The sequence below is a fragment of the Myodes glareolus genome, chromosome 4 (assembly GCF_982192425.1).
Source record: "Myodes glareolus chromosome 4, mMyoGla1.1, whole genome shotgun sequence".
In the NCBI taxonomy this organism is placed as follows: Eukaryota; Metazoa; Chordata; class Mammalia; order Rodentia; family Cricetidae; genus Myodes; species Myodes glareolus.
Genome location: NC_142029.1, coordinates 65120630 through 65263138, shown reverse-complemented (window position 1 = coordinate 65263138; position 142509 = coordinate 65120630). Strand labels below are relative to the sequence as shown.

General features: G+C 50.4%; 2 protein-coding genes across 2 annotated transcripts; both read right to left on the bottom strand.

Moving 5' to 3' along the window:
• Positions 1-35488: 35488 nt before the first annotated feature.
• Dusp7 (dual specificity phosphatase 7) lies at positions 35489-42561 on the bottom strand. Its single transcript, XM_048416992.3, has 3 exons — positions 41792-42561; positions 39977-40411; positions 35489-37570 (listed from the first exon to the last, which is right to left on the bottom strand). The coding sequence occupies exons 1-3, from the start codon at positions 42306-42308 to the stop codon at positions 37263-37265; spliced, it is 1260 nt and encodes a 419-aa protein (XP_048272949.2). The 5' UTR covers positions 42309-42561; the 3' UTR covers positions 35489-37262.
• A 21221-nt stretch (positions 42562-63782) lies between these two features.
• Poc1a (POC1 centriolar protein A) lies at positions 63783-133741 on the bottom strand. The gene is made up of 11 exons (XM_048417109.3): positions 133326-133741; positions 131697-131781; positions 129851-130022; positions 129345-129524; positions 127801-127908; positions 125991-126106; positions 119153-119286; positions 108632-108700; positions 105452-105541; positions 85539-85682; positions 63783-64503 (listed from the first exon to the last, which is right to left on the bottom strand). Exons 1-11 carry the CDS (start codon positions 133341-133343, stop codon positions 64405-64407), a joined length of 1215 nt encoding a protein of 404 aa, XP_048273066.1. The 5' UTR covers positions 133344-133741; the 3' UTR covers positions 63783-64404.
• Between the last annotated feature and the right edge of the window lie 8768 nt (positions 133742-142509).

Sequence of the window (142509 nt, the reverse complement as noted above, 5' to 3'; positions counted from 1 at the left end):
TAGCCCAGGCTGGCCTCAGGTTTTGCATGTAGCTGAGGATGACCTAGAACTTCTGATCCTTCTGCCTTCTATACCATGTATGCTGGGGTTACAATGCGTGCCAGGGCTCCTGGGTTTATGTGGATCCCAAGATGTTCAGGCTTCATGCGGTTCCACTACCAACCAGTGCATCCCTAGCCTGACTAACTCAGCTTCCTGACCTCTCCAGGCTAAGCGTGCATTTTTGAGTAGCTTGCAATTTTGAGAACCCCCTCTGAATCCTCCAGGGAAACAATGGGTGAGATTTTTCAGGCCCACAATAGAACCAGCAAAAAGTCTCAGTGTGGGGAGCAGTGGCCCAGGTATTTCCTGTAAGCTGGTTCTTCAAGATCACGCAGCCTCCTTCAGACCCTGACGAACAGCAGCTCCTGGTATGTTCAGGATGAGGCACAGCCCATGTCTCTGCCCTGCCCACTGAGCCACCCAGCTTCCCACTCAGCACCACAGGGCAGAGCCCATCTGGCTCTCTCCAGTCCATTGCCTAGTGCACAGCAGCTGTTTAAGAATCCACCTCCAGGTCCCCAAATGTGCTGTTAAGCTGTCCTTACCTGACTCAGCCTGATCACCCCATTTCTGGTAGGTTTCCAAACATTCCCACCATGGCCCTCTCCTCATACCTCCCCAACCACAGGCTTGTTCGCGTTAAGTCCATCCATCTTATTTCTGTATGAAAGGGATCCTCAAGGACAGGTCCAGCCCCACCTACACATCTTCTGGGGGTGCATTCAGGCTCTCATGAGAGTGCTCAGCTTCATCTCCTCAGACATTCATTCCTGCTCCTAAGCACGGTCGGGTACCTATTCCCTGAGGAAACCATCCACAGGGATCTTCAGCCATGGGTCCTATTCCAGCAGTCCACACGCTTCATCCCCTCATGGTGGGCACCTCGACATCTACCGCTTTTCTTTCAGAGCTGCCTTTGGCAGGAGTGTTAGGACAAGAGGGTCCAGGACTGGGTAAGGAATGGAAGTCAGGGGATCTTCAGGGAGGGATAGATTCCTGAAAAAAATCCCAAGTCTCTGTAGACTGCAGTGAAGGCAGGGAAATAGCAGAGGCTGGCCCCTGGTCCAAATCCAGGTCACTCCCGGTCTGTTCAGCAGCCGTTCGGTAATTAGAGGCCAGCAGGACACGGGTGCGCGGGTGGCACAAATCCTAATTGTCTGATTTCTCAGGTAATTAACAGGCTGCTGTCTGGCCTGTCCCCACAGGGCCCCAGCATCCGCCACCCCATCCCCTGGGCAGCCCTAGCTGCCTAATGAGGCCAATTACTGAGCGGTGTCTAGGCCCTCATTAACCACCTAGAAAGGTCATGCGGGACTGGCACCAAGGGGCAGGGCTCAGGCAGCCCTGGTGGAGGCTACCACTCCTGACTCTGCTCTAGAGATCAGGCCACAGGTGTCTGTTGCAACCCCTTAAATCACAACATGCTTGACAGCTGCTACACACCTCTTCTTTTCTCAGGATTCCCTTGTCACTTTCAGCAAAGTGGTCTTGGGGATGTGATTCCCTTACCTGGTCCATGGGGTATGTATGTGAAACCCTGGTGTACCGTGGGTGTCCCCACATATTGTCAGTGCTAACATTCTTCCTACAGGTCACTTGTGAGGGAGGCCAGAGAGCACAGGGCTTGTGCTCATGGGTGTGTCAGAATTCTACTGCAGAGGATACTATCATGAAGGCCAAGGGCAGCAGGGACAGTCCCAAGGATTCATCCAGATGAGGGTGGCATCCTAGGAGTCCGAAAAGGGTAGGCAGGCCAGGGAGGTGGTCTCTAGAAGCTGGACCATCAGGGTACCTGAACTGGCAGAGAAGAATCCTCAGGAAGTAAGGGGATTCAAGTCCGTTGTAGTGAGCTGGAGAGACGGTCAGCAGTTAAGAGTACACACTGCTCTGGCAGAGGACCTGACTTCAGTTGCCAGACCCCACACTGGTCAGTTTATAACTGAACTCTGGTTCCAGGGGTTCTGATGCCCTCTTCTGGCCTCTGTAGGCACCTGAACCCATGTGTACATACCCCTACACAGATGCATAAATATACACATAATTAAAAATAAAATAAATCTTAAAAAAATAAGACTATGTCCGGTGGTGGTGGTGGTGGTGCATGCCTTAAATCCCAGCACTCGGGAGACAGAGAAAGGTGAGTTGGAGGCCAGCCTGGTCTACAGAGTGGGTTCCAGACAGACTCCAAAGCTACAGAAAAACCCTGTCTTGAAAAACCAAAACCAAACAAACAAACAAACAAGACCATGGTGAAGCCAGGGAGCCCTCCTCTCCCTGAGCCCTCCCCCCACCTTACGTTCCAGTCACTCGGAGAATCTGAGAGTGCCCAGGCTGCTGTTGCCAGGCAGGAGCCCATCTTTTCTTGATCAATTTGTGCCATTCTTGCTTGGTCAGGAAATCTGATGAGCATTGTCTCCCAGGATGCTGAGTTTTGGGGACTTGTGTAGGTTCTTGGTTTTAAAAGTTCTGTGACCTAATTCCATGCCGACAAATTTCATTTTTCTCAACTGCTGTAATTGTCAGTTTCTGCTTCTGCTGCAGGCCAAGAAACTCATTCAAGGCTTCCAAAGAGTGTCTCTCAGGACCCCGTGGCCCAGAGGGCAAGACAAGCATCAGAGGCAGGGCAGTGGGTGGCTCATAATTGCATAATTGAAGTTGAGTTAACTCTCCCTTCTTTCTTTGATTTTTTTAAGATAAGATCTCGTGTAGCCCAGGCTGGCCACAAACTCACTATGTAGCTGAGGATAGACATGAACTGACCCTCCTGCTCTCAACTCTCACCAGCTCTTCTGTGCTGGGCATGTGCAGAGACTAGCTGCTTCCACAATTGCATTTAGAAGTTGTAAGATCCTGAAACTAAGGTAACTCAGGGTCCCATTTTACAGATGGGAATACAGAGGCTACTATAGGCTGAAGGTGTGCAGTTTGACTCAGTTCATGCTCTTAGGAAGAAGAACCAGGACTCATACCCAATTTCCACTCTGAGCCACCAGGAATACATACTCCTTCACTAGAAAGCAAAACAGGTACAGGAGTTAAGGGTGTGTGTATTATTACAATTTGTTTCCTCCTGGTCCCAGGAGAGTTTTGTCCCAGCCCCGTGTTATCTAAGAGCCGCTATAGCCCATCATGCAATATTCTATGTCTGAGGGTCTGTCTGCCTCCTTCCTTCCCTGTCCTACTGGGTTCTTCTCTGTCCTCAGTCTAAACCACAAAGATTCATCCCAGAAATAGCTTTTGGTTCCGGCCTCTGCTCTCCCAAGTCACAAATCACCTGGTGTGACGTGTTCTTGGTGTCATCTTCAAGACTCAGGGTGAGGTGGCTGCGAGGAACACACAGCCTCCTCCAGAGCTGGGGAGCTGGGTGAGCCAAGGATAGAAGGAAGGGAGGGGAGACCAGTCTCCCTAGGCCTGCCACTGGTTTGAGGCTCAGTAAGGTCAGGGGTCAGAGATCCTGCGTACATCTAGCTGCAGGGATGAGCCTTAAATTGGAGCTGAGGTCAGAGGTCAGAGGTTTCAAGTTTTTAATCTTGCTTGACAGCCAGAGGTTGATCTGGAGCCAGGGGTCAGAGGGCAGGACTGCTAATCAGATCTGGCAAGGGTGGCGGTGCAAGCTCAGTCAGGGGTCAAGGTCAGGACTTAGGCTGAGGTTGGGTTAGAGGTCAGGGGTCAGAGGATTATGCTAGCTGACTGCTGCTGACTAAGGAGGCCCTCAGAGATGCTGAAATGTTCCTGTTCCTCGAAATAAATCAGCCAGGCTGGGAACAGAGAAGTTTCTCTATTAAGCAAGATGGGGCTTCCAGTGGTTGAACTTTTGCAAGGGCTGGAACCAAGGCCCCACTTCGGAGGCTCCAACTCTGTTTTCCTGCCCTCAGGATACCCCTTACCTCAGGCCTCCATTGCTGGTGGCTGAGCTGTGGGTCACCTGTGGCCCTAATCAAGCTCCTTCAGTGTTGCCAGTTTCTGCAACCCCTTCCACCAAGACTGAAGGCCTCAAGGTGGGGAGAATGGGAGTAAAGACGAGAGCTCCCGACAGGTGTGGGTTTGTGCCCACCCCCGCCACACAGCCTCGGAGGCAACACTGACCAACGGGCTGTCCCCTGTCACAGCCCAGAGTACCTTTCTTTTTGCCAAACTGCCCTGAGAGGTGGCCCACCTGAACAGTGTGCAGGCACCTTTTCCAGATGCTCATTCTTCTGCCTCAGTTTCCCCCACTTCTTCCTACGCTCAGCAGAGCAGGACAGACATTTGAGGACAAGGCAGCCTAGCCCCGCAGAACCATAGGTGGAGGAGGGGCATGCAGGACGGAGCAGCCAGCCAGGGGACAAGGAAGGGTGCAGTCAAAAGCCTTGTCACAGGCCCCTCTGTTCTCATCTCCCACGGGCAGGTCACAGAGCAGCCTCAAGCACCAACCCACTAGGGCTCTGGCCTAAGAGGATCGCAGAAGGTTCAAACCAAGAGGCAGTTAGAGGCATGTGTGAGGGGGTGGGAGTTGGTGGGGCTGAGAGAGCCCCTGGGGGAAGCTCAGAGCCAATAGGGGAGGTGGGGCATGAGGATTGTCTGGCCTGCCTAGGATGTGAAGCTTCCAGAGTTTGGTTATGAGAGTCCCCGTCACCTCCTCCAGCCAGGCTATTAATACCCACTGCGACCCACGCACCCTTGCTGGGAGGACGCCGAGTTCCCAGGGGGCTAAAAACGGTCTGGGATGGGGGTGGCCATCTCTCCTCCCTCTCGTTTGTTGAGGGAGCTGGGGCCAAAGGTCAGGAGAGCTTGGAAGGCAGGAAAGCAGAGTGAAGATACAGAAGATGGGAGAACTCTGGGCACAGCCTGTGGCTTCCACATTGGAGAAGCAGGATCTCAGCCAACAGTTCCCCATTTTGCAGAGGCTGGGAGGGAGAGGGCTTGGCCATGTTTTCTCCCCTGGGGTATTCCCCTCTGAGTCTGGATTCTAAGTGCCCATGCAGGCTTCTCTTTCCCACAGAGCAAAGTGTGGTCCTCCCTGGGCTACAGGATAGTAGCTAAGGGGTTGTCTATCAATTTAAGGCATTAGGTGCTTGGCAGGAGAAAGACAGCGTTAGGGAACAGTTTGGAGCCATGAGGTGGAGTCTGGGTTGCCCAAAGTGTATTGCCCATTTATGTCTTGGTTGCAGGTGTGACCCTTGTCCTGAGAACACTGTGGAAAAGGGTTGATTGTCATCCATTTTACAGATAAAGAAACTGAGGTGTGTGGTATAGTCTACCCAGTGCGATCTGGATTGACTCCCACTATGTTACCTTTAGTTATGATTACAAAAGGAACTTTTCTGGATTGTTTTGTGGGTCCATGAAAAACCATCAGTTTCCATGAAAAATCCCTGGCCATCATGTATTGTGAACCCAGTGGGCTGCCTGGACCACCAGGAAGTCCTGCTCAGGCGTTGACTAAAGCCCCGACCCAGAATTCACAGCCATTGCTTCCCCGTTCCTGGGACTCAAGGGCACCGTCCTTGAGCCTTTGGGGCTGAAGGCCACCAAAGGCCACCTGCTCTCTGTTGTGTCGCTCTCCTTTATAATGACAGATGCTCCAAAGTTCAGACACAGACCCCAGAAGAGCACAGACTTGGCCAGGAGATTCCAGACAAGAAAGTGGCTGAGAGACTCCTCGTGCCGGAAATCCTGACAGCTGCCTGGCTAAAAGGTCCTGGGCACTGGGCCCTAACCCAGGCCAGGAGGAGGCCATGTCAGGTGTCCAGAGAAGTTGGGGGAGGTGATAGCTGAAGTCAGAGGCAGCCTGCCTGTGGTTAGCAAGCTGTCAACACCTCTTCAGCTGCCAGAGGCCTGCAAGCCTGGCGCTGGGGGAGGGGTCTTTCCCAGATCTGGGTGGTCTGAGGGAGGACCTGAGGAGCTGACGGGCTCTGTCCTGACGGGTCTGAGGCGACAAGCCCTCTCTTGGGGAGTCCAAGAAGCAGCAGCAGGTCCTTTACTGAGGCATTTGAGAAGGTAACTACCCTGTCCCAAAGTCAGAGGAGGGCATCAAGGTTTGTCTGGGGATCTGGCAGGCTTTGTCCTGAGGGGTCTAAGCAGGAGATAGATGTTGCCTTGATGGGCCCAGGGGAAGAAGCATAGTCATACCCTATAGTAGGGAGACAGTCTGGCCTGAGGAACTGAGGAAGGGATAGGCTTCTGGTCTTAGAAGCTGGTAGAGAGGATAATACTTACATACATACATATGTGTACACGGACCGCACACACGAACACACACACACCCCTCTCTCTCTTTCTTTTTTGTTTTTTAAGACAAGATTTTGCTATGTAGCCTTGATTGGGTTAGAATTCACTATGAAGGCCAGGCTGGCCCCAAACTCAACAGTAATCTTCCTATATCTGCCTACTGAAAACTGGGGTTACAGGTATGCCCCTCCACACTAGGTGTTTAAGACAGAACCTTAGAGCCGGTCGGTGGTGACGCATGCCTTTAATCCCAGCATTGGGGAGGCAGAGGCAGGCGGATCTCTGTGATTTCAAGGCCAACCTGGTCTACAAGAGCTAGTTAGTTCCAGGACAGGCTCCAAAGCTACAGAGAAACCCTGTCTTGAAAAAACAAAAACAAAAACAAAAATAAAACAAACAAACAAAAAGACAGAATCCTAAGACTTCGCTCTGTGGTTAAAAGCACTGGCTGCACTTCTAAAGGACCTGGGTTTGATTCCTAGCACCCACATGGTGGCTCACAACTCCCAGTAACTCCAGTGCCAGGGAATCTGATGCCCTTTTCAGGGTACCAGGCACACACTTGGCACACAGGCATTCATGCATGCAAAACATTCATGTAGATAAAAGAAAAATGTTTTTTAATTAAAATAAAAGAAAATGACAGATTCTTATTCTGTACCCTAGGCTACCCTACAACTTACTGTGTAGCCAAGGCTGTCCTTGAATTTACTATCCTTCTGATTTAGCCTGACAAGGGCTGAGATCACAGCCTGTGCCACCATCCATGTCTGAGAGGAGATAGTTCTACTTTGTTTTTGTTTGTTTGTTATGAGTCAAGGTCTCACAAAGTAGTCCTGGCTGGCCTGAAACCTGCTATGTAGACCAGGCTGAACTCACAGAGATTCATCTGCCTCCCAAATGCTGGGATTTAAGGCATGTGACACCATGCCTGGCTGATGTGATGATAGATGATACTGATGATATATTTCTCTCTCTCTCTCTCTCTCTCTCTCTCTCTTTGACAGGGTTTCTCTGTATCTTTGGAGCCTGTCCTGAAACTAGCTTTTGTAGACCAGGCTGGCCTCGAACTCACAGAGATTCAGCTGCCTCCGCCTCCCTAGTGCCAGGACTAAAGGCATGTGCCACCACCACCGACTTGATGATGTATCTCTTGATGATAGTTGGGAAATGGGGTAGAAAGGAGGTCTGGGTCTGACTGCATTTCCTCATGCAGGAAATAAGGTGTTTCAGCCTTGCCTGGATTTTCCAAGCCCCTAGGCCTGTCTTCACCTCTGTGTTAGGGTGGAGAGAAGCTGGCCAGTCACACAGCAGTTTGGAGGACTCTGTCCTGGATTAGGATTGCTGCTACCTCATGGGACTCCCTTGCTCCATCAGCAGGAGCTCTCCTAAACCCAAGGACAGAGTGTACCCTGCCCCAGGGATACTCCAGCAGTCTTCCTGAACGGATTCAAGCATAAGGTACTGTGTTCATAACTGAAGCTGGATCTCTCTTTGGAACCTCACCAGCAGCCCTAAGTTTATAAAAGGCATTGAACTTGATTCCTTCTTCTCCACCCTCCTCTCAATGGTCTTCAGTCTGGCCTCTCTCCTAGTCCTTAGCCCCTGATCTTTTGGCAGAATCCACAATATCACTATGCATGATCTGGGCTTTCCGCCCATCTCAGTTGTCCCTGTGACTCTGTCCAGGACTCAGCTACTCTCTTTGCTGGGTCCCTGCTCCTATCTTGTCTCTCTAATTTTTATCCTTATCTTTCAGTCTTGGACCCAGACCTGTTTCTGGTTCAGGCTCCTTCTCTGTCCCTCTCTGGTTCTAGCTGGTACCCTATGGCTCTCAGCCTCCTCTCTAGCTCTGCCTAGTATCCCATGGCTCTATGCTTCCTCTCTGGTTCTGCCTGATGCTCTCTGATCCAGACTCAGACTGTCCACTTCATGATTGTTCTTGGACCCTCCTTCTATGCCAGGCGACCTACGCAGACACCAGCTGAAGCTTTGGAGAAGCTTGGAGGATGTTAGTGGCACTCGGTTCCAGGACAGTTGCTGTGATTCCCAAAGGCAAGAGAGGAAAGACTTACTCTGGAGGGCTTAATATCCCTGGGGTCTCTCTCTGTTTAGGTCACTGATGACTGTGGGACCCTCTTCTAAGGAGTTGGATCTATATTCAGGCATGCTTTAGCAAGTTCCAGGGTACAACTGTCTATACATATGGCAGGCGTTTTGCTCTCAAGTTTAGGACATAGAGTCCCCGTGACTGTTACCGTGACTCTATTCTCCAGGGTCCCTAAAGACACGGTGGGATGGGCGTGGGTGAGGTGAGGGGTGGGTTGAGCTTCTGCAACTTATCCTCATGAGTGCCCCATATCCCACACCAGTCCCTCCTCTGTGGCTCAGTATATACCCCCATACCTGAGACCTGCCTGTCCTCAAAGTCAATCTGAAATGTGTACAGCAAGGCTCACAGAATTAATTACCTCTGGCTTGGGGCTATATTTTTTAAGAAGACATTCTTCCAGGAGGAAAAACATGCAGGAGCTATAATTAGTCAGGAAGAGGAAAGAGGAGCGGAGTTGTGTGAATCACCAGCGCCAGCGCCAGACGGTTTGAGCCCAGTTAGCAGGAGTTTCAGAGCTGCTAGGGTGTGGGTGAACTGGGGGTAGAGGGGGGCAGCGTGGGGAGGGTGTGCTACCCCAGGATACCTGGGTCCTTGTGGGGGGAGGGCCCTCCAAAGAGTCTTTTGTTCCTCTGTGCCTGAGCCTGTCACCTGACACCCCACCAGGGTCACAGCTTTCGGCTTTTACCTGGCCTGCCTTTCCAGGCTTCCACACGGCTTTGTCACACAAAGGCTGATGTGTTGTGTGTCCCTCCCGCTCCCCCCCCCAACACACACACACTGGTTGACTTGTGCTTGGTCTGGGAGGTTTGAACAGTAAGGGAGGAGGGCTTGGACTGCGAGAGGCTTAGGAACCTGCCCAGGCCAAGCCAGCTCCTCACCCAAGAGTGCTCACTAATGAGGGTTCAGTGTCTAGCCTACGGACAAGCAAACTGAGACCCAAGGAAGTGCCAGTTCTGGCCCAGGGCCACACAGTCACGAGTGGAGTGGCCTCTCTGCCCATCAGATATCATAGCTCTGCCAAGCCAGACCCTGTGCATGGCTCTGGGCCAAAGCAGAGGCAACCACGCTCCCCCAGTTTATGTCCTGATGAGAAGGCAGCCAAGCAAACATCTACAAGGCAGGCGACCTGAATCAGCCTGCCAATCACAGAGGATTATACAGGGGAGGAGGTGAAAACATGTTTAAATGCCAAAAGCAAGGTGACAGCAATGTATGTTTTTAATCCCAGGAGTCTGAGTCACAGAAGACTCAAGTTCAAGATCAGCCTTGGTTACATAGAAGGACCTGTCTGTTGTGGGGTATCTACATGGGTTTAAGCCCACAGGAAGTTTTCATTAGCCAGTCAGTGACTACTCTGGGTGTTTGGGATCCCAGTGTAGCACTGAGCCTTTCTCAGGGGGAGCTTTTAGGCACAAAAACCATGTCCTGATTTTTGACATGTTTCAGTTAACAAGACAGTTAGCCAGAAGAGGAACTACAGAAGCCAAAAAGCAAGGTTAGTACATTTTTAGAGACTTTCCCAGAATTATGGACTTTGATGAACTAGGCCTTTGTTTTAGTTTTTGCAGGTGGTGCTGTCTGTGTGCTGTGTGCTGAGTTTAACAGCCTGAATGGCACTTTCGTCATGGAGTCGGTTGTGCTAAGGTCTGGGGCCCTGTTACACCTTCTCAAACAGCAAAGATGTTGGAAAAAATATGAGAGTGGCCTGTGGCCTTCAACTTTGTGGAAGGGACATTAGAGGTTTCCAATGTTGCCAGCCGAAAGTGGCAGGAAGAGTCAGGGACTCCTGGGGAGGACAGTATTTTGCGGCAGGTTACTCTAGTGTCCATTTCCTCAGTTTTCCCAAGCAGTGAAAAGGACACCATCTTCTGGGTGGCTGACCTGGGAATGACCCCCTTGGCTTTGATCTCTGGAGACCCTCTGCAGGATATTTTAAGATTCATTTTTATGTGCATGCGTGTTTTATGTGTATGTGTGTCTGGGAACCACATATATACCTGGTACCTGAGGAAAGCAGAAGAGGGTGTCGGATCTCTTGGATGGAGTTATAGACAGTTGTGAGCTGCCATGTGGGTGCTGGGAACAGAACCGAGGTTCTCTAGAGGAGCAAACAGTGCTCTTAAATACGGAGTCATCTCTCCAGCCCCTGCTCTGCAGGTTATTGATATCTGGGTCCCATTGTCCCCAGGAAGCCAGTCCCTCTCACTCCCCAACCTGTCCCATTCAGAAGGTCAGTGATTAAGGAAGCTGGGTCCCTAATGTGTTCTTGCCCAGGTGAAGGCAATGCCTGCAGAGCATCAAGTCCCCGGAACAGGGTTTCTGCTTCTCTCTCTTCCCATACCTGAGCTCTTGCTGCCCACATCTGTCGGAGTCCCATCTCAGACCTTAGAGGTGCCGTGCAACAGCATGGCCTCTGGCTGAAGGGGAAGGCCTCAGGTCCGCAGTGGGTGGGAGGAAGTGCTCTCCAACAACTTGGCATCATCATTCGGTACTCGGTGCTTTCTCCTAACCTCACACCGAATTAGCCTTCCAAATTATAGGGTGCACCTCTTCCAAATTAGTGATTGGGTGGGAGAACAGAAGCCAAGTTCCCGTTCTGTTTCCGGCTCTCAGAGGCCCTTAGTCGGCCAGTTGACAAGTGAGGACCACACTACGAAAGAGTTCTAAACACAAACCCTCTCTTTCTCAGGTCAGGGACCCCCAGGTCCCAGGTCCCTGTCAGTATCCAGGTCAAGCCCTTACTCTGCAAGCGTTTGACTGTGAGCTTGAAGCCAAAGAGGTCCAGTCAAGAAGGGTCCCGAGTTCAAAGCCGTTTCAGAGATCATTCGTTCATTTATACCCTTCTGAGACTGTGCTGGACTCTGAAACACTGAGTGGCAATGAAGGTGACAGTCATGTGACCAGACAGTTGCAGGACAGAGTGAGTAACTGGTAGGGGACTAGCGGGAGGTGGGGACCTCCTGATGAGGTTAGGGAGGACTTCCTGAAAGAAGAAGCAGATGAACTGAGACTCAAAGAATGAACGTGTCCTTGACCAGGGGAGGAGAGAGGAAGACAAGTCCAGGGGAGAGAGCACAGGTGAGAGGAGCAGAGTTGGGGTGCAGACACGAGGACTGGGTGGAGGCACTTACTGGTGCATTCAGATCTGGGGACCTTGTCAGTCATGGGGTGGGGTGGGAGGAGGAATCAGATTTCCTCAAGAAGAGCCCACAATGGGAGGTGTGTGTGTGTTGTGTGCGTGCATTGTGTGCATGTGTGATGTGTGTGTGTGGTGTATGCGTGTAGTGTGTGTATGTATGGTGTGTACGTGTGGTATGTGTGGTGTGTGCATGCATTGTGTGTATGTGTGGGGTGTGTGTGTGCGTGCGTGCGTGTGGTATATATGGTGTGTGTGGTATATATATGGTGTGTGTGTGTGGTATGTGTAGTGTGTGTGTCTATGTGGTATGTGTGTGTCTGTGTGCATTGTGTGTATGTGTGGTGTGTGCATGTGTATATGTGTATGTGGAATGTGTGTGTGTGCGTACACGTGTGTGTATGTGTGTATGGTGTAAAGAGGTACAGAGGTAAAAGTGGCCTCTCTGGGATATCCCATATTAGCCTCCTCTACAGACACCACAATCACAGGTACTGGCTGCAGGGAGGGAGGGTGTGACTTCTCAAGCCCCAGTGGGACAAAGGATGCATGATGGGATGGAGAGTAGCCAGAGGCTCCAGCATATGCTCTGACTCACACAGATCACCTGTCAGACGGCTCATTGCTCACCAGCTGCTTTGGAGCTTCCTTCCGTTTGGGGCCATCCTTCCGGCTGAGGGGCTATTTTCCCTAAGCTCTCAACTGTGGCTCCCCGCAGGCTGATCTGCAGTCACCCCCAGCTTCTGTCTTTGTCACTTTACCTCATCTGCCTGAGAAGGCCTGGGGACAAGTGAACTCCGGACAGGGCCCTGAGTTCTACAGCCAGCGTGGCTCTGGCTGCCAGACTGATTTGTCCTGAGGGATGGTGCTGGCAGTTCTGACCATATCGTTGTGGGGTGCCAGGTGAGAGCCTCCCCACTTGACAGCCAGCATGCAGGCATTGGAAGTACCCAGTTTGCTTTCTGAATGCCTGGCTTGTTACTGTATACATCCTGCCTATGCTGGCCCAATGGTGCCTGACCAAGTTGTGGATACCAGCCGACAGGTAGAGGCAGGGCCAGATAGACTCCTTCAGGGGCAACAGAGTGAGTTCCTCTGTCAGCTCCTGCTGTGCCTCAGGCTCTGTAATGCTTCTGGACTTCTAGAAATTCTTTAGATGCCAGCCTAGCACAGTTATAATCACCTGTAATCCCAGTATTTAGGAGTCTAGGGTAGGAATATTGTGAGTTCAGGGCCAACCTAGGCTATGTGATGAATTTAAGGCTAACCTGAGCTATAATAATGAATCCTATGTCAAAGAGAGAGGGGAAGGGCAAGGGAGAAGAACTAAAAGAATTAGATGCAGACCCAACCCCAATTCCTGCCTCAGGAGCTCTCAGGCTGGACAGGCACGAGGAAGGCAACAGGTGGCAATAAATCCCTTGATTTAGTAACAAAACCTGCCCCAGACTTTTGGGAGCAAAGCCCTTCTGAATCCTCTTTCTACCTGGCAACCAGAGGGGATCCTGTCAAAACCACCTCTGACCTCCTGCTCCTTCAGGTTGGCCTGCTATGGCTCCCCAAGTGGCTCCACCCTTTCTCTGCCTCCTCTATAATGGTCCCTCTGGCTATTTGGCTTTGCCTGGCTTTTCTTTCTGCTTGGAACCTTTACTTTTTGTTATTTTATTTATTTATTTGTTGTTGTTGTTTCTTTGCTTGTTTTGAGACAGGATCTCTGTGTATCCTTGGCTGTCCTGGAACTCACTATGTAGACCAGGCTAGCCTTGAACTCACATAGCTCTACCTGCCTCTGCGTCCTGAGTACTGAGATTAAACCCACGTGTCACTACAAGGCCCATCTTCCCTTTTACTTTCGTTTTTACTTGCCACTTTCTGCTCAAGAGCCAGCTTCTTAGTCCCTACCTCTCTCAAACTTGGACATCACAAGGAGGCAGACAGTCAGGTGTCTTTCTCAAATGTGTGGTTTATTGTTCACACACGTGGTGGGGGGCACAACTCACAGCATATTAATATAGCAATCTCGTTCTAGGTGATGCCAGTAGTATCCGGAGGCAGGACTCATGGACAGTAGGCAGAGGTGTGACCCAAGAGGGCTGTAAGCCTGAGAGCCCAGTGTGCAGCGAGCCACCGTGTCCTTGCCCACTGGTGGGAGGAGGACAGAGGGTGGGGACTGGCTTGAAAGTGACAGATTAACCGGTCATGGCCTCAGTCAGGTTCAGTCAGGTCAGTCAGGGTGCTGGACACTCAGTGGTCACAAAGTGAGAGCCAGACCAGAGTCAGGATATTGTGGTGGAGATGGAGCCACTGAAAGGGTCCCTCATTGCCAAAGGACGTGACTACTGTGTGTTAAGGGACATTGGAGACCAGAGTCTGCTGAGCTGCCTGGAGTCTTGGTTTTTAGGTCTTCTGAGGCTTATCTTGTAATTGCAGACTTTTTGACTTGTTCCCGATTGGTGAGGGCTGACTGCTCCCAGGGTCTGGCTGGTTATGATCAGATGTTTGCTTCTGCTGTCAGTATGTTCTGATGCTGTCAAGATGTTGAGTAGGAGTATCTCCATTTTGTGAATCTTTTCATTTTGTTTTCCTTCCTTTGTTCCCTTTCTTTCTTTTTCTTCCCTTTTCTTTTTTATTTTTATTTTTATTTTTTATTTTTTTTTGGAGACAGGGTCTCTCTATGTCCTGGAACTCACTAATTAGACCAGGCTGGCCTCAAAATCACAGAGATCTACCTGTCTCTGCCTCTTGAATGCTGGGATTAAAGATGTATGTTGTTTGAGTTTTTGTCCTGCCTGGTTTCTGCCCTCCTACCAGGTCCCACAGCCGTTTTGCCCCAAAGAAATCACACAGAGGTCTATATTAATGTTAAACCGATTGACCCATTAGCTCAGGCTTCTTATTAACTCTTATAACTTATATTAACCCATTATTCTTATCTACGTTAGCCACATGGCTCGGTACATTTTTCAGCAGAGCAATCACATCTTCCTTCTTCAGTGATTGGGACAGGACTGGGGAGGAATGGGCTTCCTCCTTCCCAGAATTCTCCTATTCTCATTGACCCGCCTCTACTTCCTGTTTGGTTGTCCTGCCTCTACTTCCTGCCTGGCTACTGGTCAATCAGCATTTATTTAAAACATAATTGACAGAATATAGACAATTGTCCCACACCAGATGTGTGCCTGCACACCTGGCCCATTTTGTTGTTTACTGCTCTCCCAGGGAAGTTTCCCAGGCTTCAAAGACTTTGATAGGTCTCTGCCTGCAGTCCCCTTAACTGTTTCACAGTAGAGTCAATGTGTAATTAGATCCTTCAGAGAGAGAGAGAGGGAGGGAGAGAGACTGACTGACAACAGACTCCACTATAGAGAATAGACAATGATTTTCTTGGTTATTGCTGTGTCTCATCACTTTACCCACAGACTGAGCCCAGAATGTGTTCTTAAGAAATATATGTATTGGGGCTGGAGAGATGGCTCAGAGGTTAAGAGCATTGCCTGCTCTTCCAAAGGTCCTGAGTTCAATTTCCAGCAACCACATGGTAGCTCACAACCATCTGTAACGGGATCTGGTGCCCTCTTCTGGCCTGCAGGCATACACACAGACAGAATATTGTATACATAATAAACAAATAAATATTTTTTTTAAAATAAATATATGTGTTTGTACAGTGGTGGTGCACACCTTTAATCCTAGCACTTGGGAGGCAGAGGCAGGTGAATCTCTGTGAGTTCAAGGCCAGCCTGGTCTACAAGAGCTAGTTCCAGGACAGGCTCCAAAGTTTCAGAGAAACCCTGTCTCAAAAACCAAAGAGAGAGAGAGAGAGAGAGAGAGAGAGAGAGAGAGAGAGGGAGAGAGGAATATATGTGACTATTGAGTAAATGATTGTAGAAACCACAGTGTTTCTAGAACAAAAATACAAGTTTCCATGCACCCAGTTGGACAGAGTGGCAATGTTAGTCCAAATCCTCATGTTAAGAAGTTTGCCAAGATGGTTTATAGTATTGAATGAAAATGGCTCCCGTAGACTCATATATGTGAATACTTGGTCCCCAGTTGATAGAACTGTTTGGGAAGGATTAGGAGCTGTGGCCCTTTGGAGGAGGTATGTCACTGGAGTCAGAGGTACTTTGAGATTTCAAAAGCCCACACTATTCCCAGTTAGCTCTCTCTCTGCTGCACGCTTCTGGTTAAGGATGTAAGCTCTCAGCTACTGCACCAGCGCCATGTCTGCCTGCCTGCTGTCATACTTCCTGCCATGATGGGCATGGATTTGCCCTCTGAAAACCGTAAGCCCAGTAAACTCTTTCCTCTGCAAGTTGCCTTGGTTGTGGTGCCTCTTCACAGTGATGACAAATTAAGACACAGTTAAGATTTGTATATAAAAGGAAGTCATCTTACAGTCCTCCCAATATCCTTGAAAACCTGGCTGTAGGCTCCTGCCTTCACTTCATACTGGGCTGTTTGAGACTGGAAGGTATGGAAATGGGTTTTGCTATATGGCACTGGCTGAGTAACCTAGCATTAACCCATGGGGAGACACATGCTTCTGGTCCTCTGACAGCGTCACCTGTGCCTGGTTTGGGGGCAGTCATAAAGCAATTAGCAACAACAGTGACACCAGTTAAATTGGTGGCCACTTCATTACAAAATGAGAGAGAATTTTTTAAGATAAAATAGCATATTTATAGCCGGGCATGGTGGTACATACCTGTAACTTTAGTATTTAGGGAATGGAGCCAGGAGAATTAGGGGTTCAAGGCCTGTCTGGGCTCCATAATAAGTTTTTAAGACCCTGTCTCACACTGGGCGGTGGTGGCGCACACCTTTGATCTCAGCACTCAGGAGGCAGAGGAAGGCGGATCTCTGTGAATTTGAGGCCAGCCTGGTCTACAGAGTGAGTTCCAAAAATATTCAGATATCCAAGTATATGGAGCCAGTATCCACCAATCAATAGATTTCCTTCATCTGCAGGACATGCCACAGGTTGGATGAACACTGTGCATGTAGACAGACAGACAAAACCTGCCATTGCCTATGTGGGCATCAGGCTAAAGCCAGGAGGAGAAGCAGATTTAGTGGTGCTTGGGCTTCTGACCAAAGGGAAGGGACAGCATTTCTCTTGCTGTTTGCTCTCTGCAGAGAGATAGGCTGGTTGGGGTCTGCAGGCTCCTGGAAGCTTCCTGTTTCTGACGGGGGCTGGTCCGGGCTCTCTAGTGATGTGTTTAAACAGCTGTGAGGACCAAGAGACTCCACAGAAAGGCACCAGCCTCCCGGCCTCCCTCTTTTCCAGATTCCTGTCTATGGTCTCACTGGTGGGATCCAGTTCCCAACCGTGGTCACAATTCAAAGAAATGTCCATTTCCTCTCTTCTACCAGGCCACTGCTGAGTGTTTCTGAGGACCAGGACTATGTGATGTATGTATTCAGGTGTGCAGGGACTAGGCACTCTGTGAGGGAATGAGAAATCTTTGGGAAGAACCAGACCTTGTGCATTAGTATTTTGTCTATTTTGTCTGCATACATGTCTGCGTGAGGGCATTAAATCCCCTGGAACTGTAGTTATAGTTATGAGCTGCCATGTGGGTGCTGGGAATTGAACCCGGGGTTCTCTGGAAGAACAGTCAGTAAGTGCTCTTAACTGTTAAGCCATCTCTCCAGCCCCAGACCTTGCTTCTTTCAGAGTCCAGAAGGTCAAACCTTGTTTCTCCTTTCAGACCATGGTCCTCAGGATAATTTTGGAACAGCCAACCTCCCTGGAGGTTGACCTGGCAAACTCTTGGGCTAGAGGCCACGTGCCTAGGCTCAGGTCTTCACTCAGCTATGCCCAGGCCAAGCAGAGAGGACTCTAAAGGACGTGGGCAGCTCTTCCTCTGCAAGGACACTGGGCCATTTATCAGGAAGATAAGCAGTGGCTAGAGAGTGGAACTGGAAGGAGCTGTCTGCAGAAGATAACCCAGGGTCACTCAGAGGTCACAACGTTTCCAATCTCCACCCTGGGCCCACTTCAACTCCCACCTCCATGCTGTGAACGCCTGCTCCCACAACTGCAGGCCCAGGCACCTGATCCTGGGGAAATAGGCTGCTTTAGTTCCATGCGAATTGTTTCTTTTCGGCTAAACTCTGCAGTAGCAGGACTCCTGTGATTCTGTCTCAGGGACATAAATGGGAAACTGAGGTATAGGGTCTGGCTTTGGCCTCCTCTCAGCAGAGGAAGCAAACATAGGGCCTCGGCCTGTCCTTTGCCCTGCTGGCCAGGGTTGGAGGGAGAAAACTCATGATGCACCTTACTGGGCACTTACTGTATATGCCCCATGTGACCTCTGTGCATTTCCATGGGGTGGGACAGACGCAGACAGTGTCCAGATAGGTGAATGCTAGGCCCAGGCCACATCTCTTGGAAGTAGCCAATTTGAATTTGAACGCTGAGCACTTGGAGAAGTGTTCCAAGCCAGAGTGGACCACTGTCAGTCTGTCATGGTCTTAGGCACTGACTGGCGAGGCTAGGACAAACCCAGGAGTTAGAGGAAGTTCTAGGATCCTTCTGCCCAGCTAGAAGCTATCAGCCCTAACTTTTGTGAATGTCCTGCATTGTTCTGCCTCTCCTCCCTCCTTTGGCCTTTGCTTTTGAACAGCCAAACGTGGTGATACATGCCTGCAATCTTAGCACTCAGGAAGCTGAGGCAGGGGAACCGAGAGTTGGAGGCCAGCCTGGACTATATAAGGGAGACTCTGTCAGAAAAGAAAGAGAAAAAAGAAAAACAACCAAGCAGTTGTTTAGTTGTAAGGAGTAAATTTATTTATAACTAAGCAACTAACAATGACTTTTTTTTTTTTTTTTTAGGTTTTTCAAGACTGGGTTTCTCTGTGTAGTTCCAGCTGTCCTGGAACTTGCTCTGTAGACCAGGCTGGCCTTGTGCACAGATTTGCCTGCCTCTGTCTCCCAAGTGCTGGGATTAAAGGTGTGCACCATCACTGCCCAGTTGAGGACAACCTTTGCTCCCCCCCCTTTTTTTTTTTGGTTTTTCGAGACAGGTTTCTCTGTTACAGCTCTGGTTGTCTTGGAACTCACTTTGTAGACCAGGCTGGCCTTGAACTCACAGAGATCCACCTCTCTCTGCCTCCCAAATGCTGGGATTAAAGGCATGTGCCATCATCACCTCACTTTAAGAAGGTTTTTATTACATTTCTCTATTTATAGTGTGTATTTTTATAGTGTATTTTTTTTCTCTATTTCCGCATGCCATGGCACATGTCTGGAAGCCAGAGGGCAAGTTGCAGGGAACACTTCTGTCCTTCTAACATGCATGCCCTGGGTACTGAACTCAGATCTTCAGTGTTGGCAGTAAGTACCTTTATCCATCCTCTGATCTATCTTTCCAGCATATGGCAAGTTTCTCATTATATATATATCATCTGCTAGGTCCCCATGGATGTCCCATTAAACAATAACAGTGCCCTCTTTTGAAGTCAAGGAGTTGAGTCTGGGTCGTGGATTACAGAGATGGGGAGGAGGGGATGATGGAGGAGTGAGGGGACTCTTCTCGGTGTGGAAGCAGACTCACTATCCCACTATGGTGAACATGTCTGCAGCCCTCTGTAGTGGCATCCGAAGGGCTAGTGTACTCAGGTGTTAGACCTCGGCACCCAGCGCAAGTCTCGGTGAGGAAAGCTGGATTCCCTCCATGCTCTAGTAGATTCAACACAGATATTTTCCTCTGAGTTCATCTGACAGACAATAGAAGTCCCAGGCGACCAGAGATACCTGGGGCTCACAACTGTCTTCTAGGAGATTCTGGGTTCTCTTTAGCCTGGGCCTTGCTGGGAAGGCATGAAGGTCTAGATTGGGATTGGAAGGGTCCCTTGGACTTCAGAAGGGAGCCTGTAGCCACTACCGGCATGCAGAAAGAATTTCACAGATCTGCTGGATGGGTGCCATCCTATCTACCCTAGGCTCCTAAAGGTTTCTATATTGCGTGGCCTTTCCTTCAATCTGGCCAGGGGCCTCACTCCAAGATGGGCTCATTTGAACTGGGAGGTATGGGAAGGATTTTTGCGACATGACACTGGTTGAATGACCTGACATTAAACCATGAGGAGACACAAGCCTCCAGTCTTAAGACACAAGTACTTTGGCTGGCCCTGAACCAGAAGCCAGGGTAAACCCTTCTCAGAAAAGTCTTTACCTTGGAAAGTGGTTCTGGTATTTGTATGGGGAGACAAAGGTGGTGCTGGTTCAGGGCTCCAGACGGAACAGGTAGATCTCCTCAGGGGACAGAGCAGCCATGTGATCACATGACAACCAAAGAAACCTAGGGACCAGCACACTCTGCTCTGGCTCTGCCCCAGACGCTGGCTGAGCTCAGTTTTCCGGTACTCTCTTGTTTAATTAATTCTCATGACCCTGGGAGATTTGCACAATTATTAATCCCTGTTTACAGATGAGGAGCTAAGGCCCAGAAGGGCTAAACCCTGCCCGGAATCACAGAACATCAATAATCCTCATACCCAGCACACACGCTCAGAGGGACTGACACTCCCCAGGGAGGACCTCACTGCTTAAGAGCCCAGTCCTGGCAAGGGGGTCTGTGCCAACAAGACCCCCAGGCCCTTCTACTGGATCCCATTGAGATGGGTGCAGGAGCTGGTGGTGGAACTGGTACAAGGCAGAGGAGAATTCAAGCCCATTGCCAGAGGAAAAATGGATTCAGCTGACGTAGATCAACCCTCCGCAGCACACCTGTTATCCCAGCTGAGGGCAGATGTGGCACCGACTGCATACCATACCTACCAAGACCTACCAAGAGATATCCTCAGGGCTCTCTATGTGCCCACATACACACAGATTCCCCCACCAGAGCCCCCTCAAAGTCTCTCCTTGACTACCAGGGCTCTGCATACTTGCTGTGAACCAAAGGAGATGAACAGAGCCCAGGCCCCAGGAACACATCCTGACTAGAGCTTCAGGGCTGGCCCAGACATGAATGAGGCTTAAGAACCTTGACTTTGCCACCCTCTAGCTCCTTCCTCCTTTGCTTCCATCACCTTTTCCCCCACTGTTACCCCAGATGCTTTTCAGCCACAAGTCAAATATGGTCCCCTCTTCTACCTCTGGTAGCTGTCTGGGGTGAGGTTGACCTGTGCTGACCTGAGCCTCACTTCATGCTGGGCAGAGCTTGAATAGGAAGAAACGAAGGAACCACAGGCCTCGGTGTCTCCCCCCTATAGCAGTCCTGGGCCCAGTTGCACAGTGGGAAGATGGAAGATGCTCAGGACAGGTATGGCATTAGAAACTAAAGAGGAGGGGTTGAAGCTTCAGGGGTGAAGGGAGGTGAGAGAGGGCTATACTCACAGTCAGGGCTCTCTGGGGTCAAGGCTTAGGGACTTCCCCATCTCTACCACCAGCCCAACACCTTCCTATTTCCTGTGGTCTGGCAGACCAAGGTGAGGCAAGGCAAGCCGCTTCTGACACACACACTTCCTGTGGCCTTGGACCCATGGAGTATTATACTCAGTGTAGCTTCTCCATCTGTCACACGGGACAAGGGATGGGAGAGCGTGAAAAGGGGTAGGCCTCCACCCAAATCAAGAGACAACCAGCTGGCCAGCATGGTGTTGCATGTCTTTAACACCAGCACTCTAGAGGCAGAGGCAGGAGGATCTCTGTGAGTTCAAGGCCAGCCTGTTCTACATCGACATATGTATCCTGGCTCTAGGACAGTCAGAACTACATAGAGAGTCCTTGGTTAAATAAGAGATGGAAAGAAAAAAAGACAACTGGCGGCTACAGGCCTGTCAAAGCCAAGACCCTTTCGTCGCAGCCTCCTGGGTCCCCTTTCGTTTAAATACTGCAACTTATTTCACCCAGCCTGACCTGAGGTTGCTCAGCTGGAGAACACTGGTGCCAAGATCTGAGAGGGCTGCTTCTCAGTAATCTGTGGCCTGAGTTCAGTGAGGACGGCCAAGGGCCTGCACAAGATGGGGCCGCTGTGAACCCCAAGCCTGCCACTCTCAGTTCTGCACACCTCAGCTTGCTGAGACTCAGAGCAGCTCTGGGCTGCCACAGGGTGCTTGAAAACCAGCCCCAAGGGCCACTGGGCCCTAATCACTGCAGGCCCTAAAGCCAGGGCCCAAGCCAGGCAGGTCCGCCCCTCATCCCTGCCTCGACTGGGCTGTTCTTTCGCTTTCTTTGCCTAATGGCAGCTGAAGACTTCCATCCAGACGGTACCCCTACAGTTTTCCTTGACCTCCCCCACCCATGACAGCAATAAGACCCACTCCTCAGTGGGCTCAGACTCCATCCCCATGCCCCCAAATTCCACCACTGGTGGCCTTTCAGGTGCTCCTTGTCAGATCTGGTGGATCCTCAGGTTGAGGCTGGCTAAGGAACCAAGAAGTAGGTCACATGATGAAGGGAGCAAAAGGGCTGGGGCAGAGGACCGTGGAGAGCTTTCTCTAACTCTCTGATCCTTATCTGGCAGGGTGTAGGGAGAGCAGGCAAGGTTGAGCCTTGGCCTGGAGTCGCCAGCCTGGAACTGGCACTTTCTCCATAGGAAGGAGGAAGCTGGCAGGGTGGGTCAGGCCTCCTGTTGCCTCATTGCTGACAATTCCTCATCTGCTGGGGGCTGGGGTGGCAGGGCAAGGAATTCATTCATGCTGGTGACTTCTCCGGGAGCCCTGCCAGCTCCATGTGCAGGCTGGAGAGCCATGATTGATCGTTCTGTTGGGCCAGGACTTGGGGGGAGGGGGACAAGGCAAGAGCTGCACCTGTGTCTCAGGGACAGTCAGGGTCTGGAGAGGATTCTGGTTACTTGGGATCAAGGACCTAAGCCTGCCACCTTCTGAGCATGTCTATCTCTGCCTGATTAAGCTAAGCAGGCACTGGCAAGACCAGGACCGGCAGCCATGACAGCAAGGCTGAGGGCTCAGGCAGCTACTAAGAACAGGATCCCAGGAACAATCTCCCTTTGCAGCAGTTTGGAAAGTTGACCAAGACCAACACTGGGCTCTGAATGAGCTGGCCTAGAACTTGCCTATGCTTGGCCTGCCATCTTCAAGTGCTTCCCGTCCAATTCTCATTCCTGCCCACCCCCCCACTGCTGTCTTCCAAGTCAACATTCCCTCACCCCATCACGGTCCTCGCCACAGGGTAACTCAGCCCGCTCCACCTGTCTGTGAGCCATGGAGCATGGCACATGCTTGAGAAGAATAGGTGTGTCTCACGGGACTTTTGTGACGATTCAGTGTTCACACAAAAGGCTTTGTGTAGCACCTAGACAGACTGAGGCCACACTCAGGCGGCAGCAGCAGGAACTTCCGTGGTCACCTCAGGTCTTGCCCTGCCTGCCTCTTCCACACTCCTTAGGTTCTGTTCTTACTTTCCGCATTTACCAAACAGGAATCTGGGTTAAGTGCCCCAAATTACGTTGCTGCAGGGGGCACAGTTGGGGCTCTTACCTGGCTGCCCTGACCCTCATAGTCCACATGAAGGGCATCTGTGGCTCTCAGGAGAATGCAGTCTGCTTTACATGGCTTTTTGTTAAGCTATAGGTTCTCAGGGGAGGAGCGTTGGCTTTTGCCCGGCTCTGCCTTCAGCCCTCTGGACAGGGTATGTGGGTGGCTGGGCAGCCATTACCTTGAAGAGATCGGTCCAGGGCTCTGCAGGAATCCTACCTCTCTCTCTCCCATTCTCTCTCCCAGGTCTGGATGTGGGACAGGAGTTGACTCATTCTCCATTTCTCCAAGATGGGGGCGGGTGGTCCCCTGAGGTTGGGCTGATGCTGCAGTAGTGTGTGCAGTACTAAGAGAAGGATCGACCTTGCGGCTTTGGCCAGACATCTCTGCAGTTCCCTGTTGGAATTCCAGGCACATCCAGAGGCTGCAGCAGAGGCTGTGGGGTGGCACCATGGCTTGGGTGTACATGGCCGAGAGAGGGACAAGAGAGAAAGACTAGAGCAGACGTCACCCTCTGCCTCTAGCACCTGCTATAGTGTGCCGGGTAACGCTGCAGAGACTCGGGATAGGCTGTGAGGGACCTGCAGGGGCTTACATACCCCCCCCCCCCCCCCCCGCCCACAAGCCTCTTAGAATTCCCTTTGCCGCCTGCTGGCTTACAGCTGAGTTCCCTGGCTCTGTGCCTCAGCCTCCCTGGATGCCTTGGTTTTGTTGCATGACAAACAGAGAGAATAAAACCTTGTCGTGAGGACAGGATAAAGTGCTGTATGCCTAGAAGGGACCTGGCACCCAGGAGGACTGAAGCTCACAGCCAGCTAGTTCTTCCCTGCCTCTGTGGACATCTGTATTCCTGAGAAACAGATACCCTGCCTGGGCAGACAGGGAAGGGCCTGTGGGAGGGAACAACCCCTGTGAAGGAGTCTGGACACAGCTGACGTGAGCCAGGGATCACAGAGCAAGTTAGAGGCTGACCCTTCTCTGCGTTCAGGTGGCAGTTGCCTTGGGGCAGATACACTGGGGTAGACGGGATTTCTTGGCTGAGGGCGGTGCATATTTTTAGATCTTTTGACTCAAGTGGCCAAATGCCTTCCAGAAAGCAGCTCAATCTGCCATGTGACTGAGAAGCTATATGACCACCAGGGAGGGCTGAGCCAGGTCTGACAGAGCTACCCACCCCCCTGCTGACAGTTCAGTCACACCAGGGGCCAGGGGAGAGGAAACCTAGGCTCCAAGGCCTCAAAGTCTCTTCTCTTGGCTCCTCCCACTTTACTTTGTTCTTTGGAGACTTGGGAGTGAATGAGTTAGCCCTGCCTTGGGGTAGGGGTGGGGGGGGGCAGCAAGGATTGTACAGTTAATCCACAGCCTTTATCTGTCCTGGAAGAAAGGATACCTGCTGAAGCAGGAGGCAGCCTCCAGCCTAGAGAGACAGTCTGAGCAGGGATCCGTAGACCAGCCTGGTTCCTAAGCCTCTCTGTAGAGCCAAGGCCCCAGACAAAGCCGCTCAAGTCTATCCTTCCTGTCCAGGAAGGGACCAGGGCTTTGCACCCCATTTTACTGAACACTGGCTTGAGTGTTGACACTCACACTAAGTATGAACCTAATGGAGTAAGCCGGAGAGCTTGAGCCAAGTCTTTAGCTTTGAGCACCCGTTGCGGCTGGTCCCAGATGTTAGGGAGGAGAGTCCTTCTGGGCGGTGGGGGGAGTCTGGCAGAGTCCGACGCTTCCAGTTCAGGACCCTGATTCCCCCAGGTCACAGGCTCAGACTATCATGATTAGGAGAGAGATGCCACCTTCCTTCACAGGTGTGCCCCTAGCACAGTGGTCTGACGCTGTTCCTTCTGCATGGTGTGCCTGTCTCTGTCTCTCACCCGACGCACGGGGACCCACTGCCCCTTGTGGCCTGCTGCCCGCTGCTGCCCCTCGGGGAACGACATCGTTTTATTTTTATCATTACAATAGTCCGATGCCATCTGCCCTTAGGGTGATGACCTGAGACAGGTAGAAAGTCCATCACAGTTGGCCTCAGCAGCCTATACTCCAAAAACTTTTGAGCACCCTCTATGCGTGCACTACTGCTGTCCTGGGAAGCACTGTCTCACCTCCCCAGGGAACCCCACGTCTGATGAGGTGTCTTCTTTGTCCTCACTCAGGTGAGACTCAAAGAAGTGAAGTGACCTGCCCGAGAGTCACACAGAGGGGCCCTTCTGAAGGTGCGTTACAGACCGGTCTTTGCCCACCTGAGATCTCTGACTCTGTCCATCATCTTTAAGGAGGGCAGGAACCCACTGGGTGGGACTCGCAGTTATAGCCCAGAGAGGATCATATAGCCTGGAGGAGCACCCAGGAGGCCGTGGGTGCATTTGTAAGGAGGTGCTAAGGAGCTTCAGGGGTACAGGCTGGTGGCCCAGCTGCTATGGGGTTTTTTATTTGTCCCATGCCCACCCTAAGTTGCACTATTTTCTGGTGTGAGTGCTGAAAATGCTTTCAGGTCACTCCACATAAATCTCAGTGTGAGTGTTGCCACTGGGCTTAGGCAAACTGTCCCGTACCTAGTCTCCAGCTAAGAATACCTTGTCGCCTGGCCCAGCTACAGTGCTGGCCGGCCTTGCCATTACTGAATCTTTGTGTCCTTCCACTCCATGGGGGCGGGGGGGGGCAGCGTGGAATCCCCTCATAGGAACTCCCTTGAAACATGCCGACTGGGCCTTCTGGCTACATGACACTGGAGTGTTTGGCCTAGCAGGTATTCTGCAAGAACTCAGAGTCTGAACTGAGGTCATTGTCAATAGCAGTCTGGCCAACAATGCAGCCTCAAGGGATACTGGGACAGAGACCAGGAAGGACCTGGCTGCAAGCCAGTGTCCCATCGGGGAAAAGCTACAGTGACACTCCAGAGCCGCAACATCCTGGCCCTTCTGAGGACCTCTGTGGCTTGTTGCACCTCCTCTTTGGGTTTCAGTGGCCTCTGCTTAGGACAGGCCCTATCTGGGCAGGTGCCCTTGATCTAGAAACTCATTACCTCACCCTGATGACGGCTACAGGGGATTACCTAGGCATCCTAGAGGGGGTTGGTGCCCATTGTCCATAGGCCAGGCTCCCATTCCTCCAGGCATTTGGGCAGTTTCACCCTCTCAGCCTCTTGGACAGACACCATTCCTGAATGACACTACCTAGGAACTGAAGGGAGTTGTAAGTGCTCAGAAGTCCAGGCCTTGCCTGTATGCCAGGGGCTGGGCCCTTAACTTCCTCCCAAAGCCCTGGGTTCTTTGACACAAAGAACTCTAAAAGCTAGGGGGTCAGCAAGACTGGCATCTGGGGCAAGGGGATCCTCGGCCAGCCTGGTGTGAGAGGGTACCCACTTTCACCTCAGACTTCCTAATGATGGCCCAGGATGAGCTGGGCAACTTCAGCAAAGGCGGTCCCTCTAACCCTATGTTCCTAGGAGACCTGGGCAAGAACCCAGATGAGGATGCCAGGGCACGTGGCTCTAGGCTGAGCTGGGCATTTCCTGCTGATGGATGCCAGGGCTCCACTCCCCTGGAGGGCTGAGTCTTTAAGGTTAGTCAGAGGAAGTGAGGCAGGGTAAATGGGCAAAGCGTACGCAGGGCCACCAGGCCTGCAGGGACTGTGGTGGCAGGAACTGCGAAGGCAGCCCTACCCGGCAGGTCTTTCACACCCACACATGCTGTGTTTACCCTCCACATCTATCATATTGCCCAGTGTCCAGGAACCACCCTGAGCCCAGCCCCGTGTTCCAGCTCTGCCTCTTACCTGCCAGAGATGTTCGAGTTGCAGTGCGCCTGTTTACTTTAAAGATTTTATTTTTTAAAAATTAGTTAGGCGGTGGTGGCGCACGCCTTTAATCCCAGCACTTGGGAGGCAGAGGCAGGCGGATCTCTTTGAGTTCAAGGCCAGCCTGGTCTACAGAGTGAGTTCCAAGGCAGGCTCCAAAGCTACACAGAGAAACCCTATCTCAAAAGACAAAAAAAGCAAACAAAACAAACAAAAAATTCTGTTACATGGTGGGGAGTACGCACACATGTGTGGGGTGCCTGAGGAGGCCAGCAGGGGATCCCCCCTGGAGCTGGAGTTACAGGCGGCTGTGAGCTGCTGATATGGATGCTGGGAACCAAACTCAAGCACGGTGTGTGCTCTTTAACAGCTGAGGCACTGGAACCTGTCAGAGTGGATCAGATGGCTGCGAGCTCAGAGCCTCGGGTTCTTACCTGCAAAGCGGGGACGATGGTGAAACACACGTGGCCCTAGTCCGTCCATCGCCGACACAGGGCGGCCGCTCTCCAGGTGTGTTCCACTCCCAGGGCCCGTCGTGGGAGAGCCTGGCCCACGCTGTGCAGAAGGGCCAAAAAGTGCTCCTGTTGGAGCCGGCTGCTCAAATGGCTATGATTGCCGGGCCCTTTGCCTTGGCCCTCTGTTCGCCTCTGGGTCTTTGGACCCATGTAAACTACCAATACCTTTGTGGCCTTCGGGTCCGAAGGTGCCTGGAACTACAACCTGTCCCACATCCACAGTCCTTGCTTCTTTGGCAGGAAGTTGGGCCCCAAATGGCTGGATTCTGGTCCTGATCACAGGGGTCAGTGTGGCAGTTGATCTATTTTGCAATTTGGTTTCCAGACAAGGGTCTCTTCCCAAAAAGCAAGGTGAGGGCTCTTATTCATCTTCCACTTGGTCAACCCCGGCTCAAGCCAACCTCTTGAACCTCTGTGTAGTCAGGTGTCCACAGCAGACTGAGGCTAACCCCAAAATGAGTAAATCTGGCCTTGGACTAGCTCACATTATGGAAAGCCTTGAGCAGCAGAAGGCTAGGCAGGACAAGGACTCAGACAAGAGTTGCCTTTCTCTACCCCCTCTCAAAGGCTGTGTTGCCCTGTTCCACCTCAGTGCTCCTTCCTTGGGGTCAGACAAACTGGGGACAGAAGGCACAGGTGGAAGACGGCACATCTCAGTATGGCCAACTCGGATGGAGCCAGATCAGCCCATTGCCCTTCCCTTTTCCCACACGGGGAGATCAAGGCTGAGAAGCAGGGCTAGCATCCTCATAGGGAGCCAGAAGGAGGAAGACAGAGCTCAGGAGGGTCCCTGGGACCCATGTGGTTGAACCAGACAGTGTTCTGGGCCTGGCTGGGGGTGGGGGGCAGTAGAGCTCTGTCCGGGAGGCTGTTGATCCAATCCAACAATGATGAAACGGCCCCTTTGTCTTGCGGCGCCAAAGTTGCTGTGACTGGAGGAGGCGTGACGTGAAAGGGTCATTGTTCCCACTTGGGCAGCCACTCAGGGAGCTGGAGGACCAGCCCATGGCAGGCTGTGTGCCAAGGCTGTAGCCCCTGCCTGCTGCCTGTGGCTGCTCGGGATGTCCTGGGCTTTCTGCCTCTGACCCATGGCCAATCTCTCTTCCTCTTGAGCCGCCAGGCTAGACACAGGTGTCCCTCTGAGACCCCAGAACCAGAATCCTGCAGATCCTGAATGGGGTGCTGACTACTTCACACACAGGTGAACCTCAGTGACTCTGAGTACCACCCAGAGCTTGGAGGTAAAGGTGCTTTGTCCTGAGGCAAGGAAACATGCCAATGACATTCATATCCCAAGGCTGTAGCCTCAGGGGCATCTCCTCCCCACCCACCACCCCCTGGCACCTTGCCGATGAGGAAAGAGAACCAGAGGAAGAACGTGGGTGCTCCTAGCCAGCACAGTGGGAGTTTATCTGTTGATAGTCCCAGACCTGATGGGTGTCCTTGCCCCACGGGTACCTGAAGTCCTGCTACCCCAGTTCCCACGCTTCTCTTAGTTTCTCCAAGCCCCTCTCCTGAACTCTTTCAAAAGTCCAAACCTGATCAGGTGCTGACCCTGCTTCAAACCTGCCACAACCTGCCCCCCAAAACCCAAATCTCATGTTCTGACACTGCCGTTCAGAGCCTCCCGCAAGGCACAGAAGCAGCAGAAGGGGAGAAGTTTGCCTGGATCCTCCCAGTTCTGTGCAGGAACACTAACCCCAGCTTTTCCTGCCAGGTACAACTTCTACCCTCTGCTCCTGCAGGTCTGTTCCAGTTTTCTTGAACTTCTCTCTTTCCCCCTGGGGCTAACTGTCCCTTAGTCTCTACAGCTCATGGGGTGTGTGCTCAGGAATATCATCAGGGCTCCAGGGCAAAGCTAAAGCCCCTTCTCCCTGCCCTAGGTGGACCAGCTGGTTCCAGAGTCCAGACCTCCTCAACGTACCTCTCCAGGCCCCCTCTCCACAGTCTCCCCAGCCGTCAAGCATCAAGCTTCAGGCTGGGCCTGTCCCCAGCTAATGAGCCCCTCCCCCAGTCCCAGCGAGGCTTTGGCTCTGCTCTAGACTTCTTTCCCTGGAGGGATGCAGCTAATTAACCGAAAGGGTTTAATTAATCAATTAGTGTGGCCTCCAGACCCCTCCACTTAGCTGGGGCAATGGCAGGTCTTTGTGAACAGGAGTGGCCAGAACCTTCTCTGGCTGGAACCTAGCCAAGGGCAGGGTAGCAATCCGGGTGGGCAGAGGCGGTGGAATAGCATGGTGTGGGGGGGTGCCCAGTGCCACCTCCTCAGCATCACGATAAGCCTGGACAGGCAGGATTGGGCAACCGGACCATGTGAAGGGATGAAAGGGGCAGGCCCTCTGGGGACCTTGGCAATACCTCTATGTGTACAGTTCACAAAGACAGATGGATATTCAGAGCTGACCATGTTCCCCAGGTGGCCCAGGGGATGGCCAGCTGGACCTGGTCCAGGGTTGATACTGCACAGGGGCTCACGGAAATCAAAAGAGATATCAGACTCTCACTTGGAAAATGAAGTTAGGGAAGGGCTTCCTAGAGGTGGGGACACTGGAGATGGGCTCACGGAGAAGACAGATAAGAGGGAGCCATTTGAAAGGGATGGTGGGTAATTCTACATTCTAGAAAGAGAAAGTCTCACACACACGAGGACTGGAGGCAGGATGCTCAGAAAGTTAGGGTTCACTGGAAGGTGCCGCTCCCTCTGAAGAGTCTCCAGGCTGTGTTTCCTAGTAGAGCTGGTGTCTCTGCCTCTCTCTTCCAGCTTATATGTTCTGGTAGGACAGCACTGACTCCATTTCGAGTTTCCCTCACTGTTAACTGTCCCCTTCCCAGGACCCACAGATACACTGGAATCCCTTCAGTGGGGCCTCCATGTTCTACTTCCGGAGACACTGTACCTGGTGATGTTACGGCTTAGGAAGGGAATCAAGACCAAAAGTCTCCTTGAAGAGCTGGTGAGATGGGTCAGTGTGCTTTCTGCCAAGCCTAACAACTGGAGTTCTATCCCCTGGGTCCCCTGGATGGAGAGTAATGGTTCCTGCAGGTTGTCCTCTGACTCCACATGGTGCCCAAGTACAAGTATGACCACACAAACAAATCATTGAAAAAATCTCGAACACGGAAGGTCCTTTAGTCTACCAGCCCAAGCCCAGTGTGGCATCGTCCTAACCATGGCTGTACTGCTCTGCCTCGGCTTCCTCATCGCCCATCAGGGTTGGCCCAGCCCCTCCCTGTGTAGGCTGCAGGGAGGATTAAAGGAGTTTATCATCTTAAGCCTGTAGGACACCCGGAGGGAGAGAACAAGGGGGGCCACACTGGGTATGTTATTATCATCATCACTCTTGCTGCAGTTAGAACTGCGAGGGATCCCACGAGTCAGCACAACTTCCAGGCAGAGCCAACCAGGAGGGGGAGTGCAGACCAGGCAGGGACTCAGAACACGGAGGGATGCTTAGCTAGGTCTCCAGCCTCTGCCAAGGACAGGGAATTTTCGGTTTTCGCAAGTCAGCGACAATAGGCCAGCAGGAAAGCCAAATAGTCCTGTTCTTTCCCTTCGGAAGCCAAGTCAAAAAAACAGAACACAGGTGTTTGCCCCAGAAATGCCATTTCTGGGCACGATGCCCGAGGGAGAGAAGCACAGATGTACAGAGATCCCACTCAGCCTCTGTCCAGAAGTACAGGAGGGATAAGGCAGAAGTTAGACTACCGAAATGTCTAGTGACCAAGGGGGGCCGTAATCATTCAGCCTCTCTTCCCCAACGGAGACAGCAAAGAGGAAAGCAGAGTTCCAACTCTAGGGGTCTGGGACAGGTGGGAGCAAGGCTTTGCCTCTGTCGGGCCCATGCCTGACACACACCATTCCCAGCTCCCAGCTTTTCAGGGAGGAAGAGAGGCAGGGCTGGGTAGATGCAGGGCTTGGATGGGTTAAAGGGCCTGGTGGGGGCTTCCAGAGAAGCTGGGCTACAGTGAGCAGGCTGGGAAGCTGTGAGAAAGGACATGAGAATCGGGCATGAGCAGATCCAAAGACAAGACTCGAAGGGAGTGATGAGGGCCTTTTCTAATGGTCACAAGAGGATGGCAAGAATCCCAGCTGGACTCCAGACCACAGCGTGGAGGAACTGTTTGTAGAGCTGGGATCAGAGGCTAAGCACCCTCTGCTAAGAGTAGTCTGATTTCCCTAGCCCTCAGAACCAAGTGAAGGAGGGTTCCCCTAGAAAGTGAGGAAGGACAGGGAAACGGAAGAGGCTACTGGGAAGGGGTCTGCTGCCTGCCCACCTAGTCTTGACAGCCCGTAGACCCTGCCAAGGGACTTCATCACTGGCCCTCTTAGGCTGGGCACTGGCCCCTGGGCCGCTTGGGTACTGAGGCCAAGCTGTCCAGTCGTTGGGACAAGACTGAGGGTTTGAATTTGAGGGCCAGGTCTCTCCAGGTCATTATCCTCATCAGGCAAGCAAGGACTACAGAAGGTGGCCTGCCCAAGGTCTCTCAGTGAATTGGTAGTGGCTGTCCCCTGAAAGGTGCCCTTCAGCAAGGGTGGGGAGGGCCTATGTAAATGGTGATCACTGTGGCTTACACTTCCAAGTCTCTGAGAAGGCTGAGAAGGGCCTTGAGGTTGTGCTTTTCTGGGAAGGGGAAGGATGGGGAGGGAAGAACCCGAGGATGCTCTGAGAGGCATCTCCTGGATGCTCAGTGTGGAGGACAGTGAAGGGTAGCACCAGCCGCACTCAGGAGGTATGAGGAGAGACTGAGACCCATGCAAGTCCTGCCTAAGGGCCATCGTGTGTATGTGTGGATGTATATTCACAGGTGTTCATGTGTACGTGCACATATGCGGGCAGGCCAGAGGTCAATGTACGGTGTCAACTGCTCTTCCACCTTAGTTTTGGAGACAGTCTTTTACTGAAGTACACACGAATTCGACTAGACTGGCGAGGAGCAGGCCCAAAGGATCCTCCTGACTGCTTTTCTAGCTTGGATAGCAGACACACGCTGCAGTGACTGGTATCGGAATTCAAGTCCTCATGACTAGCCACAAATACCATCTCCTAAGAACTGGACCCATGAGGCTGGCAGTCAGGATTCCAGGACACAGACCCTCTGCTCACATGTGACATCCACTTCCCATAGGGACAAGTCTTGTTGCTCTGTCAACTCCTGGGCCCTATGACCCAGCCGTCCTGACCCACCATGAATGACTGCCCAGTCTCCTCACCATCCCTTGGCCTGTACACCTGCTTTTTGGGCTACTTTCTACTCAGCAGCTAGGACATCGGACAATTTCAATTAGACCCTGACAGCCTTGAACTGGAAGACACCAAGGGGGCTTTTTGCCCCCAGAAGAGGTCTCCCGTGGAAAGGGACTACTCCCAATGCTTTACCGACAGGTGCTCAGGTAAGAGGATGTGTGGCCATGGAAGTGCCCATAGAGCGCAGCTCTGTGGCAGTTAGTGTCTGGGAAGGTGTGTCGTCACAGAGCTCCAGAAAGGGGGCTGGCCACCTAGGCAAGGTGGATTCCTTTCTGGCCTAGAGTCCTTGACAGGGCCTCATGTGGCCCAGTCAAGAGACAATGAGGATGAGGCCCCTGGGAGTTTTTAAATGCTGGGATTTAATGTCTAGGTCTGGGAAGGGCTGATGTCACTCACAGCACTCACGATGGGAGGAGGTTGCAGCCAGAGGCAGGCTCTCTCCTTCATCTCTGTGGAACTTGCTTGGACCTGTTCAGCCTGAGAAATGAGGCCTCACACACGCACATGAGCGTTTGTGTGTCTGGCCTCTCATAGGGCCTGAGGGAGAAAGGTTTCCAGACTGATGGAGAAGGCGGGGCCTTGAGAAAAGATTGACAGCCGGGTGAGGCGTGACTTACTCCTTGGTACTCCTCCACCCTGCTTTGGGGATACTCGAAGATTCTGAAGCTTCCTTGGGTCTGCTAGATCTGTTGCATCAGACGGGATCAGTGCAGAGAGGCTTCTGGGATAGGAGAGTGCTATGCCTTGGTGCACAGAACAAGCAGGGAGAAAGGTGCTCTCTCTGTCTCAGGGTGTCCAGAGGTTCATGTTGGCACGCTCCTTAGAGAAACACAGACCCTGTGGCCTCTGTTTGGTGTAGGTGCTGTTGTACCCGGGTACACCCATACTGAGACACAAACTCCCAGTACCTGAGTTTGCTGGGCAGTAACAGTGGCAGGGAGAGATCAGGTTCCATCAAGGCCTGCTGCCACCCCACCCCCCACCCGCCCCATATGGAGGCAGAAGGGTTTTCCACCTTGAGGGTGGCAGATAGGTAGAGTGGCCCCTATCCAAAAGGCTGTCTTTCTCATCCCAGGCTCAGAGCAGGGCCACCCTAGGGAACCGTGCATCTTTTTGGTCTCCTTGTTCACACACCCCCTCAAGGTGACGAGTCCACATTGCTTCAAGTGCTTCTTGGTGTTCAGCCTTAGTCACTCTTGCTGTTGCAATCGGATTCATTTATCAGAAGACAAGTTGAGGGCCCATTATCCTGCCACCCAGGCTGACATCACAGAGCTTTCCCTGGGGCATGTTCCCATTCCCGAGACTGCCCAGCCAGCACAGGAAATGGCTGGTGCATGAATGTGCCAATGAGTAAGTGGCTTGGTCTTTCTCCCATGAGAAAGCTACAAAGCGGCAAAGCAGTGGCATTCTTTGGGCTCCTGGGGAAGAGTCTGAGAGGGCAGAACAGGGACCTTGTAGGGCTACGTGGGTCAGAAGGAGGGCGTCACGGTAAAGGAGCTGGGGATGCCACCTAAGAGACAGTGTTCAGCCGAAGTTCAGGGGTGGCTGGTGGCGGGGGGCCCAGCCAAGGATGGGTTTGGGATGAGCAGAACCTTTAGAATGTTCAGCTGTGACAGGGCAGAGTAAGAGTCCATAGGGGTGGAGTCTGGGGTCCAGAGCTGCCTGACCGAGCCTAAGGTTTCAGAGTAGGGAACCAGGGCACAGCTACTCAGGCATGACCTGGACAACTGCCCCATAGTCTTAGCCAGGCAGCGTGAAGGTGGAATGTTTATACAATGAGGATACTGAGGGTCAGAGAGATCACAGGCTTAAGGTTCCATGGTTCCCTTCATGCACTCTTAAGCCCTCAGTCCTCAGCTTGAGGAGTCTGTTCAGGAAGTGACTGCTGTTCCCACCCCCATGTCCTTGGGCACACTGGCACTGCCAGGCACTTACTCGGCCTGTTAAGAGCCCAGCCCCCAGCCAGGCGCCCGCGGGCTTCCCCAGCCCCAGGCAAGGGCACCGAGAGGGAACAAAGGCGCAGTCTCTGCCTTCTCAGACACCCACCCCTGCCTGCCCCTGGCACAGAAAGACCATGGCCCTGAGGAACTCTGACAGCAAAAGTAGCACCCGCCCCTTTGCCAACATTGTGAGAACCCCCGCTTCTCTGGCTTTTGACTTGCAGGGATATGGGGTCCTTTACTCTGAAGTCCCAAGCACTGAATGGAGGCTGCCAGTCACAGTAGCCAGTTAAGCCGCCTACGGTGGCAGAACCTGGCCTCTCTCTGTCTTAGGCCACGCTGAGAAGGTACTGACCATTCTGACACTGTGACTTGTGAGCAGCAATGAGCCGAGGTCGGAGAAAAACCTGGATATGGAGGGGAGCATCCCGGGAGAAGTGAGGCTGCCCTCACCTTTGACCCTGCCTACCGGGCAGGTAGAGCCTAAGAGGATGGAAGCACCTCTCCAATAAGGGAGCAGCTCACTGTGGCCCTCACTCACCAGAGCCACGTTCTTGCTCCCAACAGTAGCCCATCAGTAGGAGCCCCAGTGGAGGCCTGAGCCTGCTACTTCCAGCTGCCCCCAGCATGCCCACACCCTTACCAGAAAAACACATGCTCACCATGCCAAAATGAGAAGAGCTTAGTGTCTCTGTGAACTTGGCTCTACTTAAGTTTTTTTCAAAACAGGGTTTCCCTGTGTAGCCCTGGCTGTCCTGGAACTCACTCTGTAGACCAAGGTGGCCTCAAACTCAGAGATCTAACTGCCTCTGCCTCCTAAATGCTGGAATTAAAGGTGAGCACCACCACCGCCCAGCTTGACTCTGCTTTAAAGACAGCAACCGACAAAGGGTTAGGGTTAGACAGAAGCCCTGGCTGCTCCCTCCTACACTGGAGCACTTCCGGCAGACTCTAGGCAAGATGAGGTCCACTCTCACAGACACAGGCAACACTAACTCCTGCCTTACGTTCCCATGCCCTTATTGAACACCATGACTCCATTTAAAGAAAAAATAATATTTATTTGCAATATAAACAAAGTCCCGTTGCTGGCTCGGGATATATATATATATATGTGTGTGTGTGTGTGTGTGTGTGTATGCATGTGTGTGTGTGTGTATATATATATATATATATATATATGTAGGGTCACAAATTTTCCTTCATAAGATCATAAAGCAAAACTGGCCACCCTCTGATCCATCTTTCTGGGTTTTTCTTTTTAAAAATGAGAGCGAGAGAGAGAGAGAGAGAGAAATAGAGAGCGAGCATGTATACCATGTACAGCATGGAAGTTTTTGTCAATTTCTCAACTGTGGCAAGATTTTAAGCTGCTGCCCTAAGGAATCCCTGAAAACCACCGGTGAGGTAAGCTGTGGTGGGGTGGCTTTTCTGTGGCCTCCTCCACTGTCCACTGTGGGTGCTGGTTCCAACAGGACCCCTGCACCTCCCTTCCCATTTCTCACGGTTTCTGACGAGACGAGGCCTGGAAAGGGATACAACTAGAGGAGCATGACGGAACCCGTGGCTTTGGACACGGAGTGGCGGACAGAGCCTCACACTCCCTCCACTGGCCTGCCCTTGCCCCACCTGCCCCAGCCCTTGGGCTGCAACGGATGTTAAGTTGCCTGCAGGTAAAAGGCATGGGCAACATAGGCTAGGGCAGGTGTGCACCTGGACAAGGGGGCTGAGAGTGGTAGCTGGATCAAAGCCACCGTGAGGATGAGGGACAAGACTGGGAAGGTGGGGTGTGCCCCATCTTCAATGTTTTTCCCAGGTAGAGACAGAGAGGATGACACAGGCGGTGGGTAACTTATGAAAGGGCCAGGGCCCAGCCTTCTTAGGGGCTGAGCCCGTGCGGCTAATACTACTGCTTGGCATTCCCCTGCGGCACCACTCCAGCAAGACATGACAGAACCACCATCTTCTGCCTCAGAGAGATCTGCAGGACTCTCAGAAGGTGGGTAGGAGGGCAAACAATTCAAAGACCACCATGCACAGCCCGCAGCAGCTGGTCAGTGCAGTGTGGCACTGAACTGGGCTGGGCCACAGGCAGGAGATGGTGTAACCGGGGGAACTGATGCTCAGAGAGCAGAACCCACCCTTTCAAGAATGGCCTGCTGGGAAAACAGAGGCTTCACACATGTGCAAAATGCATTTGGTCAGGAACATGTGGTTTGTCTTTTCCATCGAAAACAAAAAGAACACACACTAATGGTTGTTTTTTGAAATAGGAAGAAACTGAGAACACATCTCTCTCTCTCGCAGATTAAGAAAAGGGTGAAATAATGGTTTCTATGATCCACTGTTGCATGGAGCCTGAAAAATAACACTTTTTGTTTAAAAAAAAAATAAAAAAGAAAGAAAGAAAGAAAAAAGAAAAATTGAGAAGAGCTTGAACACTCTGCTCCAGGGAGCTTGGATTTACCTGCCAGAAGTAGTAAACTCAGGTCTGTGGATATGTCTTTAAAAACAGTCAGAATGGCCGGGCCATCAGCAGAATGGATGTCCTGGGGTAGAGACAAGGCCGCACTGGCCTCCAAGCCACAAGTCTGGAAAGCTGAAGCCACTCTGGCGAGTGCTACCACAGCGGCCTTGCTGTGAGCCCTGCCCAGGACAACATGGGAGCTCAGCCACTGCTCAGCCTGGTTCTCTGGACACAGGTGACATCTGCGGGTTCTTCAGGCCAGGGGAGCAGCAGGCGAAGGCCCCCCCCCATCAGGCCCTGTGGAAGGCTGGGAGACCCTGGTGCTGCGCCCATTAGTGCATCAGGCCTCACGTGGACTCGAGTGTGTTGATTGGGAACAGGTTGTGGTTGGTGGGCGTGGAGAAGTAGAGCTGCTCACTGGGTGCGTGGTTGTCACATGGGCTGCTGAGCCCCAGCGTCCGCTCAAAGTCCAGCAGCTGCCCCATGAAGTTGAAGTTGGGCGAGATGTTAGACTTTTTCCTCTTAACGAAGTCATAGGCATCGTTGAGGGACAGGTTCATCTTCTGCATCAGGTAGGCTACAGTAACCGTCACCGAGCGGCTGATGCCTGCTAGGCAGTGCACCAAGACGCCACACTTCTTGGAGCGGGCTTCATCTGAAACACAGGGACATGGGTCAGAGTAGAACCATCTCCAAGCAACCTCCCAAACAGGTGGACGGATGGGTCACAGAAGGGCTGAGGGACAGAGGACAGCCTAGTGGCCGGCCAACACAGCCTGATAAAGCCCAGCACACACAGGGTAGCTGAGAGCAATACCAGGCTACAAGTGAGCCCCAGACCACCTCTGTGCCTCCAGGTCCTCCTCTCTGCACTCTGACTTTATTTATTCTCACTGCTTTTGTAGGGACCTGAGCCAAGGAAGGCTTCACCAAGCACGAGTTACTGTCTGTCACCACTGGGATCACTACTAGCCCCACCATGGCCACAAGTGGTACAAAGGGTGTCACCCACATCCTCTTGATGGCACCACAGCCAGTAAGCCCATTGTGTCAATGTGAAAACAGATGCAAAAACAAAGTGGCAAGCCACACACACAGAGGGTCCTTCTACTTAGTACCCACTCCCATGGGGACATCCTGGAATGTGGGCTTGAGGCAGGCACCCGGGCCCAGAATGGCCATGTACTCTACCCAATCAGTCCCCAAGGCTTTAACTCCAGCTCCTGAAGACCCAGGGCTGAGCATGACATCTTCCACAGCAGGTCTCCTTTCCTCCTCCCTCAACCCCTCCAGCTTTCCCCCCAGGGTCATCAAGGGCACCTCTGCCTGGCACACAGTATCAACTCGTCAAACACTGACTGAGCTACTGAATAGTGGCACTGGGATCTTCTAGATCCCTACAGTGGTAGCTTCTTCACCCCTGCTGCCAAGGACATGAACAAACAAGAGACAGTCCCAGGGTCCTTAAGGTTCCACCTCTAAGCCTTCTGGAAGCCAGACACACAGTAGGGAATTGCTAGTCTCCTATAAGATACACTTGTTCACCAATAATTCTTTATTGCCTCTGGTCTGGTCAAGTTTTCCTTCACCATCTCCGCTTACTTGAGGAGATCTACTCCTAAGCAGACAGGAGGACTGATGGGCTGGCCAATGGCTCTGGTACTGAGAGCAAGACTGGCAGGAGAGGTGACAGGGATGGCTCTGAAAAGAGTCAAGTGGTCTGGCTCTGTAAAGAGTCAAGTGGTCTAACTCTGAAATTTGGGGATGGGGTGAAGATAAAAGCCCCCCCGAGAGAGACAGCAAGGTCACTGCCAGATGACCCATACTGAAACTTTCCCTTGGACAGCAATGCAATTCTGTCTCACTGAGTCCTAATGGGAGGTCGGGACCCCGATTCCTTCACTTGTCATCTGAGGGGAACCTTTCCTTCCACCTCTGTATCCTGTTCCTTATTCCTCACCAGAAATGGAGGAGAGCTTTTAAGACTAAAAACCACCCACAAGCCAGGCTTTAGTCCTGAGCAACCTGGAGTCCCTTTCTCTGCACCTTCCTTTATGGGAGCCCAAACAATGAGGTTAGCACCCCCAGAGTGCTAGGCTCTGTCCCCTGGGGCAGGGCTGGAAGCTCTGAGCAGTCCCTCCCCCAGGCCTCAGCTTCCTTCCTTCCTCCCAACCCCGGGCACCTAGTTTTGGTTCCCAGTAAGCGGATGAGGCGGGGAAGCCTCCTACTTCCTGTTGTTAAAGTTAGCCAGGCCTAGCTGACACCAAACGCCCTCAGCTGGACACAGTGGCCATCAATCTGGAAAACACTGCCCAGGTCCTCCTCACCCGGCCACTGGAGGCTGGGCAGAAACAGAAGCACCAGGCTCAGAGAGCACAGGGTTTATGTTTATTCCGAGCCTGTGTCCTTTCCTGACTGCATGGTTAAGACTCCAGGCCAGAAGAGATGACCTCCAAGCCAGCTGGCCAAGGAGGAAGCAGGAGGGGGAGCCGGAGTCAGCTGAGGTCGGGGATGGAGGCCTTCCTCAAGCTGCCTCCACCTTCTTCTATATAGGCAGCTGAGACCATCTGGGTCCCACAGAGGCACTTGGGGGTATTGCATACCCGAAATTGCCCGTTTGGGGTCAGTCTGGCTCCAGGGCAACCTTCTAGCCCTTTCAGATCCACAATAAAGCCCAAAGAGGCATCGTGACAGCCCCATCCTGGAGAGGCACATGTGCTGGGGCGTGATGCAGAGCCAGCGAGACCCGTGGGAGTTTGCGAGCTGTGATGTTTCAGCTTGGTGCATTGAAACTACAGCAAAGCCAGAGAAACACAGGCTGGACCACAGAGAGCCCAGGATTCAGGGGACTGCTCAGGTCCTAACAGGTAAAGGGGCCCGAGGGACTCAGTGAGTCACAGCAAGCATGGGTACACCCACGGGCACACGCTGGCACATGCAGAGCACACACAGGTCTTGACAGGCCCAGAGGTACCCAGTTGGGCAGGGGCGACACCCAGCGTCCCTCACACACCTTGCCTCGCCCACCCACCCACCCTGTCCAGTGCACAAGGATACTTACCGATGAAGCTGATGGCCTCCGGGAAGAACTGAGAGAGGTTCTGGCTCCAGTGGTCAGAGATGGGGATCTGCTTGTAGGTGAACTCACCGCCATGCTCAAAGGCATTAGGCAGATTGGGTGTGACATTGAGGATATATTTGATGCCGTACTTGCCAAGTACATCCAGGTTGGTAGAGTCCTTGGCACAGCCGAGGTAGAGGTAGGGCAGGATCTGGACTGGGAAGGCTGGCTGACTGGATGGCAGAGGGCTGCCATCCGACTCAGTGGCACTGCTGGGCAGCTCTCGGTCTGACTCGCCATCCGAGCAGTCAGAACTGATGCGCAGGCCCCCCAGGCCCAGCACGGAGGTGGGTGGCGAGCTACTCGGAGAGGACGAGCTGTCCACGTTAGTCTCACAATGCTCTGAGTATTCTGTCTGGAACTTGTTGAAACCACCTGTGGCCAGGGCAAGATGGGGGTCTGGTGAGTCCAAAAGGGCCACAAAAGACTATTAATGGCCAGGATTCCCCATGTCAAAGGCCACAACACGTCCACATCAAAGGACAATGTGAGCACGCCAAACACATTACACATGCACCCACTCATGTGTTCTTGCCGTTAAAACTAATGCCACTTCACAGGTAAGGAAACCGAGGCCTAAACTCTGAGCCCTTTCCCATAACCCTTAAGGGATACTGACCGTATCATTATAACAGAGCACCTGAGGACAGGCCCCAGCTCACATCCCTTCTGTAGCACCAATATATACCTAACACACCTGAGGGCTCAGTAGTAGTAGCCACTGGGTAGAGAAAAGCCAACAATCCCATCCCATGCCAGCACCTGTAGGTCAGCAAAGCCCTATTCCAAAATGAGTGGCGGACCAGTCGGAGGCAGAGAGCCTAGGCAACCACACTTGTAGAGAGTGATGTGAAGGTACTGTTGGCCCTTTCCCCCAGCAAGGGGGGAAATGGGTACTAGCAATTCACTTTTCTCTGGAGCCCTTCCTCAACACAAGCACGCCCCCCACCATACGTGACTCACAGAGAAAGACCATGGGGGGCTATACAAGGACAGGAGAGACAAGGAGCACCATGCAGCTAGGCATGGCCCTGCGGCACCCTCGGGTGCCGCAGGACTCCCCTCCCCTCCCTGCCTGTGTGCTGCCAGCAAGAGGCCATTTTGGAATGTTAATTGGAAACACCGGCTGCAGCCACTAGCCCCCCTGCCGGCCGCCTGCCAGCCTCCCCCTTCTATAAACTCAGGCGTAATGGGAAGACAACCCCCCCTACACACATACACACACCTGGGACACTGCCCACATCCTGCCCAAGTGCCTCCAAGAAGCCGCAATTCTGGTAGGTAGGGGCCATACTTGGATCCCAGAGAAACCAACATAAAACGGCCCCCAAGCACAGGAGGTTGGGTGGTTCTGTGAAAGATGCCTTCCCGATCCCAGCCCTCTAATGACACGAATTCCAAGCTAGCCTGTGGGCCCTGTTCCTTTCTGGGTTCCAGGGGCGATCTCTCTGAGGAGCTCAGAGGAAGCCTGTGTACTGTTGTCTCCCCATCAACAGGGGAAAAAAATAAATCGGAAAGAAAAAAGTTTGTTTCAATCACCAAATGGTGCTGAGAAAGAGGACACAGACTGGGTCCCCTGTGCCTGGCTAAACCCACACCTTGGGGGATGGCTCCCAGAAGAAGGGCGGATTCGGGCCAGGGGCGACGTGGCGCCCGGCCTGGCCAAGCGTATGGAAAGGAAACAGCCTGCAGCGAGGGCGCCAGGGAGCAGCGGCGCAGCCCCAATGCCGTCTGGGGTCTAGGTTCTGCCCTCACCTTGGAGGTAGTAGGCCTGGCAGCCGTCGTCTCGCAGCTTCTGCAGGAGCAGGCCGAGAACCGAGGCGGGAGCGCCGGGCTCGGGCTGCCACTCAGCCGTGGCCTCGTCGTAAAGCAGCACAGTGGCTGCCTTGCAGCGCGTGGCGAAGCGCTCCTTGTCGGCATGGTTGGGAATGATGGAGCGGATGGGCAGGTTGCCCTTGCGCAGGCGGCGCAGCATGAGACCCGGGATGGCCAGGTTGATGGCCGTCTCGATGTGCGACGACTCGAAGAGCTCGTGCGGCCGGCAATCCAGAAGCAGAAGGGACGCGCCACCGCGCGCCTCCAGCTCCTCCTGCAGCCACTCGGCGCTCTTGCAGGGCATAGCCCCCGCTCCAGTCGTCGCTCCCGCCCCGATGCCTGCGCCGGACCCAGATCCCGCACCGGGCTCCGACCCCGCCCGGGTGCCCCCAGCCGCCGCCGCCCCCGAAGCCGACATGTGCGCCCGCACTGGGGGCCCGCGGAGCTGATTTTTCATGGGGAGCCCGGGGCCGGGGCCGGGGCCGGGCAACCCAGCCCTGGGACGGCGCCCCGGCCGCGCTGGCCCCAGCCGCGTCTCCGGGCGCCCGCCTCCCGCCGAGCCGCGCGCCCGCCGCCCGGGCCTCCCAGCCTCCGGCCTCAGTCCCGCCCGGCCGGCCCTCCGCGCGTGCCGCGGCCTGACAGCCCCAATTAAACCGCGGCTCCGGCGGCCGCGCGCCCGGGCGTCCTCCGGGAGGCGGGGCCGTGAGGCCGGCGCCCGGGCTTAAAGGCACCGCGCCTCCTCAGCCCCTCCCCCGCCGGCTGCGCGGGAGAGCCCTCGGCCGGCTCCTGCGGTCCCGCCTAGCGAGGACCTGGCTAAGATCTGCCCAGGGGGCCCAGCTAAGGAGCCCTCGTGGATCCCCTCTGGCTGAGCGCCTAGATCTATGCCCTGCTGGAAGACTACACGGGGACCCCACCCAACATTTACAGAAGCAGAGTTTCTCCAGGATTGGGGCGTGGGGAGCGGTCACCCAGAGCCAACCTTCCCTCCTCTGGTCTGTTACCCTCATTCATTCTCGGATCTCGTTCATTCAACAAATGGAAACTGAATTCCTACTACGTGTTGTGCTCTGTGTTGGGCGGTTGAAGATTTTGATAATCGCATCACCCTCTGATGACCATAGGCTCCAGAGGGTCTTACCCCAGCAAGTCTGCTGAGGGAGTCATCACCTAGGTGACTCGGGGGTAGGATAGTTCAAGGACCACTGTCACCTACCGCAGGCACAGCTGAAAACATTCTGAAGGGATCATCCCTGGCTAAGGGAACGCGAGCTCTTTAAGAAAGCTTTTACAAGTGCGGCTGTGGCTACCGCCACGTGACTTTCCCACTGGGGCGGGTGGGAGGGAGAAAGCGCTCCATAATCTGCTTTCCTTCACCTACCTCCCTCTCCATGCACCAATCAACTTTTGCGGTAGGCGGGCACGGGCGCGACAGATAGTCAATCACGGCCGAAAGAGGCTGCGGGGGAAGGAGGCGGGGCCCTCAGCGGGTTCCACCCAGCTGAAAGTGGGCGGGATCTCGCGGAGCTTGCTACATAAGCTCTCAGGTGGGCGGGGCTGAGGAGGTAAATGGACCTGCAGGTAGGACTGGAACAAAGCGGCTGGACTCCGGCAACACGCGTGCGCAGGACACACCGCGCGTTCTTTACCAAACTAAGATGGTCTTTCCTGGGAGGGAACTGTTCCCTCCAAACCCCAGGTGCATTTTCTTGACAGGCAGCGTGGTCCAATTTGAAGCTTAATCCCTCACTCTGCCCTGGGCCGGTCGTATCTGAGCCACCTTGCCTTCAACCCCATTAGGTCGGGCTGTAGTTTCAGTGCCCAGTTCCCACTTAAAGGGCTTCCTCCCAGACAGCCTTAGGAGCCCTCTTCTACATTCGGAAAGGTCACAGCAGGGCAGCCAGGGAAGGTCTCGTTGGTGGGTGGGAGGATTGTAGATAGATGTAAAGGAGAATCGACCCTTTGGGGAGTACTCTTCTGGGGTTGCAGGACACTTCTGCTAGACAGAGCTAGAGTCCGAGTGGCAAGACCCAGTCAGTCTACCCATGCAGAATCCTCCCAGGTTGTGCTCCTGGGGGCCAGTCGGGGTGCTGGTTGTAGGAGATGGGTACAGCCTCAGTCCCCCAGGAGAGAATGAATGTGGATTGTGAATCATTCATAGACCTGAGGGCTGGGACCCTGGAGCTGAAGTAACAGCCCCTCCTCCGTGCACCAGTCCCAGCAACCTGGGTGCTTGTCCCTCTGTGCTACCAGGGTTAAATGTTCATCTCTGTTCCCCTCAGACCCTCAACGGCCTAAAGAGGCCCTTTGCTTTTAATTTTTTGTTTGTTTTCCAAGACAGGATTTCTCTGTAGCCCTGGTTGTCCTGGAATTAGCTCTGTAGACCAGGCTGGCCCCAAATTCTTCAGCGATCCACCTGCCTCTGTCTCCTGAGTGCTAGGATTAAAGGCCACCACCACCTGGCTTTAATTTTTAAAAAAGTGTTTAAGGGGGCTGGAGAGATGGCTCAGAGGTTAAGAGCATTGCCTGCTCTTCCAAAGGTCCTGAGTTCAATTCCCAGCAACCACATGGTGGCTCACAACCATCTGTAATGGGGTCTGGTGCCCTCTTCTGGCCTGCAGGCATACACACAGACAGAATATTGTATACATAATAAATAAATAAATATTTTAAAAAAAAAGTGTTTAAGTGTTCAATCTACTTGTATGTTCATGTATCACTAGGGGGTGGGGTGCCTGATGCCCACAGAGGTCAGAAGTGGGCACAGGATCCCCTGGGACTAGAATTACAGATGGTTACAAGCCACTATGTGGATGTTGGGAATCAAACCCAGAGACCTTTTTCTTTAGGAGAAAGATCAGGTGAGTCCATGATTTACTAATATGCTATCAAGGAGACATTGCCATAGGGGCGAGCTAGAGTCACATTAACAAGTCTCCTGCTGCTCTCAGCTAAGACGAGGTCCCACTGTATGCAGGCATGCTTGCTCCTGAGGGCCTGCCAATGGGAGATGGGGAATTAGCTGGGTTCTGCCCAGTAATTGCTCAACTGAAAGAGGCACCTTTTGGGTATACCCCTAGTTCCGCCACTTGCCCTAGAGGAAGCTAGGAGGTCTACCATCCCTTGTGCTGGTTTGTGATGTCTCACTGACTGCTCTCTCCCCACTCTGGAGTCCCTCAAAGAGGCATAGACCTTCAGGATTATGGGAATTGGAAATGTTCCTGGCTGGGGGTGAGGGTGGAAAAAGAAGCTGTTTGGGTGAGGGAGAGCGTGTGGGGAGGGTTGACTGTGGGGACAAAGGGGTGACAGGAGAAGAAGCCTGTGAGATGCTGGCAGGTTGAGGACCTCCATCACCCAGGCTGAAGGGAAGCTCCAAAGCCTTGGCTCTGAGTGGGCTCCGGGGACGTGTGAGTCTCACTCATAGATACTGGGAGGTCTTGAAAGAGATGCTTTGTCTTTTTCTGGGAACCTGGTGCCCCCTCCCTTCAGACATTCTTTCTTTTCAATCTCTCTGCCTCTCACAGATGTGCCTCGCTTACCAGGGTGTCCCTGAGGGAAAGGAAGAGCACATGAAGGCTTCCCTCACAGGTCTGCTCCCCTGAGGTCAGCAGACCCCAGAAGGGGTATGCAGGTGGGTTTATCTTAGTTCTCTATAGGCAGAGTGAGCCTCCTTCACACTTCTAGGCCATTGCACCATTGTGTGTGACAAAACTTCTTGAGGAGATGATAGTACTTAGATCCCCTCACCCTAAAAAGGGAGCCCATGACAGACCAAAGTACAGATACCACCAAAGTCCAACTTGGTGAACTGTGAGTTTTACTGGGGTTGCTTACAGGAGCACAAATGACTCAAAGACAGCTGCACCACCAAAGCCCACCCTAGCACAGGTGACTGCTCACAAAAGCTGGGAACTTAGAGCACCCTGCACAGCCTGCAGGCAGATCAGGGGGTTGGAGAGTGTCCTTTCCATGCGACTGTGATCTAAACCCCTTCCAGGCAGCTCAGGTGCTTCTGCTTCTTCCCGGCAGCTGGTCTGGTCTCAAAGCCTTCTCTGCAACTTGTCTCTGCTCTTCTGTGAGGACGTTTCAGCCTTTCTTACTCTGACAGGGAGGCCTAGTGAATCTGGTTGGTGTCAGGGACTTCCTGATGCTATTTTGAGTGGTTTACCTTCCTGCTTAAGGAGCTTGCCTGCGGATGGAATATTTGAATTGCAGAGAAAACTGTGCACAACCAGCAAAGCCCTGGACAGTTTTTGTCTCTAGCCGTTGCCTACTTTCTGGTCTCAGTTTAGATGCCACTTTCTAGGAGTCTTCTCTGATCCTCCAGTCTGATTAGCTGCTGTGAGTTTCCAGGACCCTTGTCCCCATCCTGTGTGCATTCCATCACGGCTATGGGGCAGTATGCCTGTAGACTTCCTCAGTTTGGATGCCCAGTGGCATGCATGGTTATCCACTTCCTATGTCCCTGGCTCATTCCTAATTACCTGGAACCCACAAGGCACGTTTGAAGCTGCTCTCCCTGTCTGTGCACATCCAACCCAGAATGACGAAGGAGGACAAGCCTAGCCATGATGGGGGGCATTTCCTGCCTTTTGCTGTTTTCTGGGAGGAGCTGCAGAGCTCCAAGAACAGGCATGAACTGGTATGCCCTCCCCCCATGTGGCCTGGTGACCCCACTGCTGTGTCATTAAACATGGATTTCTTCAAGATGGACAATCATGTTGAGTAGCATGTCCTGCAGGTAAGGGTCACTTTCCTGTCCTCCTGAGTCCAAAGAAGCTAGCACACATTTAGGGAGAGCGCCTATTTACTTTACATATTCTTTTTCCTTTCTGTGATCCTCCATCTTTTTTTGTTTTTGTTTGTTTGTTTTTGTTTGTTTGTTTTGTTTTGAGACAATACCTCTCTTTTGTAGCCTGGCTTATAGCCCTTATAGCCCAGGCTGGCTTCAAATTACAGCCCTCATTTCTGCCTCCTGAATGCCGGAACTACAGGTGTATCCTATGATTCCAGCTCAGAGGGTGGCTTCTTAGCAGATTTACCTTTCATCCCCTATTAGGAATGAGCAGGGGCTGGGGCTGCAGTCAATGGCTCCTGCTGCTGTTGGTTCAACCACCCTGTGCCCAGTGGCACTCCCCTGTGCCACCATTGGAAACTCAGACTCACTCTGCTTACCCTTGCTCTCTGAACAGCTTGCTCGGCCCTTGGTGGGTCACTCACCTGGGCAGATGTCTGGACAAGTAGGTCAGCAGTGATCTGTGAAAGAGCTAATGGAAGACTACTCTTGAACAGAACTCTTGCTATATATGCTCATATGTTCGCATCTACATTCAAACATACAACATAGGCCTCAAGACACCCCTGTCTGGCACTTGTGGCTCCTGTTAGGTGGGGCAGACAGGGCTAGTCAGAGGGGCTGCCCCACCAAACAATGGGAACCACACCCTTCCCCCAACTCACCAGACTCACTGTCTCCTATTGGTTGATTCTAGGGTCTTAGTGGTTTGAAGTTCTTGAAGGATCAGAATTCCACCCTAGGCTTGCCCCCTACCCTCCTCCTGGCCCCAAATGACAGTCCTAGGGCACAGAGTAGCTGGAAGCCACATCTGTCCAGATGTGTGGGCTGAGCAGGTGAGAATGCAGAGCCTTGGGGAACAAATAACCAAAGCAAAAGATAGGGCCATGTCCAGGTCAACCAGAGCACAAAAACGCGGCCGGACAGAGCCAGGGCCTGGGAAATGTCTGCGGGAATCTGATTCCCCCCCCCCCCCCCAGGCTGCCTAGAGAAGCAAAGGAGAGGGAGAGAAAAGAGCCAGGTCCTAGGCCAGCCTCCCACCTGCTCCTTCTCAAACACTTGTGTTTTGTTTTGTTTTGTTTTCGGAGACAGGGTTTCTTTGTGTAGCCTTGGCTGTCCTGGAACTAGCTCTGTTCACAAAGATCCACCTGCCTCTGCCTCTGCCTCTGCCTCTGCCTCTGCCTCTGCTGGGATTAAAGACGTGCGCCACCACTGCCTGGCTTCTCAAACACTTTTTGAGAGCCTGCTCTGTGTCAGGAAGATACAAGACAGGATGGGCATTCATGTAAGATCAGGATAGTGTAAGTCCTTCTCACCCAGCAGAATCGAGCAGAACCTCTCTACGTGGAGTCCCTGTGGCTACTCACTCTGAGCGCCTGCCTTTTTCAGCCATAGGCCCATTTACAGAAACCAGTCTGCGAATGGGAACTAGGAGGCAGGAATCACATGGGAAAGTCATCCTCCATGTTGTATTCCAGGCAGACATTACTAGTCAATTGCAGCACTTCTTCTTGCTAAGTCACACAAGAGCTTCCAAAATCTTTACAGTGAACATTACCAGGTCAAATAATGGTACAGGAAAAGGACATAAAGCCTGTTTGCAGCCAGGCCAGGTGACACAAGTCTGTAGTCCCCAGCTATCCAGGAGGCTGAGGCTGGAGGTTCACAAGCTCAAGGCCTGACTAGATTATAGAGTGAACTGATGACCAGCGTGGGCAACTTAGTGAGACCTTGGCTCAAAAATAAAAAGTAGGGGCTGGTGTAAGGCCTCGTCACGTATAGGTACTTGCCACTGAGCCTACGGATCTGAGTTCCATCCTAGGGACCCACATGATGGAGGGAGGCACCAAGTTGCTCCCTGACTCCATACTCATGCCGTTGTACTGCAAAACCAAACAAAACCCCCTCTTCATGGTGGACTTTTCATTCTCAGCTCTGCCAACTCTGGTCTTTCCCCCACCCCCTCACTCCAGTCATCTTGCCCTCCCACTCCCTGGTCTGGGGATTGAATTTAGGGACTCTCTCATGCCATAGACAAGCACGCTGCCATTGAGCTACACCTCTAGGCTGTTTTGTTTTTGAGAAAGGGTCTCACTTTGTACCTAAGACGGGCTTTGAACTCGCAAGCTCAGGCCCATCCCCTCTGCTGGAATTACACGTCGATGCCACAGTGCCCATCCGCATCTCGAGTTCCCAAGGGACTCCCGGCTCAGGAAGTTTTTCTACCCGGCCACAGTAGGGTCTGTTTAACCTCTGAATTCTCCCGTATTGGGTCCAGCAGGTCCCGTTCTTTATCACTTAAAGGCCTGGTCCCTTTCTTCACTTGGTGCTACCGCCCAGTGTCGAGCCCAAGCCTCGGAGTAGTCAGGCCTCCCTCTGGCCAGTCCAAGGTCTTGGTATCTCTGAGAAGCCAGGGGCTGCTGCACCGGTTAGCTCTAGGCAGGTGAGACCTGCGCTGCCCTTTCTTCACAGCCACCTCTTGCTTCCACCTCCTCAGCCTTGCCGTTGTCCTAGATTCCTCAGTGAGGCGAGCGGAGCAGGGCTCTGACCGTTCTACAGATGGGAAAGCTGAGGCCCAGGAGGGGAAGTGTCTTGTCCATTGGTTTGGCACAGGTCCCAGCCAGTTACTCATATACCCACAGGCCGGGGGTGAGTCATGGTGGCCCAGGTGATGGGAAGGAAACACACAAACATGAGCAAGTGGGAAGGGCAGTCTAGGGAGAGGGTGGAGGACCGCCTGGGGCTCCCAGTATAAGTTCCCACACACCAGCCCCCTTGGGCTTACTGGCCAGGTGCACCTCTGACTGTGCCCAACATGTTCCCTGGGCTTTGCGTCAACTCTGGGAGCGCTGCCAACTTCTTTGACAGATGAAGAAACTGAGGCCCATGGTCACAAGCCAAGCTATGGTCAAGGCCGTGGTCCAGACTAAAATTCAGAACTCCTCTTTCTTTGCTAGGGGCTCTCAACTGGTTCCAGGTCCCCCTTCCCACATCCCACATCCCCAGGTCAGAAGACTGGCGCAGTGTAGGAAAACTGAGGGCAGGAGGCAACAGGCAGTTACTTACCCCCATAGATGAGCTGTAGGGTGGTTGGTTTTCTGCCTCTATGGCAAACATCTGGAGTCTCAGCTGTCTACCACTCTCTCTTACTCTTTGGCTAGCCTCTGACAGGGTCCATCTGGCTTCCTCTCGGACACCTTTGCTGGCTCTTGCTTGGGTGCTGGTGGCGCTTCTCAAGTCCCTCTACTAGAAATTATCCTTCCCACTTTGCCTTGGACTACCTTCTTGTTCCTCCCCAGACCCACCTGTCCCCTTCTGAGCCAGACTTGATACCTGTAAAGTAGTTGTGTTAGGATTAGAACCCCCCAGCATGCTTCTAGAAGCTTCTATGTTGTCAGTCATAAGCATGTGCGCTTATGATTTAAAATGTTTTGGTACCTTCCCAGTCACATGGTATGATTCTGGAAGCCTCTCACTTCCGCTCCCCATGTGGCCTTCAGTGTGTTCCATCTGACTTACTTGGAGCTGCTCAGTAGGAGAACTTGGAGACCAAAGGCTCACTGCCCTGAGCCCCTGTTCTTCCCCATGGCAGGGCATCAAATTCCTGTCAGAGCTCCTCCTTCCCCTGCCAGGATCAGTATGGCACAGCCTTCTTCCACAGGCTGAACCAGAATTCTGGCCTCTTTGTGGAACTCAAATCCTTAGTGTCCTGAGCCTGGGCTCCAGGCTCATACCAGCACCCCTTAAACCAGAAGAAGGGGTGAGGGGATTGACTCAGCCAGATGCTTCATCTGCTGACCCTACAGTCATCTCTGGAGAGCTAGGAGAAGACTCTCCACAGCCTGGGGGAGCCAGGCAGACTGCTGAAAATCTTCTTGGGCCTCAGAGGCAGGCTGGGCAGAGAGGGAAAGGGGCCCCTGACCTGATGTACCCCCTTTCCATCCCTCCCTCCTCTATGAAAGCCCCTGGCTAGAGGCAGCACTTCCATGCGCCCACCCTGGAGCGTCAGGAAGCATAGCTTTGGAAGGCAGGGTATTTAGCTGCTGCTACTGCTCACCCTGTCATCCTTGTCCTCTGGCACTAAGCTTCTGGTCCTTTTATGGCTACCTCAGCCAGGAAGGGCCTAGGGTACCTATGGGTTGGGCCCCGCTAACTCCCCTAACTCAACTGTAAAAAGTCATGATGGAGTTGGGGTCCCCTGGTTCTGTCTCTCCAAACGTGCTGATGGTTTTTGAACTAGGAAAGGTGGAGTAAAAAGATTCTTGACAATCAAGCCAGTCCCACCTTTGAGACTGGGAGGGTGGAGCAGGCCAGGAATTCCCAGGGCACCTGGCCTGGGCTGGCGGATGTGCCAGGGGCCTGGGCTGGGCTTGCCTTGGGTGGGCAGGTCTCTCAGTAACTTCTAGGCCTAATTGCCTCATTAGCATCTGCCTGTCGCCTGGGCCTGTCTGTTCCCCTCCCTACCAGCCTACGCAGCCCTGTTTTTCAGGAATCCCTCCTATGAGGCATTGATGGTGACAATGACAGTGACAACGAAGATGTCAGGGAAATGGCCTGGGAAACACCTGGCCTGGCCAGACACGGTGCTGGCTTGAGGTCCCTGTCCCAGGTTTTACACCTAGTACATCTCATATAGGCTGGGCTATCCTGGAGCTAGACTGCCTGTCCCCAGGTTGGTGGCACCAGGAAACAGATTGGGGATGCCCATGTCTGACCTGGCTGTACCCAGTTCTACTCCTGCCACACCAGCAAGTGTCCCAAGGAAGGTCCCTTCCACCCCATGAAGCACACAAAATGTTGTGGAAGGGTGCAGAGATTCAGTGAACTTGGACTCTGTTCTCTAATGTGAGGACGTGATGGGCAAGAGGCTAACTTTGCTGGGAGCCACCCTGTCTTCCTCCTGGCACCCAGCTATAGCTCATGAAGAGACAAAGAGGCAGGCACAAACCCCAGCACTTGGGAGCCAGAGGCAGGCGAATCTCTGATCTCTGAGTTCAAGGATAGCCTGGTCTACACAGTGAGACCCTGTCTCCCCCAAAAAAGTAAAAATAAAAAAGAAGAGAAAGAAAAAAGAAAGAAAGAAAGAAAGAAAGCTAGAGAGGGGGGAGGGAGGGAGGAAGGAAGGAAGGAAGAAAGGAAAGGAGGGAAGGAGGGAGGAAGGAAGGAAGGGAGGAAGGAAGGAGACAGCAAAACCAAAACTATTGTTCTGACTCTTCTCTCCAGGCAGGATGCCATTGTGTCTGGACCCTAGGGCAGGGGAAGGGGCCCTAGGAAGGTGTTCGGCTATAGCTGGAGCACTCAGCAGAGGTTCTGGGGCAGGAGTCAGTCCTGAACCACTGTCCCAGTGCAGTAACTCAGATTGAGAAGCGGTTGGACTCCCCCGGAGACCTGGAGAGCTGAGAAGACAGCTGTGCTGCAGCTTTGGGTGGCTCCAGCCCTTGACTCTGCACCTCTCCATTTGCCTAGCTAACTCCCAGAGGGAAGCCTAGCAGGTTCTTAGCCGGAAATACTGGGGAAGTACCTCTGTGGCCCAGGGGGCTGGCTGAGCATAGACACTGCTTTGTCCTCACGCCCTGTAGGTAGCAGCCATAGTCTCGGCCCGATCCAGCTGTGTCAGACAAGGTCAAGTACAGATACCTGCCAGGCCCTATCCTGTGACTTCAGGACAGGATACGGATGACATGGGATGGGGTGAAACTGGAAACCCCAAGACAGCTGGTTCCAGCCCCAGGCTGTCATTGCCTCTCCCCCAACTTGTTCTTTCTCTGGAAGTGGGTTGAGGGATGCCATTCAAGCCCTCTGTGAGGTAGGAAAGGGGAATGTATGTGTGTGTGTGTGATAGGCCTAGCCTTCCCCTGCTCATCCCTCATTGTGTTCTGACAGGAAAGAGGGCACAGGCTAGTGGAGGACCCTGGTGGGGAGGCCTCTAGAGCTGAGTGCCAGGAGGGTGTGGCACACCTGTGCCAGCACGTAGGTAGGGTGGGCTCTGGCCAGAGGGTGGCCCCAACCCGGTGGGAAGCAGAGACAAAGGAGCTCTTTTGAACCTTGAGCCAGTGGCTGCCCCATCCCCAGGCTGATATTGCCGTGGGGTGGCAGTGTGGACACTCCCAACACCCTGGGCCTGCCCGTGCAGGTCTCATGGCATGGGAAAGGCCCTGCCTGACGGCCTGGGCCTCAGTACCTATGCTGTCCCACCCACTTGCCTGCTCTCCCATGAGGAAGGAAGATCAGGTGGGGAGTCACCAGGGCCCTGGCCTGACTCAAGCATCCTTCAGCTTCTAGTCCTGGCCATAGTAGCTCCTCCTCCCTCCACCTATCCCCTCTCCTCTCCCCTCCCACCCCACAGTGGGCTTCTGCTCCCTTCTTAGCTGTCACCACTTCCTAAGAGCCAGAGGAAAATTACTGTTCAGATCCATGGGGGGGGTGTCTTTCTAATTAGGGCCCCCCTGACTGTGTTACCTATCGTATTTTCCGGAATGGGTTCCTTAGAACTCCAGGTCCCCTAGGTACACCTCTACACAAAGGGTCATGTGGTCACACCTCTGGAATGCATTGAAGGCTCTGACACATCCTGCAGGAGGCTGCCAGCTATACCTATCATCCTGGCACTTCCCAAACTTTGCTGATCAGAGTAATCCACACCAGATTTTTCTGCATAGCCTCCATGGAGTGGGACTCGCAGGAGAATGAGGCCATGTGTTGCTTGGTGGCTATTCGACATAGCACTGGGAAGCTGAAGGTCATCAAGTTAGTGGCTCGGAACCTCCAAAGTCTGCCCCAGGGACCCTGGGTTTTGCCTTTCACACTGGTCCAGTTACCCATTGGGATCAGAGCTTCCAGCCCAGCAACTTGGGAAGCTGGGGTGTTTCAAGGGAGAGAAGAGGAAGGGCCAAGATGGCCTGGCTATACTTCCTTCCAGTCGCACAGCTGACTCTTGGTCATGGCCAGTTCTTTGTGGTCTCAGCTTAGAGCTACTCAGGGCCAGACAGAGATGAGGTGGGGTGAGCGTGGGGAAGCTGCATCTCTGCACAGGGGCAGCGGACTGAGTACCCTCCCCAAGCCAGGGCCAGAGTTGGGTTACGAGCCCTGAGGGTCTCTTAATTAGTTCCACATGGAGTGGATGGCTGAGCGAGGAAACGGGAAGGGGCTGGGGAGGGGGAGAGGGGCCTGGGAAGGGATTGGAAACATGTGGCTGTGGAGGAAGCCAAAGCAGGCTCCGTCCCCAGAAGCTCTGCTGCATCCCAGATTGGCAGGCAGGTTCCCAGGCCCCTGCAGGAGGCCCCAGGCCAGTGGTCGAATGGGGGGTGGTGCAAGAGGCCCCTAGGAGGCTGTTCTTTTCTCTCAGCCGGAAAAAGTCCCACTCCTAGCTCTGCTTGTTTAGGGTCCTGGACCACAGCAAGTGGGGGTATAGGACCTGGTGAGCAGGTGAGGATGGGGACAAAAGGCTCCTCACTTCGGGTGACTAGTGACAGTGTTCTCTCAAATCTACCCTTTCACCAAGCCTGCTGGTCCGAGGCTTGACCACCACCTTGAACCCCACCTTGGCTTTCTCAGCTCCTGCATGGGAAGGTCTGGCACATGGTTGTGTGGCAGCTCCTGGCTTGGCCTGGTGATTGGAAGTCCCACTGGGAAAAGGCCATGCTGGTATGTAGTAGGTGGTAGAGTCCAGTAAAAGATGTGTGGCAGCTGGGCAAAGCAGTGTGAAGGCATCATGGGGCACAATGGAACCTTCCCAGGAATGCTGTCTGAGCCTCAGTTAGTATAGATAGTCAACAGAGGCTGAGCTGGCTGTCTGGCATGGGGACCCCATGAATACAGGCCCAACTCCTGGGTTGCTATCTACTCCCCGGGCCGTGCATCTTATTCCACTGGAGAAAACCCAGCTCTTGGAACTGTGTGTGAATTGTCCCAGCAAGTCTTTCAGCAGCCCACAAGCTGCTCCTGGTGTCACCCTATGCTAGCGGTATGAAGGCCGAGACTCAGAGGCACAGTCCTGCAGTCCTGGCTGCAGGAGCAGTGTGTGCAAAGGCCCTGGGTCTGGCGGGGATAGGAATGAGGGACCCACTTGGCCTGTCTTTGGAGGAGGCTGAGCAGGAGTGCCAAGAGCTGTCTTACAATCTTCTGTTATTTACTGTCTTTTAGCTTCACCCTTTGGCAGCTTGGGCGCTGGGCTGAGAACCAATGGGGTAGTCTGGGCAGGTGCGGGAGACCGGGTTGGAAAGGCCTGACTCTGTAGCATGAGGGCCGGCTTGTTGGGGTTTCCGTCCCGCCCGGTACCCCAACAGCCGGCAAATCCCAAAGAGAAATTACACACAGGACTCCATAAAGTTATAAACTGATTGGCCCATTAGGTCAGGCTTCTTGTTAACTCTTATAACTTATGTTACCCCATTATCCTTATCTACTTTAGCACATGGCTCCGTACCTTTCTCAGCTGGGCAAGTTACATGCTGCCTCTTCAGTGATCTGCGCAGGAGTGCCGGAGGAGTTTCCTCCTCCCTAGCCTTATCTTATTCTCATTGCCCCGCCTCTACTTCCTGTCTGGTTGACCTGCCTATACTGCCTGCCTGGCCAATCAGCGTTTTATTAAAATATGATTGACAGAATACAGATAATTCTCCCGCACCATTTCCCTCTCTTTTTTTTTTTTTTTAAACAAAGGAAAATACCCATAATCCATTTGTTGGGAATGTGGGCGTAGTATTTCAGGCTACTTCCTGCTGGTTGGGGGCGCTGATAGTCTTAAGGGGACCTAAAGAAAATTTAGAGTTATAATCAAGTCATGACTGGAGTATCCTGTGAGTCTCGATCATCTCAGGCAGTAGTCTTGGATCAGTTCTGGATGTAGACCTCTGTCATCTGGGCCATCTGTTCCTATCGGAGATTTTTTAGGTGGCCTCCCTTGGTCAAAGGTGATTATTCTTAACTCTGAATAAATCCAGAGTCTCTCGTTTTCTGTGGAAACAAAAGCAAAATCTCTTCTCCAAAGTAACATACCTTTTGACTTCAGTTTTGAAGCCAAGGTATTTTCAAAATTTCTATCTTGGGTTAGTTCAGTAGCATTTATAAACAAAAGTCTTTTAGCAGTTGTTGCTCCTTCCTCAGCAATCAAACAATTTAAAGAGAGCATAATAGCATACAGTATGAAGATTCTCTGTGCATTTTCCATCTTTATGTGGCTTTATTTTAACCTCTATTTCTTTTATTATTACTTTTACTTTTTGAGACAGGTTTTCTGTATATCTTTGTCCTGGAATAACACTGTGACCAGGCTGTCCTTGAACTCACAGAGATCCTTCTGTCTCTGCCTCCCCAGTACTGGGCTCAAAGGTGTTTGCTACCACACCTTGAACTCACAGAGATCCACGTGTCTCTGCCTCCCAGGCATTGGGATTAAAGGTGTGTGCTACAGAGGTCAACTACCTCTGTCCCTTAAAGTCTCAGAGGTCAATATGCCTCTGCCTCCCAGGCATTGGGATTAAAGGTGTGTACCATCACACCCAACTACTCTCTTTCTTTCCTTTTAACTTTAAGAACTTTAACTTTAAACCTGCAAATATTTTTAAAACACTGTAAACCATTTAGAGGTTTTCTTCAACTTTGAATCTTTCTTTTACTATATGTCTCTCTTTTTCTGACCATATGAGCCTAAAACCGTGGCTTTGATGGCTGGATCTAGCCCACTCCCCAGCTCTCCAGTCTCATGGCTGAGATACCAGCCAGAACTGTGTTCACTGCCACAACTCTATGGCATTTCAAGGTCCTTGCTAGCAAGCAAGCTGAAGCATTCTGCTCACAGACCACACTCAGTCGGACTGCCTGCCTGAAAGAGTCAGAGATTGCCCTGGCAGGACAGCCCAGAAAACCGGCATTTTAAAACAGCACAGCTTTTTTCCTGTTACGGCTAAAACCCTAAGAAGCATGCATTCAGCTTTTCACCAACACCGTTTAAGTGTTTCGTGGCAGGACCTCCTAAAAGAGCTGCAAGGTTTTGCAGCTAAAGCCGAGTCAGGAAGCCTCTCTTAGATGAGAGCCTTGCTTGCCTCTAGCAAGCAGAGCCGATGCGAGAAATTGCTGCTACCAAGAAACCACGTGCAATGCTGTCATTTTGTTCTAGAATTACTTCCCAAACTGTCTCAGGCTTTATGTGGATACAGCTGTCCACACGTTGGCGCCATTTGTAGCATGAGGGCCGGCTTGTTGGGGTTTCCGTCCCGCCCGGTACCCCAACAGCCGGCAAATCCCAAAGAGAAATTACACACAGGACTCCATAAAGTTATAAACTGATTGGCCCATTAGGTCAGGCTTCTTGTTAACTCTTATAACTTATGTTACCCCATTATCCTTATCTACTTTAGCACATGGCTCCGTACCTTTCTCAGCTGGGCAAGTTACATGCTGCCTCTTCAGTGATCTGCGCAGGAGTGCCGGAGGAGTTTCCTCCTCCCTAGCCTTATCTTATTCTCATTGCCCCGCCTCTACTTCCTGTCTGGTTGACCTGCCTATACTGCCTGCCTGGCCAATCAGCGTTTTATTAAAATATGATTGACAGAATACAGACAATTCTCCCGCACCATTTCCCTCTGGCGCCCATGTCCGAGCTCCAGTTATTGGAGCATCACGTACAATTCTAGGAAGAATCCAAGAAGTTCTCTTTATGAGGTTAAGTCTATCACTTTTGGGATAGTTGCTGCTAATTTCTCCCAAAAAATTAGCACAAGCTCTTTGCCATGGTTCATTATCTTCCCATAACTTTCTTATTTCCTCAGTAGTAAAAGGCACTATAATTTCTGCTGGGTCTATACCTGCTAGTTGACGAAGTCTCAGTTTACCTTTTATAATTAATTCTGAAACCTTTTCTACATAAGTTTTTAATTTTTTACTTGGTTTATGAGGTATAAATATCCACTCTAAAATAATATCTTCCCTCTGCATTAAAATCCCTGTAGGAGAAATTCTGGAAGGCAGTATGACTAGGATGGAACTAAGATTCGGGTTGACCCTATCCACATGTGCCTCCTGTAATTTTTCCTCAATCATTGTCAGTTCCTTTTCTGCTTCAACTGTCAATTTTCTGGGACTAAGCTAGCCATGCGGGAGCCGGGTGAGGAGAAAAGCAGGCCTGCCCTGCAGCCCCTCACTACATGACTCCTTTTACTAGGCTTGCCGTTGATCTGCAGGAGGGCTGAACAGGCTCATGCTCTTGGGGAGGTTGGTGGTCCTCACTTGGCATTCCCGCCTGAGGCTTCCCCTCCTACCAGAGGGGTCTATTGAACTGTGTCTCCTTCAAATCCCAGGCATTGGTTCTCAACAGGAGACTAGACACCTCTCAAAGGACTGGGAGCATCCTTGTGGGCTCTCATGACTGACCTTATTCTAGGTGCATCCCAACTCCTTGGGGGAGATGGTCACAACCTACATTCCAGGGGCAGCCTCAGAATAGAGGGCTGTCTCCCAGCTCCTGCCCGAGTCCACAGCAGCCAGGTTTCTGGGACAGCAAGTACCTTGTTTCCAGTGAACAGGCATAGGTGTGGACGCTTGTGAGCTGCTGCCTGGAGAGGCAGGGGTGCTAACTACACTGCTTTTCAGCTCCAGGTTTCAGAGATTAGCCTGCAGCCGCAGTCATGGGAAAAAGATGCTGAGCCCTGAGCAGGGCTGGGAGAGATGAACTGAGCAGGCCCTGAGTGCAGGATCCTAGTCCATCCTCGGCTGGGGTTACTGTCAGTGTGGAGGTGGACTGGGTTACAGCAGCAGTTTCTTGAAGAGAATGGTTGTTCTAGAGATCTGCCAAATCCCAGCAACGCCCTAGGCCAAGGCCTTGTGGAGGGCAGGGGTTATGAGAGGCAGGGGAGTAAAGCGTTTAGAAGCAAGGCCACCATCCTGCTAGGGCTAGCCCTGAGATCAAGGGAAGACACAGGCCTGGGGAAACATGAGCCCGGGAGCTTAGGGGCATCTAAGTCACCAAGTGCACATGCCCATTTGGAAGGTGGACACGGATGGGGTGTTGGTGTGTGTGGCTTCGTGACACTGACCTGTGGGCCCAGACTTGGCCCACAGGGGACCCACCACACAAACTAAAGGACCCCTTTCCAGTAACACAGCTGTGTCTGAAAGAGAAGCAGAGGCTGAGAACAGGAAGTGGCAGGAAAGCCCGCTTCCTCCCTTCCTCCCAGTGAACATACTTCTCCTGGCAGCAGGAGAGGGAGGGACTGGCTTGGGGGAGGGGTGGGATTCTTCCACAACTGACTGCAGGCCATGGACTGGTGGCCTCACCTTAATGAAAACACCTATCCTAGCTCTGTAAATAGGTTCTCTGGAGAGTGCTTCCACAGGCAGCAGGGGCTGGCTCCCCAGGCTTCCTAGCAGCTAGGCAGCAGCAGGCACTCTGGGCTTGCCTCAAGGCCCATCCACAGCATAGCCATGAGTGCCCCACAATCTGGGACAAAAGGGAGAGTGAAGCTTCTCGAGGGGCCCTTCCTTGGTGTGGTGGAAGGAAGCCCACAGTGCTCACGGTGCCCTGGCTGGGGTGGGTTAGTCACAGGGAGTGGAATAACGCCCTGGGTCAATGACACTGCCACCAGCCTGACACAGCTCCCTCAGCAAACTTAGTTCTCTTCAGAAGTCCAGGGTGGGGTGAGGTGAGGGAGTGGGGCTGTTTGGTGAGAAGCTGCCCCTGTAGCACTGGTCCCCCTTGGATGGCTGGGGCCATCAAGGGCCTATCTTGAGCAAATCATTAGGAAGAGGAGGTTAATGACAGGGAGTTGGGGTGGCAGGGTGAGGGTGACAACACACACTGGCCTGCTCGGCGGGCTGGGTTTCCGGGATTCTGGGTAATCACAATATCCACCCCCAACCTGTGCTAGCCCTAGTGGTGGCAGAAGAGGTGGCTTTTTACCTCCTCACGTTCCCAACTTCCTTCTTGCCTCTGGAGATGCCTTTGGCAGGAGCTACTGGCCTAAGAAATGAAGGTCATCTGGAATCAGAGCCAGAGAGACCCTAGGACCACAAGTCCCCTGTTGATATGTAGAACAAAGTACCAGGGAAGAGACCTGGCTGTAGGCCAATAGACAGTCATTTGTTGTCCACATTTGTGCTGAGTATTGTACAGAGACCAGAAAATATGAGGGCTTCTCGCCCTCCCTCCCTACCTCCTTCCCTCCCTCCCTCCCTTCAGTTCCTTTCTCTCTCTCTCTCTCTCTCTCTCTCTCTCTCTCTCTCTCTGTCTCTGTCTCTCTCCCTCTCTCTCTTTCTTGAATCAGGGTTTCTCTGTGCAGTCCTAGCTATCCTGGAATTTACAGAGATCCACCTGCCTCTGTCTTCCAAACGCTGGGATTAAAAGTGTGTGTCACCACTGCCTGGCTGAGGGGTCTTTTCAAGGATGTTCGGGTGAAAGCATCACCCCAGCCCCTGGCACCCATCCTTGGAGCAGGAATGGAGCAGGAAGCTCCATTTCAAGCGCTCCCCTGGCAGTTGCCTTGGTCCAGACTCCACCTCCGGGAAAGCCTGCTGAGCAGTGACCTCTCCCCAGGGAGGGTCAAAAAGCCCACCAAGTGGTGAACCACCCCCACAGGCTATTTAGGCTGCTACCCATGGTCTCTGGGTTTTGCATGGTCTCCCCCTCTTCCCTCCCTGCCCCACCCCCTCACCATGCTTTCCAGCCCATCTGGGAGTGCTGCATTAATTAAACATGGGTGTCTTTTATTTGGTCTAATTTGGTCTGATTGGAATAATTTGCATTGTCAGAAAGGCTTGTCTTAAGAAACATACCTAACATATGGAGGTTTCCACCGAGAGGGTCTGTTTTTCCTGCAGGCCCAGCACCGTGTGCTGGGAAGACGCCCTTCTCTCTGCTAGGCTGAGATCGCTTCATCTCAGTGAGTTCCCCTGTTGGAGAACTTGGCTGGTAGGATGGGGGGGGGCATTCACGCTTATTTTGTCGATTTTCAGGTTTTCCAATAAAGTCGTGGTCATGCCGGTAGTCCGACCCACAAGGCAAGCCAGGCCTCACTGAGATGAGATTTGGGTGTTTAGAGACGTCTGCCACTCATTTCTCGGAAACCCCCATTTTTGACTCAAGAGCCCTGTTCGGTGGACGCATTGCGACAGGCTTGAGTCCCAGTAGGCACAGACTTCTAAATGGGTTCTTGCGAATCAAAGTCGAATCCTCAAACGCCCTTGGGCTGCCTTTTACAAAAATCCTTTAAAGTTGGGGTTATCTAACATCTAACAAGTAAACAAGGCTCCAAAAGCCCATGGTTTCTAAATGCATGCTCTGCCCCCCCCCCGCACCCCTCCCCCACCCTGCTCTCTAGCTATTTGCTGTTTGTCTCACTCTGGGATTTTTTTGTTGTGGTGGTGGGTTTTTTTGTGTGTGTTTGTGTTTTTTGAGACAGGGTTTCTCTGTGTAGTTTAGGAGTCTGTCCTGGAACTAGCTCTTGTAGATCAGGTTGGCCTTGAACTCACAGAGATTCACCTGTCTCTGACTCCCTAGTGCTGGGATTAAAGGTGTACGCCACCACTGCCTGGCAACTCTGGGATTTTCTTAAACAAATCTGTTTCCCCCGTTCTTCCAGTCTCCTGGCTTCTGCCACCTAACTACACTGGAATTTTAAGTTGGTCAGCTGAGACAGGTTTCTATAAGTGTTTTGTTTGTTAGAATAATGTGGCCACGGTATGTCTGTGTGACTATATGGATGTGCTTTCATAGTATGCTTGGTTTATGTTTCTGTGTGCTCGTTTTAAGACCAGTAAAATTTATAACTCCAGACTAAAACAGCTCTGGAGAAATACAAACACATGGGTAACCTCCATTTTGACCTCTCTGCCATCTTGGGTAAGAGTTCTCACATGTGTTAGTATTCCTTTTTTTTTTTTTTTTTTTTTTTGATTTTCGAGACAGGGTTTCTCTGTAGCTTTTGGTGCCTGTCCTGGAACTAGCCCTGTAGACCAGGCTGGCCTCAAACTCACAGAGAACCGCCTGCTTCTGCCTTCTGAGTGCTGGGATTAAAGGCGTGCACCACCACTGCCTGGCTGTGCTAGTACTCTTACTAAAATATTCCTTTCAATCTTCTTACATTTACTGTAACTAATTGGATAAAATACACATCTAAATTTAGCTTATATGCCCAGTTTAAATATAAAAGGTAATGGTACCCAATTCTCAAGTGTCTTTCCAAGAGCTTCTAACATAGAGACATGCCAGCTCTTGCAGTATCCTTTAGCTCCTCAAAAAGATGCATGGCTACAGAAGACCTTCCACCTCCAGGTTTGCCTTTGGGTTTGGCAAAGCCACCCACATAGCAAAAAGCATCCAAAGTCTGGAGCCACCTGCTGAACTTTTGGAGGGCTGCTTTTGTGTCTGACAGCAAGAGGGAGCGGGTAGGAGTAGAGCAGCTATCGGGTAGGGTTGATAGTATCCTTTGGGGAAATAAATACTGCAAGAAAGGCCCAATTACATGACCTCCAACCTTGCAAGTCATCCAAGTCCATCAAGGACCCCTGTGTTGGACCTCCTAAACTCCAGAGAGCTGTCCAGCTCAGGGAGCCTGACACAGGGGGAGGAGTGGCAAGGGGTCTACAGACCCCCTCCCCAACCAGGTGCAACTTGGGTCCTCAGGTTCTTGGAGCAGGGAAGTTTTGAACTGGGACTTGTGGGAGAAGAAAGGACCATTTTGGGAAGAACTTTAGTCCTTCATAAGTCTGTCCTGGGCATGGAAGGAAAGACCACCATGATGAAGACCATTCCAAGAGCCACGTACGTAGACTGGGGAAGTCCAGGCGTCCAGAATGCACGCCTCCTGAGAATTGCACTTCCCTAATCCCTGCGGCTCCACTAAGGAAGGTGTGTGTGGGCTGTAGAAACATCCCAGGAAGGCCGCTCTCCATCACTGTCTCCATCACTTTAACAAACTACGTGGCAAAAGCAACTTCAGGAAAGAAAGGTTTCTTTGGCTCATGGTCTGTCATGGTAGTGAAGTCATGGCGCTTGAACCTGAAGCAGTTTGTTACCTTGGACCCACAGCTGGGTAGCAGAAGGGGATAAATGTCGATTCTTGGCTTCCATCTCTACCTAGCTTTGGAGATAAGGTCTCACTGTAAGACCAGGCTCAAACTCAAACTGCCTGCCTTTGCCTCCCAAGCACTGGGATTAGAGGCATAGCCACACTCAGTCTGCCTCCAAGGGAGCCCATGCTGGGTGACAGAACTAGCACGGGAGGGGATGACAAGGCTGGCCCCACAGGAGCACCCTTTCAGTTGGCAGCCAGCTAAGGCTCATGGGATGGGGTACTCATTACCTCCCGAGGCAGCGGAGGGGCTTTCCTGCCAGTGCAGGCTACCAGGCTCCTGCACTGCAGCTTCCCAGGGAACCCTGACAGCAGGCTCTGCCATCTAGTGGGACTGGACAGTGACAGGTTCCCTTGAACCACTACTCTGCACTGGGTAGGGTGCAGCACCCAGAGGAATGAAAATTCCTTAACAATCAGAGCCTCAGATAGGTGAGACTGCAGTACTGAGGATACAACTGGGGGTGGGCAGAACTCTAAGGTCTGACCCTGGAACTCAGCTCTCCGCACCTAGTGCAAGCTGGGGGAGGCAACCTCCCACCCTCGTGGTTTATCAGACATCAACATAGGCTGGCCCTCTTGCAGCCTGCACTCTTAGACATTCAGGCTCTACCTCTCCTGGGAGCAGTGACCATACTAACTAGCTGGTCCTGACAGCTTTAGGGTTCTAGCACTGCATCTACCCCCAGGGCAGGGCAGTGTGTTAGGAGACAAGGACCTCCCTTGTTGGCTAAACCCCAGGATGCTGAAGGCACCAACAATGCAGACATGGAAAGTACACTGGCTTTCCCAGTCCAGATGTGGAGGAAGAGGCCCCGGAAACCCTCATGAATGAATGGAGACAGTGTGCTTGGGGTCTCCAAATCCCTGCAAACGCCAGAGGTGGGTATTAACAGGGTTTTGGCTACCCTTGCACTCCAGGACCCCTGAACAGCTGCAAAAGAGGGTGTCCTTAGTCTCAAAAACAATGCTTCAAGCACCCACCCCTCATTGCTACTGAGACTCTCCGTTTGTGGGCCTGGGACAGGAGGACTGTAACCAGTGTTACCTAGAACAAGCCATTCCTGCAACAAGATCAGTCAAATTAGTTTTAATTTTCAGATTCTTTTGTTCTCATGCATGTAGACAGGAAGAAGCCACAGGCCCTGGTGAAAACATGCAGTGACAGAAATGACAGCCTTTGCAAGGGCCCTACCCATTCCACCAAGCTTGTTCCTGAGCAAACTTGACTCAGATGGGCCCATTGGGGGCTTTCTTTTTTTTTGGGGGGGGGTGATTGGAGAGAAAATTCTTTGCTCGTCCAAGCAATGAGTTGCCAGCTTAGGAGTCAGTCAAAGGACCACGGTGAGCTGAATGAGAACTTAGCACGGCTCTCTAGACAGTGTGCCACCATCTCAGGACTCTGAACAAGTACACAGTTCAGTGGCCCCTTTTTTATTAAACTGAATGTGGTCCTCTCAGCTGGGTCTCAAGTCTCCCTTCTGTGTGGCTCTGCCCACTGGGAGCTTCCCATGGCCAGGTGGGGAGGCTCCAGGTACTAACAGCACTTGGGGATGGGGGAGCAGGAGCACCCAATCCAGACTGGGTACAGATGTGGCTCCCTCAGGGCTGAATTCCTTCATTTATTTACTCAAGTCCCCGTACAAATCTCTGGCCTGCTGTCCTAATCAACTGAGCTCCTGATTCTTGGTCCCTGATCACGATGGTGTTCTCCGCATGATTAGCTCCTGATTCTCCAGACACTGCTTCAACTTGTCTTCTGCCAGTGTCAGCCGCTGTTCCAGGATGGACACCGTCTGCAAAATAAAAGGTGTCAGGCTCAGGATGGAGGGCTCACCTTGCTGCCCTAACGGATAAGTCATCAGCCTACTATCCAAATGCCAGGTGCCTCCCTTCCCACCAAGCCCTGCCTGGCCTTTCATGCCTTCTGTGCGCATCTCTGGAGTTTGTGGGAAGGAAGAGATGCCCTGAGGGGAAGCAGATTGTAGCTCTCACAGTCCTCAGTCATTCCCCCAAGACAACCAGGGCAGGAGGAATTTTGACCCCTAGTCTGGGCCACGCTCTGTACAACACCGGAAACTATCAACCACCTCTGGGAAAGAAGCTGCCCCACGAACACTTCTTGATCCTGTCCCAGGACACGGCCCTCCCCTCTGTGCTGAGGGCACTCTTCCCAAGGTGGGAGGGTCCTATGAGGGCAGAGTGAGACAGCGCCACCTGGGGGTGAGGGTGATCCCTGGCAAGTGATTGATCGATCCACTTACTTCCCGCACACCCAGCACAAAGGCTGCCTATGGATCCAGTCTTCTGAGGCTGCCTTTACTTAATGGACCAAATCCAGTCTTGCAGACAGGGCTCCCACAAAGGTGGTGAAAACCTGTCTATTCCCTCTGGCTTTAGTTGTATGCAGTAGTGGGCAGCCGCATACTTCTCAAAGGGGTTGCTAACCATCCCAGCTTGCCCCACCAGTCACGCCTACCCTAACACTTCCTAGGCTGATCCATGCTCAGCTGGTCATTTCATTTCCACCATTGAGGGCCGCCGAGGGCCTACTGCATACATGAAGGCCACACCAGCCACTGGGGATAAGGTCACTGCAGGGAAGGCCACTGTGAGCACAGCAGGCTTGATTCCTACAGGCACTAGGAAGGTCATGTAATTTCACCAGGGATGTCTCTCGAGAGACATTGTCCCCTTCTCCAAGGTTCCATGAAGGTTTGAGCTTTCATGCACTCGAGAAAACGGAGACATTTTGGGAGTTTCCCTTTCTGTGCAGATGTAAATTCTCACAGCATCCTGCGTGGATGTCAGCTGTCACAGAGGGTGCGCCGTCTGATGGCTGGCCAGGGATGGGAGGACAGAACCTAGAAAAATCACCACCCGTGGGACAGGAACTGGACCTCCAGAGGCAGAGCTAAGCTGAGGGAACTCATCACATCCCCAAGTCGGCCAGCCAGGAACGGGTCTGCTCTCGTAAAAGTGGCAGTGGAAACAGCCCCCGGCTGGCCCGAACAACATTCCTGGAAGTTTCCATTGGCTGCTGTGAAACTCACTCTGCCAAAATCATTCTTCTTCCAGACCCTTTCCGACAGACAGTCGGGACTCAAGGCCACAGTGGGGGAGCCTGGCTGGTGGCATTTCCTTTTCTGCTTGCTCCCCGCCACCCCCTTTAAAAATTTTAACACAACCCAGTTTCCAAAGGCAGAGATCATAGACTCAGAAAACAAGAGCTGCTGGACCAATGGCAACATGGGGGCTCCACTTGGTTCCCTGGGAGGGAGGCCCATACTTCAGCCCAGCAGGAATGTGGTCACTAAATGTGTCCATATTAGATTAAACTGAATAGAAAAGCATCCTCTGTTTCACAGTCAGCCCCTCACTAGTGGAGGGTGCTGGGCCCACTGGGGGTCACTTTGTTTCCAGTTCTAAAGGGAGACTCCTCCCTTGTTTTGTAGCCCTCATATAGATAATCCAAGCTAATCTCAAACTCGTGGTAATCCTCCTGCCTCAATCTTTCCATTGCTGGGATGATAAACAAGCACACCATGCCTGACAAGAGATACCTCAGAGTGTGCCTGTCATACCTGCATCTCCCCCACTATTTCTCTAGCTTCACTCCCTGCCAGGCAAGCTTGAAGAGGCATGCCATCTTGTGTTTGGACTACACTGTCCAAACTGTCTGATCTGCCCCAAGCCTGTTATGCCAAGGGGTCAGGTGGCAGTCACCACCAAAGATAACTACCAGGCAGTTCCAAGGATCCATCTGATCTTAGTGTGTTTTGAGCCTTAAAGATGGGCTTGGACAGAAGGGGCTTTCTAGATATCTGTCCATTAGAAGCCACCTGGCATCCCTGGCTTCATATTTGCTCCCCTCGATGACTCTACTCTAATAAAGCACACAAGTTCATTTTCACAGAAAACAACAATCCCCACAACAGAGCTGGGTCCTGGGAACCACGTTCTTGACTTCCGCTGCAGTATCTTAGTGTGAGACTGTAACTCACATTAATTCAGATTCTATACCATCCCAGAAAAATTCTAATTTTTTTCTTCCTTTTTCCTTTGTTTTCAGACAAGGGCTCCCGTGATCCAGGCTGGCTTTGAACACACTATAAAGCTGAGGATGGCCTTGAACTTTTTTTCCTGCCTCCCCCTCTTAGTGCTAGGATCATAGACATACATGAATCACTAAGCCCAATTAATGCCCAGTTTGGTACTAAGTATCAAACCATGAGCTTTGTGCATGCTAGATACATGCCCTCTACCAACTCAGCACATCTCCAGCGCACAATGTGCCGTTATTCCACAAAGAAGAGAGCTTTTCCAGCAATGGAATGCCCCGCCAGGGCATCTGAGTAGCAGGGTTAGACATGCTCAGCCTGATGATGCGGCTAAGCAAGGCCCTGGCAGGGTTTGCGTCTACCCCAGCACTACAGTGCTGGGTGCAAAGGCTGCGACGAGAGGTGCCAGGACCTTGTATCTGGGGTGGCATGTAAGACATCTGGGATGTCCATGGTTAAGGACTAACCTTGGGCCACTTCATGTAGCTTTTTCACAGGGTGACTTTTACCTGTGACAAGCACATGTCTACACCAGTGTCAATCACTCAGAGGCTCAGTGAATATGTACTGATATGTACTGCCTCAGTGTACAGAGGACAAGAGCAGCTGCTGTTCCCTTTTTCTCCCAGTGCCCACACAGGGGAGCTCAGGCACACGGGTGGCTAGCTGCTCACCTCATTTCAATCCCTTGGGTCCTACCTTGGGGATTCTCCTGTCACAGAGAGTTTGGTCTGGCTGGGCAACAAAGCCATACCTTATCCTTAAAGTGTGAGTGGGGCATTTTAAAGGCAATACCTGTGATATTAGGAGCCCATGACACAGCCCCCCCAGCTTTGATTTTCCTCTCGACAAATGCAGACGAGAACTAGTCTTCCAGCCTTCCCAGTGTCTCTCTACTTGCTCTGGTCAGAAGCAGAGCCCTAGCCCAGTCCCTCAGAGGAAGCTGTGTCAGGTCAGGTGACAAGGGCGCCAGAGTGGGAGAGTCCCTGTCATAACAACTTCCAGCCCCAATATCTGAACACCATCAGTCCAAAGACCTTGCTCAGGACTACTCAGTAGCCCTGTCACACACCTCAGAACACTGAGGCGCACTTTCCAGATCACAAGCGTCCCTTCTCCCAATCCCAGGCAGGCAAACGATCTTTTATTTGCTTAAACACTTAAGTTTGAAATTATGGCGAAGTCATAAAAGCAAGGAAAGATAAAAAAAGCACTTGCCACAAAAGGCTGCCATTCTGAACCTGATCCTCAGCATCAAATGCCCAGTTGTCCTCTGACCTTTACACATACGCTGTGGTGTGCTTGTGTGTGTGTGTGTGGCATCATACATGGAGCTGAGTGGTGATGGTGTAAACCTTTAATCTTTGCACTCGGGAGACAGAGGCAGGTGGATCTCTGTGAGTTGAAGCCGGCCTGGTCTACAGAACAAGTTTTCCAGGACAGCCAGGGCCACACAAAGAAACCTTGTCTAAAAAAAAAAAAAAAAAAAAAAGAGGCAATGTTACAGGGACAACCTTATCCAGGAGTCAGTGGGCAAACAGGTGCCCACTGGGTTAAGGAGGCAAATGGGAAGCTTTACACTGGTCAGGGGTTGTGCTGAGGAAATGAGGCAGGGCAGGCAGGAGTTGAGGGGACTCATTGGCAAGAGAGACAACCACAGGAGGCTACAGAGCACTGCTCACCAAGGAGACAGGGCTTCAGGTCCCACAGCCAGAGCTTCATCTTCACCTCAGAGCAGGAGGAAAGGGCTGTGAGACACTGGCTGCTGCCTGGGAACAGTCTGGAAGGGTGCGGCATAGCTGTGGGGAGACAAGGTGGAGTCAAAAACAGGGTGTGGGGGGCTCAGAGTGCAGAAAGGGAAGCCCTAGAGGAAAGGAGACAAAATCAGACAGCGCTCTGAAGGGTGAGGCAAGACTCAGGTTAGCGGAGAAGAGAGCCTGCGAGAGAGCGTGAGGTCTGCAGTGGTCTGAGAAGTGGCACAGAGGGCTGCAGCGTAAGTGTTTCTGAGTCAATCCTCGCTGCTGGGACAGCTGGAGGAGACAGAAAAGGGCGGGAGGGCAGTGAATCCACAAGCCCCTAGTGTTGGAAAGGAGAATCCAGCCTAGCAGGGCCAAAGATCCTGTCAAGGCGGCCAGGGAGGGACTGCCTGACCCAGGAGAACTGACGGGAGGAAAGTATTAAGGTGTTGGAGACCAAAACCAAGAGCACAGTGAGAAGCGACTGGGCCAGCCCCTGGCTCTGGGCAGCAGATGAGGATCTAGAGCTGGGGCTACCGGGTGGGACTTTCAGTATGACTCATCCTGGGCTCTGGAGGAAAATCCTCCCAGGATTGGCTCAACATTGTATTCTATTTCCTTTCTGATTTTCCTGCAAGGGGAGGGGAGACAGTGATGTCTCTGGCTAGGGCCACAGGGCAAGTGCGTCTTCTCTCACAGTTCAAGGAGAGTAAACATTTATGTGACACCCTGAAGGGCTTTCTAAACAGTATAAAAGGAACCAACTTTAAAATGACAGCCTTCATATTTAGTCCCCCAAGAACTATGGCAATAAAACAGCTGAACCAAACATGAAGCCTGAGATGTCTGGCACCTGGGCTCCCCACACCAAGTGTCAGAGGGACATAGCACCAGAATCATTCTCACAGATGCCCTTATGTACCAGCAGTAGTTATGGGGCATTTGCTGAAGACCTGCTAGGATCCCAAGAAAGCCCTGGGACACCAAACAGCTGAATCCAGCTCCTGCATTGTCCTCAACAGGACTACCACCCCCCCATACTGGCCATATCAGATGCCCTGCACTGGACTGAATCTGAGCTCAGGTATCTGTTGGCCTAAGGTGGCTGAGGAGACAGTCTTGGCTTCTCTGACTGGTGTGACAGGGATTCAGGTATGTGAGAGAACCACAGGAAGCCAGGGCAAGTTTACAGGGCCTCGCGGGGGCCACAGAGCACTCACAGGCTCTGCACATTCCAGAGAAGAGTTCTCTGAGTATTGTAAGGAGGGTGAAGAAGTCCAGGACCCTCAGAAAAGGTGGAAAGTGGAAAAAGGTCAGGTACAACTTGCCTGGTTGATACACCTCGGAGCGGCACAGAGGCCTTGACAGTCACACACTCTCTCCCTGGGTCACGTGTGCGTTCACTGTCCGTTCTTTCTCCTGCCGGCCATCTCCTGCCCAGTCTACCTCCTTACCCCTGACCTCCCTCCTGTAGTCTCACTGGCCTCTTTCCCTCTCTGGCCTGCTTTTCTCTTGAGGTGGGATTGCGCCACATCTTTCTACAACTTTCTTCTTAATTCTTGTTTATTTCTTCTTTTATCCTACTTTTCACTTTGTGTTTGGGAATAAGGCAAGAAAGCAGAGCATGGTGTATGTCTGACCCACTGGGACGGTGTCCCTGACATAGCTCATCTGCTCTGGGCTCAGGCCACAGCTGCCAGTGCTGGGAGGGAGGGTGCCATCTCTGATAGAAAACTGGTGAAATGTTACAAGTCAGGTAGATTGTAGTGCTTCTCAACTATAGGATGAGTGGAAGGCCAAGTGACACCTGGGAAGCTGTCAGGAGGCCAGCGTGGTTGGGGAGAAAGCGATATACAATACAAATAATGAAGTTATGCCAGCGGTAGTGGCGCACACCTTCAATCCCACACTTGGGAGGCAGAGGCAGGTGGACTTCTGTGAGTTCGAGGCCAACCTAGTCTACAGTGCAAGTTCCAGGACAGCCAAGGCTACACAGAAAAACCCTGTCTTGAACCATGCCTCCTCCCCCAAGAAAGACGTTAGAATAGGGGTCCCAGCGGCTGCAGCCTGAAAGGAAAGGGAAGGAGGAAGCCTCTGCTTCCTGCTGCTATGTCACTGAAACACAGGTCTTAACAGGAACCATCTGAAAGACGATGTGGTGCTGTGACCACTGTGCAGACTGATGGTTGCTGAGTGAACTCTGGGCAAAGACCTAGCCACTCGGTCCCACAAGCAGAGGAGTGGATGGCACTTCAGAGAACAGGGCCGTGTTCAGAGGCACAAACCTCAGCAGCTACTCTCTCCCACAGCCACTGTCACCAGCAGCTATGTGAAGGATCACAGGACACTCATGGGGTCCTCCTGACCCACTCAGGACATTCAACAGCTCCCATTACCACACACTTGCCTGGCGCCTACCACATGCAGCACAAGGGACTCTGGCTCCTGAGGACTTCTAGACACTGCTGTGGCCAGTACAAATCTGGAAGGGCTAAGTTTTGGCAAAACTGCTCCACCATCACTGATGGCAAATGACATCTTAGCAGGAAGGAAGTGAGTTATTAGGCACGTGGCAGGCCAGCTACTCCAGCTATGCTTCTTAGACACATGGCTGGACTCTTAGAAGGGCTTCCCTTGGTTACTCTACTCTCATTCGGCCCTGAGGTCCTTCCTCCCAGCAGCTGCTGCTCACCCTGGCCAGCGCACTCCCCTTTGCCCAGGTCTTATTCCATTATTCTACTTATTCCAAGTAGAGCCCTGGGCCTCTGGGGAGACAGCGAATTTCAGGGAGGAGGGACCCTCCTGGGCTTGTTCCATGAGCTGGAAAGGAGGAAACACGCAATAGACAAGGTGGTAGGCCAGGTAACTAGATGGAAGTGGAATGCTGACACCCAGTCACACACCTGCCAAGCCTTCTGCCTGGACAAGAGGAGGGGTAACTAGTCTATCAGGGAAGCCTGGGGCTTGGGGCATCTTTCCTAGTCTGATGGGGCAAGACAGGGATCCACTCTGGCTAGGAAAAGGCAGGATTGTTGGGCAGAGGTAGTACTTGCCTGTTTTCATTATAGCAACCAAGGTAGCCAGAACAAGGCCTTTACATGAGGGCTCTGTAGACTAGGGACTACTGACAGATTCAGGGGGCCACCTATGCGCCATTGGGGTCCTTCTGCACCGTCCTTGTCCTACTGTGGGGTTTACCCCTGTCTGTCCCCTGACACCCACATCTCGGCTTCCTAATGACTTCCTTTCTTAGGTCACCCTTGACTCCCATCCTTCCTGCTGCTTCTGACATATTCCTTTTCTACCCAAGACTTCAGATTCCTTGGCATGACACTCACATGGCACTTGTGGCCCTGTGTGGTAGGTCAATACTGCTTCCCAAAGACCCAGTCCAACCTCTTTCCCAGCATTCCCTCCTGGGCTTCAGTCCATACTTGGGGTCTGCCCTCCTCCCCTTTCAGCATGCTGTGGCTGTAGAAGAGGTGTGAGCCCCTGGGAAATGTCACAGCAATTCCCACCGAGGAGCTTCGGCTTTCGCTGTGACAAAGAAACAGGCTCCAGACTGTGATGAATCGTGATCAGATCTGAACTTGATCAGTTTGTTAAGTTCTCTGACTCAGTTTCCCTGTATGTAAAAATGCAGAATTCAGAGCTGCTGCAATGCTCACCCACTAAGAGTTCATATTTATTCACTTACTGTTGGCTGTAAATAGGGTGGGTGCACTTTGGGCAACACGCTGCCCCTAGCTCTTGCCCTGGCTGAGGTCTGGGATAGTGGGGAAAGCCTGGACACAGAAGGGACTCACTGAAGTTCCAAAGACAGTATCCTGTGGTCAGTCCTGGGAAGGTCTGAGCCACTGGTGCACAGGGCTCTGCGGCTTCTTACAGCTCCCTCACGATGGAAAACTGTTTTTAATGATTTCCAGGACTGTGGCTGATTTAGGCTCCCCAAGGAGATCTCTCTGGAGAGTCTAGGGTTCCCCAGTAACCTCCTCTTTCCCCCACCAAACAGAGGATTCAATTATTAGAGGCTAAGGGGTGCTAGCTGCTCTTGGGTGCAGTTCCCCTGGCACAGCACTTTGGGTAAAAGTGGCAGATCTGGGAATGTTCCAGGGCTGGCCACCGGACTGTGCTACACATATCTAGCTCTTTTAGTTTCATTTTAAAGATAGAGGATGTGGAATTAATCTCACTGTAGCATGGTTTGACGCCACTCAGATTCTCAGCATCTAAAACAGAAGCTGTAAGTGGGGAATCTCTCCACTGTGAGGTCTTGTGAGCTATCAAATCAAAGTAGGGACACTGAGGATGCAGCCTGTCCCAGCTCTGCTCTGTCCCTAGCAAGCCCTAGCCTCATGTCTTGGTACATGTCCCTATGTGTGTGCCCACATGTGAACACAGGAAGCCCTGCTTTGCTAATGGTGCTCTGGTCAGTCATGTATCAAGGTGACCAAGGGCTGGAGGGGCTGCTGGTTTGAGTTCAATCTTTCCCACAACTCAGTCTGCTTCCCAGACTGGTCACGGCCCGCATCTAATGACTTGCTGCAGAGGGGTTTTCAACTCTTGCGGTGTCAATGCTGGTCTTCAAGCAGCCTGCCAGTCGTCCAGTGGATCATAAGGGCAAGGTTTTGTACAAGTCCTGTTCATAGACACAGCTGAGTGCTGAGTGCGGGGAGTGTCAAGAACACAGTTCCCTGAGACCCAAGACAGCCCAAGTTTGGTGATGAGTACCTGGCTGATGAACAGCACTTACTTCACCTTAACCCCTGTACATGGCAAGCTTGAAGGGATGACAGGGGAGGGATATGGGTGACGGGGACCAAACACCCTACCCTAATGTGACTCTCTGGCTAGCCTGGGGAGAAACTCCCCCAACTTCAGTAGAGCAGGAAATGGGGGACACAAAATCAGAGCCGGAGTCAAAGAATCTGTGGGTTCCTCCTTGTCCAACCTCAGCTCTGGTCTGATGGCTTAAAGCTTCAAGGCCTGAACTCTGGAGGGAGGGAATGGAGGACCCCTCTTATGATGATGTCTGACATGCTGAAGTACCCAGGCTTACACACAGCTGGACCATAAAACATAAAAATCTACAGAAAACCCCCAGAATCGCTAGCCATTCCCCACTCAGCCCACAGTCTGCTGCAAAGCAACACAAGCTTTTGGCACCTGGAGCTCTGTTTCATATTATCTTAGGGATATAGGATTTCTCTGATGTTTTCACATGCCCCAGGCCTCATCCCTACTGAGGATTAGCTCTCTTTGGGACATACAGGAAGCACTATTTTCTCTCAGTGGATTAGCTACTGGATTAAGGCATTTTGACTAATTTACCTTCTCATGGCTTTATGGCAATGCCTCTCAAACAATGTCTCCTTCAGAGGAGACACTCTACAGGGCCCACCCTGCATCTGTAAAGCCAGATGCTCCTGGGTCCTAAGGAGTACTGTTTACACTACAGAGGATACCAAGTCACAGTCTTGCCAACTTGGGTTTAGGCACCTCTCTTTGTCAGCCATGTGTGGCCCACCTGGGAAGTCAGGAGTCTGACAGAACCCAAGATACAGTACAGGACACCAGGCAAGTTTGTCCAGTGGTTCTGCTACACTGATTCTATATGAAGTCCAACAGAGCTAAGTAGGGGCATGAACCTTGAACACCTCTTGCAGCCCCAAACCTCAGAGACTGCTCTGTAGCTGGGAGGATTGAAAAATCCCAGTGTAGCCTGGCAAGCTGGCTGCAGCCCCTGCCCAACAGGACAACTGCGGGGACAGAGGAGTGCATGTGTCATCAGAGTGGTTTTCATAAGTTTTCCCTGCCCTGTCAGGTATCCACTGATCCACCAGGAAAATCTGCTTCGTTGCCCTGAGTTTTCTAGAGGCACCAGCTAGAGTGACTCTAGATCAGTCCAGCCCAGAACGAGGCAAAGAACTGCTCTTTCCAAGTGTCAAGATAGGTAAAGCTTGATACGTCTTTCTCCTCTTGCTCCATCCCCCAAGGTATAAAGAGGGTTTGTGCTTACAGTAAAGGCTCAGATCAAAGTGAGTGGATGGAAAGAGCAGGCCCTACACAGCTTTCCCTGGCTTTGTTGTAGTGGAACTTTAGCAGAGAGAGCACCCGGCAGCCCCAGGATCAGCTGAGGCTTGATTAATCTCAGAGCACCACAAGCCTGTCTGCAGCTGCCTGCCATAAAGCTCACACAGCCCCTTCCCCTTCTTGTGTTTTGTGCTTGAACCTTCCTTTAGAAGGCTCCAGATGAACAAGAATAAATTACCGGAGTCCCCTAGCCCACCTCTAAGCACATCCTACACCAGCCTGAATGAGGGGTTCATACATGTGTGTCATATGTCCCAGCCCCCCACTCCTGCTCCTCATGTTCCAACCCTCCCCACTCCTCTAGGCCTGCACGGAGCCTCAGAAGAAATCTCGTATGACCGACCGTGAACATTCCCAGGCTCCAGAGGTAACCACAGCCATGCCCAGCCCATTTCAATCTGCAGCTTCTGTGTGTGTGTGTGTGTGTGTGTGTGTGTGTGTGTATGTTTACTTTTTGCCACAACCGCAGACAGGATAGAAGATGGAAAGCAAGAGAAGTCTGCCAGATCCCCAAGGAAGCTGCCATTTAGCCCCTCATGCAGTAACAAACATGAGCTAGTTTTGGAGTAGTTTGTAAGCTGCGTGCCATGAGGGGAGGCTGCATGTTGTCCTGACTCGGTACTTTAGGAGGGAACAGCCTCCCCCATCCTTCCCTATTGTAAAGCCACAGGAACCTGTGGACTGAATGCCAAAGTCAGCAACAGGGCTGGAGAGGAGGAGCTGGGGAACCAGACAGATGCTCTTATTCTTCCCCGGTGCCTCTGCAACTAGCTAAAGGCAGGCATCAGGCCTGTCCCTACCACAGATTACACAATGTCTTCAGTCCCTCGTCTCCCAGGAAGTAGCCTCTTAACAGAGAGACAAACAAGCCTCTTGTCTGCAAACCCCCAAGTGGCAGGGGCTCAGGCTGTTCTGAACTTGACTGTGGCTGAAAGGGTAGCCCATGAATGGCTATACAGAGAGAAGGAAGACAAATTTGCTCTGGACCAAGTCTGTGTGGTAGTTATGTGCTTGTTAGCAAACGCTGATGTGCAGAGGATGGTTTTGGTGGAAACAAACAAGTACCCACTTGTAAGCAGGGATTGCAGAAGGCACACAAGGGGACTTGCTTTGTACCTTCCTGACAAACTGAGTTTGGGATCCCATGGGAGGACCGACCCTAGAGAAAATGGTATAACTACTAAAAATCCAGACTCTTTTCCTTCAGACAGTGGCTTCCCTGCCTGGCAAAGGACACTGAAAGCCCCACAGAGTAGCCAGGCAGCTTGGCCCACAGCACAGAGACATGGCCTAGTAATCCCACCTTTCCCGCTAATGTGGACTAGACACTTTATCCCAGTAGTCCTTTAAGCAGGGAACTGCAAGGACTTAGCAGGGCAGGATTAGTTAAAGGTATCCAAAGGAATCAAATAAAAACCCTTGGCCTTGCTGGGTGATACTAGTAGAGCTCAGGGACCTGAACATTTGGCACATTCAATTGCCAAGGAGCCCAATGCAGCAGCGCTTGTAGGCCTTGGTTCTTCTTTCTTAAATTTCAAGTCTTAGATTAGAGCCTAGTAGTTTCTGAGCCATAGGAACCTGATTGTGACATCACAGCATGGCTGGCTAGCCTGAAGCACTGCACACTAGGGGAAAAAAAAGCTGGAACAAGAATTTGCAAGAATTTCATGGCTTGGTATTTTTAAAAAGCAGGAAGATGTGAAACTGAAATCAAAAATAACTCTGCTGTTGGCTTCTGAAACAAAACTTGGCCACTGGCTAAGTCTGTGCTAGGCTGCTCACAGCCGCCTCCCAGGCTCCTGGTCACTATCCACATCTCCATGCTCTATCCAATCTCCTGCATGAGACCCAGGGCCTCAAATGCTTGAGAGGACAGTTAGGATTCTGAGTCCACAGAAGAACACAGGGAGCCACTGGAGCAGTAAGCTTGCTAGTTAAGCTTTCCCGCATCTCCACAGGGAAGAAGAGGAAAGAGCATGCAGGTCAGAGCCTGTGCTGGTGTTCCTCAGGATCTCACATCAAGCAAGCAGGTCTGGCAGCCCAGTGGTCTGGCCTGAGTCCTTCAGATCTTGATACAAGGGCTACAAAACTAGCATGGTGGCAGAGCAGATTTTGAAAGGCCTCATGGGAAGACACGGCTCTACCAGAGATGCTGATGTCTGCTGACCGTCTCGCAAGACTGAATGGCAGATGTTATGTAGCAGCAAGGTGGTTATGTTCATGTTTGTGAATGGCAACATGGGAAAGTGGGGTGGCCAGTGGTGCGGAAACAGCAGGAATGGACACCCCACAGGCCTCTGATTGCTGAACCAGAAGCTTCACCCTAGAGAAAGTCTTAAGCAAAGCCCAACAATAGCAGCCAGGCCCTTTTGCCCTTCTCCTGGCTTTTCTGAAGACCCTACAGACTTCTGGTGGAGCCAGCTTTGTCAGCAAAAAGACTCAGGCAGGCTCAGCAAGAGAGTGATGTGAGCAGCCATAGAACAGGCATGTATGTATTGGGTGTGGAGGTAATAAGGTTGAAGATGAACTCATAGCAAAATCTCCAAAGGAGAGACAGAGGGGGCAGAGGCAGGCAGATCTCTATGAGCTGAATTCCAGGTCAGCCAAGGCATTTCAGGGCTAGAGAGATGGCTCAGTCATTAAGTGTTGAGCTGCTCTCCCAGAGGACCTCAGTTTGGTTCCCAGCACCCACAAGGCAGCTCGCAACTATCTATAACACTAGTTCCAGAGATCTGATACCTTCGTAGGGTCTACATGGGCACCAGACATACATGTGACACACAGACATACATTCAGACAAAACACCCATACACATAAAATAAAAATAAATAAATCTTACGAAAAAAGAAATACCTACATTTTCTCCAAGCCAGCTGCTGTTGGTGTCTATGACGAAGCCAGTAAGTTGCTGGATGGGCCCACATGGCACTTTTCACAGCAGCCTCCCAGGCTACATGGTAACTCAATTCAAAGAATGGCTATCACAAGAAGCAGACATCTTTGAAGAGCTTCAGCCTGGTGCGGGAGAATTATCTGTATTCTGTCAATCATATTTTAATAAAACGCTGATTGGCCAGGCAGGCAGTATAGGCGGGAAAGCCAGACAGGAAGTAGGGGTGGAGCAAAGAGACTGGGAGTATTCTGGAAGCAGAAGCTCTCTCTCAGCCACTCCTGCACAGACCACCGAAGAGGCAACATGTAAGCTGTCACACTGAGAAAGGTACTGAGCCCATGTGGCTAAAATAGATAAGGATAATGGGGTAATATATGTTATAAGAGCTAATAAGTAGCCTGACCAAATGGGCCAATCAGTTTATAACCTTATGGAGTCCTGTGTGTAATTTCTCTTTGGGATTTGCCGGCTGTTGGGGTACCGGGCGGGACGGAAACCCCAACAAGCCGGCCCTCATATTACATTCAGCCTTGGCCCTGAAGGCCATAGTCCAGGTTCTAAGACCTATCCCTAAATTTCAACAGCCTCACCCCAACTTCTTGTGCTTCCTCCACAACCTAGACATGATGTGGGAGGTGATGTATGCTGTGAATGCTTTATTGCTTTGGTTAATGAAGAAGCTGCTTTTGGCCAATGGCTCAACAGAGTAAAGCTTGGCTGGAAGAGATATACAGAGAGAGTAGGCGGAGTCTAGTGAACACTATGTAGTCACTGGAGCAGACGCGCTGGAGCAGACACACTGGAACCTTGCCAGTAAGCCACAGTCACATGGCAATTCACAGATTAATAGAAATGGGTTAACCAAAGATACAAGAGCTAGCTAGCAATACACTTAAGTCATTGGCCAAGCAGTGTTGTAATTAATACAGTTTCTGTGTGAATATTTCGGGTCAGGGCAGCTGGGATCGAACAAACAGCCTCCGACTACATAGACAGACACTGGCATTTCCCTGGCAGCTCACAGGATTCCTGGACTTGAGTGTCCACTTCTGCTGCTCCCATGCTATAGGCTATCTCAGGGCTTCCTCACAGTGCCTCAGACAACATTGGAATAACTGCTGATCTTTACCAAACAACTTCCCCAGTCCAGCTTACCAGTTAACCAAGGGCCACAGCAGGTTTGGCTATCCCCATTTATAAGAAAGGAAACTGAGGCCATGGGAATGATAACAAATGTCCAAGATACCCAGAATGCCTCCAAATCCAGGAGAGGGAAGGTACCGAGGCATCTGATAGGCAAGTGGTTCATTCAGTGAGAATATCCCTGAATCCCAAGAGGGAGCTATTCTTCTCCATACTTGATGGACAAGGCAGTTGAAGAATCCTGGCTACTCTGAGTATAGATGGCATCCAGTTGGGATCAGATCCTCCATGAGCTAAGCAGAGGAACAAGTGAAGCCCCAAGTAACAGCCTCAGAGGGGTGGAGCACATGTCAGAGTAAGAGAAAGTGGCGGCTGTTTTCTGCAGGTGGCCTCAGGGGCTAGCCTTTGGACTCTAAGAACTGCAGCTTTTTCCTTCAGGAAGGTCAAGTTTGTTCAAAAGGGAAAGTTTGTGGTGGGTAGTAGTAGGAATGGAAATCGGGGTATTGTGATTCTGGACAAATGTGACCACCGAGCTGGGTGCCCAGTGTTTTTGATTTACGCTCTCCTAACTGCTGAGCTATCTCTCCAGTCCTGAACTACAACTTTTTCTTCCTCCTCCTCCACTATTTACCACTGAGGAAAGGGGCACAAAGTCCACAGCGCGTGTGTGGAGGTCGGAGGACTCCAAGGAGCCAGTTTTCTCCTCTCACCTTTATGTGGTTCCAGGTGTGCACAGCAAGTGCAGGAAACTTCTTGATGAAGACATCCCAAAATTCCACCCAAACTGTTTAGCGAGAGATGCAGAGGATGCTCTGCCTACGCTATGATCAGGACCACCTGCTTCTTGCCAAAGTCACAGGCTGGCTGGACCCCAGGGTGGATCCAGGTACAACAAGTCATGATGAAGGCCTTATCAACACCTGACAAGATGCTAACTGCTGGGAAACCCCAAGGCGAGATCAAGTGAGGGCTGCAAAGGACAGCCCCAGAAGAGCTGAGGCCTCAGCTAAGCATCAGAAGGATGCTCTCAGGGACTTGCCATCTAAAAAGATTGGAGGAGACCTGAAAGGTTAGGCCAACCTGAAGTCGGCCTATTGGGAGTACAGACAGCAGGAGTCAGACCAAAGGGTCCATACTTGCAAGGTCATTTCAAAGTTATGTTCCTCTCATAAATGCCACCCCCTTTTGAGACAGGGTTTCTCTGTGTAGCTCTGGTTGTCCTGGAACTTGCTCTGTAGAACAGGCTGGCCTTGAACTCAGAGATCCACCTGGTTCTGCTTCCTGAGTGCTGGGATTAAAGGTATGTGCCACCACCATACCTAGGTCATAAATGCACTTTTGAAAAGTAATGAGTGCACTTTATAAAAATGGGATTCTCTAAAAGGTAAAACCAGCACAACCCCAATGCATGTGTGTGTATGTGTGTGTGTGTGCACGCGCGCATGTGCATGTGTTAAAGAACTGATTTCTGAGCTGAGTGGTGGTGGTGCATGCCTTTAATCCCAGCGCTTAGGAGGCAGAGGCAGGTGAATCTCTGTAAATTCGAGGCCAGGCTGGTCTACAAGAGCTAGTTTCAGGACAGGCTCTAAAGCTACAGAGAAACCCTGTCTCAAACCTCTCCCCCCACCACCACAAAAGAACTGATTTCTGATGCTGCACAAACCCCAAGGCCAGTTGGAATTCTGACAGACCTGCAAGATCTCTTGGCTTGGGGTTGGGGGAATTTGCTTGCTAGGGAGGCTAGATGCCTCACTGTTTTGCTGATCTCACCACCAGCTTCCTTGACCTGCCCTGAAATCTAGCTCCAAGATTTTATGAAGTTGCTTCCCAGGAGCAAGCCTGTGACAGCTCTGCCTCTTGCTTAGTCCTGACCTCTCTTGTGTCCTTCCTATCTCACCCTGCATCCCTCCGGCTTCTGCTGCATCAGGCTCCAGCTTGGCTTTGTTCAGTATCTAATCACGCCTGGGCTTCTTAGGCATCCGTTGCTCCTAGCTTTCTCAATGGCTCCAGCTGCCCGCTCCCTCTTAAAGCCTCGCTCTGGCATCAAATTCAGTCAAGGAGACTTCTCAGGAATGGGACTGGGTTTCACACAGGAGCAAACAGAGAATGGGCTCAGTGAATGTGTGTGCATGGAGAGAACCACCACTTCTACTGTAAGGGCTAAGAAATGGCTCTCTTAGGCAGGGGGAAGGTCTAACTTCTGGAGGCAGTAGAAGATTGGGAAGATGGCCTTGTGGTACTGTCATATAGAAGGCTCTGTCCCTAGCAAGCCAAGCAGTGGCAGCACCAGGAGTAGCTGCTTAACACGACAGGAATACACAGCATTGCTGGCCACTGCTTGATGAGCTCCACAGGTGGACACATTTTATATTCCTAGAGGCCTGGAGAGTGGGTGCTGGTAACAGCATTGCATTCCAGGCTTGCAGATTAAGGCACAGGAGGCTTAGGTTCTCCTGAATCACCAGGTAAGGCTGCAGTGAAGCCAGACACACACTGAGCCCCAAGGGGGACTGCTTAGTTCCAAGACTTTTCTTTCTAAAAGAAATAATGGGGGAGGGTGTCTCCCTAGAGAGGGCTCAGATTTTTTTCATCTGTCCCTCAGACTGGTGGCAAACAGACTACAAGCATCCTCAGAAGTGGTCTTGCCCCATTGAGCTGTATACCCACACGCCCAGACTGTTGAACAAGAAGGCAGGCTTTTATTTATTCATAATTCTCTGTTATTTTGAGAAACCTGTTGGCTTATGCTGTAGACCAGGCTGGCCTTACACTATCAGTCCTTTTGGCTTAGCATTCCAAGTGCAAGCATTGCCAGTGTGAATTAAGAATTTAGCTTTAAGAACTAGGGTCCTACCTGGGCAGGTGGTGGGGCACATGCCTTTAATCCCAGCACTTGAGAAGCAGGGGCAGGTGGATCTCTGTGAGTATGAGGCCAGCATGGCCTACAGCATAAGTTCTAGGATAGCTAAGGCCATACAGAGAAACCCTGTCTCGAAAAACCAAAACCAAAACCAACCAACCAAACAAACAAAAAAACTAGTCTTTTTTTTAAGATGTCACTGGAGAACCTGTGTGACTCACTCAGGAATCATCCCTGTCCACCACAATATCATGGCTCTCTCAGAAAGGATGTTCTGTAGGACAGAAATGTAAGGGACCCATCTCCTTCTAGGAGACCACGCAGAAGTAGACTTCCTTGAAGAGAAGAAAAAGGCCAGTAAAGTTCAGATCGCACAACACACGATTCATACAGACATCACTGAAGCAGGAGTCTGTGCTGAGGTGGCCAGAGCACAGACGGCTTTAGGACTAAGCACATAGTGAGGAATAGCTGCTGAGGGGGTAGATCCCAAGCCAGACCTCACAGACTAAACAGGCAACCTGGTTGAATGAGCCACCTGAAAGGAAGGTGTCAGTGGCTATCTGGTTTTAGGGCTCAGGAGAGGGCTGGTTTAGTTTGGACTAGATCTAAAAAATAGTTGATGACCAAGCCTCCAAAGAGCACTTGGAGTACCTAATGTACCTTGTACAAAAGTGGGCTGGGCCTATGGCCTTGTGTGGCTCCAAGGAACCCAACCTTCCTCAGGACACAGTGGGTCTAAAGGGGACACTTTTCACTTCGTGGCACCAAAGAACTGAGGATAAGACCACTGTGGATTTGCAAAGAGACCAAACACTGTCAGGTATGACAAGGTTGTCACGGGGTTGTCCAGATACCAAGCTGCAGGCTACCTCTGCCCTCTACGAGTGCCTTACAAAGCTACTATCATACTCCTCACTGCTAGCAAAACAAAGCCTTCCACGTGCGCTCTGAAACCAACAGCAGGAAGAGTTTTCAGTGCTGTGTTCCTGCATTTTAGCCACATTCTCAGACTTGATTTCCAATTTTAGTCTGTAAAGTCCTAAGGACTCTACCTCCCCCGACCTCTCACTCCATGTGGCTGTGAAGAGCATAGGCAGTTTCTGTCAGGCGTGAAGTGGGGTTTTCACCTTAAAGACTTTGCACGCTGCTCACATCTCTTCAGAGCAGCCTTTCTTCTCAGGGGCTAACAGGCTTTCCAGAATGTCTCCACAGTGTGCTCTGGAGTCCTACTCCCTGACACCTGCCTCTCCTTTGGGTACTTCCATCTACGGGCCCAAGGTTGACATTCCACTAATGACAGACACAATATGGAGTGGCTTCTCTCACTTAGCCCGAGGTCCAGAGTCAGGGAACGGCACCAGGCTGCTTCGGCTCCATTTCTTTTGGCCATCCTTTGCATTCCCCCATAGGACTGGGCTGGGGCTGCTCGCTCCTCTCCAGTCCTAGCAGACCACGTGTCCCTCACAGCCTCGTTAACCACAAACCAGCATGGGATATAGGGCCCCGTAGAGTTCCTGCCTGGCAGCTAGTGCCCAGGTTCCAGGCAGACAAAGGATCTTTCAGACTGCCTTGCTCACCGCACCACATGTCAGCTACCCCGGGATTTGCATGGTCCCTCTAGATCATAGGCAGGTTGCTCTTCTGTCAGGGCCTCCCTCATGTTACTCTCCTCTGGGCATTCCCCAGTGCAGTTGCTACCTCAAGTCAGGATATTTTGTTCATCCCAAAGCTGCTATGCTATAAATTGCAAGTTGCTAATGAAAGTTAAGCTCTGGAGAGTAGGACCCACATTGACCTCAATGATGAAGGTCATGGGCAGGAGGACCACAGTACACACTTACTCAATAGACATTTAGAGCCAGGCGTGAGCCAAACTCTGCAGTGATTCAAATCTGTTAACCCTTACCACAAACATGGAGGCCAAGAGCCCAGATAACCTGTGTATTACAAGTCAAGGCACTAGAGATAGAGAACTAAAGGGGTTGGGAAACCAAGCACACCTGGGGAATAAAAACCGACACTGAGTCCAAATCCAGGCTTGCAGAAATGGCCACTCACTGCTCCCGCATTCTGGAAGATGAGAGTGAGATGAACGGACAGGACTTCTCTCAAAGCACCACTGTAGCTCCAGTCACACCAGGATGGGCAAACTTAGGTGGAAAGTTGTGTGTGATTTTGAGTCTGGTGGTTGTGGTTTACATAGCTCCAACAGCCAGAATCCCAAGGAAGATGCTGATATTTTATTAATGTAGGTTGGAAAACAGGTCCATTTTCTCTCTCGCTTTCTCTTTCCCCTCCCCCTTCACACGTGCAAAAATATTTTGCTTATTTTAAAAGCCAGTTCTCTGTGAGTTCAAGGTCAGCCTGGCCTACAGAGTAAGTTCCAGGACAGTCAAAGCTACACAGAGAAACCCTATTTTAAAAAACAAACATGAACAAACAACCCACAAACAAACAAACAAACAAAAGACTATGCAAGTTCACACTATGCAGCCTTGGCCAGTTTGGAACTTAATATATAGAGAAAGCTGGCCTGGTACTCACAGACTCCCACATGCCCCTGCTTCCCCAGGGCTAAAATCAAAGGTGTCAGCCTCTATGAGAAGAGGGACTCTCCACTAAGAAAATGCTCTGGGTTGGGCAGTGGTGGCGCGCGCCTTTAATCTCCATCACTCGGGAGGCAGAAATAGGCAGATCTCTGTGAGTTTGAGGTCAGCCTGCTCTACAGAGTGAGTTACAGGATAGCTAGGGCTGTTACACAGAGAAACCCTGTCTTGAAAAAACCAAAAAAAAAAAAAAAACCTAAATTAAAAAAAAAAGGAAAGAAAAGAAAATGCTTCTGGGGGCTGGAGAGACGGCACAATGGTTAAGAGTACTGGCTGTGCTTCTGGAGGTCCTGAGTTCAATTCCCAGTAACCACATAACCACATGAACACTGCATACATAATAAATAAATAGATACATCTATTTCCTTTTTTCTTTTTTTGTCTTTTTTTCTAAATAGATAAATCTAGAAGAAGAAGAAGAAGAAGAAGAAGAGGAAGAGGAAGAGGAAGAGGAAGAGGAAGAGGAAGAAGAAGAAGAAGAAGAGGAAGAGGAAGAGGAAGAGGAAGAGGAAGAAGAAGAAGAAGAAGAAGAAGAAGAAGAAAAGGCTTCCAGTTGGGTGGTGGTGGCACACGCTTTTAATCTCAGCACTCGGGAGGCAGAGGCAGAAGGATCTCTGAGTTCGAGACCAGTCTGGTCTACAGAGTGAGTTCAGTTCTAGGAAAGCCAAGAATACACAGAGAAACCCTGTCTTGAAAGCCAAAAGAAAATGCTTCTGTAAGATCAAGCATCAAGCAAATCTGTAGGGCATTTTATTAATTAGTATTTGATGGGGGAGGGCCCAGTCCATGGTGGTCCTGGAGTCTATAAGAAAGCAGGCAGAGCAAGCCATGGAGAGCATGCAGTAAGCAGCACCTCTCCATAGCATCAGCTCCTGTCTCTAGGCTCCTGTCCTGCTCGAGTTCCTGCACTGACTCCCTTTAGTGAAAAACCGTGATGTCAAAGTATAAGCCAAATAAACCCTTTCCCCCAACTTGTTTTTGGTCATGGTGTTTTATTGGAGCAACAGAAGTCAGCATGTCTTTGATCCAGAGAAGGATACAATGAGTCCACAAGGAACACAAAGGCACTGTGACTTCTATTTTTAAAAACCCAGCAGTTCCTGGGCATGGTCGGTCGGTCGGTCGGTCGGTCGGTCGGTCGGTCTCTCTCTCTCTGTCTCACACACACACTCACACACACACACACACACACACACACACACACACCCTGTTACCGCAGTGCTCAGGAGACTGGAGTTAAGGGGATTTCCAGTTCAAGGTCAGCCTAGGCTACATAAAGTGACCCTGGCTCATTAAAACAAAACTCAGTACCTGCCAACCAACATCAAACGGTTCAAATGCTAGAACAATGTAGATAGATGAGCATGTTTGTCTGTGTGTATGTGTGTGTGTGTGCACGCATGCGTGCATGAGCACCTGTTCCCATCAGAACCTACCTGTGTGAGGACATCCAGTTGGCCCACGATGTGCTCCAGTGTGCTGGTCAGTGTCTGGGGCATACTGACAGGTTCCTGGGGCTGGCGTTGCACTGACTCCAGACTCTTGTCTCTGCCTGGTGGGCCAGGCAAATCCATTTCTGGCTAAAGACAGAAAGAGAACAATCCCTCAGACTAGTTAATACTTTAAAAACAAAAGTAGAGAGGGTCATCTTCAAAGGTAGATTATCTGAAGCCAGATGGTGGTGGTGCACGCCTTTAATCCTAGCACTCAGGAAGCAGAGGCAGGCGGATCTCTGTGAGTTCGAGGCCAGCCTGTTCTATAAGAGCTAGTTTCAGGACAGGTTTCAAAGCTACAGCGAAACACTGTATTGAAAAACCAAACAAACAAACAAACAAAATAAAGATCGATTATCTGAAAAACCAGGAAACCCAAGGAAATGGCTTCTCAGTGTCAACAGAGAAAAAGGACACATACCCTTCCAACACATTGAGATTCACACGTCCATCTTTCACAGCAGGGACTGAGAAGTAGAGTTTAGTGCCTGGCAGTCCAGACAAGATGGGGTCTGGGTGGATCCCTGAGTGCCCTCAGAGCACTCCCAGAGGTCCTCAGGGCGATGGGTTCATATCTCAACTCTTCACTCTCAGGCACCATTCAGGATGCATCTTGGAGGAGCTAGAGACATGAAAACTGCATGGCCCTGAAGTCTCCCCTTCTCCCAGACTACTGTTTAACCTCAATTCCACCCTCCCAACACTGGCTGCCCCAGGTTTCACTAACGCCTTCCTAGGGGCCCAATAGCTGTGACACAGAAATAAGAGGGGATGTTCCAGATCCTGCCCTGCCCCAGATTCCCTGGAAAAACAAAGATCCCTGTGTGGCTGTTCTGCTCAGATAGCTGGCAAGAGCCAGAAGCCTCAGGACAGGCACAGCCGGCTTGTTTCAGACAGGACTGCAGGAATGGGAGGCATTTGGGTTTTTAGTGGCTTGAAGGGTCACTGAGCCCTTCTCAATACTCAGATGCAGGCTTCTCCTGCCCCAGGAAGCAGCCTTCATGTGCTGAGCAGGAAGATTCCCTGAGCATGGGTGCCTGGAGGCAGACCAGCAGTGCCTGCAGCTCCACTGTGGGCTAGTGACAGCCCATGCTCTGGGACACCCCCAAGTTTTGTTGACCCACAAATGTCTCATGGACATTCCAGATGTGCCCCTCTGGGCTCTGTCGGTCTAATCTATCTCCTTCTGTGCCCTTTCCTGCCTCTGTGCTCTGGCTCTTGCACCACATTTTCCTCTCCATGGGTTGCTTTCACCTACACGTCTTTCTCTGCTGAAAGTGCACTGCCCTTAGGAACTCCTCTTCCTGCATACCCAGACCTCCTTCTTCCAGCCCTGTTCCTCGAGCCACTTCATCTTCAGAACAAGGGATAGAACACAGGCAGACGAATCAATGTTGGCTTCTCCATGGGCCTGTTCATGGGTCTCTCTCTCCCGCTTGACTGTACTCACTCTTCCCCACAAACCCAGGACGTCACTAGGCTCAAGGCTTGTGAACCACCCATGTACCAGAGTCAAGACTTCTCCTCCCAGAAGCCACCCACCTCCCAGAGTCACAGGTAGTAGATTATGCTGGGTACATCTGGGACTCATCTAGGATATCACCCAGCCCTGACAGTACCAGGATGCCTGTGGACCCACAATCAGCAGCTGGCTGCTTACATCTTCCCTCCAATGTCTTCCCTCTTAGACTAATCCACAGCAACACGGTCCTGGAAGACGATCTGGCCTGGACATGTTCACCTGGATCACATCACAGTATTTGAAAAGAAGGGACCCAAGTGAGGATTCCCAGGTGACAAAGGAGAAAGGCAAGGACAATTCAGCGTATGGAATCTACCCAAATATTTCTCTTTATTAGAAAAGAGTCCTGATCTCATAAACCACAAACTCTCAAGGACATATTGATGTGAACTTGAAAACTGCCAGATCTGGTAGCCAAAGAACTCGAATGTGAAACAAGAGCCGGAGGGGTATTCTTGAGAAAATCAGTGCCGTGCCCACATGCCCATGGCTGGCACGTCTGCTGGGTGATGTGGCCATTTCCTAAGCTCTTGGCTATCGGGACCAGGGCTCTTCCAGTCCTTCCAGGGATCAAGTGCTTCAGATCTCAATGTCTACCCAGAAGCCCATTCCAAAAGGAAATACTTAAGAAGTCTACTAGCCTTGCCAAGAAAGCTTGTGTCAGCCACAGTGATCCCCAGGCTCAGGCAGTTCTATCACTGGTGAGGAAGGAGAAGCCAGACAGGCCTTGGCTCCACCACTGACCAGCAAGTGCCTCTATCTTCTAATCTGAAAAATGGAGCCAATGACTGAACTCATCTGAAGTCACCAGCAAGCCTTGAAAATTGTTGTCAGTCCTGTGCCCACTCCTTCCAGACAGACACACTCTTCCCCACAGTTCCACCAGAAAACACTACTGAGAAGGTTACAAGTTTCCTGTCCCACAGCAGGCATCCTCACGAGGACAGTCAGAGTGGCACTGCCTGCTGCCTGGGAAAGAGGGAATGGAAATTCTGAGTGTTGTTGAAGAACAGCCCAGAAGCTGCCAGTGCTGAACTGGGCTTCTGGAAACAGTGGATGATGAGGTGGGGGAGGGGTGTGAGCACCAACTTTAGCAATCTCCCTCTGAGCCAGAGCTGAGCAGATCCAAGGGAGCAGCAAGGACTGGAGTCATAGTATTCCAAGCTGGAGAAGCGGCTTTAGGAGAAAAATGTGTTCTCATGGATACCATGCGTTCACATGGGCTGTCCTCATGTTACAACAAGGGAAATTGAGGAAAGAAATGCAATCCCAGCACCCAGAGGCTGTGAACTCCACAGTAGCCTGGGCTACATGTGGGGATTGGAGTAGCGGGAAGATGGCTTAGTGAGGACAAGCACTTGCTAAGTTCGATCCCAAACCCATGGCAAAGAACTGACTGACCAGAAGCTGTCCTCTAACCTCCATACATGCGGGTGGGCATTGTATACACAGGCTAGTGTATGCATACACACTCAATAATAATAAAATTTTAAATAAAAAATAAAGATATAGTAAGAAAACAAAAGAAAAAAATTTAAAAAGAATCTGGAGTTTCTGGAAGCTGAAACAGGAGGATCACAAGTGTGGAGGCTAGCCTGAGCTACACAGTGAACTTAAGGTCACAGTCCAGGCCATCCTGTCTCAAAAGAACAAAACCAGAGCACCACAGCACTGAAGGCTGACTGGGCGGTCACTGTGTTTACCTGCTATCATTGCAGGCCCTGATTTAATGTCCCCTCACTAAATCATTGAGGGTCCTTCACAGTAGGAACTCTTTTATTATTTTTCAGTTAGAGAACACTCAGGCTAAGAGATCTCTCAGGAAAAATCACCCTGGCAGGTTACAGTGCCTTTCTCAAAATCACCAGGCTGAGATTTAATCTCAGAGCATAAACTTCCTGGGTATCAGGTAGCCTGTGACAGGTGACAGGCCATACTGGCTGCAGCTGGACTTCTCTGTGCATTTTCTCTCTGTGGAGGTCACTAGGTCATCTGAGCCTGTTTCTCCATCACTGCTCCCCTGCTTGTCCTGGAATGCCTGGAAGCAGAGAACAGAGGCCCTCCACAAATACTTGATGTCTCAAAAGGCCCACCCCACAGGTGCAGTGGAATCCCTGTGACAGAACCTCTTCAGTGTCGGCACTGCAACAAAGGGCCACGGCCCTGCACTCCAGCACTCGAGAGCTGCGGCATTTCCTGTGAAGCCTGGTGGTGAACAGGGACAGAAGCAGACATGGGAAAGCTAAGTGCCAGGGCGAGCACTCAAAGGAGCAGGGCCTTGAGTAATGCAAGGGCAGAATGACCACAGCAGTGCTGAAGTGGAAAGATCACACCTGTTTACATCAAAGCATCCTAGGGGCTTTGGCGGGTCTTAGGTGTGATGTTTATTCTTGATGTCATCAGAGCATATACCTTTGGCCATGACTGTGAGGTGTTTTCAAAAGTTTAACAGAGGAGTGACCCACCCTGAACGTGGCAGCAGCATCGCACAGGTTGGGGTCCCAGACTGAACAAAAAGGAGAACTGAGTGGAACAGCAGCATCTGTCTCTTTCCCCTTCCTGACTTGCAGACATAGTATGAGCAGCCATCTCATGCTCTGCCACCTTGCCTGCCCAGCATGATGGACTGTATCCTCTCAAACTGTGAGCCAAAATAAAGCCTCCTTCCTTAATTTGCTTCTCTTAGGTACTTGTCCACAGCAGGAGAAAAGAAACTAATACATCCAGTGTATGATAAGCAAATTCCCAATGAAGACCAGCCCATGAGTACAGTTCCACTAGCATGTATACACATATCCACATGCACATGTATCTACACGTTTACATATTATTCACACATATATGCAAAAAAACCCAAACAAACCCACCTCACAACAGTTGGGCATGATGGCACGTGCCTTTAATTTTGGCAGAGGCAGACAGACCTCTATGAGTTCAAGGCCAGCCTGGTCTACACAGCAAATTCCAGGCCAGTCAAGGCTATACAGTGAGACCTTGTCTCAAAAACTAAACCCCACAACAAGCAAGTCATTTAGTAGTTGCACAAAGGAAACTTTTTGAAATGAATGAAATATTCTGTACCTTGATTGTGCGTAGGGTGGTGGTGTTACCTAACTGTATCTGTTCACCAAAGCTCAGAACTGATCATTTTTTTCAATGTGAATATTACTATTTGTAATAACAAAGTTCTATCAATCCCTCAAAGATACTATTAGATCTACAATGCTCCTAGGAGCCCTCTTGTCCAGCACACAACACACCTGACATTCTTAACATCACTGCCACTCTGCACTCAAGGTGAAAAGCACCCCCCCCACACACACAGAGCATTGCCAAGGGGCTAAGTCAACGCTGACAACTCTAGAGGCCCAGGAGACTTGCCATCAAAATGGGAGTTAATTTCCACACGTGCAAAGCAGAGAACGTCATTTCAGTGCAGTCTCCCCAATGGAAGGGAGGAAAAAGCTGACCCCATAGGCAGGGCTTCCCAAGCAGCCCTTAGTCACACGGGGATCCATGCTGAGTCAAGCAAGGACTGCACACAGTGGGCAAGAAGCCAGAACCGGCTGTCACTTGACAGGAAGATGCTGAGCTAACAGAATGGGTCCTGCAGGCGGGTGGGTGGGTGATGATTAACATTTGCTCAAAGTACATTTCTCCTTTTCTTTTAATTGTTCACCCTGGACCTTGTCCTCTGGCCAGCCTGCTCCTAAAATGGACAAGAGTCCAAGAACTGACCCATGGCTTCAGATGCAGCCAGAACGGGGAAGCTGAGGTGACTCTCTAATTTCCTTCTTGAACTGTCTGCCTGATCACCGCCCACTTAACACACCAAAGCATATCACTGAGTTTCCAAGGACTGGCTGAGTGCCACGCTGGAAGGAATGATGGGCACATACACACATACATACACAGACACATGCATATACACACACACCTTTTACCATAATAGGCTCACTTAGCAAGAGAAGCTCAGAAGGTGTTTCTTTGTCCTGATGTCAGGTCTTCAGCTGCTCTCAGAAGCTAACAATTGCCTTCATGTATGCTTAACTTGGCCCTGGGGAGCAAATTAAAAGGCAGAGTTCATTTGACTCAGCCTCATGCCCAGCTTCTCATGTGGAAGAGGCAGGGCTATCTTCTTAAATCACATATATTTACAGACTGAACATCCTATAGCTGTATTTGTCTTGTAATTTAGAGTTCTAGCCTGGAATCCCACAGAAGAAACTTCTGGTTCTCAACATAGCTCTGAAGCCACGAGGAATTCTGGTTTCCTAAAAGCATCTAATTGTTTGGCAGTCTGGTCAATGTTTGCCCAAGTGTGAGTCTAGGATTTGTTTACCACTGCTGGTTTTCAAGACTTATCAAATGTCCGGTCCCCACATCAGTTCTGGGGAGGACAGAGTGCTGGGCCGTTTACTTAAGTCCTGGAATAGAGAGACACAAGGTCTGGGGTCTAAGTAGTAGCGTCAAAGCTGAATGGGACACTCCGCAACCAAAGACCCCAGACAGGTCTCAGGGCTACAACCTGACTTAATAGGCTCTCACTGCTGGGAAGATGAGTACATGTCTTTAAATGAATTGCAAGGAATTCACAGGCCTGATCAACATGTTGATGCCAGGCCCTCCCTGCAGAACTAGTACGATCTGGGTTTTGGGACCAAAAGCAACATGGTCCCCATTTCATGACATGCTTCCCCTCAGAGAGGTAGGGAGTGCAGGTGCTTCCACTACATCTGGGCTATTCTCAGGCCTGTGGGCATGGGCAAATGATACGCAGACAAAGCACAGAACCCCACTCTGCTTGCCCCAGAGTCTGGAAAGTCACTCTGGGTACACAACCAACCTGGCTCCAAGAGTTTCCAAGCATCTCCCACACAGAGTGGGGAGTCTTCAAAAGAGGGAGGGAACACCTGCCAGGGTTCACATTGGCTCTCAGGAGAAGTAGGGAGGTCTATCCTCCTGAAATGACACAGGGGTAACGGAGATGAAACTGAGAAGGGTAAGCAGTTTAAATCAGCGGAGACCTTAAGAAACAGCCGGTCTGGAGTTGAAGTTTTCATCACTGCCATCGCACAGCCAGAGCCACACACTTCTGGCAGCAAGGTAAGGTGGGAGGGTCAAGACCACACACAGAGTGAACTGGGGCCTGGCGGCGGTGCACACCTTTAATCCCAGCACTTGGGAAGCAGAGGCAAGTCGATCTCTATGAATTCAAGGCCAGCCTGGTCTACATAGGGAATTTCAGGTCAACCATAGCTACTTAGAGAGACCCTGTCTTAAAAACCAACCAACCAAACAAACAAGAAAAATAACCCAAACCAAACAAAGTCTTAAAAATGAGCTAATATTACATAGTTAGGGAAGACAACCCAGAATAAAGGTGAACAGTGAGACCATAGGGACTTTATGAAGGAAACAGTGTAGCTGATCTGGCAACTCCCGGACTCACTCCTGGGAAAGAGTGCTCCCTTGGAATCACGGTACTTCCTGTTCAGGTCAATTCCAAAAACATTCCTGAAGGTCTACTACAACTATACTGAATCTCTCAGTGTCCCGCGCTACCGTCTCGCCAGCAAGAACGACGCGGGGCACTTAGGATACTTCTGCAGTAAAGCTTTAATGCCTCTTGAGAGGGAGAGCATCAGCTTCCAAGGCGGAGACCCCGAATGAGGGGAACCCAGCCCTTATAAAGGAAACAGTCCTCGCTTCTGACGCGTCATTCTTGGATTGGTCCATTGCCCATTATCCCAGATAATGCCTCGGGAGTAGGCAGGGACGCAGCGGTAGAGAGTTACCAAGCACGTGCGCTGGGATTAAAGGCGTGTGCTACATCACCTTGAACTCACAGAGATCTGCTTGTCTCTGCCTCCCAGGCATTGGGACCAAAGGCGTATACTACCACGCCTTGAGGTCATAGAGGTCAATCTGCCTCTGCCGCCCAGGCATCAGGACTAAAGGCGTGTACCGCCACACCTTGGGGTCACAGAGGTCAATCTCTACCTTTGTTCCTAGAAGCAATGGAGAATGTGGTCCGGCCCTCCACATCTCAGGGCTATCTAGAAATGTCTGTCCTTCATATGCCAAGTGCCTGGAGGCCAGGGACAGAGCAGATCAAGAATTCTAATAAGGCCTCAGTGTTGACTATAGTTGGGTTAAAAAAAAAAAAAAGCTTAACTAACTTTAGACTTATAGAAAAGTTAGAAAAAATAGCACGGGGAATTTACAATATGCCCATCCCCAACCCTCAGTGTTAGCATCTTACAAAACCATAGGGCAGTATCTAGACCAGATTAGCACTGGGAAATACCACTAGCCAAAGTGAATAGCCATATGTGAGTTTCACCAGTTTCTGTGGCTAATGTCCTTAGATCGACCGTCTAGACAGATTATTAACCAGGACCTGTGTGTGTGTGTGTGTGTGTGCGTGTATGTGCCTGCACACTGTGGAGGTCAGAGCTGTCTTCCTCAGGGCTCTCCACTGTATTTTTTGAGACAAGGTCTCTCACAGAATCTGAAGCTCAATGATTTGGCTACGCAGGCTAGTCAGCGAGCTCCAGGGATCTTCCTACCTTTGCCTCCCACCACTGGGACTATAGAGCGCACTGCCACGCCTGGCTTCTCAAGTGAGTGCTGGGGCTTCACACTCAAGAGCACTTTCCGGGCTGAGCCAGTCCCCAGCCTGGCCAGTCCCCAGATTTTTTCATCTATTCAACTTCCTGCAATCTGTGTTAGCTCCTCAACCCTCCTTTGACCTTCGTGACTGATACTTTTCAAGAATATTGGTCAGTTATTTTCTCAAGTGGCTCTCACTTTGGTTTTGAATGATGTTTCACGTGATGGGATTCAGGTTACACATTTCGACACTCCAGGTTCTGGGCAGACAGGACTTAATGCTGAGGGTGCTGACCTAATCAGTGGGGACTGTCCCTACTCCAAGTCTCTCCAGTGCAAAGCTATTATTTCTCCCTGTGTAGTTAATTTGGGGGCAACTGGATTTTAAAGAGGGAACATGCTGTCTTTATAAACTCCATGTGCCAGCCCAGCTTGATGAGGGCTGCAGCTGCCCCACAGATGAGATGAGAGGCATCTGATGAAGATGAGCGGCAGAGACGTCTCTGGAAGACGTGGAAGCTTTTGGTGACAAAGAGGAGCAGCAGCAGTTTATTTATAGATCCACTTAAAGACAGATCATTGTAACTACTGGAGTTGAATTTTAAAACTCCGGGAACAAAGGCTGACTATTTTAAGTTTTCTTTGCACTTAGTTCAATGGAGAGCATCAGAGCCACGAACCATACCCCAGGCATCACTCCCAAGCTCAGTTAATTCATATTTCGCACAGCATAAGAGTACATGAACTAGTCCTGCCAAGACAGACACCCAAGCCCGACTATCCAATCAGCAGAGGTAACTGGCCTCAGATTAGCTAGCCGAGTCCTTTGCCAGTGCCCCATGATTCATGGGAGGCCATACCCCAAAGGCCTCTCTGCTTCCCAGAAAATGAAGTTGCAGACAGCAGAATGAACTAGAGTTACATCATTCCTCCCCCCTACTCCTGCAGCTTCAAAGAGGGCCAGTACATCTTATCTGATGCCTATCCCAGGTCACTAGCAGCAGTTTGCCTACCTGCCCACCACAGCTCCAGGAAGAGACAGGGCTCCCTGAGGACAGTGGGTCTAGGAGCTCCCCTTGTCCCTGGCCCGACCCCAGGTGCAGGTCAAAGACTCTACACCCCTCTACCCTGAACTACAGGCAGAACTAAGATGAGTATCTAGATAATAGGATGACACACAAGGGTGTTAATGTTTTTTTATAGCTTTACTTGAGCAAAGAGAACAATATGATTTTTCTTTTTCTTTTCTTTGAGATAGGGTCTCAGATAATGCAGGATGGCCTTGAAATTGCTATTGTAGTCCAAAGATGACCTTGAACTTAGGATCCTTCTGTCTCTGCTTCCAAGGGCTAGGATTACAGACATTCATTACCACACCTGTTTTTATTTGGTGCTTGGAACCAAGCAGTACTTTAGACATGCTAGGCAGGCACTATGCTAACTAAGCCACATCCCCAGTCCCACAAAATGACATTCTTGATACAATATGGGAAAATGTGAACATGTTCTCGGTATTGTTAGGAAGAAATCACTAATTTTGCTGAATTTGACAAGAGCTTTACAGTTACATAATCAGGGAAAACCCTTGTTTAGAGTAAAATGCTGTATCTGGAATTAGAGGAACACTCTAGGGCTTCTAAGGCGCGTGGGGAAGATGGAAGGTTGGCCTCTGCAGAAGCCAGGTGAGGGCTCCCAGGCCCATATGCTACTTCCTGCTCCACTCCAGGGCTAAGCTGAACATTTCTGTCACACAAAGGCTTTTGTTTGTTTTGATAGCAAGTGCTCTGGGCTGATGCCAGGCTGGAGAACCCCAGCAGGAAGCAGAGCCACAGGGTCACCACCACCTTTGGGGGCCCTGAGTCTGCAAGCATGGGAGACAGTTGGCTTTGCCTGAGCCCAAAGAATGTCTGCCTGAGCCTTTGAGACTGCATAGAGAAAGCCCCTGATGGCAGTGACAGTGTTCACTGAACCCACAGCAGTGTTCAAACCTTCACAGAAACTAACTGTAAGATAATCTCCATGGAAACCATCTATTCTGATTTTTTTTTGCCATGGTAACCAATAAGAACATAAACATAAGTATTATTCAACACCCTTACACCACATGGTCAACACTACTAGCCAATCTGGAAAACATAAAATGCAAAAAGGGGTTTTTCCATTTCAAATGAAAAGAAATTCTAGAACTCTAGTCCAGACATGCAGTTTCTACCAACCTTTGTGGCCTGCTGGCTGCCTGTACCACCTGCTGCTAAAGGGACAAATGAAGCCAGAAAGTTACTTTCTTCATTTAGTCTGGGACCATGAAAAAAATACTTAAAGGAGAGGGCCAAAGGCAGTCAGAGGGCGCACACACTCGGCCACACTGCTCAATGATCCAGGCGTGTATCCTCCATACCTTGATATCCTGAGCATCCTTTTCCAGGCACATGCTGGCTGCTGTGGGGAGAGCAAAACTCAGTCCAAGGGCTGTGAATAGCTGATGGTAGGAAAGAGGGGCTACTCTGGGTAGGGGACTGCTCTGGGCAGGATTTCTAGGGCTGCTGAGATGGCTCAGTGAGCAAAGGTGCTTGTTACAAAATTTGATGACCTGAGTTCAAGGCCCACATGGTAGAAGGAGAGGACTTCTGAAAGTTGTCTTCTGACTTCCACACTTGTACTGCAACACACACACATGCCCCTACTTAAAAATAAAAAAGGCCAGATCTGGTGGCATATGCCTTTAATCTTAGTACTCAGGAGACAGAGGCAGAGACAGAAGCAGGTAGATCTCTGTGAGTTCAAGGCAACCTAGTCTACATAGTGAGTTTTAGGATAGCCAATGCTATGAAGAGAGACCCTGCCTCAATAAATGAATGAATGAATGAATGAATGAAAAGAAGCATTTCCAAACACCTGGGGAGGACCACACAAAGGAGGAAAGAGCCTTGATGGCTGAGAGCAATTGCTGGGAACAGGTGACAGTGTCCCAGAGGAACAGAGCTAGACTCAAGCATCTGGGTTTTTTCTACATGTGGCCTGTTTCTCCTACTTTCAGCTTTCTGGGTTTTGAAAAATAGAATAGAACCAAAAAGAGAAAGAGTCTTAAGTGCCCGAAGCCCCAGTTCTCATGCACTTTCTACTTTGCACCACAAAGCTGGCTAGACTGTGCTGTGGCCTCTGATGGCTCTTACATACAGAGGTGACTTGCAAGTGTGAACTGACAGGGCTATAGGTGGCTTGGCATCACCATTAGCAAAATGGCAGTAACACAGCAGTGGCTGAGACGACAGGTGTTTGAGGGCTGTGTGTGCCTTACAGTGAAGTTTAATGGTCTGGCCACCCCATTGTTGTCTCTGACTTGGAACCATCTCCTCATATGCAAAAGTGGGGCTACCAACAGCCTGAGCCCACAGTGAGGAGGAAAATCTCTCAAATGAGTTAGCAGAACTCAAAAAGGGGTATGATGGTCAGATTTACACGCCGGGTAAGCCCTGATACATGCAGAACTGAACCTGAGGCCTCTGAACTTTGTATGGATTCAAGAGTCAGGAGGCTCTCTTCAGGATGGGAGCTGGCCTAGGTACCTACAATTACAGTGTGAGAGGTAGGAGACAGAGATAGCACAAAAGGAGACACTGAGGACAGTGCAGAAAGCAACGGCCTGTAGATGGAGATTTAAGAACAAGGGACTAGATTAGAGGCAGAGCATCTAGTGGCAGCCAGGAGAGAGGAAGACAGGCCGGCATAGGCCTATGGCAGGGCAGCATTTTCCTTACGGACAGCTGTTTCTGGTAATAAACTGTTCTAAGCAGACTGGAAGATGCCCATAGGTTTAAGAGGCTCATGGGACAGCACTGGGATCTCTCTGAACAATCCTGAATATTCTAACCAGATCTAAACCCCTTCCCTACACCCCTTTTCCACTAGAGTGGAATGAAAGGGACGCTGGGTCTTCAACTGCCTCTCCCAAGCTGTAGCTTCTACCAGCCACAGAAATGTCTAGGATATAAAAAGACTACTTGTCTAGGATGCCAGGCACTGCTGGACACTGTCTTTCAATAGACTAATGGTTTGCAGAGTGGGGTCCTGCACTAGCAGCATCAGCATCTCCTGGAAATGTGTTAGGAGTATAAGATCTCTACCAAATCAGACACCCTGGGGATGGTCCAGTCACCAGCAAGTTTTCTTGTTTATTTTGTTTTTTCAAGACAGGGTTTCTCTGTCCTTGAACTTGCTCTGTAGACCAGGCTGGCCTTGAACTCACAGAGATCCTCCTGCCTCTGCCTCCAGAGTGGTGGGATTAAAGGCTTGAGCCACCACTGCCTGGCCCAGTAGCAAGTTTTAACATTCCTATGTGGGCTATGATGCACACTTGAGTTTGAAAACCAGTTGGAGGAGCTCTGGACAATAACTGTCAAAAGTTAAAAGGACTGTCTTGGCTGGGCATGGTGGTACACACTTCTAATCCCAGTACCCAGGAAGCAGAGATAGGCAAATCCCTATGAGTTTGAGGCCAGCCTGACCTCCAGGCCACCAGACAGGATTACATAGTGAGACAGTCTCGCAAGCTTATCTTGATCCCAAAACTGTCAGGAAAGTCCAGCTAACATGGCTTAGGGATGTCTTAGGGATGTCTGTAAATGTTACTTTGTGCAAATACAAACACATCTTTATGTAGTCGGAGGCTGCTCACTTGTTTCCTGGACACCCAGACCCGAAAAACCACAAACTGTATTATTACAACACTGCTTGGCCTATTAGCTCACACTGCTTATTGGCTAGTTCTTATATCTTAAATTAACCCATTTTTATTAATCTGTGTATTGCCATGTGGTTGTGGCTAACCAGTAAGATTCCATTCAGCATTTGTCTCCTGTGAAAGCTACATGGCTTCTCATTGACTCTGTCTATTCTCTCCTCCTCTATCTGCTTGGAATTCCAGCCTTGCCCTACCCTGCAGCCTTGTCCTATTCTGCGCTGCAATAGGCCCAAAGCAGCTTCTCTATTAACCAATGGCATTCACAGCATACAGAGGGGAATCCCACATCATCCTTGTGATTTCCTTCTTCATGACAGGAAGGTACCTGAGCAGCCAGATTACCTGACATCCCCTGTACCCACAGCACCCCATGTCTGAGGGGGGGGTAAATAAACAGCAGTGGGAGGTACTGATGATCACACCTGACCAAAGGTGGTAGGAATGTGACTCCAGAGGCCCCTAAGACAGCAACACCATGGTTCTACATGAGTGTGCACTCAAACACACACTGAGCCTGTGCATTTGTCCTAGGTCTAAGGATGCTGAAGGAGAAATGGGGGACACCTTTTGCTTCTTTATTCAAATGCCTCTTGGTTTTGCTGCACTCAAGGGGGCAGACTGAATTGAGAACCATTCACCAGCACGTCATATGACCTCTGAGTCTAGGTTCCTCCTCTACAAGCAGAAGGCATGAAAGGATTGTACCAAGAGCCACACAGAGATGCATAACCAGGTAAGTTACAACATCCCCACCGTCCCCAAGTAAGTCACCCCTCAAAGCCCTCTGAGATCGACAAAGCTTCCCAAGAGGCAAACAGGGAGGAATGTGGGCCCTTCAGGAGAGGGTCTACTTCCCCGTTTTTCCCACCAGGCTTTCATCCACAGAGATGAGGGACACTGTGGACAAAGCTAGTCATTCAGCAGGCGCACAACATACGCCATCTGAAGATATACAGCTCGACTACCAGAGATGCCCTGGACCCAGAGGCAGGGGCAGCTCTCTGTGTTGGAGGACGGGCCCAGTGAAATCAACCCTTTTCCAAGCTGTGCATCTGATTCACTGGCAGCAGGCAGAAAGCCAAGAATTCCCTTTAACAGTCTTTAAAAAAGAAAAAAGAGCCAGAAATGGGGTCAAGTGGAGAAGGGAGAAGTTCCTTTTTAAGACACATAAATCTGGGGTTCATTTTGCTTCAAATACACTCAATGACCCTCCTGCTAAGCATGCCTTTGAATTTGAATTTCTTTTTTTATTTTGTGGTGTTTTGTTTTTGAGCTCAGGCTGGCCTCCCACCTCTTACACAGTCAAGAATGTGGGGATTCTTGCTCATAGATGAGCAAGTATCTATGGAGTAGGAATCAGATCCCCTTAGCACTCCAAATCAGAACCCCATTGCAGCAACCGAAACAAAACACAGGTATAGCAGGTGACGAGAGCTTCGTCACCAGATCCTGGGACACAAGACAAAAGAGGCAGACCTTAAGAAGGAGGCCTCAGACTAAGGGCAGATATTCTTGACTGAGCAACCTCTTCTCTGGGGAAGGTTCTAGCACCAAGGTTCTGAGATTCCTGGGCATCTTGCCCTAAGGAGTGTTGAGGGTGGCAGAAGGGTGTGTGTTGTTTTCACCCATTTCAGAGGTTTATTTTATTATCTGAAAGCTCAGAAGACTTGGGATATGTCACTTAAAAACACAACATATGCTTGCAAGGGTCTACAACCTTCCCCAGTCCCTACAAGGACCACCTGTAGGAAGGAGCCAGCACCAAAAATTATCTCAGTTAGCAATCACCCACACCCTTGTCCAATGCCCCCACCCCGAAAGATCTGAACATTTGATCATTCTGACTGGCTCTTAGGAGACAGAAGAGGGAAAAGGAACATTCTTGAAATAACTACAGCTGGGTGAGCACTTGCCATGTGCCAGGAACAGGGCCAGGTGCTGCTTGGCCACCTGCTTGGCATGCCACCTGTGAAATCTCATGGAAGGGGGAGGACCAATGACTCCCAGGTTGACATAAGAGGAACCAAGACCTCAGAGATCCAACCACTGGCTGGGGTTACAGCACAAACAAGGCAGGGACAGGATTCAATCACTGGTTGGTAGGAAGCCAGAAGCCAAGCTCTTAACCACAGGTGAGCTTTTCTCCTTCAAATGTAATCTTGAGAAGTGAACAGAGAAAAGCCCTCAACCCTAGAGATCAAGGTTAATGTCTAAACCGGAGCAGTCAACCCTGAGAACTCAGGAAGTGGGTTGGCTTTTTTTCTCTCAGTTTCATTGAATTACCTAGAACTTGGTGTTCTTCCTCCCTACCCCACTAGTACAACCTTCTCAGTTGCATAATGGGCCTCTGACTGTAGCAAAAATAAGGGTAGATCCAAATAATGCACCTTTGTTAATTAAAGTAGCTTTTAAAGCTAGGCATGGTAGTGCACACCTTTAATTCCAGCATACAGGCGGAGGCAGACAGATCTGAGATCAAAGTCAGCCTGGTCTACATAATGGGACCTTGTCCTCCCCAAAAAAATGTTTAAAAAGTACTTCTGTAGCTGGGGTAGAAATCTGTTCTGGAGAAGCTGAGATCTGGGGTAAGCAAGATGCTACTCCTACTCTAGAATCAGCTAAGACAACAGGGTCCTTCTGCCTAAGGGACAGACCCTTAAGTACAGAGAGCAACGGGATAAAAACAGGGCAGAAGGCCAAGGCTGCAGCAGGAAACAGGGCTAAACATTAGACCCCTGAAACACCAGTACAAGCATCTGCTACAGAGAAGCCCTCTGCAGAACCCACCCATACTTCTCTAGGAGACACTCATTTGCCCCAAAGCAGCCCTTCCCACCTTCTTTCAGGACAGAGCATGGAGTTTCCTGCCCCACTTCAGCCCACAGCATGACCTAGAATCCTCCATGTGCAACTTTCCAAGCAGAGAAAGTGTTCCAGCCGCAAGCCCTGAAATCCCTTCTTTAGACAACTCAGCCAAGAACAGAAGGAAAATGGCACCCATTATTCTCCTTCTGAATGGCTGGGAAATGGCTTTTGCTTTTCAACATAAAATGTGCCTAAAAATAAGCTGTGAATTTCAACCAGAGGTTGAAAATAGCTCTGCAGTGAACAGAGCTCTGCTTGGAGTGAGTTTAAGGACAGCCTTCATTCCAAGATCTGAAAGCTGAAACGCCACGGTCAGAGAAGGGGTCACAGGCAGGGGGGCTCAAGGGTGAAGAACCTCCACAGGCACAAGGTTGTCCTTGACATTCTCTGCTAGTGGGGGAGCAGCGTGGGTTCCAGGCAAGGTCTGTCCCTCTGGCTTCCAATAGACACAATGGAGAGAGCACATGGTCACTCCCTGTAAACCCCAAATGCCCAGGAGCGTCCACTGTGTTTTAGTGCCTAAGATGATTTGGAGATGAAGGGCAAGGGCATTGGATACATGGCACTGTTTGGTCATGGTTGCAGTGTTCATGGTTTTTTTGAGAAATCAAACCACCCTGGCCAGTCACTAAATCTCTCATCAAGTATTATCGCTCAGCCAGATAGCGTTGGGCAGGCAAGGCAAGAAACACGCCCAATTTGAAGAATATCAAGTTGCTAAAAGTGAAGTCTTTTCTTATTGCTTACCAACATCTCTGAGACCCTGAAACTTGATAGCCCAACAGCATTCTTAGAAAACGGACTACCAGAAACTCTCCGAGAGCTCTGGTGTGCACCTGGTGGGAGCCAGAACTGAACCAACTGAGCGGAGTCCTTGCGCAGGCTCCTAGAGCGCTTCCCCGGGTCCCTCTCCACACTTCTCCCACCGCCTTTCTTTTGGGCTCCTCCTGAGGAAGGAGCTCTGCAGTAATTCCCACTTGACAATATCTGAAGACATTTCTGGTCCTCAAAACTGGGGAGTAGGATGCTACCAGCATCCACTGGGTAAAGGTCAGGGATGCCACTAAAGATCTCACAGTACACGGACAGCAAACACTCAAATATCTGCCCCAGATATAAATTGCTGAGGTTGAGCAGCTCAGAGTTACTGAAAGGACAGGATGTGGGCAGAAATGAAGCATGGGAGTATGTCAGACTCAGGTCACAGGACAGCAGTGCTTCTGGGCTCCCCTGAGGGGCAGAGCTCTCTGGCCAGCCAGGGGACCTGAGTGCCGGGGAAGACTTAATACCCTGGCCTTCCTCCTTGTCCCTTTCAGAGAAGCCTCTCAGACAGCATTAGGAGTGGGTGTGGATGTGTGGGTGTCTAGAAGACCTACCTGTCCTCTCAAGGCTCTAGAAGGTACTCAGGACAAAGAACAAGCAGTGCTGATCTTAACCCAGAGCGGTTCTGAGATTATGGTGTCACTTCAGGACTCTTCAGAATCGGTCAGCCCATGGGTACTCTGAACCCACTGAGGAAATGGAGGTTTGGAGAGATGAGCTGCTTCATCCCAGGCTACCCAGCAGGGTTCAAAGCCAACTCCATGAAGCCAGAATCTATATTCTGTGTTCTGCTTGAGTGCCATGTAGGGCAGACCATTGGCAGGACTGTAACAATAGCCCTGACATGGATCTCAAAGTAGTTTGGGGACAACTGGCTGCCTTGAGCCCTGTTGAGCCCTTCACTTGCCAATGCCCCATCCTGTCCTGCTGGCTTCCTCTCCCCACGTGATTACACTCTAGACCCTCAGGCCCTGAAGCTCTGGGAAACAAGGTGACATGTTCTCCATTCTGAGGGGGTCTGAGGGACAACAAGCAATTTGTCCAAGTTATTTTCCTGATAACTATAAGAAAAAAAAATAGGCAAAATAGTAAAAATAGTTTTACTAGTCATCAAAACTACATTGAGATTCTATCTCAGCCCAGTCAGAATAGCAGCCATTAAGAAATAAACAACAAATGCCGGCAAGGATGTAGACAAAATGGACTACTCACATCCTGTTGGTGGCAATGTGAACTATCCACCATGGAAGTTAGAATAGAAGCATCTCGAACAACTAAAAGTAGATCTACTGTAGGCCCAGCTACACCACTGGGGGGCATTTACTGAGGAACTCTGAGTCAGCATATCACAGAGACACAGCATTACTTACAACAGCTAAATTACGAAAAGAATGAAGTTACGTTGTTTGCAGGCAAACGGATGCAACCTTCAATTCCCATATTAACTGAATCAAGCTAGTCTCAGAAAGTAAACACCATACGTTTTCTCTCATTTGTGATTCCTATATTTCACATAGACTCATAAAGTTGTATATAGATACATGACACAGAAGTAGAAGTGAAACTGTAGGGAACAAAGAAGACTACTGGGGGGCGGGGGGGAAGAAAAGGAGGAGATCAGTGGGCTGGGAGAAATATGCTCAATATTTGCATGAAATTACTTTTAATAATAATACTTTTAAAAAATGTGGACTTTTCTTCCATCTACTGGATACTAACCATTCCCAAGAGGCAGATGATGGGACCCTCCTAGGATAGGAAAGAGCTGCCAAGCAGCCCCTGCATCAGCAGCCCCTGCCACCAGCAGTCTCCAGCATGGTTACATCTGAAAGTCTCACCTGAGAACTAGAACAGGAACCACCCCCCCCCCCCCACTCTGTAAGCAATAAGCACACACAAAGGTCTTGGCAGTGCTGATCTCACGTCAGTGCCCAATAGTCAGAGAGTCATAGGATAGAGGACAAAATTGACACAGGATCCTTCTAGGTAAAAAACTAATCCGCAAGCTGGGTGGTGGTGGAGCAGGCCTTTAATCCGAGCACTAAGGGAAGCCGAGGCAGGCAGATCTAAGTGAGTTTGAGACCAGCCTGGTATACAAAGTGAGATACAGGACAGCCAGGGTTACACAGAGTAACCCTGCTTCAGAAAAGGGTGAGGGAGACATTTATAAGAGGAATATAACTTTTGAAATGACCTGGCAAAGCATGGGCCCTTTTTCTCAAAACAAAACAAAACAAAACAAAAAAACCTGAACAAACAAAGAAAACAACCCCAAGCAACAACAACAACAAAGGAATCAGCAGCAAGGAGAGCATCAGCACACCCCAGAGAGCCCCAACTAGCCCACAGCTCAGGGCTCATTAGCAAACACTTAGGAGAAATAAAACCTCCCAGCCACAGCAACAGCCAAGGGGAAGGCCCTTGGAGAACACTCTAGACTCGCTGTGGCCTACTATGGAGCAGCTCCACAGACTGGGCATGTGCAGTAGGGAGATTTCAGTTGTGGAGCCACAGTGAGCCCAGACAGACTAAGGAGGCTTCCTGGTTCTATTCTGAGTTCCAGCCTTGACTTGCTGGGGTTTAGGCGAGTCGCTTCCTGTTGTTCAGGCCAGCTTCCTCCTGCTTGGGAGGCTACGATGCTTCTTAGGTTCAGGGAAAAAAGATTTAAACAGTCTGTCACCATAGAAGCTTAAACCTTCAGGATTACAATCTTGACCTGTTTCAACCAAAGTTGAGTATGGGTCTATTTAATGAGCCTTTATCAGTTAACATTTTTCTCCCAAATATTTATTCTACAAAATTAGTTATTTTTATTCAGGAACTCTGAATGCCCTTTTACCAACAAAGGTACTAAAAATGGTTTGTGGCTGAGGAACTTCCTCTCCATGGTTTTAAAAAAAAAGAAGTGAGAGTAACCAAACCAGGGTCTTTCCCACTCATCACAGCGGAGGCTTTGTGTCCTGAGCCCTCTAGGAACCAGGACTTGGGTCCTGGGATCCAAGGGCAGCAGACATAGGGCAGGTCCTTGGTCTCACTCCAACAGCATGCACCATGACAACACTCCCCACCAAAAGGGCCAGGGTGCTGGACACCACAGCCGCTCTGTAGCTTTTATGTCTCACTTGTTCATTCTAGATTGGAGTCAAGGCCCAAAGTGTTATCTGATGAACTTTCCCAGGGTTCCTTTTTTGTAACAGATGCCTGCAGGCCTCCTCATCTCCAAGCCCAGTGTTATTTATTGTGACCATCCCAGAGCCACATGGCTCAAGCCCTGACTGCTAAGCCACTTACCAGATTCCCAGTAGAGCTGGCCAGGGGTGGAGGCCTCTGTACTTTCACATCTCCATAATCAACATCAAAGTTACTCTTCCAAACCATCACCTGCCAAGAGCAATAGGCACGAGAATGAGGGGAGAAAATGGGACCATAAATCAACCCCAAAGTTCTGAATCACAGTGGTCCCCATTTCACAGCTCAACTCAACTCTAGGACCTGTCCCACATCCCCAAGGCTTTGGGGACAGATCCGTGGCACCAGGATGGAAAATCATGATGTTGCCATATAGCACAATTAGGCCTGAACACCTGCTTGTCCCTCTACCTGAGTGTCCTAGACGTCTCAGTGTCAGAATCACTATTTAATCCATTTGTTCCCTTTCCTTGTTTATCATGTCTCCCTGAAAAGGAAGCTCCTGAGGGTGGTGGCCCTGCTCATGACACTGTGGGAAGTGGTAGACATAAACTCCAAGCTACACCCTGGGTCAATGTCCTGTCTCGACCTCACTGCAACAGTTGTCAACCTGTAGGTGAAACCTCTCTGGGGGTCTTTCACGGGAGTAGCATAGCAGATATCCTGCAAATCAGATATTTACATTATGATTCATGATAGTAGCAAAATTACAGTTATGAAGTAGCAATGAAAATTTTATGGTTGGGGCCACCACAACATAAGGAATTGTATTAAAGAGTAGCAGTGTTTGTTTGGAAGGCTGAGAACCACTGACTTACTGTGAGGCTTAGGTGAGGGGTTCAGCCTATGCCTAGGGCCCTCTTTGAAAAGATCCCAGGGCTGCTAGGAGGTTCACAGTACACAGTGTGTAACAGTTATTGGCACCAGGGAATGAATGCTAACACACTCATAATCCTAAGCCTAGTAAGTTTAACAATAAAAAAAAAAACCATATTCTTAGCCAGGTATGGTAACACAAATATTGGAGGCAAAGACAGGCAGTTCTCTATGAGTTCACGGCCAAGCTGGTCAATCAATACAGAGTGAGCCCTACAGAGTGAGACTCAGCCTTAAACCAAACAAACAAATAAACAAACACATAAATTAAGTGGCTTCAGTGGTTAAGAGCATTGACTGTTCTTCCAGAGGACCCAGGTTTGAGTCCCAGCACAATAGTACCAGGGGATCTGACGCCCTTTTCTGGCTTTCACAGGCACTGCATGAATATAGTGCACAGAGTACATACAGGCAAAACACCCGTACACTAAAAACAAAAAAGTTATCAGTGGTGGCACACGACTTTAATCCCGCACTTAGGAGGCAGAGACAGATGGATCTCTGAGTTTGAGGCCAGCCTGGTCTACAAGGCAAGTTCCAGTACAGCAGAGCTGTTACACAGAAAAATCCTGTCTCAAAAAAACTAAAAAAACTAAAGATACAAAAATAAATGTTAAAGAATTTCAAATAAATGAACAACCACACTCAGTAGCTTCCTGAGCTGAAGGCACTTCCACAAAAGCTTAGGAAGCAAGAGCACTCCCTACTGGTAGCTAGAAGCCACAGGAGGCTGGCTGGCTACTTCTAGGGTTACTTTCAAGATGGATGGCTTAGCCAACACAGGAGGAATCATGCAATATGACCAGTAGACAATGGAAGCCAATGAGGCCATACACAACACACACACACAAAACTAAACCAAAACAAAACAAAAAGCACCACTATATCTCCCAAGATAAAGGCCTGACATCTTCACTGGGACACAGCAGCTCCTATGAAGCTCGCCACTCCTTGAGCACCCAGAGGGATGGGCACATGGTGCCTCATTTATCAACTTACAAACAGAACGCTGGCATATGTATACCCCACGTACAAGGTCCTTGTATAGCTGTGGAGACCTAACGCTTCTAGGAGCGGAGTGCTAGCATGAATGCAGAGATAACTCCAACACCCCGGAAATACATGAGCAGATGTAAAAAGTCAGGGAGTTGATAGCCTCACTGTCTGATAGGCATGGCAGGTGGAAGCTTTCCCCCAGGTTGTCTTTTGTGATGTGTGACTCGGTTTTAGCATGGCTATTTAACATGTACATCTACTGCACAGTTAACATGTGCATCTGCCATACAGCTCCCGTTTTCCACACTCACTGGAGGCTCAAGGCTCTCCTTTACCTTCCTCTTTTTTGGCTGCTAGCTAGGACCTAGTGCTGGGGTGGGAAGATACAGGCTGGCTGTTGTCCAGGCTGTGGACAAATAACCTTTAGCTAGTCTCTGCTTTACTGGAAAGTCAGTACATTTCACTGCAGCTGGGACTCTCAGAAGGCCACAGGCCTGGCTGGGCTAAGAAGCAGAGCTGCGAGGCGAGGCCAGTACCCAGAGGATGAACATTCTCGATAGTCCACCAGATCAACTGTGCTCACAGCCACTGCTCGTTCCTCCAGAAAAAGAGGGCTGTGGACATACTCTGGGAGAGTGCGGACGGTGCATTCCTAGGGGCTCCACACCTTTCCTAGGACAGGCTTTGAGCTAAGCACCAAGGCCAGAGTACCCCCTACTCAACAGATAAGCCCTTGGCAGCTAGCAGTCTGGGCATGGGGGCACAGTGATGTCAGGATGAAGGCTCAGTGCCAAGGGTTATTAGGTGGGACAGGACTTCCTCTCTGCAGTCAAGGATACAGAAAACGCTGACCCTTTAAACATGTCATGAGCAGGGAAGCAAAAGGCAGCAGAGAATGAAGAAGAGGCTCCAGGGAAGAACCAAGGCTCCGCAGTCATGCGGGCTCAGTGTTTGTCCCTGTCTCCGCCACCTGCTGGGACTGTTTTCTCATTTATAAGAATAAAATAGGAAGACTTGCCCCACAGGACTCAGGAGAACTAAATGAGCTATGAAATCCTTGCCACACTGATGACATTACCAGATCTGCAGTAAGTACCCAGTAAATCTTCACTCTTTATGTAATCAGGACAAGGGGGGGGGGGGGACTGAAAATCTTCAACTTTTTCACCATGATAATTAGTTCAAACTCCTTCCAACCCATTCTAGTTTGAGACACTTCTACAGCTGCCCCTGAAGGAGACTTGCTTGGGGACAGCCTTGGACCTGAGCATCCCCCACAAGCTCCATCACCACTGTGATGTGATCTTCACCATGGCTGTAGTCACTGAAGGCCCGTCTCCACATGGCCTGCAGCCTCCTGCGCGGTTCTGAGCAGGATCAGCTCAGGTTCCTTAGGCCATTCTTTCTTACCTGCTCATCAGAGCCTCCAGAAGCAAAATACTCCCCCGTTCTTGAAAAGGCAACGGTGGTAGCAGGTCCCTAGCAGAACAAACAGAGTAAACAACAAAGGTCAGCTGGACATGATAACACACCAAAGATCACAGAGGTGGACACAGGGAAATCAGGAATTCCAGGTCAGCCTGGGTTACATAAGACCCCATCTTAATACACATCCTACAACCCCCTTCCAAAAAGATCATTCCAACTCTAAATGCACAGTTCCTGAATGACAGCAGCAGTGGGACAAAGGTCTGAGTACTCACTCAGCACCCAGTCCTCCTTAGCCTTTGTTCAGGAAGCTTGCATGTGGTCAGGTACAAGAATTGCTGCTGGATCTCTGCTTCCAGACACCTCAACAGACAAAGGCCAGGCTGTGGGATCAAGGGTGGACAGGACATTCACACTGGCAGTTTGGCCAGATAGGCATCATTTTCATGGCTGCCCTAATGAGAAGCAGAAGGTCAGAGAGCACAGCTTGAGCTCAGCACTCACCTCTCTGCCACAGGTCCAACAGTGCCTGCTGTAGCCTAGAGAAGTGGACGCCCCAAGAGAAGCCAATGGCTCAAATGAACAAGGCAAAGTCAGGGGCCTGAGCAACAGGAAGGAGGCTGAGGAAGGAATTACTGAAGGTGCCTGGGGAGTGAACCAAAAATGACACCAATGTCCCTGCAATGTGCGTGTCATTTTCTTTAAGTCTGGGCCTTGCAGGGCAATGTTCTCTGCTGGCTTCCTAGGTACAAAAGGTCAGAGCGACCATCTAAAGGGGAATTTCAAGTACATGTTATGCAGCACTCTCCAACAAGCACACCCTGGATGGGAGGGGACCATCATCTCCTAGCAGAGAAAGAACATTCCTCCCCATATGCCTGGAATCCATTCCAGAAAGATATGCCAAGCAAGGTCACAGCCACAGATACAAACTCCCTTCCAGCTGAGCATTTACCATGGCCAGTGCCTGGCATTCTGCAGGCAAAACCAGACTAAAGTTCTCTGAGATCTGTCACAAAGATCACCTCAGTTCTTCTGGACTACCAAAGTGTAACAAGAACTGCCCACAGCTGGGTGGTGGAGATGCATGCCTTTAATCCCAGGCAGAGGCAGGCAGACCTCTGTGAGTTCAAGGCCAACCTGGTCTACAAGAGTTAGTTCCAGGACAGGCTCCAAAGCTACAGAGAAATCCTGTCTTGAAAAACCAAAAACCAAGCCAAACCAAACGAAATCAAAACAAAAAACCAAACAAATAAAAAAGAGAAAGAAAGAAAGGTCCACAGGAGGGGCTTTCAGCAACAGAGCCTGGGTTAGAGACAAAGGAAACACAGGAAAATACCCTGCATTGGTGCTAGAAGGACCACGGCTTAGGCTGAAAAGAGGCCTCACAGCCACCAGCAGCTTTTCTCCCTGGCGGCAGGCAGTGAGCCATGCCTCCCAGGCTCAGGCACAGGAGACAGAAGGGGACACGTCTGCTCTTGCTTCCAGAATCCATTTCTAGTTCTTCCTCTCAAGGCGCTCATACTGGGGTGACAAGACAGAAAGAATTCCACGTGGCTAGCATTGGCTCGGAGCCCTGCACCTGTGTTAACCCATCTAATGCCCAGAGGACAGCGTGTGCCTTTACCATCCCAAGTTGGAGGGAAAAAAGCTCAAGAACACCCAATACAAAGCCTACGCCTGTCTGTCACCTCCCTTCTCCACACAAGTGGTTCCCAGCCCAGGAATTCTAACCTACCACTAACCAAGATAAAGTGGACAGACTATTCCTGCTACTCACATCCATGAACAGTGAGTGTCAAATACCAGGTGCGAGCCATAATGGACCATGTGACTCCATTTTGAGTGACACTGACTGTATTTGCAGCATGGGGAATGTCCCTTCCAGTGGAAAGTTAGCAAGGTGTTACAGGGCTGATGGAGGAAGGTGGTACACTTTCCTCCATCTACTTGATTCTTGACAATTGTGACATTGTGACAATTTCATACTTGGAACAGTTTTGTTATTATTATTGTTTCTTTGTTTGGTTTGATTTTTGGTTTTTCTTTTAAATTTGGTTTTGTTTTTGGGGTAGGTTGCAAGGCAGCCATACTTGGAACTTTTTAAAATAAATAAAAGCAATGCTGTAATCAAAAAAAAAAATAAGACAACAAAACATTTTTTATTTTGAGGAAAAATACAAAGAGGGAAGAAAGAAAAGGGAAGGAAACCAGTGCACGGAGTTTCAAAAGCAGACAGGCCCTTTGCCCACCCAGAGTTCATGGGAAGAGCTCCAAGAAGGGCCAGCAATGACAAGAGCAAACACACTTGTGGCTCACTCTCATTGCTTGTCATCACTCAACCACCAGATGCCAAGCTGGGAACAAGATGTCAGCAGCAAGAGCAGCAGGCTCCGAAAATGCACCCAGCTTACAGGGGGATTAGGGCCAGAGGGCAGGTGCTAATGTTCTGGGCTTCCCCAGGAGACCAAGTCTCTCAGAGGACTCAGATATAAGCAAGCAACCAGGAGGCTCCGTGAGGCCCACACGCTTCCCCAGTAGTGCCTGCCTGTTTGCTAAGAGGCAGCAAGGCTCCTGTAACCAGGAGCCTCTGCATTCCTAGAAAGAACAGTGCTCATCTGAGGCTTCTGCTGGTCTGCCCAGAGGCCGAGTGCAGCTTGTGCTCCCATCAGATTGTATCACCACGCCATTGTAGCTACCTCAGTTTATAAAGTATAAACCATGTTTGGCCCGATGACAAAATCACATGATGTGTTTCTCAGACTGTGACTATACAGAGCAGGTCTGCTTTCCTGGGCTGATTCTTGTGTTCTGGGGTTTGGCTCTCAGGGTCTGGACAAGCCAGCCTCTGCTGATCTTGCCCTTCACCAACATTCTAGTCTACTCTACTGCTCACTGCTCCTCAAAGGCTGAGCCAAAAACGGTCTCTTTCTCCTGTTGCTCCTGGAGCTCCAACCCTGAGCTGTCAATCCTCCTTCATTTTAAATTAACTCATTTAAGGCTACAAATCTGTCTCTGAAGTTTCTAGCCTGCACACTTTCGCTGTCATTCCCTTCCTAATGGTCAGTTCTGACTCAAGTTCTTCTTTAGGCCATCAGTTACTGGGAAGTGAATGAATCTAAGGTTTCCAAGCTAAGGGAACTTGGGGAGTTCCTTTCTCTCAGTGTCAGTGATCAAATACAGTATGTTCAAGCTTCATGGTCGCCTATTCCTTTCATTTGATCATTCCTGGTGCGCTGGAGGTCAGCTCCAGCAGGGATGTGGCTTAGTTCTTCCATCCTGAGGCTAGGCCTACCCTGGGGCCTCCACAGGGACTCCAGAGTGTGACTTGAGTATCATCTCTTGCTGGGCCTTCAGCAGCATAGATTCCAGCTGCCCTGCACCCCCAGCAGCAGAGAGGCCTACCTGCTGGGGACCCTGTCCCTTGTCTACTCCTGACCACATCCATGCAGATGTTTCAGAAGCTCAGCTAGGGCCCCCTCCCCTCACCTAAAGGTTTTTTTTATAAGGTGATTTCTTTTTCTTCTTCTTTCTTCTTTTTTCTCCTTCCTCCTTCCTTCTCCCTTCTCCTTCACTTTCTCCTTCTCCTTCTTCTCCTCTTCCTCCCTCTTATTATTCTTTTTTTTTTTTTTTTTGAGACGGGGTTTTTCTGTGTAGTCCTGGCTGTCCTAGAACTCATTCTGTAGACCAGGCTGGTTTTGAACTCACAGAGATCCACCTGCTTCTGGGATTAAAGGCGTGTGCCACCACTGCCCTGCAAAGTGATCCTTCTTAATATGTAATGAACACTCCTGACCCTATCATATTTGGCTGAACTCACACCCAGGCACTTCACCACACCTCTTCTCCCTTGTCAATTTCCAGACTCATGAGAGCTATGCTGCCGATTCTTTTCTCTATATTATTTATTTAGCATGCTCACACATGTACCATAGCACACATGTGGAAGTAAGAGAGCAACTTTCAGGAGTCAGTTCTCTCCTTCTACTAAATAGGTTCTGGGTATAAAACTTGGATCATCAGGAGGCTGGAGAGATGGTTTGATGGTTAAGAGCATCGACTGTTGCTGTGGAATAACCTTTTTGTACAATGTAAAAATGTGTTGCTCTGGTTGGTTTAATAAAACGCTAAATGGTCTATAGCTAGGTAGAATTTCTAGGCACGAAGAACGCTGGGAAGAGGGGCAGAGATGCCAGGAGATGCAGAGCAAGTAGGATGGGTAACTACAGAGCTGAGGTAATAGAGCTATGAGGTAGAAAATAAATGAAAAGAAATGGATTAATTTAAGTTATCAGAGCTAGTTAGAAACAAGCCTAAGCTATCAGTTGAGTTTTCATAATTAATAAGTCTCAGAATAAGTCTCTGTGTCATTATTGGGAAGCCAACTATCCTGACAAAAAAGTCCAACCACAGACTGCTCTTCCAGTGGACCAGGGTTCAATTTCTAGCACCCATATGGCAGCTAACAACAGTCTGTAACTCCAAGATCTGACACCCTCACGTTGACATATATGCAGGCAAAACACCAATGCATATTAAAAAAAATAAAAACTCAGGTCGTCAGGTTTGGCAGCAAGGGCCTTTACCCACAAGCCATCTGGCCAGCTCCTTGTCCATTTCCTTTAAATACCAAGCATCAGGCAAAAAGAAGTCCATAGTGACTTCACGTTAGATTGCACGCTCTGATACCCTAAGCAGCCTGTTCAGATCTCTGGACTCTCCTCACACTTGACAGACTCTGTGGCACCTGAATTCTGACCATGGTGCCCTAAGAGCTATGCTGGCCGAAGTCCAGTCTGGCACCCTAACACACCACGTACCAGTGAACAAACAGGGCTGTCATACCACACACTCCCCAGGTATGTGAAAGGCAGAGTGGCCATCATATATATGATGACCAAGGGGGCCAAGAGACTTCTGGTGTGGGTGCTCCGACCTCTGATCCTGTACAGAAACTCAGTCCAGCACATCAGGTGTTTGTATATCCAAGTGGTGAGCCATAGGGTCATTACAACTCTGTGTAGAAGGTGTTGCCCATGGAAAGCAAAGCTCTCTCTCCACCCTGACCCAGGACACTTGCTCTTAGTTCTTAACTCTGGATTGCTAGAGGGTGACAGAGAGCCAGGCTGACTTTGAGTTTCTTACAATGGCACACATGAGTTACTACTCCATCCTCATGGCCCCTTACACTTCCCAGAGGAGTCTAATCAATACCAGGTAAGACCCTATCGATTATCAAATTATTCCTTCAGAACAAAGCAACCGGATAAGGGCTAAGTCCTCTCAAGACACAGGGCGAAGAGACATTCCAGAAGTTTCTTCTACTGTTGCAGCCCCAGGAGAAACCTAAGCACCTAAGATTCCTCTCCTTTACTTCCCCAACCCCAGCTAGGGCCTGGCATAGCTCAAGTGCTCAGGATACATTTGTGGGTCCCTCAGAAGCCTGAGCTCCTGCCATGAGTACAGTCAGCAGCCTCTGCCCATGTCTAGGCCCATGGCAAGTGTTCCCACCCACATTAGGGTAGCTGTCTGTGCTCGCCGGATGATGTGCAGCTCAGTCACTCCACAGCGACACTCTGCAGTAACACGCATACCAACTGCACAGCCACTAATAGCAGATTTAACTCTGCCCACGGCCCACCCACCATTCTCTCCCAAATAGCTCTAGAGGATTTAAACCAAATGAGCATGGCTCAAGACTATGTTTCAGAAAATACAGAAAAATAAATCTGTATTTCTAGCACCTTGCCCCCACACTTGCCACACAGATCTGTGAGGGCCCTGTTCAGGGCATGAGGCTTCAGATGACAGCTGCAGTCGGTGGGAAAGCCCTTCCCTCTCCTGCCGGTGTTCCCTGACGTAAAATGAGGGGGCGCACTGCAGCTCCTGTACAGCTCTCACTTTCCCAAATCTGCACTGCATGGGGAGACAAGCTGGGACTCGTTCTTTCCTGCTTAACTGCCACCATAGTGGAAGGATACCCCTCCAACCCCGCCCAAGCCTCAGACTCAGGGCAGGCCCCTCTATGGAGCTGACTTGATCCAGTGGCCAGAGTAGCAGCATTCACTCAGGGCTGCATCTAGAGGCTTGATGACTGTTCATTGCCTCCCACCATTGCTGAGAGGCTCCAAGCTAAGGCAGTGTTAAAGGGCTAAGACCCATGCAAGTCCAAGCCAGCAAAGAACTTTCCCAGCTCTCTGGTCTGTCAGGTCACTCAGCAACGTTCCACAGAACCTCAGAAGAGCCAGCCTCACACGCTCCAGGTGCCAAGCAACAGCATCTGTTAGAGCTCTGAGTTCCAAAGCCAGGTCCATGTGAGAGCATCAGAAATCTTTATGCCTACAATAAACTTGCTAATTTCTAGCCCTCCAATGGTCTGAATGTTTTTGTTCATTCTAAAAATTCATGTTAAAGTTTAGTTCCCAAAGCAACAGTGTTTCAAAGTGTGGTCTTTAGAGGAAGCTGAGTCATCCAGCTCTGCCTTATAAATGGAATTAGGTGCTCTTTGGAAGGGGGTGGAAATAGAGAATTTGGCTTTTTTGCCCATCTGTTATCTGCCAAGTGAGACAGACCACGTAACGCAGGATTCCTCCCCTGAAGGATGTGGCATCAAGGCGCTGCCTTGAAAGCAGAGAACAGTAACAACCCTCACCAGAGGCTAGCACCTTGACTTTAGACCACCCTGTCTCCAGCACATGAGAAAACAACTTCTCATCTTCATAAATTTTCCAACTTGGGACATTTTTTAAATTATAGCTGTTGTTTTGAGGCAACAGCTCACTAGTAGCCCAGTTGGCCTGAATTTGTAAACCTTCTGCCTTAGCCTCCTAAATGCTGAGATTGCTACTGTGGACTACCATGCCTGGATTTGGGGCATTTTGTTATAGCAAGCAAAAAGTGGACCTAAACAGCCCCACTTATCCCTCAGAGTGAGAGTCCTTCACTACACAGTGAAAGCCCCTCAACCATAGAGTAAGTCCTTAGCTCAACAGAAGAAGTCCCTTACCCCAAAACAAGACTCACACAGAACAAGCCCCAGGTCACACAGAGCAAATTCCTAACACAAGAGTATGCCCCTTGACCCAGTCTTTAGCTCAACAAAGTAATTCACTCACCCAAAAGCAAGTTCTTCACCCCACAGCGTGAGCCCCTCACCCCACAGTGAGACCCTAAGCCTCAAAATGGGGGTCTTTCACCATATATTGAACCCCTTGTGGGTTCATATATATTTCATATGTATTCAACAGGGGAGGTAGCATATACAGAAAGCCCTTTAAGTGGGCCATTGAGAAGTCTGCCCATCACACACCAGAGAATGACAAAACTGCTACATGGTTAGACTCCTTGGTTGATATTGGCCTACAAGCCCACATAGCTCCAATCAAAGAAACCCAAGGCTAACTGGGTGATCTTGACTCATCCTGGTACTTGACAAGTTACTTCATCTAGTGCCCTTGCACCTAAAGAGACAATGGAAAGATACACTGAGGCAGCTGTGACCTCAACCGAGATAAGAACACTACCCAAAGCACCGTGGTCCTGACCCTTCCTCCTCCTATGTGGAGAGAACTCCCCTACAGTCTCCGCACAGCTCTCCAGCACACACAGCCTCTCTCCTCCTGTCAGGATCTGCTTCCTGATGTGACCTTGAGGCTGTCCTCCCCAGCATTCCACCCTTAGCCTGTGATCATCCTCTTCCTACACGTGTGGAAAAGGAAGCACAAGTAAGTTGCTGTCCTTCTTGCCAAATGGACTTCCTTGTGACAACTTTCTAGGGATTGTGCCTGGGGACTGCCACTAGTTGGACCTCCTGGGTTTAAGTTGGTTCCATGGGGATCTCCCTCCTAATAGACCAGATCAGGGTCACACAGCAATAAAGCTGGGATACAGCAGCCATGAGACCTGCTGGCATCTTATCCAGACCAGTGATGCCGAACCAAGAGTGAAACCACAACTCAAATGTCAAAGACACATGTGACAGGCAAGAGAGTGTAGCAAAAAGTACGGATGTGAGCACTTGTCTCAGTTCTGCTGTCCTGAGAAGTACATAAGACCCTCAGTGTCACCTGTTCTCTAAGTGTTTTCAAATCTGCAGTCGGGACCACTCACAAGCCCTAGAACTGCTAAGTCACACACAGTGGGCGGGGCTGCCAACAGCTGGGCTCCATCCCCCATCATGTCATCACCTCCTGGAACAGAGTGTAAAGCTCAAGTCACCAGAGCCCACCTGCACTTCCGGAAGATCAGACTCCATTCTTGGTCACAGCTCTCCAAAAGCACAAGTTCAGTCCAGCTGGTGGGCTTTATGTCTGAATCAGCTACCCAGATAATCAAGGCTGTTTCATCTGCAACATCCTCCCCTTTGGGAAGCTGACACCGAACTTCCTCCAAACAGGGCAGAGCTGAACTGGACTGGGGTAAAAAAAAGGCTCTTTTTCAGGCAGCCTTGACCCCCACATGCACTCCCTTTCTTCAGCTGTGATGTTCAACTTTTCAAACCAGAAGCACTCTATATCTTTAATAAGCACCCAAAAGAAAGCATGCTGCACAGGGTGAGGAAACTGGCTGTGGAGAACAGCACTGAGCAGCCAGCACCAGCTGTGAGAGTACAGGGGCCTCACTAACGGCCCTGAAGAGAAAGGAGGTAAACAAAGAACAAGTGTCTCTAGAAAGAGCAAGGATTATGGGAAACATGAGCATGGAGTACAGTCTGGGCAAATCTGGCTTCCTGATCAGCCTGCAGAACTCTGAAGAAGCCAAGCCTAGGGATGCCCTGAGCCTGCGGTACCCCAAAAGAAAGCTATACATAAGAGACCTCAACAAGAGAAACTTATAAAATCTGTGGCAAATAGCCCCGTTTCTGTACTGAACAGGAGTCTAGAGGATGAACAGAGGAAAATATCCAGCCTTAGATTCCGACTCTCACCTTCATCTGAGCTGTGAGAGACGGCCAGGGAGTGAGCAGGGCCTGCCCACTCCCAGCCAAGCCTCCGAGTACTTTATAGGACTCACCTGTCCTTCCTAGTCTCTAACACCTCTGCCTTAACAGAGTCCTCCACAACCCAGGCTGTGAGCACCAAAGAGTAGGACCACAACCTTCATTTTGTGTCCTTCCTGTCTGACCCACTAAGCAGGGAGCAGATGACAGACAGATGCAGGGAAAACAATGTCAACAGGTTTGCCTTTATGTGTTGGATAATTCACCAGAACATTTACCACCCATACCGAAGTGTTCTTGGACTGGGAGAGGTACCCTCTTCAAAGGACGCTCACAAAGAGAGGGAACGTCTGATTTGGCATGCACCTGCTTACGTATTGTTTCTGAGAAGTGCTTTTGTTTTGCCCATGGGGAGCAGAAGAGGTAGCTTTCATGGGCCCTCCTGGTTAGTGGACCCAAACTGGTTACACATGATCTAACTGCTGCAACGTAAGTAATTGGCTTGCAGTCACTACACCCTAGGACACATTGCACCTGTCTGTGGTGGTCCAGGGAAGACAATGGCTCACCAGTAGACGAGAGACAGCAGAGGGCTTTCAGGTCCCGAGAAAGAAGAAAAGGCTATATCCCCACCTCTGAGCCATGGCCACAAGGCCTGCAAGTGCCCCAACAGAAGATAACAGGATTCAAACATAGCTCGAGGCTATGATACTCCAGCCTGCTGGAGGGTACGCAAGCTCTCCCAAGGTCCCCTTTAGCTCTTGAGGACCTGATCTACTCCTTGTCCTGCCTTCCTCCAGCTCCCAGGTGGAGAAAAGACACACTTAAAATCTCTGCTCTCCACACTCTGGACATCCCACTTGCACATGGTGACTTTGTTCCAACAGAAGACACTTAGGCAACTGATCTGTTTGGCAGGGAACAGCTACATCACAACTTCCTGGTGGGGTATACATGACAGGCCTAGCTCCATGCTAGCTGCTGGTGAGAACTGCAGGCAGCCCAACTCCTGTAGATGACCCGCAGGAGGCATATACCTAGCTACACCTGCCAGAGAATTCAGAGGGCCAATGCTCTTTGAAGCCACTAAGACAGAAAGCTTCTGCTCCTTTGACTCAGTGCCAGAAACACTAAACAAACACGCAGATTCCCTCTCTTGCCCCAACCTCTAAAGCTTCTTTGTCTTTGAGGTCATGGAAATCAATGCACCCCAGAACTCCAACGGTGACTAGGGTTCTAAGACGCTACTCAACCACCAAACCAAGGAGCCTAGGCTGTTTAGGGGACTGGTTCCATTCAGCCCACACCTTTCCAATCTTAGTTCCTTACTCCCTTCTCAGGCACACCAAATTCAACCCCAGAAATCAAGCGAGGTCACAAAAAAGGCCTCTAACAGCTCCTGCAGATGCCAGGCCCGTCTGCATCTCTCTGTGTTGTCTAGGCTGAGATGGAGCCACAGTGGGCTCCAGGGGAAATCCCTCAGAAGAACCCCCCTTAAGTGAAACCCAGTCCTGCACCTGCATCAAAGCTGTGCTTCTGCTCCACGCCATGCCAGTACCTCTTACCTGGTGCCCATGGAGTGTGTAGAGCAGCCGGCCCTCCATCACGTCCAGGATCTTGAGGGTTGAGTCACTGGAGGCTGTGATGAGGTAGCTTCCCGAGGGGTGGAAGGAGAGGGCATTCACGGCTGCACTGTGTACTGGAGAAAGAACAGCTATCAGGCACTGGCTGGGAGGTCCCCAGAAAACAGCTGAAGCCTGGGACAGGTGATGAGAGTCAACAGTGCCTCAGCATTGGCCTCAGGGGGCCAGGCTAGGATGGCCATTGTTTACTGAGGTAGGGAACTCCACGTGGATTTCCCAGGAAAATAGCCCAATTTATGGATGGGGACCAAGGGCAGGCAAAGGGAGACAATGAAGAAACAGACAGAACACACAAAAGGATAGATGATCCTCCACCTTTCCTATAACTCAGCAGTGAAATGGAAGAGAACAGGTAATTATAGTGCTAAATCTGCTTTACATTCTGTTACTGCAGGGAAACCCTCGAAATACAATACAATGTGCTATCTACAGGACAGACCTTATGTGGGCACAGCAAGCAGAGGATGCAGAGACTGTCAGGAGCCAGTGGGGCTCAGGCTCCCGTCCTGATTTTCCCAGTAGCCTGCCTTGTGACCCTGAACAATCACCCTGACTGACCTGGCAGTTTCTTCATCTGCACCATGGCACTCTTGAGGCTGCTATGAAAATGCCACCAGTTAATCTCTAACTGAACCCTCAGCCCCCAGTGCCAGCACGGGTATTCCTCTCCTCTGGGCCCTGGGCCCTTCTACCCTACCCATTTAGCAGCTCAATCCCATCATGACTCCTTTCCCCACCACCCCTACCCAAGCCTACCACCTATTCTGGTGTCCCTCATTCTCCAAGAATCAGTCACCCCAACTTCGGTGGCTTGCCATCTGTGAAACCTTTCACCTCTTGTTCCCAATGGGCCTAGAAGTTTCTTGCCCTGTCCCTGATCTTCAAGCTCTCCACTTAAAATCATCTCCCCTGGGAAGCTTTCTGGGAGCCCCCTTTATTTGTTCTTCCAAAACACCACAAGGCTCACACAAGTTTACTCTCTCGTTATGTGCTGCATTCAGATTCACATCTGCTGTCTCCTGACACCACCTTCATCAGACAGAGACTAAGCAGAGGCCTCACTACTGGCTCAGTGTCTGGCACCAAGAGGGACACAGAAAATGGAGAGGAAGCCGCTACTTAGGATGGTTGTTCAGAAAGAAGCCCCTAAGGCTACACAGTCCTTCCCTGAGGCTGAAAGCATGTTGTGTAAGGAGCTCATAGCGATGGACAGAGCCATGTGGTTCCCATGGGGAAGGAGCAACATCATAGCCAACACATGGACCTGCTATTCACTACCACAAATCTGCTGAAGAAACCAGTGGAGCTGAGATAACCACGACCCTGATGGGTTGGCACTGCCACAAATAAAGAGGCAAGTTGAAAAGCCAGGCTCTCACCTGGGCTCCAAGAGGATGCAGGAACCTCTGCAAGGCCCTCAGCAGAGCCCATGAAGATTACAGGAAGCATCTTAGATGCTAACCACACTGGTGTAGTGATGTGTTGGGGAGTGTGGAGACATGTTCCCAAGCACACTTAGGGGAGACAGCCAAGGCTTTATATAACCTGGTATTTATATCTGAACAACACGTTCCACTGACACAAGCCTGGAGAAGATCTGAAGGTTTCTGTAGCCCACTCCTGATGACAGAACAGAGACCCTTCAGCCTGCCCTGGAAGGAAAACCACCCAAGCTCCACCTAAGACAAAGAAGCAGAAGCACAACCAATGGCAGAAAAGTGGGACATGGTGAGGCATGCTCAGGGAGTCCTGAGCTTCCTCTGAACCCCAGTCTGTGTGGACACAACTATGACCTCCCCTCTGGTCAGGCCTACCAGAGAGAGAAAACTGGGCTAAGAAGAAGAGAAACCCCACCCCATTCCAAATGCCAGGGTACACAATATCTACAGTCACTACCCCCCAAAAGGGCTGAGCCTGACATGTCAGGCTCTGGGGGACATCCCAGACTCATCCCTACCCTCACTATTCCCCCTTGCTCTCCTGCCTCGTCTGCTGGCCACAGTCTCCCCCACTTTGCTTCTAGTCAAGCCCGACCTTACGAACTATCCCTGCCCCACAAAGGGGTGAGTCTCCTCTCACAATGCCTTGAGCAGTGACCATCCAAGAACAATCTACTTTTCTTGAAATCCTGCGCAGTGACAGCTATCAGGGACAACAGACTATCACTGAGAGCTGTAAGCTTCTGGCTTTGATCTAGAGAGGGAACTGTAATTCAGTGTCAGAGATGCACAGCAGCAAGCTTCTACAGGCCACCAGGAGCCAATGGGGTCCTACAGTCCCATCCCTAAACACCAGGAAATGGCTTTAGATTGTGGGCAGCAGATAACCTGAAGAGAGACTTATATTTACACAGCCCTTCTGCCTATACTGTTTTGTGTACAGGAAGAAGAATTTGGCAAACCTGGGCCTAATGGGAATACAGAGAGGCCAAGGGGTCCAGAGAATGCCTGCAGGCTGGGTAGGATAAAACTTTCTAAAGTAGACAGTGCCAGGGTTGAGTTCCATTTCCACATCCTTGGAAGTGCTGCTCACTTCCAAGTGTCCAGCATGGCTCCTCATGATGATAACTAGTATTTCCAGTGACTCACTGGTCTCTGGGTTTCTAAGAAACTTTGACTATACCTGCAAGGACACCTCTTTGGAAAGTTCACATAAATGGCCACTTTAGGATGGTAGGAAACAGCGAGGTAGGTTAGTCAGCACTGCTCCTGATCAATACATTCAATCTCAAAACACCAAGTAGGGCCAGAGCAATAATAAGGTGCTTGGAGACCTAGCTCAGCAGTTAAGAATGTACTGCTCTTGTAGAGGAACTGAGTTTGGTTCCCAGCGCCCATATCAGGCAGCTTACAACAACCTGCAACTCCAATTCCAGGGGATCCAACTTCCTATTCTGGCCCCTGCAGGCACCACACACACACACACACACACACACACACACGCTTTTTTAAAATCAATCAATCAATCAAACAAACAAACAAGCAACAAAAGAAAGCAAAAAAGCCTTCACGACCAGATTGAGGGATAAGGCTTGGTGACAGCAAGCTTGACGTCCTAGGTTCACTCCCTAGTACAACTTTAAAAACAAAGAACAAGGGGCAGAAGGGATGGCTCAGCAGTTAAAAGGACTAGCTGCTCTTCTGAAGGACCCTGGTTTGAGTCCTAGCACCCTCATGGCTGCTCACAACAATTTGTAACTCCAGTCCTAGGGGCCCAGGGCTCTGTTCTGGCCTCTTCGGGCAAAACGCATACTTGGCACACAGACATACACATAGGCAAACCACCCATACCATACATATGAAAATAAAGAAAGTTTACACAAACACCTCTTGAGTAGGGTAGGGGTGCAGAGATGTTCTTAGGAATCAGTGACCAGAGAACTCAAGACTAAGAATTTCAACTCAAGCTCCTGGAAATGACAAAGACAAGCCTGCTTAAAGCCATCTAAGAAAACCATCCTTGGCCAGCTGGTGATGCACGCCTTTAAATCCAGCACTCAGGAGGCAGAGGCAGGCAGATCTCTGTAAGTTTGAGGTCAACCTGGTCTACAGAGTCAGTTCTAGGACCACCGAGTCTACACAGAGAAACCCTGTCTTAAAAAACAAACAGAGAGAGAGAGAGAGAGAGAGAGAGAGAGAGAGAGAAAAGAAACCTCTCTCTCTTAGGAACCCTATGAATAAAACACTAGTGGGAATGATGGGCAGACTCCCAGGTCCTTTCAACTGAAGAGCTAGATTTGCCTTCCAGCTGCGTGACTGTAGGCAAGCTGTACACTCTCTGTGGGTGAAGGGGGAGTGCTCATGTCTTGCTAGTCACCCAGGCCTGTGCCTGGATCATGGACCTGCACATGCCTGTAAACCACAAAGCACATTCTGGGTTCTGGGATGGCGGGGGCTGCTGCTCAGATGTTTGAACAGTCTTAACGTGGGCTCTGAGCATATGGCACTTAACCCACCTCCATGGGAACTGGCACTCCCAGGGCTCCACCAACCCATACTGAATTGGGAAATCAGAACTGCTCCTTGCAGTGATAGGCCAGAGCCAAGAAACTCCTTGCCTGGGAGGACAGTCAGTCAGCCTTAGATAAACGGCGATGGTTATATGCTGTAACTGAAAGCCGAAGTGAGCTTTACTCCAACAACCCAGCCAAGCACAGGAAGCACGGCCATGGGCGGCTGGATGCACATTGCAGGAGCACCAACCACTCTCTCTTACAAGAGCCCATCATCCTCTCAAATGAGAAAGCTACTTAGAAGTGTCTGGCAACCACCCAGCGTCACCGGGGAAGACATTTGGAAATCACTGTCCTTGAAATATCTCACCTGGCTTTCTTAGGATCTGGAACAGAAGAGAGATCAGAGTTTTGCCACCACAGTGCTAAGAGGCCTTTTTGAGCAATCAGCCTCCACACAGATATATGGGCACACTTAAGATGTGTGAGCCTCCCAAGCACTGTTTTAGACACAGGGCTCTCTGGGAAGGCCCTAGACTTGAGCAGATCTCTCCGGAGCCTGGTGTCAGAAGGTAGAATGAGAGCTGTTTCTCCCGCCCCTACCCAGTTGACCCCCCAAGGCTAAGGGGTGAGTTTGCCTCATGTGAACACCCACCAGGTGCTACAGTCTTCTGTAGGAAGCACAAGAGAAGATGGCTGTGTTTATAGGCTGCACAGAGTCCACAAGGCTCCAACACACACCAGGACAGCTGAGAAATATGCCCCTGCAGCCTTGTTGAGGAGTTCCATCCCAAGAGGCCAGGACAGCAGCAAATGCCCACTGAAAGCTTTCCGGGGAACCTGTGGGTAGCAAGCACTCTAGTCCACTTGGAACCCGGCCTTGATGCTCACCCAGGTCCACACACCTCATAGCTCTGCTAGCACTGAGCTGTCCTTCTGCCCATAAGCAAGCCCACTCCCCCACTTCCTCTGTATTGTTCCACCTCCTGAGAGTTTATTCTCCTTCTGGCTCTGCCTTCCCCCAGCTATGTCATGGTCTGGTTGCTTTGGAGACGTTTTCTCTTCAGTGGTCCTCCAATCATAAGTGGCACTGGCCCTTCTCATGTCCTAGATCCCAGGGCCCAGCTGGCCCCTCCACCACCGCAGCATCAGCTCCTGTCTCTACTCACTGCACATAAGCGGTCTCCTTGGCCTGATCCCTCTGTACTGGGCATGGACATCCATGCACCAGTGGCCAGGGTCTGTCAATCACACCCCCTAGAATCTCACTCTATATTTGTCCTCTCAAATGACCTCATCTATTTGCTCCTTAACTGTCATGCCCCAGAGTTGCCAGTCACTAGTATTTGGAACCTCAGATTTAAAGGTGGCATTCAAGATTCTTCCAATGAGTACATGCTGCAATAACTCATGAACACCAGGTCTAGGCTCCTGATCCATCGGGAGAGTGGGACTCTTCCAGAGACAGCTAGAAATGCTCTCCTCCCAGTGTAGGGAGCTGTGTGGCAGGCACCACACTAAGCATGAACCACAATACCTCTATGTACTCTCATCAGCTTCCCACCTCGTGCCAGAGGTCCTATTATCTATCACCCCCTTCACAGGACATGGCCTGCACCCCTGGTCACTGCATGCCATTGTCATTTTCCTGTCTCACCTCCACCTTCACCTAGGCCTGGCCAGAACAGTAAACAGTGTAGGAAACAGCTCAGGTGGAAGACTGAGCCCACCGCTGCTCTGCTCTAGAAGCCTCTGAAAGAACATCCAGAGCTGATGCCTAGGCGCTCTGAGTAGGAGACCTAGTTCTCGCGGCTAAGGCCTGCCACCTAGTGGTGGCGCAGTGTACTGCATGTCTAGACAGACCACAGGGAGCAGCAGCAGCAGCTGTCACTGCTGCCATGTTGTCACAGCCACTTTTCAATCTTTTTGTTTTGTTTTGTTTTTTCCTGTGTAGCAGCCCTGGCTGTCCTGGAACCTGCTTTGTAGACAAACTCAGAGATCCTCCTGCCCCTGCCCCCACAAGTACTGGAATTTAAGGTATGGACCATCACCGCCCAGCACACTTTCCATTTTTAACATAAACTCAAGCCCTGCCTGTCTCACCACCTGCAAGATGAACCCTATCATTGTCCCAGGAGCCCCAAGAGTCAACTGATGCGCCCAGTGTCACACAGCTGGGAATGATGAAGCTCGCTACAGAATCCACACTTTTCCCCTTTCCAGGTCTGCTCACCTCACTGACCCAAGAAAGTGCTTATGGGGATATTGGGTAGAGAGTGCTAAAGACTGAGCTCCAAACCAGTATCAACTCCCCGCTGCTCTGCCATCCAAAGGTGACAATAAGGGGCCAAAGCCCTGGGCCTGGAAGCAGAGCCTGGCCCTCGCTAAGGTCAACCTTCTACATGGTTCATAACTCTAGGCAGACTGGTGGAGGAGAACATGAGGCCAAGGTACCACCAGTGACCTCTATGAGCAGCCCTGTCTCCTTGATCCTGGAAAGTCATCTCTGTCACAGGAAGAAATGAGTAGTGGGGGGCTCTCAAGAAGTACTCTCAGGGACAGTCCTGGACAGAAACCGACTGAAGACTCCTCAGCTGAGTGTGTGTAGCCTCTGCTACCTCATAGCAGGGTACCTCATGATCAACATAAGATAGCTGCTCCACCAACTATTCACCGTGGCTAACCCAACAGCCACAAGATGCCTCCCAACTCAGGGTTGGCCTTGGGCCTGCTCGATCACTGTAGCAATGAATGCCCGCATGGTCTCACCACAGCTCCTTGCGGCCTAGGGTACTGTTTACCACTCACGCTGATAGTGCTGCAGCAGCCGGTGGGTCCGCACATCCCACACCTTCACCGTGTTGTCCATGCCAGCAGCGGCAATGCAGGTACCACTGGGGTGGAAGTCCACATAGGTGACAAAACTGGAAGACAGCGACAGTCACATAGTATAAGAGGTCTTCCTTGGTTAGGATGGACACAGAAGTGTCCTGTCGGCTCCCTCAACCTGGAACATGCTTTTTTACCAGGTGGCAAAGAAAGACCAAGAAGGGGGGCTGGAGAGATTGCTCAGCAGTTAAGAGCACTGGCTGTTCTTCCAGAAAGACCAAGAAGAAGGTGACAACAGTGGCCAGCAGTGGAGTAAAGTAGACTTATCAGGGACCACGCCTGTTGGAACCATTTGGAGTCGTGGTCTCCAGCTGCTCTTCCCTGTTAGTGACCTTTACTTTCCTTCTGATTTGAGTTACTGAAAGCTGTGTCAAAGTTGTTTACCAGCTCTGCTTCCTGAGCACGTGTTGCTTTGAGGATCAGAGGATAAGGTTTTAACCTGTTGGCCCACCTGACTATTGGGTATATAAGCCTCCGTGGTGCTATTCAATAAAGGGCTTCTTACCAGTGACTAGAGGTCCGTATCTCTGTCTGTCTGTCTATCTGTCTGTCTGTCTATCTGTCTGTCTGTCTTTGTGTGTTTCAATCTCCAGCCCCTTGCCCAAAGCTCGCGAACTGTATGGTAGCGCATAGAGCACAGACAGGTGTTGTGCACTGCACATGCCCCTCTCTACCATCCTCCCTCCCTCTATTCCTTCTCTCCTTATGTTTTTGAGACAGCAGCTTGCTATTCACTATGTAGTCCAGATTCACCTTTCCACTCCCCTCCTCAGTACTGAGATTACAAGTGTGTGGAACCATGTCCAGCCCACTGCTGAGCTCTAAGTACAAGTGAAAACAGCAATTTTCAGTCCAAGTCAGCCAAGTTGCTCTGGGGTTCCTTTTGCCAGGGTTGGCTCCAAGACGACAGGTCCTGCCAACTGAGGAACAGGTGGGAAGGTCCAACAGGGCTACAAGGACTACTCATCCATCTATCACTAGAAGACAGGCCAAGAGCCTGCAATGAACGATCCGTGATACTCAGGTACTCCAGAGGGGCCCCTGCCTGTGAGCCTCATCTTAAGGAATAAGGACCAAAGCTGAAGCCCACTTAGACACTTAGAAAATCTAAATCCGGGGCTGGAGAGATGGCTCAGAGGTTAAGAGAACTGACTGCTGTTCCAGAGGTCCTGAGTTCAATTCCCAGCAACCACATGATGACTCACACCCATCTATAGTGAGATCTGGTGCCCAGAATACTATATACATAATAAATATATTTTTTTTAAAAAAAGAAAATCTAAATCCCTGCTCAGATGCAGGTCACTCCTATTCTCCATGTATGATGTGACACAGAACGAAGAGCCATTGACTGCTGCAAGAACTGGAAGCTTTCATTTATAAATCATTACCCTGGGTGACGCTAAGTTTAATATGCAGTTTAGGGAGCTGATTCAATGCTCTGAGAGACACATTAGAATTTTGAGAACTAGAAACTATAGAGGGAAAAAAAGAGGCCAAATTATTGCATGACTTTAGGTGAAGTGTTTCTGCTATCCATGGGGTGGGGACTGGGCTTAACTGTCCACCCACAAAGAAAAAGGTACAAAGCTCATACAAAAAGCAAGCCAGCCAAAGAGCAGTAAGCAGGGCTACCACATGCACAGTCCCAGGCCCCAAAGGCCACTGGGCCTCCTGTCTTGACCTGTGCAGGAGCACCTGCAGACAGAGGATGACCATAGGGACTCACCCGCCATGCTCACAGTATGAGTGGACACACTCCCGGCTGGTCTTGTCCCACAGCTTCACAGTCTTGTCATCACTGGCAGACACGATGAGCCGCCCATCAGGGGAAAACCTAAGTTAAATACAGAATAAGTCACAGGACTAACAGACTCTGACTATCACACCGTGTTCTCTATAGCCACCTCTTCCAGCATGCTGCTACCTGATCCAGGAATTTTTTGGGCATTTTGGGCTTCTTGTGTTACTGTTATTTTGACATAGGGTCTCACTATGTAGCCCTGATTGGCCTGCAACACTCTATATGTAGATCAGGCTGGCCTCAAACTGTGGCGATCCTCCTGCCTCTCCTGAGACTATAGGTGTGCACCACTAGACCCAGCTACCTGAACCAGGAACAACCTAGGGTTACATGTTCTGTTCTAAGACCTTCAGTGATCCTGGGCAAGTGGCTTCCCTCTCTGTGAGATTCATCCTCTCCAGTGCCCGCAGTAATCACGCAGTAGCACTCTGCATAGAATACCGAGAAAGCACATGGCCTGTAGCGATACACAGCTGGTCTAATTTGATGTATGGAGGAGATCAGGAGTCCCACATCAGTACATCAGCAAAACACAATGAGCCAACAAAAACACATGGAGGTCTGGGACCTATTATCAAAGGACTACTGTGGCTATCATACCCCACTTTGCTGACTTGACCCCTGCCCTCCTCCGTTCTTAAGTCCTTGACCATAAAACCTCTCAGAACAGGGCCTTCCCAGAAAAAGAATAGTTCTGTTCTAGGGACTAAGTAACTTCCATGGTATCCACAGAGGAAGATAGCTTAATGGTCCCTAACCTCTGCTTTCATGGTTTCTTCGTGTTCTGGTCACCATAACCCCCTCTTCTGGAGCAGAGCTGTGACATGAGAAAGCTCTGTTGAAAGGAGCTGAAGAAGCCACAGGCAGGCAGATCTGTGTCTGCAATTCTTCAATTCACCTGGCATGTCACGTCACAGCACTGCCTCCCACACCAAAGCCAGAGCCTCAAGATCAAGCCCCATCTAGCAGCTCTGGAGCACAATTAAGCTTTGAGGAAGGAGGCGAACCTGAGTGCCAGAGAAATGTGGGCTCACGCCCCAGCTCCACCACGTACCCACTGCAGGTCCCAGGGCAAGAGACTGTTCTGTTCTGAGCCTGTTTCTTTTTCTGCAAAATGAGAATGATGCTACCCAGCTAGCCGAACTGTCCAAAGGAACAAGGAGCCACTGCACAGTGGTACTGACAGGAGCTTGCTGCTGCTGCTGCTGCTGTCCTGGGAGTACTCAGCACCCCTGACAGAGGGTCATGGCTGACTAATAGGTATCACACATGAGCTCAGTGAAGCTCCTGACAAGTTCAGTGTAGCAACCACAGCTGTTGACACATTACAGATTAGGAAATGAAGGCTCAGGGATACATTAAAGGGAAGCCGTGCAACTTGCCCAAGGTTACAGACTGACATCCAAGGGTTCCTCTCTGACTCCTACCACCCCGATGTCCTCCAGGTTCTCCACTCAGACAATGCTCACTTGGCACAGCGGACCCAGTTGATGTGCTGGCTCAGGGAAAACAGGAATCTCTGGCGATGAGTTGACCACACCTTGACTGTCTTGTCATCAGAGGCTGTCACAAGCGACTGGCCATCACTGCAGAAGTGGACACTCCTCACTGTGGCCGTGTGTGCACGAAACACGGTTGACTCACCTTTGCTATGAGGACAGACACCCAGACTCAGAAGGTTCACAGCAGTGGCATGAGGACCTACAAGCGCACCAGAGTTCTTTCTATCTCTCCAGGCCTCACTGTCCCAGGCCACCCGAAAGGCAAGAACCTCCCCACCAGAAACAAAGTGCTTCTCCCCATCTCTACCCTTACGTGAGTCCTTCCAACTTAGACAGTCCCAGCTGAAGCCCTCTGCTGGCATCTAAGGTCACATGTCCCAGTGACCAGCTCAAAGCCAGGAAAGGACCTAAGGAGGGACAGCTCTTATACCAGGTCCCTCAACGCTGTTAGTCCCTTGAGGTCCATAACTCACACATTGGGTACCCAGATGCGAACAGTCTTGTCTCGGGAGCCTGAGGCAAGTAGGTGTCCCGACGGGGAGAAGTTCACACAAGTCACAGCATCCTTGTGGCCCGTGAAGCGGTAGGCACGTGACTGGGGCTTCATGTGCCAGATCATGAGGCATGAGTCCATGGAGCCGCTGGCTAAGGAGAGTAACAAGATGATTCTCAGATCTCAAGAACCTTGGGCACCCTGCTGGGGATACAGGAGGCCCAGCTCCACCTTCACAAGCATCTCCAACGGGGCAATAAAAAGAATCCCATTGGGATGGAAAGATTGCCAGCTATGGCCTGGCAGTTCTCCATGCAGCAGGACAACACAGGAACCAGACTGACAGACCACTCACATGCCATTTCTGTACTGCAACCTAGGGTCCTATAAAATTCATCCCTGTGGGGTCTCCCATTGATACTCTGAGAGCACAGGGACCCGTCCTCCCAACGCTCAGGAGCCAGTTAGATACAGAAGGCATTTTACTATTCAAAGGACCAACTTGGGGCTGGAGAGATAGCTCAGTGGTTAACTATGTCCTCTTCTGGGGGCACCAGGCACATGTGTGGAGAACAGACATACATGCAGATAAAATAATCACATAAATAAAATGAGCCAATCTAAAAATAAATTAAAAACAAAACAAAGAACCAAACTTAATAAGAAGCCTAAAGAGGGACAGACAAAAAAAATGGCTTTAGTTCCCTTTGTTTAGAGCAAACCAACAGCTTCTGGCAGGGAAACTCAGCAATAAGATAAAGAGGCAAGCCTAATCCACGGGAAAAGAAACAGTCAGGAAAGCTGTTTAGGAACCCTGGTGTGTACAAGGAAGGGGCAGTGGTATGGAGCTGGGAGATGGGCCTTGTTCAACATCTTTCTCACTATAGGTCTCTGTAACAAGAGTGCCATATTATTGTAGGCAATCAAACTGAAGACTCAGGAAAAGGAGTCAGTTTGGGGTCCAGACCCCAGAGCAGACCCAAGACATAGACAGGATACACAGGGAAAAACCTAGACCCTGTACTCTCAAAGGATGCATGACCAGCATGCACAGAGCCTGCGTGGGTCTGCACCAAGTCCTCTGCATATATACTATATGCTTCCAATTTAATGTCATTATGGGACTCCTGAGTGTGCAAAACAAGTGTGTCTGACTCTTGTGCCTTCTTCTTGGGCTCTTTTCCTTGTTCGCTTGTTTTGTCCAACTCTGATGTGATAGTTTTTGTTTATCTTATTATATCTTATACTTTATTATTATTTCTTAGAAGCCTTTTTTTTTTTCCTTTGGTTTTTCGAGACAAGGTTTCTCTGAAGCTTTGGAGCCTGTCCTTGAACTAGCTCTTGTAGACCAGGCTGGCCTTGTACTCACAGAGATCCGCCTGCCTCTGCCTCCTGAGTGCTGGGATTAAAGGTGTGTGCCATGCCACCACTGCCCGGCAAAGCCTGGTTCTTTTCTAATGAGAGAGAAAGGGAGTGGATCCAGAGGGAAGGGGAGGTGGGGAGGCACTGTGAGGAGTAGACGGAGGGAAACAGCAATTGTATATATTTTGTGAGAAAAAGAATCTTTCCAATAAAAGGAAAAAGATTAAACTAAACAAAGGCTGCATGGCCCTGACAAGGCTCCTAACCTCTCTGGACGTTATACTCTTCTCACGCACAATGGAGCTTATGGAGCCTCGTAAGTCTGGTGATCAGAAAGCTACCCCATAGAAGCAAGACAAGGGGCTAGATGGAACAGCATGTCCTTGCTGGGCTCTGGCGTCCCCACACCAATCCTTCCAAGTTTAGAATCTAGAACCTGAAACAAGAAAGACGCCTTCTCTTACCCAGCTGCTTTGTGTTGAGACTGAAGTCCACACAGGTAACTGCATCTCGGTGGCCCTTAAAGTGCCTCTCCAGTGAGGGATCCTCCTGGGGGAGAGCAGGGTCAAGTGAGTAAAGTCTGAAAGGACTTCTCTGGGACTAAGACTTCCTATAACCAGGAGATGTTAAAAACACTCAAGTGGTTTTTTGTTTTGTTTTTGATTTTCCGAGGCAGGGTTTCTTTGTGTAGCTCTGGCTATCCTGGAACTCACTCCATAAACCAGTTTGGCCTTGAACTCAGAGATATTCACCTGCCTCTACCGCCTGAGTGCTGAGATTAAAGGCGTGCACCACCACTGCCCGGCCCTTCAAGTGTTTTTATATCTTGTATATAAGGAATTCTAAGAAATCCACTAAAAGCTGTTAGAATAAAGGAGTGCAGGACGGAAAGGGACGCAATCTACAAACACACGCCCATCAACAGATGAATCAATAAACCACAACAAATAAACCACATGTGGATCGAGCATGGCGTCACTTATCTTTAATCCCAGCACTCGGGAGGCAGGAGCAGGCAACTCTCTGTGAGTTCTAGGCCAGCCTGGACTACAGAGCGAGTTACAAGACGGCCATGGCTGTATACAAGACTTAGGAGTTATACTCCAACCAGAGTTAAGGTATCTCCTTCCACCTCAAACATCAAAAACTTCAAAAGCCCATTTTAGGAGCTCCAAGGAACCCAGTTTGGGAAAGGTCATTCCTATGGCATAGCAGAGCCACCACTACTCCACGAAGCTGTACCCAAAACAAAGGTAAGGCCCAGTGCCCAGCTCCACCCCCCAAACACCTGCAGGGCCACGCCTTTTAACAGATGGAGTGGTGTTCAGGGGGAGTGCTCTAACAAAGCAGCAAGTGAACACTCGGCCTCCTGTCCTCATCTGAACCTCTTGGAAAAATAAGGGCAAAGCAGTGTCCATCCTAGGCTCAGTGGGCAGAAAGGTCCTGATCAGTGGGACCCCCTTCCCGATGACCTCTTCCCTGAGTCGTTCTTCCTGCACGTGGGTCTCCCCTCCCCTAAAACCAGCGTGTTGTTATGGATGTCAACAGATTATCAGATTGGTAATCAAAAATCTAGGTTCCATTTTTGCCCAAGTCTTCAGGTGCACCGGGGCCATCGGCTACCACCTCGTCAGAGCACCAGGCACTTTGGAAGCAAACTTTTATTTAAAAGGCCAATTTGGAGTCCTTTTTCTGGACTGGGAGAGGGGTCAGGGTCCGGCCTAGGTCATACTGCAGGCCTCCGACACTTCAGGCATTCCAATAGCTTACTGCTTCCGCCTGTTGGAAAGGATGTTGCCTCCAAAGCAGACATCAAGAAGAGGACACGACGACGAGGCTCACACTGGTCCCAGACTACGACAAGGCTCGGGCCTTGCTTGTGTCTTTCTCGCTAAACCGTAAATCCCAGAAGCAGGGGCTTGTTTGTTTGCCAGAGTGATCCAGCATTTGGTCTGGCACTTGGGACGCTGGGTCAATGCCAGACCCACCCCGTAACCTTAGATGGGGAGGCAACCCCTGAACCCCGCGTCACCACCCGCCCCTCTCGTGGCCATTGCTCCAGTCAGCTAGGCGCCCACTCTCCAGAGACTTACCGGGCTGGGAGCGGCCATGGCGGGGCTGGCTAGGTTAGCGGGGTTGGCAGTACCAGAAGCACCTCAAAAGCCCGAGGTAGCTGCGCCGGCAGTTGTGCCTGTTCAGTTTCCGCGCCCCCAATCGCCGCCAATAGCAACGCCGGTGGCGTCGCCGCGTCCCGCCCACCGCAATTAAAGGAGAAGAGTCCTAGGATTTTGACCGCCGACCAGAAGTGGGCCCGCTCCACAGTCGCCACGCTCTCTTCCTCCAGCTCCGCCAGATGAGGTGACCTGCCGAGCAGCCAAAAACCTCAATTCGCCGTCACACCTTCCTTCTGAGAACTTAAAAAATCCTAGCTAAAGGTTTCGGCCCTACGGTTCATCGCCTAGCTCAGGTAACGGAGCGCGCAGCCTTCCGGGAAATGAAGTTCTACATTGCTCTTACCCTACAGTCTTAATAAAAACTACATTTCCCGAGATGCCCCGGGGCGGACAGAGCTTTACCATTAGCAGTGGCGGCCTTAAGAATCCCGGAAAAAGAATACTGGTGGTGGTGTTTGGGGCTGCCTTAAAGCTTCCGCCTTAGGCCTCTCCGGACTTCGGTATGGTTCGTGCCTCCGTATGCTCCTAAGTGTCTATTTAAAAGAGCTGGAGTTACTCAGAATCACAACCATGGAGTAGAGAGACTTGTGTTCAATTCTTAATTCTCCCCTGGTTTTACTGGGTGACCTCAGGAAAAGCGTGTCTACTCTGAGGACAGTCTCCCCGTTTGTCCTAAAAGTGACTGTGATTGCAGCCCGGCCTTCACATATTCTGTCTAAAAGAAATCCATGTATTCCCATCACTGGATACTCTGGGGGAGAATTCGTGCGACGTAATCTTACCCTACCTAAAGAAAAAAAAAAAAGGGTAAACTACGCAATCCTGGGCCTGACCAGCAGAGGCCGTCCTTTCTCACTTTCTGCAGTGAAAGCCGAGAAGGCCCTGAGTGACCTTTTTTCTACTCAGCTTCCTATGGGGATCTTTTCTACGGGCACCTGACCAGAACTGAATGTTTTGTAAGATTCAAGAACCTTCTATCGCCTCTCCTGGGCAGGCCAACTTGTCCGTGCTCCAGCACTGATTAGGATCTGGCAGTGTCCTGAGGTTTCAACCCACATGCCTAGGCTTGAGACTGTGTCCCTAAATCTGCAGGGACAGTAAACTCAGAAACTGGCGTGTGGAATGTATTTGGACTCATTGGTTAAGAGTGTAAACGGCTCTCCCAGGGGACACAAGTTCTATTCCCAGCACCCAACTGCCTGTGACTTCAGTTCCAAGGCAATTCAACACCTCAGGTCTCCTGGGGCACCTGCCTTCACATACATAGACACACACGTACACTTAATTAAAAAGAATAATTTTTTAAAATGTCTTGAGGGATACAAGAAGTGGATATGTATCTGATGCTATTTTTAACTATTTTGGCATAGAGTTGGTTCCTTTACATTAGAAATGTTTAGGCCAATTTAACTTAAGACACTGTGAAATTCCCAAGACAAAAATAGTTGCTCACGTACGCAGAACACTCTGGATTGTTCAGCACTGTTCAGAGGACAATTTCTCAGCCTTCCAATAACGATACTCAGTTTTCTTTTGTCTATAAGTGTCATGAGCATACCATGCCAGAAACATGATGGACACATTTGTATATTTCTACAATTCACAATGTACTGAATAGCAATAAGTTCACAAGCTATACCAGTTTGTCGTTGCTTTGTTTCTGAGACAGGGTCTCTATGTAGTCCTAGCTTTCCTGGAGCCTGATCTGTAGACCAGGCTGACCTCACACTCAGAGGTCTTCCTGCCTCTGTCTCTGACAGCCACAGGTTCTTTTATTTTTACTTTTTAAGATTTGTGTGAGCTGGGTAATGGTGGCACATGCCTTTAATCCCGGCACTCACTCGGGAAGCAGAGACAGGAAGATCTCTGTGAGTTTGAGGCCAGCCTGGTCTACAGAATGAGTTCCAGGACAGTCACTAGAGCTACACAGAAAGACCCTGTCTCCAAAAACAAAATACAAACAAACAAACAAACAAAGATATATGTATATGAATGCTTTGCCTACATATATGTATATACACCACACATATGACTGATGTCTTCAGAGTCCAGAAGACATCAGATCCCCTGGAACTGGAGTTACACACAGTTGTGAGCTGCCATCTGAGTACTGGGAACTGAACCAGGGTCCTCTGCAAGAGCAGCCAGTGTTCTTGACTGCTCTTCCCAGCCCCCAACCACAAGTTCTTTTATTCTAATCTTTTTCTTTTTTCTTGATTTCTTTTCATTGAGAATGTTGTGGGGTTGCCACCAAGAGAGGACTGCTCGGGCATGGCTTTAAGCCAATAGAAAGTCTTTATTAGCCAGCTGGCAACTACACTGGGTGTTTGGGATCCCAGTGTAGCACCAAGTCTTTCTCAGGGTGGCTTTTCAGCACAAAAACCATGTCCTGGGTTGACATACTTCAGTTAACAAGAACAGTTAGCCAGAAGAGGAACTGCAGAAGCCCAAAAGCAAGGTTAGTTCATTTAGAAACTTCTCCAGAACTTTGATGGATTAGACTTTCATTTTAATTTTGGCAGGTGGTGCTGTCTGTTACTGAATTTTATGGCCTGGATGACAATACTTCTATCATGAAGTCAGTTGTGCTAAGGTCTGGGAGCCTACTAAGTTCTTGGGTCCTGTTACAAGAAGGGTCTCATGTAGCCCAGGCTAGCTAGCCCCTAGATCACTATATAGCTGAAGACAACTTTGAACTTCAGATGATCCTGCTTCCATTCTGGGAATACAGGCTTGTACTATCAGGTTAGGTTTATACAATGGTAGGGATTGAACCCAGACATTCATGCATGCTAGGCAAGCAGTGACTCAGCTGAGCCCCATGATCCCAATCCTAATTACTAATATTACTCCCATATCTCTTCCCTTACATAATAAATATAAATATGGGTGTTGATGTGTATATACATAAATATGGGCACACACAATGCATTATGTAGGTTACAAAATGACTACAAAAGAATTTAAGGGGCTACCGGAGTTCAAAGAAGACTTGCTGGAAGGAGAGTTGATACCGATGCAGGGAGTTACCGTACATCGTTATATGTGCTATTAGTGGGCACGGTTGGAGAGCTGCTAGAGGTTCTTAGAGCCCGGCTGCAGGGCCAAGCTGCAGAGAGAAGCATCCTAGATATGGAAGGACAAGCGGAGGCATCGCCGTTTGAATGGGCCAGGTTAATGAGAGGGATTTTGATGAGCTAAAGCCTCGAGGGCAGTGGAGTCTCTGCTGGCTCCTTTACACGTGCTCGGTGATTGGATGGCTGGTCACGGAAAGATCGGTGCAGTTGTCACCATTGGAGTGTTAGATCTTCTTTTTCTGGAACCCGGGTCAGGGTGCTGCACCCTTCATTGATCTCGTCTGTTTGGGAAGTTCTCAAGGAGCTGGGCATGGTGGTACACGCTCTCAGTGTCCGCACTTTGGAGGCAGAGGCAGGAGGATCTCTGTGAATTTGAGACCAGCTATTTCCAGAACAGCCAAGGTTTCACAGTGAGACCCTGTCTCAAAGCAACAACAACAACCAAGTTCTAAACCTAGTGTTTTTGTTTGTTTGTTTCTTTCTTTTTTTGGGGGGGGGGTTGGTTGGTTTTGGTTTTGGGTTTTGTTTTGATTTTTCAAGAAAAGATTTTTCTGTGTTGCTTTGGAGTCTTATACTGGAACTCGTTCTGTAGACCAGGCTGGCCTCGAACTCACAGAGATCCGCCTGCCTCTGCCTCCTGAGTGCTGGGATTAAAGGTGTGTGTCGCCACCACCCAGCTCTGGATGGTTGTAAACTCACATGTGCCTATGTGTTCCCACTCTACTTTGGCAAGGTGGTAACTTTTTACTTGCATGAATAAGATGTTCATCGGTCTATGTATCATGGTTGATACCTAGACAGGTAGTGATAGCCTACATGCACAAGGAAATTTAGAGTCATTCTGCCTCTGTGTTTGCATTCATAGCAAAGCCAACTGCTGCTGTATAACATCGAGTTACTTAGGGCAGGGCCCAGCTGGAAAGCCACTGCTTCTACAATGACACAGCCTGATCTCCATAGCCAGCTAAATATTCAAGGCACATGTTGGGAAGTGAGAGGGTAGGATGGAGTGGTGCAGAAAAGTTTGTCTACTAAATTTAAGATTTTTCTTGTTGGGCAGTAGCAGGTTTGTCTGTTTAACCTGTTAAACATCCTTAGTTTAGGAATCTTCAGTTCAAAAGACTGGGTTTAAGCAGGCCCAGTGCCTCAGCCTTGTAATCATAGTTACTGGAGAAGCTGAGATGGGGTGATTATGGGTTCTTAACCTGCCTGGGCCACAGGATGAATGTGAGATCAGCCTGGGAAATTCAATAAGACCCTGTCTCAAAATAAAAAGTGAAAAGGGTAGGTAAGTAACCCTTTGTCTATCTCCTGTAAGTAACTCATTGGTTCACCCCCTCTATTGGCCTCCATTTTCATACACAGACACATACACACTAACTAACTAATTAGCTAACTAACTAACTATATAGTCATATAGTTATAGGAAAGGGCCAATGAGTTGGCTGAGCAGGGAAAAGTGCATGCTTCCAAGCAAGCCCAGTGACTTGAGTTCAATCCCTAGAAGGTGTGGTAGGAATGTCACAGAAAAACACTAAGGGAACCAGGAATGTTAAACACACAGGCTTGATTCTTCAAAGGAAGGGATCCATAGCCTGGAAGTGAGCATGGTTAATAGCCTAGTAACCTTTTTTTAAATGTGTGTGGCAAGACCATATGGGATCTTCCCCCACACCCTTATTGTGAGCTTGTCAATTTATAGAACCCATCTTTATGGAAGGTTACAAATGGAAGTTTCTGTCCCACCCAGTCCCGCAGCTGTCAGTTCCAAAGAAACACACAGAGGTTTATATTAATTATAAACTGGTTGGCCTGTTATCTCTGGCTTATGATTAACTAGCTCTTACAACTTAAATTAGCCCATAATTCTTGTCTATGTTTAGCCACGTATCTTGGTACTTTTTATCAGTGTAACATTTTCATCTTGCTTCCTCTGTATCTGGGTGGCAACTGTGTCTGGCCTTTCCTCTTCCCAGAATTCTCTTAGTCTGGTTGCTCCACCTATACTTCCTGCCTGCCTACTGGCCAATCAGCATTTTATTAAGCTAATACACGTTTCAAATCTTTACAGTGTACAGGAGCATTATCCCACAGCAGAAGGTGTCACAGGTACTTTACAAAGAGTTTTGCTGTGAGCCTGTCTTCAGCTTTATTGTGCATTTGAGATGGAATTCTGTTGACAGAGGTTTTTGTCCAACTGGATCCCACAGTCATTAAGTCTCAAGGAAACACAGAGTTCTGTAGAGAGCCGCGTGATGCCATGCCTTACAGGTGGCGCTGATTCCCGCCCTTTACCTTTTCAACAGTGAGTGCTCTCAGGTGTTTACAACTCCATATATGGCTAACGCTAAAGATCTGGTTTGCTTCCGCGTTTCTGGACCTATCTGCGTCTCCCACATGGCTTGCTGGGGTTGGCTACCCAGAGGTTATTTAAGCTGTAGACTGGCTTTACCCCCGGGGCGAGAGGTTGCGAGAGGTAGTCAAAGGGTGAGAAGATTATTTTAAGGGCCTGAATAAACCGCAGTTAAGAAGAGTCCGGTGTTGCGTCTTCCTTGCTGGCAAGGCGGGCGTGACAGAGGTCTACATTAATTATAAAATGGTTGGCCTATTAGCTCAGGCTTGTTATTAATTAACTCTTACATCTTTCATTAACCCATTATTCTTGTCTTTGTTAGCCACGTGGCTTGGTACCTTTCATCAGCGAGGCATTCTCATCTTGCTTCCTCTCTCTCTGGGTGACAACTGCAGACTGACTCTTTCCTCTTCCCAGAATTTTCCTCTTCTCGTTGTCCTGCCTATACTTCCTGCCTGGCTACTGACCAATCAACATTTTATTAAAGTACAAGTGACAGGATAAAAGATCATTGTCCCACAACATCCCCCCCCCTTTTTTTTCAAAACAAGAACTCTGAATCTAATATCCTTTGTTTAGCTTTTTGCCTAGAACATTATTTATACTATCTTGTAACCAACACTCTAAACAAAGATAAATATCCATAATCCATTTTGGGGGGAATGTGGGCATAGTTTTCCAGGGTACTGCCTACTGATTGGGGGCACTGATAATCTTATGGAGACCTAAAGAAAATTTAGAATTATGATCGAGTCTGACTGGAGTATCTTGTGAGGCTTGATCATCTCATCCAGCAGTCTTGAAACTGTTCTGGATGTAGAACTCAGACATCTGAGCCATCCTCTCCTATTGGAGACTTCTCGGCGGGGCGGGGGGGTGTCTTCCTTGACCAAACTTGATATTTCTTAACCTGAAATGAATCCACAACCTCTCTTTTCCTGTGGAAACAAAAGCAAAACCTCTTCTTCAAAGTCACATATTTATAATCAAATAAAATAGTTTTCAAATGTTAGTTTTGCTCCAAATGAGAGTCACAGGAAGATTTTGCTCAATCTCCAGGTCTCCTCCAGATCTTTCCCAATCCTAGTTTTCTCTACTGTCCACCAGGGAAGAGGATGAGAGAAGCCCCACACCAATGAGCTGCTTGTCGGCTCCATTGATTGGACAGCAGCTCTGACTTGAGCCTCCATATTGTGTCAGAGTTCAACATTTGAGGAGCCTCCATGCTGGAGGGAGCTTAATGTTAAGGGGACTGCAAGGGGCACTGCCTTTTCAAGACTGTGAACCAGAAAGTCTCTGTCCTGGTACAGAGGCCACAGGCATGTCCACCTACGTGAATCTCTCATCTCATCTTCACTCTACAATCCAGATTCTCAGGCCATCCCAGGATGGGATGAAGACAGAAATAGGAAAGGAAGAGAGGCTTCTCCCCAACCTAGCCCAGTCCAGTCTCGAGAGCCCATCAGTGCTGTCGGGCAATCTGTTCTACCTACAGATGGCCTGGGCTTGAAATTCTGTGCCAGGGCAACTCAGGGCTTATCCCCAGTGTTGGGCTGGTCTGAGGATGCACCCAGGCTCTGCCACCTGCAAGCTGGATAAGCTCGTAAGAGTTACACCACCTCTCCTAGCCTCCGAGTTCTCAGTTACAGTATACCTGCTGCATGAGGGTGGGGACATCCCATGAACTATTAATTCATGTTGGAGCCTGATGTTTCTCTGTCACTTACTATTACTTGTGTGACTTCATACTTCCTCTGTGCCAACAGTCTAGCCAACACCTTCTGTCCCTGCTCCTCCTACTCTTCCCAGCTCTCTGTGCGGTAACCTCATTGGCCTCACCAGTCACTGAACAACAGTGTACCCGGCTCTGGGCTCGGGACTTTGATACTGGATTCAGTGCTAGTGACAACTTGCTTCTGTCACTTCCATCAGTACTTGTTTAAACATCATGACCATTAACTTAAAGTGTCAGTCCTCCCCTCCCTTGTCCCTGCTTCATTGTCCCCCCCCAGTGACTTACCTGGCACACTGGGTTTATTTCATTGTTGTCTTCTATTGTTGCGGCTGTTGAAACATGGTCTCACTATGTAGGCTTGGATGACCTGAAACTCACTGTGTAGACCTTGAATTCATAGAGATCTGCCCACCTCTGCCTCTAGAGTGGTCAGATTACAGGCGTGTGCCACCACAACCAGTTTCTATGTTTTGTTTTTTCAGACAAGAGCTCACAAAACCCAGACTAGTCTCTAATTCACCATGTAGCCAAAGGTGATCTTGAACTCCTGCTCTCTTGCCTGTGTCCCAGTGCTGTGATTTCCGGTGTGGGCTGCCTTATGTGGTTGAGGAAGGACAGTTTGTCTGTAGGTAACACACTCGAGAAAGATCTGAAAAGAAAGCTAAACAGAAACGTGGGGATCAGGACAAAGCAGATGAGAGCAGGGTAAAACCAGACTGGAAGGACAGAAAAGCAGACCAGATTCTTGGGAATTGGTCCCCAATAAACCACACACCCTGCCCCAGAGCTACAGGGAAACAGAGGTGCTCCCTGCACCCCTCAGATGGGACTATGGCCCACCTGCTGTGGGAGTGATGTTGCAAAGTACCCTCCCCAGGGAGTGCCACCGCAATTCTGTGTTTAGTGGTACCCTTTGCAGAGCTGGCATGACCCTGTGAGTCAGCTTTCTCTAGAAGGAGGCCACAGCCTAGAGAGAGAAGAGAGCCAATGGGGTTACAGGTCTTCAACCTTGCCTACCCCAGCTCCTCCTTCTAGCTGCAGCAGTCACTCTGGGAAAATATCCCCTGCCAGTAGCGACATTAGAGAGGTCTCTCTAGCTTTGGCCCATCTTCGCATGTTGCAGGCAGTGACTAGAACTGTATTGTGTTTCCTGGAAATTAAAAAAAAAAAATCATGCTGGTTTTGAACCATGTGTCCCTGCAATTGGTTTCTAATCAGTGTGTGGACATGGAGCTGACAATTAATCTGCACTGAACCGTCCTCTCAAGCCGGATGGGGGATACTTCTGTGTTCCAGGCCTTCGGTTCACAGCCCCTAACCTGGCCTATGCTCTTTCCCTCCTGTCCTCAAAATGTCCCAGGCCAGGAGATGAGCCAGGGAATCCCAGCTGTGATGAGGGCAAATTTCTCCACAGTATTTCCTGCTGTGGGCCTGCCAGCACGGGTGGAGAGCAGGTGTGAATACGAACAGGTTGAGTTCAAAGTGTAGATCTTTGATCCAGAGGGCCTTCGGAGTGGTGAGTTGATTCGGGCCCGCGACAGGGGCCCGGCGAGGGGGAGCTAGGACTCTCCCCGACCCCATAGACTCCCAGGTCAGCCTGCTCTGCTGGCTCCACCCTGCTAGCTTCCCCGCCAGCCATCCCAGCTTCCATCCAGAGGGCCTTCGGAGTGATCCTTCGTCTGGCGAAGGACGGCTATGCAGTCGGAGGCCCACATTGGAGCACCGGATTGAGCCCCCCGAGGTCCGGAGGGGGAGCGGAAGGAGGAAGAACATGAAAGACGAAATCAGTACTGCGAGGGATGCTATCACCCACTGATACAAGGGAACGGATCTGATGAGAGTTTACCAGGGCCAGTCGGACTGGGACTGAACGAGGACGTGATCTAGCCAGATTCTCGGAATTTGGCCGGATTCTCTGACTGTGGCTGGCCCGGGGTC

Excerpts from the sequence above, each read along its gene's own strand:
- Dusp7 (XM_048416992.3), bottom strand. The coding sequence starts at position 42,308 with ATGAAAAATCAGCTCCGCGGGCCCCCAGTGCGGGCGCACATGTCGGCT. Across the intron at positions 40,412-41,791 it reads CCAGGCCTACTACCTCCAAG|GTGGTTTCAACAAGTTCCAG; the intron begins GTGAGGGCAGAA and ends CCCTGGCCACAG. Across the intron at positions 37,571-39,976 it reads GGAGGCCATCAGCTTCATCG|ATGAAGCCCGCTCCAAGAAG; the intron begins GTAAGTATCCTT and ends CCTGTGTTTCAG.
- Poc1a (XM_048417109.3), bottom strand. Across the intron at positions 108,701-119,152 it reads ACACACTCCATGGGCACCAG|GGACCTGCTACCACCGTTGC; the intron begins GTAAGAGGTACT and ends TTGTTCTGCTAG. Across the intron at positions 85,683-105,451 it reads CCAGCTCTACTGGGAATCTG|CCAGAAATGGATTTGCCTGG; the intron begins GTAAGTGGCTTA and ends TTCTGTCTTTAG.